We start from the raw sequence: 144,179 nt of genomic DNA, 5'->3' as shown, positions 1-144,179 counted from the left end.
ATGAGTCACCGGTGACCGCAGCAGGCACAGAATCCCCATGTCCTCTCCCTGCTCCGCGCTCACGCCCACGCCCATGTGCCTTACTCCCTGCCTTCTTCATCTTGTTTGACTGATAAAGATAAGCGGAAAAGTACTAAGGGCTTAGTGTGCTTATTCCTGAACAGCTCCTAACAGCTATAAGAAACACTAATTTTCTAAAGTGTGGACTAGACTTTAATATGAGCTAATGTGGCCTACACAACTGTAAAGTGGTGTGTTTGGTGAACTTTATTAATTTTTTTTTTTTTTGGCAGAACTGACTACAGAGTGAGCTGCACTCACACGGAGACCGTGCAGACAGCCGTAAACGGCGCTGCTAGGTCAAAAAAAGCTCCTCTATGTAATCCTATGTAGTGTTTTTCCACAATTTAGCTGGATATGGGTGGAAAGCCACTAATAGGAAATATTTGAAAAAATGTGCAGCACGCTGCACTAATAGCAAAAAAGGACAATGGATAGAACGGTATGAGGCAGTGATGCACCCTGAGCTGAATACAACCGGCTGTGGCTGCACACAGACTATAGAGTGATGTGCACTCACAAGAAGACAGTACAGACAGCCGTAAACGGCGCTGCAAGGCCAAAAAAAGCTCCTCTATGTTATCCTATGTAGTGTTTTTTCACAATTTAGCTGGATACGGGTGGAAAGCCACTAATAGGAAATATTTGAAAAAATGTGCAGCAGGCTGCACTAATAGCAAAAAAGGACAATGGATGGAACGGTATGAGGCAGTGACGCACCCTGAGCTGAATATAACCGGCTGTGGCTGCACACAGACTACAGAGCGATGTACACTCACACACACACAGAGACCTTGTAGACAGCTGTGAACAGCGCTGCAAGGCAAAAGCAAGGTTCTCACACAGCGGTTGCTAAATTAGCCTGGGTAAAGCACAATGAAGCAAATCGCTATAAACTGGCCCTCAGTCAGAACACAGTGTCCTGTCCCTAACTGAATTCACAGCAGAGTGAGCCCTAAATGGCGGCAGCGACTTTTATAGTGCATCGTGACATCATTTCAGCAGCCAATCACAGCCATGACAGTACTTCCATGCCCACCATGCAGAACAGGATGTGCCCACACTTCTAATCAGTCCTCATTGGCTGAATTCGTGCAGTTTGAATTCTGGGAACTTCTGATTCCGGTATCCGATATACGGAAAATATCGGAACTCGGTATCAGAATTCCGATACCGCAAATATCGGCCGATACCCGATACTTGCGGTATCGGAATGCTCAACACTAGCTATTACTGTTTAGAGTAGGACTCATAAGCGTGAGGACCCGTGACCGGGGGTTACGAGCTTACGTATTTTGACCAAAATATTAACTAATACCTCACATTTTTATATGTGTTTTTTGCACTTTTTTCCCAGGGTGCAGTTGGGCCCATTCTGTCTTGTAAACTGTGGTGTCTGTTCACATGGGATGCATTTTGATAATGCTAGGCAGCCTGTTATGATTTTCCCAATGGCAGGGAAATCAAAATAACAACGGACTAGCTCTCGGGTGATGGGAACTAAAGTGACCGTGACCTGAACCTGACACAACACTGGAAGTAGCCGGGGAGTGTTTCCTACGATGCCCTAGACACCACGCGCCAGCCGGAGATCTAACTACCCCTATCAGAGGAATATACAGGCCTGCCTTACCTCCAGAGATGAACCCCAAAAGGAGATAGCAGCCCCCCACAGATATTGACGGTGAGTCAAGAGGAAAAGACATACGTAGGATGAACAGCAGATTTAGCACAGTGAGGTCCGCTTACTAGATAGCAGAAGTACAGGAAAGAGTCACTTCACGGTCAACTTCAAAACACTACTCAAAAACACCATCCTGAAATTACTTTAAAACTCCAGTGACAACTCATGCCAATGGAGTGGCAATTTCAGTCCACGAGAGCTTCCAGCTACAGAGAGTCACATTGCAAATAGCTGGACAAAAATAGCATTAACTAGAAACAAAATTCAACTTAGCTGAACAGGATCTTGAGGCAGGAGAATGCAACAGAATGCTACTGATACATTGTTGGCCGGCATCGGACCAGCAGCCAAGCAGCCTTAAATAGGAAACTCCCCTAATGGGTGTCAACAGGTGATCAAGGATAGAAGAAGGCAAATAAGTGGCACTACCATAAAACACCACCGGGGGAGCCCACAAACAGAATTCACAACAGTACCCCCCCCTTAAGGAGGGGGCACCGAACCCTCACCAGAACCACCAGGGCGATCTGGATGAGCACTATGAAATGCACGAACCAAATCAGGAGCATGAACATCAGATGCTATCACCCAAGAATTATCCTCCTGACCATAGCCTTTCCACTTAACCAGATACTGAAGTTTCCGTCTGGAAACACGGGAGTCCAAGATCTTTTCCACCACATACTCCAACTCACCCTCAACCAGCACAGGAGCAGGAGGATCAGCAGACGGAACAACCGGCACCTCATACCTCCGCAACAATGACCGATGAAAAACATTATGAATAGTAAAAGATGCTGGGAGGTCCAAACGAAAGGACACAGGATTGAGAACCTCCAGAATCCTATAAGGGCCGATAAACCGAGGCTTAAACTTAGGAGACGAGACCTTCATAGGAACAAATCGAGAAGACAACCAAACCAGGTCCCCAACACAAAGACGAGGACCGACACGCCGATGACGATTAGTGAACTGTTGAGTCTTCTCCTGGGACAACTTCAGATTGTCCACAACCTGTCCCCAAATCTGATGCATTCTATCAACCACAGCATCTACTCCAGGACAATCCGAAGACTCCAATTGACCGGACGAAAAGCGAGGGTGAAACCCTGAATTACAAAAAAATGGAGAAACCAAAGTGGCAGAACTGGCCCGATTGTTAAGGGCAAACTCTGCCAATGGCAAAAAATCAAGCCAATCGTCCTGATCAGCGGACACAAAACACCTCAAGTAAGTCTCCAAGGTCTGATTAGTACGCTCAGTCTGGCCATTAGTCTGAGGATGGAATGCAGACGAAAAAGACAAGTCGATGCCCATCCTGGCACAGAACGCCCGCCAAAATCTAGACACAAACTGAGTACCCCTGTCAGACACTATATTCTCAGGAATACCATGCAAACGCACAACATTCTGAAAAAATAGAGGGACCAGCTCAGAGGAGGAGGGCAATTTGGGCAAAGGTACCAAGTGAACCATCTTGGAAAAACGGTCACACACCACCCAGATGACGGACATCCTACGAGAAACAGGAAGGTCAGAAATAAAGTCCATAGAGATGTGCGTCCAAGGCCTCTTAGGAATAGGCAAGGGCAACAACAACCCGCTGGCCCGGGAACAGCAGGGCTTAGCCCGAGCACAAACATCACAAGACTGCACAAAAATACGTACATCTCGAGACAAGGAAGGCCACCAGAAGGACCTAGACACCAGATCCCTGGTGCCAAAAATTCCAGGATGACCTGCCAACGCGGAAGAGTGAACCTCCGAAATAACTCTACTGGTCCAGTCATCAGGGACAAACAGTCTCCCAGGCGGACAGCGATCAGGCCTATCCACCTGAAACTCCTGCAAAGAGCGCCGCAGGTCTGGGGAGACAGCTGACAATATCACCCCATCCTTCAGAATGCCAGTAGGTTCGGAATCACCAGGCGAGTCAGGCTCAAAACTCCTAGAGAGGGCATCCGCCCTCACATTCTTAGACCCAGGCAGATATGAAACCACAAAGTTAAATCGAGAGAAAAACAACGACCAGCGTGCCTGTCTAGGATTCAGACACCTGGCTGACTCAAGATAAATTAGATTTTTGTGGTCAGTCAAGACCACCACCTGGTGTCTAGCACCCTCAAGCCAATGACGCCACTCCTCAAATGCCCACTTCATGGCCAAGAGCTCCCGATTTCCAACATCATAATTTCGCTCAGCGGGCGAAAACTTTCGAGAGAAAAACGCACATGGTCTCATCACTGAGCAGTCAGGACCTTTCTGCGACAAAACTGCACCTGCTCCGATCTCGGAAGCATCTACTTCAACCTGGAACGGGAGCGAAACATCAGGCTGGCGCAACACAGGAGCAGAAGAAAAGCGGCGCTTAAGCTCCCGAAAGGCCTCCACAGCCGCAGAGGACCAATTAGCAACATCAGCACCCTTCTTGGTCAAATCAGTCAAAGGTTTAGCAATGGCAGAAAAACCCACTATGAATCGGCGATAGAAATTAGCAAATCCCAAGAATTTCTGAAGACTCTTTAGAGAAGTAGGTTGTATCCAATCACAAATAGCCTGAACCTTAACAGGGTCCATCTCCATAGATGAAGGGGAAAAAATATATCCCAAAAAGGAAATTCTCTGAACCCCAAAAATACACTTTGAGCCCTTCACAAATAGAGAATTAGCTCGTAAAACCTGAAAAACTCTCCTGACCTGTTGAACATGAGATTCCCAGTCCTCCGAAAAAATCAAAATATCATCCAAATACACAATCATAAATTTATCCAGATATTCACGGAAAATATCGTGCATAAAGGACTGAAAAACGGAAGGGGCATTCGCGAGACCGAAAGGCATTACCAAATACTCAAAATGGCCTTCAGGCGTATTAAATGCGGTCTTCCACTCATCCCCCTGCTTAATCCGCACCAAATTATACGCACCACGTAGATCGATCTTAGTGAACCACTTCGCCCCCTTTATGCGAGCAAAAAGATCAGTCAGTAAAGGTAACGGGTACTGGTATTTAACTGTAATCTTATTCAGAAGTCGATAGTCGATACAAGGTCTCAATGAACCATCCTTTTTACCCACAAAGAAAAACCCTGCCCCCAGTGGAGACAAAGAGGGGCGAATATGACCCTTTTCCAAAGATTCTCTGATATACTCCCGCATAGCAGTATGTTCAGGTACAGACAAATTAAACAAGCGACCCTTAGGAAATTTACTACCGGGAATCAACTCAATAGCGCAGTCACACTCTCTGTGAGGGGGGAGAGAATCAGTTTTAGGCTCCTGAAAGACATCATAAAAATCTGACAGAAATGCTGGGATCTCAGAGGGAGTAGATGAAGAAATGGGAACCAAAGGTGCATCCCCATGAATCCCCCGACATCCCCAGCTCAGCACAGACATTGATCTCCAGTCCAAGACTGGATTATGAATTTGTAACCATGGTAATCCAAGTACTAATACGTCATGTAGATTATATAACACAAGGAAACGAATAATCTCCTGATGGTCTGGGGAAAGATGCATAGTCACTTGTGTCCAATATTGTGGTTTATTGCTAGCCAAAGGTGTAGAATCAATACCCTTTAAGGGAATAGAAACCTCCAGAGGCTCTAAATCAAACCCACAACGCTTGGCAAAGGACCAATCCATGAGACTCAGAGCGGCGCCAGAATCCACATAAGCATCCACAGTAACAGATGATAAAGTACAAATCAATGTCACGGACAAAAGAAATTTAGACTGCAAGGTACCCATAGAAAAAGATTTATCAACCTTTTTATCAACCTTCTTTATGCGTTTAGAGCATGCTGATATAACATGAGCTGGATCTCCACAATAGAAGCACAACCCATTTTTGCGCCTGTAATTCTGTCGTTCGCCTCTAGACAATACACTATCGCATTGCATATGCTCTGGTGCCTTTTCAGAGGTCACCGCCAAATGATGCACAGGTTTTTGCTCAGAAGATACCGCCATATGGTGCACAGGTTTTTGCTCAGAAGATACCGCCATATGGTGCACAGGTTTTTGCTCAGAAGATACCGCCATATGGTGCACAGATTTGCGCTCCCGTAAACGCCGATCAATCTGGATAGCCAATTTCATGGCATCATTCAGACCTGTAGGCACAGGGAACCCCACCATGACATCCTTCACGGCATCAGAGAGACCTTCTCTGAAATTAGCTGCTAGAGCGCACTCATTCCATTTAGTAAGCACCGACCATTTACGAAATTTTTGGCAGTATATCTCAGCTTCATCTTGCCCTTGGGAAAGAGCTATCAAGGCTTTCTCAGCCAAAATCTCTAAATTAGGTTCTTCATAAAGCAACCCCAAAGCCAGAAAAAACGCATCTACATTTAATAACGCAGGATCCCCTGGCGACAATGCAAATGCCCAACTTTGTGGGTCACCCCGCAATAGAGAAATAACAATTTTAACCTGTTGCGCAGGATCACCAGCAGAGTGAGATTTCAGAGACAAAAACAATTTACAATTCTCTCTGAAATTCAAAAAACGGGATCTGTCTCCGGTAAAAAATTCAGGCATAGGGATCTTAGGTTCAGACATTGGAGCACGTATAACAAAATCTTGTAAGTTCTGGACCTTTGTAGCCAGGTTATTCAGACCTGCAACCAAACTCTGTGGATCCATGATTCAAACAGGTGTAACCAAAGCCATTCAGAGATTAAGAGGAGAGGAAAAAAAAAAAAAGGCTGAAGACTGCAGTTTAAGCAAGGAGTACAAATAAGCACTAAGGTGCACTTTCCAAACACAGAAGGAAAAAAAAACCTTTTCATATCCTTTCCTGCTTTAGTGCATAGTTTTAACACATGTGGGCCGGCCAAACTGTTATGATTTTCCCAATGGCAGGGAAATCAAAATAACAACGGACTAGCTCTCGGGTGATGGGAACTAAAGTGACCGTGACCTGAACCTGACACAACACTGGAAGTAGCCGGGGAGTGTTTCCTACGATGCCCTAGACACCACGCGCCAGCCGGAGATCTAACTACCCCTATCAGAGGAATATACAGGCCTGCCTTACCTCCAGAGATGAACCCCAAAAGGAGATAGCAGCCCCCCACAGATATTGACGGTGAGTCAAGAGGAAAAGACATACGTAGGATGAACAGCAGATTTAGCACAGTGAGGTCCGCTTACTAGATAGCAGAAGTACAGGAAAGAGTCACTTCACGGTCAACTTCAAAACACTACTCAAAAACACCATCCTGAAATTACTTTAAAACTCCAGTGACAACTCATGCCACTGGAGTGGCAATTTCAGTCCTCGAGAGCTTCCAGCTACAGAGAGTCACATTGCAAATAGCTGGACAAAAATAGCATTAACTAGAAACAAAATTCAACTTAGCTGAACAGGATCTTGAGGCAGGAGAATGCAACAGAATGCTACTGATACATTGTTGGCCGGCATCGGACCAGCAGCCAAGCAGCCTTAAATAGGAAACTCCCCTAATGGGTGTCAACAGGTGATCAAGGATAGAAGAAGGCAAATAAGTGGCACTACCATAAAACACCACCGGGGGAGCCCACAAACAGAATTCACAACAGCAGCCCGACTGATCTCATAGAAGGGTGTAACTACTAGGCTGTTAACCTGGATGTTGTGCATTGCCATAGTGTGAACAGCGCCACATACAAGTCTTTATTGTGCATCAATATACCAAGCAAGCGCCCCCTCCATGAATTGGTAGGCTGTGAGCAGTTGCCTCATTGGTATTCTTGCACCTGTGTTACTGCCATCTTAACTATATGGGTCCACTGCATCCGGATAGTGAATTTGTTTGGAGGCCTGGGCAGCTAAGGATCTCTGCCTTTTTGCTGTATTTTTGCCCTTACAATCTTCCACACAGTATGATGCCTCTGTAACCCTCTGCACATAATTTGATGGCCCACCACCCCTACACTGTATGATACTCCCACCGTATCATAGAATCAAAGAATCTTAGACTCATAGTAGATTTCTCCATACACAGTATGATTCTCCAACAGTAGATTCTCCCACACACAATATAATGCCCCCACAGTACGTTACACTTCACACAGTATGATGACTCCATAGCCCCCTAATACATGATGTCAACACACAGAATGAAGCCATCACCATACTGCGTGCACTGAATGATGCTTCACAATCACCCACAATGGATTTCCCCATACGATATGATACCCCCACAGTAGAATTCCCTACACAGAATGATGCCCCTACACAGTGTGATACTCACCATAAACCATTCACACAGTATGATCTGTTGTATAGTTTGGTCGCAGAAGAAACTTGTGACAGCAGATTATATGTGGTAATTCAACTTTTATCTACACAGAACATGAGGCACGTGCATCAGCTTCTTAATACAGCATAACAGGAAGTCTGAAAGACCTTTTACAAGAGAGAAAGTGAAACCAAAGTACAAAAAGTATCTGCATTACATTCACATAAGCACATAACAGTAACAACATTCTACTGTTAGAAAAGTGTAAACTCCTCCTGCACACAAATAAGTCTGTATCTGTTGCATATCTGCCAGCACTAGTGTTGAGCATTCCGATACCACAAGTATCGGGTATCGGCCGATACTTGCGGTATCGGAATTCCGATACCAAGATCCGATACTTTTGTGGTATCGGGAATCGGAATCGGAAGTTTCCAGTGTATGGTTCCCAGGGTCTGAAGGAGAGGAAACTCTCCTTCAGGCCCTGGGATCCATATGAATGTGTAAAATAAAGAATTAAAATAAAAAATATTGATATACTCACCTGTCCGGAGGCACCTGGACATCACCGCTGGTAACCGGCAGCCTTCTTTGTTTAAAATGAGCGCGTTCAGCACCTTCCATGACGTCACGGCTTCTGATTGGTCGCGTGCCGCTCATGTGACCGCCACGCGACCAATCACAAGCCGCGACGTCATCCCTCAGGGATGACGTCACGGCTTCTGATTGGTCGCGTGGCGGTCACATGAGCGGCACGCAACCAATCAGAAGCCGTGACGTCATGGAAGGTGCTGAACGCGCTCATTTTAAGCAAAGAAGGCTGCCGGTTCACAGCGGTAAGGTCCAGGCTGCGTCGGAGAGGTGAGTATATCAATATTTTTTATTTTAATTCTTTATTTTACACATTAATATGGATCCCAGGGCCTGAAGGAGAGTTTCCTCTCCTTCAGACCCTGGGAACCATCAGGGATACCTTCTGATACTTGAGTCCCATTGACTTGTATTGGTATCGGGTATCGGTATCGGATCAGATCCGATACTTTGCCGGTATCGGCAGATACTTTCCGATACCGATACTTTCAAGTATCGGACGGTATCGCTCAACACTAGCCAGCACCCTTTCTCAACAGTAAGGACTTATTCAGTTAAGCTTAATTTCTTCATCAATCTCTGATGTCTTTCAGCATTCAATGCCTTTGTGAAAATATCTGCTGTCATATCTTCAGTTGGGCAGACTCTAAATTTAGGATTCCTTGTTCCTGGTGATCTCTCAAAAAGTGAAACTTAACATCAATATGTTTAGTTCTTGGATTAACTCTTTCCATCTGAGCAAGAACTAGACATCCTTGATTGTCCTCATACATCTTTGTTGGTCGTAATTGTTTTTGTCCTAAGTCTGTTAGCAGTTGTCTTAACCATAGAACTTCTTGACTGGCATGTGCTGCGGCAAAATATTTGATAGCTTAATCCAGGTGCAGCCTTGTGATCATTATTCTTATACTGCGATGGCCACAGGTAACCGATACACCTATTTAAACTAAGCATGTCTTATGAGATTGAGTTTACTGGTGCCTAACTTTGGGCAAGACTTATGGTGGATTAAGTTATCATGCATATCCATGATAGGTGGTGTATAGCGGCTTTGTAGATTGACATCATATGGGATATTTGTTACATGATATGACTTTTCTATACATTTATGTCGGTTAATATCTCTATAGATCAGCAGTGTTAAGATATATGAGTCACAGTCATTCTCTATTTTCTCTGTTGCTAGTCATTTTCTGTCCATGAGCAACAGAGTTGTTTTATTTATCTCTGTTGCGTATTATATATGTGGTTATTTATAGTGAGATATATTTATACTCTATTTACGCTATTTATGGAATTTTCCTGTTTGATATCCTAATAAAGCCATTTAATTGTTTTATACTATTTGATCATGTTGTGACTTCACTGTCTCTGTTGGTAGTAGTTATTTGATTGTGAAGAGGATCATAGCAATTTTTTTTTGGTGGTACAACTAATTGGTCAGCCTGAGAACAAGCAAAGATAACCACTGGTAGATTTCCTGTCAATTGGATCTCCAGCTCAGTCTGCGTCAACGTATCCGGTTAAAATGCATTTCTCACTTACAGGTAGTTTCAGTTTAACACTGCTAGTCCCTTTCAAATAACGGATTACTCTCTTCACTGCATTCCAATCCATTTTGTTTGGCTTTGACACCTTCCTGCTCAAAATTCCCACTGCTGCTGCAATGTCTGGCCATGTAACAGTCATATAACATGTAACAGATATAATTTTCCCATTGCCTTTCTGTATTGTTCATTATTCAGTAACAGATTCTGTTCACTATTTATTTCCTTCAGATAGTTGGTTTCCATTGGATACTTTACTGGTTTTGCATCTTTCAATCCAAATGTTTCGATTATGTCTTGAATCATGTGATTTTGATTAAGAAGGAAATTTGTTCTGAAGTATTCTTTTGCATTTGTCTTCTATGCTGGGCCCATAACCTGTTGCATAGTTTGGTTTCAGAAGAAACTTGTGAGAGTAGATTATGTGTGGTAATTCAACTTTTATCTTCACAAGTCATGAGGTACATGCATCAGCTTCTTAATACAGCATAACAGAAAGTCTGAAGGACCTTTTACCAGAGAGAAAGTGAAACCAAAGTACAATTATATGCATTACATACAACTAAGCATATAACAGTAACAACATCACCATCTACTCTCAGAAAAGTGTAAACTCCTCCTGCCCACAAATAAGTCTGTATCTGTTGCATATCTGCCAACATGATCCCCACCACAGCCCCGCTACACAGTATAATGTTTCCACAGTGCACCATACAGTATGACATTTCCACAGTCCTCCATACAGTATGATGTTTCCACAGTCCTCCACACAGTAATATGCTTACCACAGAATGATACTTTCACAGTCCCCCACACAGTATGATGCAGGTCCATCGGTCTCTGCCCAGACTGAATAGAAGATCTGATGGCTCCCTGCTCTACCATTTTATTTAACTGCATCTGTGACTTGAGGGCACAGATACAATTGAAGTTGGGACATACACTGACCTCCTGGTACAGCCACCCAAAATCGAGACTGGATCTAGTATGGCTGGTGAGCTACTATAAAAGTAAGATTTTTCAATAAATATGTACTTTACTGAGTTCAGTTAAAGTTATACTATGCTTTAGTGTTTTTTTTAGAGGGTGGGGGGCAAGAAGATGTACTTAATTATACCATATAGCTTTTACTTACATGTACTTTACTATACAGTGCATATATTGCATACATTTACACATGTCAGTTATAGGAAACTATTTACATGTGTGCAGTTTTTTTTTGTATATGAGGGTCGCCAAGAGGAAAATGACACAAACAAGGGAGGAACATACAAGTTCCTATTTTTGCTGCTTCGATTGAATCTACTTCCTCAAAGTAGAAAGGTAACCGTGTTAGTCAATGAAACTTGAGATTCCTGAATCGATCTTTTTGTAAGACATATTTCATCTTCCACATAAATCAGTCAAAAAGTAAATAATTATGACTAATAATGTTTTTAATCGCTTTCCTACAGGTTAAGATATCATTTTATGCTCCAAAATAAAAATTATACCTAGAGAATGCTATAATGTAATTGTGCTATAGCTTAATTAAATGAATGTTAGAAACTGACATTTAATTTTACGGCTTTCTAATCATTTTTATGTCGGTCCAATAAAAGGTACCATCATCTGGAAAGATTCCATTTCACTTAATTCGGTTAACATAACACTACAGCATGAGTCGATTGCATTGCACAATGTGAGAGCCGCTTCAATCTATATTTATATTTTACAACCTCATAATTTTACCCTTCACCACCAAAAAGAATTCATGGGCATAGGATTGTGTTATTAATACTACGTATGCTGACGCAGGCTATCCTACCTTCCGTTGATGGTTAGCTCATAATTCTAATAAATCTGAATATTTTAGCTGTGGAAGGTATTTACCTGAAAAGGCCAGTTACCCAGAAAATGGAATATAATAACATCTTAAAGCTACAGAAGGCATGAAAACATTGTTCAACTTGAGTTTACTTTTTCTAAGAATTCTAAGATGAAAATGTATGTTATGCATAGCAATCAGATACAAATAGAAAAACAATTGCTACATGGAAGAAAAGGAAGGAAGTTCTTATATTTTTCCTTCCTTCTGATCCCACGAGTGGCATTGCCTAAAACTACTGCAGCAATTTCCCCAAAATTATCTGTGAAACCATCAGAAAGCTGTATCACACATGCAGGTAGTGATGCAGTTTATTAACCCCTTTACCCCCGAGGGTGGTTTGCACGTTAATGACCGGGCCAATATTTACAATTCTTACCACTGTCCCTTTATGATGTAATAACTCTGGAACACTTCAACGGATCTTGGCGATTCTGAGAATGTTTTTTCGTGACATATTTTACTTCACACTAGTTGTAAAATTTCTCCAATATTACTTGCGTTTATTTGTGAAAAAACCGGAAATTTAGTGAAAATTTGGAAAATTTTGCAATTTTCAAACTTTTTATACCCTTAAAACAGAGAAATATGTCACACAAAATAGTTAATAAATAACACTACCAACATGTCTACTTTACATCAGCACAATTTTGGAAACAAGATTTTTTTGTTAAGAAGTTATAAGGGTTAAAAGTTGACCAGCGATTTCTCATTTTTGCAACAAAATTACAGAACCATTTTTTTGCTGGACCACCTCACATTTGAAGTTACTTTGAGGGGTCTATATGGCAGAAAATACTCAAAAGTGACACTATTCTAAAAACTGCACCCCTCAAGCTGATCAAAACCACATTCAAGAAGTTTATAAACCCATCAGGTGTTTCATAGGAGAAGAAGCAATTTGGAAGGAAAAAATGAACATTTCACCTTTTAATCACAAAAATGATATTTTAGCAACAATTTTTTTATTTTCACAAGGATAAAAGGAGAAAATGGACAGATATAGTTGTTGCACAATTTCTCCTGAGTATGCTGATACCCCATATGTGGGGGTAAACCACTGTTTGGGCGCATTGCAGAGCTCAGAAGGGAAGGAGTGCCGTTTGACTTTTTGAAACCAAAATTGGCTGGAATTGAGATCGGATGCCATGCCACGTTTTTAGAGCCCCTGATGCGCCTAAAGAGTGGAAACCCCCCACAAATGACTGCAGTTTGGAAACTAAACCCCCCAAAGAACTTATCTAGATGTGTGTTGAGCATTTTGACCAAGTGTTTCACTAAGGTTTATAACGCCCAGGTGTGAAAATAAAAACATTTTTTTCCCACAAAAATGATCTTTTAGTCCCCAATTTTTTATTCTACCAAGGGTAACAGGAAAAATTGGACCCCAAAAGTTGTTGTCCAATTTGTCCTGAGTACGCTGATACCTCATATGTGGGAAAAATGTTTGGGCACACGTTGGGGCTCGGAAGGGAAGTAGTGACGTTTTGGAATGCAGACTTTGATGGAATGGTCTGCGGGCACCATGTTGCATTTGCAGAGCCCCTGATGTGCTTAAACAGTTTAAAAAAACACAAGTGCCCCTTTTTGGAAATTAGACCCTCAAGGAACTTACCTAGATGTGCCCCCTTTTGGGAACTAATCTACTGTTTCCTGTTATGTAAATTTAAGAAAATTAGCAGTGCATAGAGGTGTGGTACAGTTTGAAGCAATCGTTCATACACAGGCCAGGTTTTTCAGGGCAGGTGTTGCATTGCTAAATGGTGTCCTTGCGTATTCCCCTTTTGTAACACACTGGGCACCTTTTTTATGCCTTACCGTTTTTTCCAGTCTGCGGGACCTCCCCCGGGAAATGCTGGCCTGGTACAATATGAGCACCTTCAGTTCCGGAAGTACTGGGGCCCGCTCTTTCCTGAGTGCCAAATATCAGGGCCTTAACCACTACCTCCTGGAACTGAAGGTACGACATATCGGTGTGGCCTGCACATTGTGACAGCAGGAAAGCGTTGAGCATTGCCATCTGTACAATGTGCACAGCCAGCTTTTTGTACCACACCTTTGGCCTTTCTCAAAGCACTGTACGGTTGGAGGAGTTTTTGTTGTACCCCAGTACACAGTCTGGTTTGCAGACCTGTGTAGAGGTTCCTCGTACAGTGCTGAGAACGCTGCCATCACCATGTATGGTGGTCAAGAAAAGGACATCCCTCTTGTCTTTGTACTTGACCACAAGCAGGTGTTCGCTACATTGGGCTCTGCTGTCACCCCTTTGAAAAAGTCTATTTCTGTGAGGCCGATGGTGTCAAACTTGATTCCTGATTCTGCCACAAAATCAGGAATCAGTGGCTCGTAATTTTCAGGGGGCGAGGTCAATACGGGGTCCGCAATGGGGTGCACTGGTTCAATTTCTGGAATGGTGGGCACTGCTTCATCTTCTGTAATGGTAGGCACTGCCTCATCTTCTGTCCTGGGACGTCTGCGTGGCAAATTCGCAGGACCCCAGGAGGAAGATGAGGAAGAGGATGAGGATGAAGAATCTGAAAAGTAAAGAAATGTGGGATCCTCTCCCTCGCTATCAGTGTCGGAGGCAAGGAAAGCATATGCCTCCTCCAATGACTAGCACTGTTGGGACAAACGTGACGGGCGGGACAACTTTTTTTTTAATGAATATGGTGCTTGTGTCAAGTACTTTATTTTTCACTGTTTGAGTGTGTGGGGGGATAGTGTTTAGTGTAAACTTTTGTCTGAAAAGAAAAAGCTAAAAGAAAAAAAAGCACAACCAGGGAGAAAAAAATGCCTCTGAAAAGAAAAGTGTAAAACAGCAGGCACGAGCTCTGATGAGTGAACGGTTTCAGTTATCAAAGCTCACCCACACCACTAATTGTCAGCCATCTGTGTACACTGTGTACAGGCTCATGAATATACAGTGGGGAAAATAAGTATTTGATACACTGCCGATTTTGCAAGTTTTCCCACCTACAAAGAATGGAGAGGTCTGTAAAAAACTCAGTTTGAAAATAGCACCCGCCACGCCTGCACAGTAGCTGTTATCTGTGTCTAGCTGTAATCCAATAGCTGCTACTGCGCATGCGCCGGCAGCGCCATCTTACTAGCTACAGCCGAGCAGGAGCTGCGCACCCGACTAGGTAGACGGCCATGCACAGCTCCAAAACGGCTCCTGGGCCCCAGCGCCGACGTGTGCGCCGCAGTGCACAGTATTTTAGTGCACGATGGGGCCCCATCAGTAGAAGCACAACAGAGGGGCCCCGGATCTGCGGGCCCCTCTGTGTACTGCTGCTGACCGGGCCCCATACAGCAGTAATGGCTGTAATGCCCTGATGGCGGCCCTGGGTCAGCTGCTCTAGCCAGGAAGCGTGAACTATCACTGACGCCGGCCAGCAGACTACAGAGGACTTAAAAAGCCCAGCCAGCTCCAAAACAAGGGGATTGACTCCCACATGACCAATCCAGAGAGGGTACAGCAGAAAACAAACTCTGAACTGGATAATGACAGCCTCCCCCTGTTTGGTGTGGGCTCCGGCGATGAGATCAGCTGACATGTGCCCGGAACAGCCACGGGTGAAATCGCGACTCACCCACGGCTGTTAACATGTTAAATACTGCTGTCAAACTCTGACAGCTGCATTTAACATGCACGTGCAGGAAACGCGTCATTCCCTCCTCCCATCGGCGCCCGTGTCACATGCCCACGGGTCGCCGATGGGGTAGCATGACAACCCGGGGTCAGGAGAAGACCCCTGTGGTTGTCACTGCTGGTCGCCGCTCATAGCAAGTGAGCTTTTCTGTTAAATAGAGCAGGACTGGATCCCTGCTCTATGTAGCAGAGGCGATCAGACAAGTACAGCTTCTAGTCTCCCATGGATACTATTAAAGCATGGACACTATAGAAGCATGCAAAAAGTAAAAAAAAATTGTTAAAAAAAATAAAAAAATAAAAGTTCAAATCCCTGCCCTTTTGCCCCATTCAAAATAAAACAATAAAACAATTTTAAAAAAAATTAAATATACACATATTTGGCATAGCTGCATTCAAAATCACCCGATCTATCAATATAAAAAAAGAATTAATCAAATCGGTCAACGGCATAGGGAGAAAATAAAATCTAAACGCCATAATTAGGTTTTTTGCAACATTGCAATAAAATGCAATAACGGGAGATCAAGAGAATGTATCTGCACCAAAATGGTATAAATAAAAATGTCTGATCGGCACGCAAAAAATAAGCCCACACCCAGCCCCAGATCCTGAAAAATGGAGAAAAATGGCAACTTTTTTTTTTTTTTTTTTTTTACAAACTTTGGAATTTTTTTCCACCACTTAGATAAAAAAGAACCTAGACATGTTTGATGTCTATGAATTCATAATGACCTGGAGAATCATAATGGCAAGTCAGCTTTAGCATTTATTGAACCTAGTAAAAAAGCCAAACAAAAAACAAGTGTGGGATTGTGCTTTTTGGCAATTTCATCGCACTTGGAATTTTTTTCCCGTTTTCTGTTATATGACATGGTAAAACCAATGGCGGTGTTCAAAAGTACAACTTGTCCTGCAAAAAACAAGCCCTGACCAAAAAAAAAAAAAGTTATGGCTCTGGGAAAAAGGGAGCAAAAAATGAAAATGCAAAACCAAAAATACCCCTGGTCTTTAAGGGGTTAACTAGTGAAAGACTTTCTTGCTTATTGTAAACCTGTTGTTATTCCCTCTACTGTTAAATTGCATATCTACTAACACCAATTGTTTAAAGTTACTGTTGTATCTAAATAGCATTATATCAACCCCTGGCTGCTTCCACCTCCTGATCTCTGCTTGTTGCATCCAGACACCTGTATTACACACACATGCTATACATACATATATATGTTTCATACATATGTTTCAATTGACGTCTTTCGTGTTGGAGCCATGATCCATGTCAGTCCACTTGGTGCAACAGCTCTGCAAGGTGTGATCACTCCTTTTTAGATGCAGACTAACGAGCAGATCTAAGGCCGGTTTCACACGTCAGTGGCTCCGGTACGTGAGGTGACAGTTTCCTCACGTACCGGAGACACTGACACACGTAGACCCATTAAAATCAATGCATCTGTGCAGATGTCATTGATTTTTTGCGGACCGTGTCTCCGTGTGCCAAACACGGAGACATGTCAGTGTTCGTGGGAGCGCACGTATTAAAGTCAATGGGTCCGTGTAAAACACGGACCACACACGGATGTTCTCCGTGTGCAGTCCCTGTGGCGTGCAGGAGACAGCGCTACAGTAAGCGCTGTCCCCCCCACATGGTGCTGAAGCCGCGATTCATATCTTCTGTGCAGCAGTGTTTTCTGCATAGAAGATATGAATAATAGTGTTTAAAAGAAAGATCTATCTGTCCGCCGCACTCCCACCCCCTGTGCGCCCCCCCGCTGTTCTGAAAATACTCACCCGCGTCCCTCGTTGGCTGTCGCTGCTTCCTGGTCTGGCCGCCCCTTCTACTGTATGCGGTCACGTGGGGCCACCGATTAGAGTCATGGATATGTGGCTCCACCTCCCATAGGAGTGGAGCCGCCTATTCATGACTGTAAATGAGCGGCCCCACGTGACCGCATACAGTAGAAGGCGCGGCCAGACCAGGAAGCAGCGACAGCCAACGAGGGAAGCGGGTGAGTATTTTCAGAACAGCGGGGGGGCGCACAGGGGGTGGGAGGGCGGCAGACAGATAGATCTTTCTTTTAAACACTATTATTCATATCTTCTATGCAGCAAACGCTGCTGCACAGACGATATGAATCGCGGCTTCAGCACGATGCAGGGGACAGCGCTAAACTTTAGCGCTGTCTCCTGCATGCTCCGTGTGGTACCCACTCGGCACACGGGCGGCACACGTGTGCCGCACGTATGGCCTACGTGAGCTCACGGGCACACGGACACGGATAACTCCGGTACCGGAATTATCTGGACGTGTGGGACAGCCCTAATTTGATGCAGGGATTATTTTTGGGTATGAAAATTTACAGGGTGATTCCATAATTTTTTCCTCAGAATTTAGTGATTCCATAATTTTTTCCCTATGCTTGGTTAAAAAAAGTAACCATTACTGACTACCACATTTTTTGTTCTTGATTTCTTTTAGTGTTTCTTAGGCTGCCATCACACTAGCAGTATTTGGTCAGTATTTGACATCAGTATTTGTAAGCCAAAACCAGGAGTGGAACAACTAGGGCTTGTTTCCACTTGCGAGAAACACGTCCGTGTCTCGCATGTGGAAACCAAGCTCTGGCGCCGGCACATTGGAGCGGAGCATGCAGCTCCATGTGTTCCTATGCGGCCGCACACTCTGCTCTGGAGTGCCGGTGCCAGAGCCTGGTTTCCACATGCGAGACATGGACGTGTTTCTCGCAAGTGGAAACAAGCCCTTAGAGAAAAAGTATAATAGAAGCATATGCACCACTTCTGCATTTATCACCCACTCCTGGTTTTGGCTTACAGATCCCGATGTAAAATACTGACCAAATACTGCTAGTGTGATGGCAGCCTTAAAGCCAGAAAGTTGCCATTTGAAATGACTTTAGTTTTGTGCCTTGTCTGTGATCTGCTTTTTTTCTACAAAATTAAACAACTGAATGAATATCCTCCAAGGTCGATGATTCCGTAATTTTTGCCAGGGGTGGTATATATATATATATATATATATATATATATATATATATAGTAGCAGTTCTACTCCTGGGTGGCGAGCATTTATATTGGTATATGGTCTCCATCCTGGTACGTGCTGCTTCCATCCTGCGCACTAATCTTTTCATGTGTTGCTACCATCTTGCGCCCCCTTCCTGTCATGTGCAGCCCCCATCCTACGCCCCCTTCCTGTCATGTGCAGCCCCCATCCTGTGCCCTCATCCTGTTTTGTGTGCATTCATCTTGTCATATGGTACTTTCTTCCTGTGCCCTCATCGTGTCATGTGCTCCCATCCTGCACCCTAATCCTGTCATGCGGTGCTCCCATCCTTTGCCCCCATCCTGTCATGTGGTGCTCCCATCCTGCGCCCCATCCTGTCATGTGGTGCTCTCATCCTGCGTCCCCATCCTGTCATGTGGTGCTCTCATCCTGCATCCCCATCCTTTTATGCTGCTCCCATCCTGAACTCCCTTTCTGTCATGTGCTGCTCCCATCTTGCACCCCCATTCTGTTACATGCTGCTCCCATCCTGTGCCCCCTTCCTGTCATGTGCAGCCCCCATCCTGCGCCTTCATCCTGTTTTGTGCGCCTCCATCTTGTCATGTGCTACTCTCTTCCTGTGCCCTCATCCTGTCATGTGCTCCTGATGGGGAAATCCGGGACCACCTTGATATATTCTTATAATTCACACATATACAGAATATGTCTCAACATGTCCAAGCTCTAAGTCATTCCGCTGACACGTGATTATCAATTAGAATTGCTGACTATTGATTAAAGTTGTTGACCAAGTTAGGCCTAATCAGATAGAACCTTACCCCTGTACGTGTATAACCCCAAGTTACCTCATATGTAAGGATCACCTGATGAATTAAGGATGATTTCATATGTAATAAACAGCTGATTCGCGCTCGGACATAATGTATACGCCTACTCAAAAGTGTATATAACTGAATGTCCTTCATTAAAACTTTATGGCTTGGTACAGAGTCACGTCTTTGTCTGTCCATCATTTTCTCCGGAGAACTCACACATTTGGCAGCCATCCAATATCCCTGAGGGTCTGAGTTGCAGACCACCCTAACATTTTTGGCGTCCCTGGGTGGACAGCCACAATGGAAGATCACCAATATCTGAAGTCCGGCAAACCGCAGACCTGAGACCAAGAACACACAGACAATCCGCGGAAAGGTAAGAACCATTAGCTTCTTACAAAATCTCTCTGTGTCTCCCTCTGTCTCCTAATCTGCAGCCGAACTCTAGGTATGTTATAGTCAGATCTTCCTACAAGGTCGCCCATATTGTTTGGCAAAGAACCATAGAATATCCAAGTGATATTTGAAAGGCATATTGGATTGGTCAACTTTATGTGCTGCTATTTCTGTTATATGTCTTGTTATATGTCTAGCATATGACTGAAGAGTGAGTGAGTGTGTGATTCACCCATGAGGAGACGTCCTTTTGGGGAGTGATAGAGATATGGTGTAAAAAGCCAGTTGAATCGGGATAGGGCCTCTGCAGTTCCCTCCAGCGACCCTCCGGGGCACTCTGGGTCAGAGGTCACTGTTACGTCCGTCTGTCTGTCTTGTGTACGCATAAAAAACTGCCTCCATATGGTGCTATTAGATCGGGAGAAAATTTTTATCACATTAATCTGCCTGCTGTTAGCTAGTTATGTTCTCTGGTTAATATATAGGGTTTCTGTGTATGCCATAATAAGTCTGAAGGAGGTGCCCTTTGATACACCAGGAGGCCTGAGTGGGATTAGTGAGTGACGCTGTGGCGGTCACAAGGGCCAAATGACTAATCATTATCCCCATAGTCGGCACACCTATTGGCTGAGTATTTAGCATAGGTCGCTAAGCAGCCGAAAAGGGGGAATTGTGTTTCTACACACCTGAACTGTGAGAACAGTGTAGGTTACGCAAGTGTAGATAGTTAGGGCGCTATAGACAGCCAAAAAGAGAAGAGGCCGTGAGAAGTGGGCACCGTAGAGGCTACACATGAGTAAGAGCAGTGAGTTGTCAGCATAACCAGAGAACGCAGAATATTAGGCAGATAACAGAGAACACTAGAGAATGCAGATGTGATATCAGGCAATAAGGAGGGGCAGGACATAGTACACAGATAAGAGAAGACAGTGAGAGCTAGGTAGCTGCTGAGTGAATAAATGTGTATGTCAGAAAGTGATTGATATATGAGACTCCTTGTTTGACTTTGCATGCCAGCCGTGTGTATGCTATAAGGATTTAAGAATAAAAATCCTGCGTGTATAAGGGAGTCCAATTAGGTGTGATCCTTGGTCAACTGGTACTAGGATAAAACAAAGGAACACTAATAGTAAAACACATAGCCACATGTATGAATGAGATAAGCTGAAACCAAATATTTGTTACCTTTCTAACTGATATTTGGAGAGGTTGCAAGTGAACAACTGTGCTGAATGCCCTGCAGATTTTGCGTGGGTTGCGCATGTTTTAAGCGAAGAACAAACGAGAATCGTGTCCTTTATGGTGAGTGGCAACTAGGAAAGGTACTTAGGAAGACCTAACCACCGCATATAAGGTGGCGCAAGCGAGGGAACATTAGGTGGGCAATTTTGTATGTGAATTGTTATGATCCGGTGACCTTGGAGCCGCATGAGACTTTCTCAGGAGAAGGTGGAACCTGTACTGACCGCAAACCCTAAACTGACACCGCAACTAGAAGTAGCCGTGGGGTGTATCTAACACATCCTAGACACCTCGACACAGCCGGAGGACTAAATACCCCTATAGATGGAAATGGGAATTCTATCTTGCCTCAGAGCAGAACCCCAAAGAATAGGCAGCCCCCCACAAATATTGACTGTGAGTATTAGAGGAAAGACACACGCAGGCAGAAATCAGGATTTAGCAAAAGAGGCCACGCTAGCTAAATAGGAAAGGATAGGACAGAATACTAAGCGGTCAGTATTAAAACCCTAAAAATATCAACAGCAGATAATACAAAAATTCCACCATCTAACTAAAGACATGGAAGGTATATCTGCATCTCCTGAGAATCCAACTTGACTGAAATATCCAAACACAGTCTAAGCTGGACAAGAAAAAACAATGAATAGCACTGAATAGTAAAGCACACAGCATGTGTGCTGTAGATACAAAAACCAGACACTTATCTTTGCTGATTTGGCAGCAGGGCAGGAGGAACCAGACAGAGATGCAAAACCTCCAAGAACAATGGACAACTGGCAAGGGCTAATGAATCCTGCACACCTAAATACCCCAGTCAGAGCTGCAATCAGCAGGGACACCTGCCCAGGATTGCAACCCAGGGACAACTGCACTACCACCAACAACCACCGGAGGGAACACAAGAGCAGAATTCACAACAGTGAATATCCATACCATTATAAGTGATTCTCATCTAAACCACTCTCCACGAGACCTGAAAGACAATCCTGAATACCTACGTCAGAGTCCAGACGGTCAGGTCTTTCACGCCAGGCGTATATGTGTTGGAAGCAGAGCTCCTTTCTAACACATAAATACGTATATAGGTTTTTGATGTTTTTGTTATATGGAATATAACACTGAAGATTGTGAACATCCTTTGAAATACGTTAATCTATATTGTCCTGAAGGTTTTGCTTTTGTTTTTCTGGGACTTTTTGTATTTGCATGGTGTACAGGAATTAGGATTACTTGGAATATTATTAAAAGCCGACCCCCAGCACATATTCTGTAAATGTCGTGCCCTGATTGTAAAGTGGGGCTGATGCTGGCCATCTCCCAGAAGGGTGGAGAATTGTGAAAACAGTGCATCCCGGCTATAGCCAAGAGAACACTGGCTTTGGACGTCTGTCAGACAGATTTCCTGAGTTGAAGTGTTTCCGACTTAATGTTCATGGGACCATTTTGTGGAGCCCTGGAACCTTGCTGAGTCACATAGAGGACAATAATCTCTGGTATCCCAGTGACATACCATTCAGGTGCCCCCTGAACAGAGGGAGACCGGAAGATTATATCCTAGTTGCAAAACATTTTGCTTTTCTCTTTGGGTTTGAAATGTAGAACTGGTTGTTTCTGTCACACGGACAGATCAATAGAGGGTAATGTCATGCTGATTTAGATTGTATAAAGCATGTTGCTAAGTAGGAACAAATGTATGGTTGTTAAAGAAATGTTCACTGTAGGTTGATAAAAGATATTGTTGAAAGAAACTGAAAGTGTCTTAAAAGCAAGAACTCCGAGAGTAATAAAGTATATCTAAGATAAGACAGCCCAGTAAGGTCCGAAAACTTGGCACTCTGCCAACTGTCAAAAATTTGCACACAGGGTCTACGCACCAAGTACATGTTACCCTATAAACAAAATTTTCTGTTTTTGCTTAGTTGATAAGTTGTTGAAGTTTCAAATTTTTGGCTACGAGCCAGGAATCTTTTTTCTCTTTTCTTGGTCTTTGAATCCAGCTACTCTCCCACACTGAGGTAGTGGATTCAAAAGGGGGGAGGAGTACTGGTAAACCACTGTTTTTGAAAATTATATAGCCCTTATGGCTCAAGAAACTGCAGATTTCTCACATGTCTCTCGTGTACCTCTCATTAATCCAGATGTTGAGCTTTTTGTAGATGGTGGAAGGAGCATCGGAAAGGACGGACAGCTCTACGCTGGGTATACAGTGATCACACAGCATGAGGTAATAAAAGCAGAACCACTCCCTCCTCACATGTCCACAAGAGAGGTAGAGTTGACGGCACTCATTGAGGCGCTTAGAGGGGCTAAAGGGAAATGATACAACATTAATGTGACTTCAGGATATCTTTTGGGAGTGACCCATGGTTTTGGCCCCATATGGAGGTCAAGAGGTTTTCTTACAGATGCAGGTACTCCTGTCAAACACTGGCACCTCATTAAGCAGGTGATGGACGCACCACTGCTCCCGAAAGAGGTTGCCATAGTTGAGGTAAGGACACACAGGAAGCTCTCTACCAACAAGGCACGAGGCACGAGCAAGAAGGACCAGCAGCCAAGGAAGCTGCAAGAACGCACAGGCGACACGAGACCCCTGAGGCACCTCTACGGACCATGGTAAGCGTGGAGTATAACCAGTTGACTATAAGTATCTTGCAGGCTCTGACTCGGGAATCCACCGGGGAGGAGTCAAAGGTCTGGTCGCAGAGTAGTACCCGGGACCATGCAGGTTTGTGGAAGGTGGGAAAGCGGGTGTGTCTGCCAAGATCTTTGTGCTCTGTGACGGCCCAAGTGGCTCATAACCCAATGCACCAGTCCAAGGATATATGTGCCATGGTAGATGAGAGGGTCACTCACAATTACATAATGCTCCCTTTTGGATTCTACTCAGGCATGTACCCCATTGCACAACACAGGTAGTATAAGCAATGCACCACAGACACATGCCCAAGCCTCTCTACTCATTTCAATGACTGCAAACTGACTTCATACAACTATCTCCAGGTAGGAATGTATGTGCTCGTGTGTGCTGATCTCTTCCCAGGGTGACCGGAAGCCTTCCAGATGCCAGAAAGCTACGACAGCAGGGAGGTAATACAAAATGTTATACAACTGAGGCCACACAGGGAAAATGTCCCCTTTTCAGGCCACCACATAGCTATGTCCAGAGCCTCAGGGAGAGACTGTTGCTTATGCATGAATAAGTTGTTGATTCTGTTCCAGGAGGTTGGGTAGTAATCCAAAAACACGCAAGGAGACCACTGGAGCTGGAATCTTACGGTTCTCTCACCACAGCTACACCTGTACCGTTTGAGGGAGACCCTGCTTGGAATCATGCAAGCCAGTGTATGGTCCAGGAGTGGAAGAATGATAACCCTGCTCCTGATAATATTGACAGCCTCGTCTCAAGAAGGATGGATACCAATGCTAACTAAAAATGCCTCAGGCATACCAACACTGTGGTTTGACGCCTCTGAGAAATCTGTGACTTTTAGATTTGACTTTTGTAGGATAGTGAAATGTCAATGGAATCTTAAATTTGGGAAAAAGAGCAGTAACCCCAGTTATAAATTTCTAACAACAGTCGAAGGGGCTGTGGTATATATCTGTGTAACCAGGCCAGGGAATGAGAACTGTGCCTCATGGTCTGATGCAGCTTGGAATACGGGAAACCCATGGGGATATGAGCCAGAGGAAGCTAAGACCCACCTTAGCCCAACAGGACAGCCTCTTCTCAACAGGGTGTATATCACAATGATGGGGGGCAGATGGGACTGTAAAGTAGAGGACTATGAGTGGGGATCATCCTGCAACCCTATCCTCATGATCATAAATGAACCCTCTCTGGGAGATGAAGGTCTTTATGTACTGGGCCTACATTCCCGGGGCAAAAGGGCTCAGTTGGGACAATTTTGGCTAAGGGCTTTCCCCCAGCAAGAGAGTGGGAATGAGAAAAAGGAGCCCCAAGAAACAGCAGTAGGGAGGCCACAATTCAACATGTTTAGGGAAGTGAGCTACGAGGAGAAGGTAGCCATAGAAACAGGCTATACTGAAAGGAATGAATGGCTCATGTGGATGAGATTTACCGCAGGGCAGCATAATAAGTCTAATTGTATTGCTTGCATGTGCTACTGCCAGACCTCACATAGGGACAATTCCTCTCAGGTCTTCAGAACCAGACCAAACAGACCTGCAATGCATTCTAGCCTTATATGATGCTGCATATGACCCCTCCGACAATGCTCTGTGTTATGCTCTTTCAGCTTTGTATCCACCTGTGAAAACTGATCAGGTACCTCCTAGAGTTTTTGCATATCCAGGAAATTACACCTGTTTCCAGAGGCAAGGGACGGGAACAGAAAAATCAGTATTAGTAGGAAACCTAACGTCAGAGTTCTGTGACACTGCCATCCCCATAGATCAAGATACGGGGGGCTTCAGAGCTAAATGGTTTCAGGGACAGACTGCAGCAAGAAGTGAAGCCAGATTGCCAGCAGATTGGGTTGGCACCTGTGTCCTAACACAGATACTCATGTCATTCTAGATAATCTCATCAGAAGAGATACAAAGGGGCAGACTGAATGCTGATACTCTAAGTAGAAACAAGAGATCAGCACCTGCTGGATCCTTTGATCCAAGGATCTACATAGACAGCATAGGGGTTCCTTGAGGTGTACCAGACGAATATAAAGCTAGGAACCAAATTGCAGCAGGGTTTGAATCAGTTTTCTTCTGGTGGGTTACACTTAACAAAAATGTGGACTGGATAAATTACATATATTATAATCCACAAAAGTTTATAAATTATACAAGAGATGCTATAAAAGGAATAGCAGAACAATTAGGCCCTACTTCCTTAATAACATGGCAAAATAGAATGACTTTAGATATGTTGCTAGCAGAAAAAGGAGGTGTTTGTAAAATGTTTGGCACTTACTGTTGTACTTTCATCCCAAACAACACAGACCCAGATGGGAGCATAACTAAAGCACTGGAGGGTCTTACATCACTGTCTGAGGAGCTGGCAGAGAATTCGGGTATCGACAACCCCTTCACAGATTGGCTCGAGTCATGGTTCGGAAAATGGAGTCACCTGGTGTCCAGTCTCCTCATCTCTCTCGCCGTCGTCACTGCAATACTTGTGGTCGCCGGATGCTGTTGCATACCTTGCATTAGAGGACTCCTCCAAAGACTGATCGATCCGTCCATTACTAAGACTATGTACCGTATTTTTCGGCATATTAGACGCACTTTTTCCCCAAAAAAATTGTGAGGAAAATGGGGGGTGCGTCTTATATGCGGAACGCAGGCTTACCGGCATTGTGGCGGCGACAGAGGTGCGGGCATTATGTGGCACGGTGAGCTGTATGGCGTGAGCAGGTCCCATCCATATTTGAGGTGAATCCGCGGCCCGGTATTGATGGAGAACAGCAGCGCTGGTGAGTTACGGTATTTTCCGGTGGCGGCGGCCATCTTGCTGAGGCCGCGCGTGCGCAGATTCACTACTCTGCGTCCCAGGGCTTCAGGAAAATGGCCACGGGAGGCCGCGCGTGCGCAGATGGAGATTGCGGCGGCCATTTTCTTGAAGCCCTGGGACGCAGAGTAGTGAATCTGCGCACACGCGGCCTCAGCAAGATGGCCGCCACCACCGGAAAATACCGTAACTCACCAGCGCTGCTGGCCGGTGCAGGTACAGAACGCCGGGCGGGGGGAAGGTGGCCCGTTATTGTCCCATTGTTCCCCCGTGGCTCCTTTGTGTAGGGTAGGAGGGCGCACAGACATGGCCGGGACCGGGGAGGTGGCAGGACGCCGGGCCCCAGCAGCTGGCACAGCACGGTGTGCCTGAGAATGGAGGCATGTGCATTGCTGAGGCCGGCTCTGCTCCTCCGTGGCCTGTGTACACTGTGTGCTGCACATGGCTGCCCCCGAGCAGGTGGCATTCTCGGGCCAGCACCACGCTGCAGCATTGTACGGCATGCGGAGGCATCTGCGTGACATGGTGGCACTGCCATAGGGCACAGGCCGAGGGTCCATGCAGGACTAGGGGGCATAGCTGCCAGTTACAGCTGGGTGGCAGACAAAACCCTCTTTCATGAGAGCCACCCATGCCCAGTGGGAATGACACAAGGATGTGTTGTTTGGGCTCATTCCCTGTCATTGCCCATCTGCAGTCTGTGTGCTGAGGGGGCTTCATCTCCCCCCTGGTGGGTGCGGGAGAATGTGCTGTCTCCACACCATCCCCACCATCAACAGTAAGGAGCAGGCTGACAACCGCGCCAGCCAGGCACAAGGGTTGTCAGCGGTGGAGTACCCAACATTGGCATATCACTGCAGAACTGGACGTGGCATTCTGGAGCCGTGGAAAGCTGGCGAATGTTTTCTGATTTTTTTAAATGCTTTTTAAACTTTAATTTCTGATCAGTGCATCTCTATAAAATCAAGACGTTGGCTGCACTCAAGTGGTGTTATGTGTGATCCATAGTGGCAATATGTGTGATCGATAGTGACATTATGTGTGATGGATATTGGTGTTATGTGTGATCAATAGTGGCATTGTTTGATCCATAGTGGCATTATGTGTGATCCATAGGGGCGTTATGTGTGATGGATAGTGGCGTTATGTGTGATCCATAGGGGCATTATGTGTGATCATCCAACCGCACCTCAGCATCACCTCACCTCTGCCACCACCATGCCTCCTGTGACCCTGCTCTGCCACTGCCTGCCCTCAGGTAAGAGATCTTAAATTCGGACAATAAGACGGACCCCATCTTATAAAAAAATCTTTTTTTCTGCATTTTTCACCCCAAATTTGGGGTGCGTCTTATAGGACGGTGCGTCTTATATGCCGAAAAATACGGTACATGCAAATGAAACCCCGCAACGATGATTATGAACACATGATATAATTGAGAATAGGATATGATCTCCCCATCCTATGGGGCATTCGGCTGAAGAATTGACAAGAAAGTCCGACATTGGCATTAGGCCAGTGACAGCACCTGTAGGTTAGGGGTAGAGTCATATCTAATCTCAAAAGGGGGGACTGATGGGGAAATCAGGGACCCCCTTGATATATTCTTATAATTCACACATATACAGAATATGTCTCAACATGTCCAAGCTCTAAGTCATTCTGCTGACACGTGATTATCAATTAGAATTGCTGACTATTGATTAAAGTTGTTGACCAAGTTAGGCCTAATCAGATAGAACCTTACCCCTGTACGTGTATAACCCCAAGTTACCTCTTATGTAAGGATCACCTGATGAATTAAGGATGATTTCATATGTAATAAACAGCTGATTCGCGCTCGGACATAATGTATACGCCTACTCAAAAGTGTATATAACTGAATGTCCTTCATTAAAACTTTATGGCTTGGTTCAAAGTCACGTCTTTGTCTGTCCATCATTTTCTCCAGGAGAACTCACACGTTTAGCAGCCATCCAATATCCCTGAGGGTCTGACTTGCAGACCACCCTAACACTCCCATCCTGCGCCCCAATCCTGTCATGTAGTACTCCCATCCTGCGCCCCAATCCTGTCATGTGGTGCTCCCATCCTTCCCCCCATCCTGTTATGTGGTGCTCCCATTCTGCGCCCCCATCCTGGTATGTGCTACTCCAATTTTGTGCCCCCATCCTATCATGTGGTGCTCTCATCCTGCGTCCCCATCCTGTCATGCTGCTCCCATCCTGCGCCCCCATCCTGTCATCTGCTGCTCCTATCCTGCGCCACCATTTTGTCATGTGCTGCTCCCATCCTGCTCCCCCATCCTGTCATGTGGTGCTCCCATCCTGCGCCCCGATTCTGTAATGTGCTGCTCCCATCCTGCGTCCCCATTCTGTCATGTGCTGCACCCATTCTGCGCCCCCATTCTGTCATGTGCTGCTCCCATCCTGCACCCCCATTCTGTCATGTGCAGTAAAAAGTCACTGGCTTGCTGTGCTGACGTATTTTCTTTATATATTCAGTAGAAAGTGGCTGGATTGCTCCGCTGACGTATTTTATATATAGATTCAGTATAAAAATGGCACAGGAAAGTGGGGACTGCACCACAACCCTCCTGGGCCACAATCCTCATCCCCGGATGCATAACTGATAACTGTGTGGTCCAGACTGCGGAGGCGCGTCGCGCTTGCGCACTCTTTAAAGGCTTCGGACAGAATGCGGTGACGATCCTAGCATTAAAGATTATGCAAACATATATACACAAACTCAATTATAGAAATACACATATAAACACACCTTTCATCAATTACATCCATAACCATTAATTTCTTAAAGACCACCAGTGTGACTTAAAACTGACCTGCGATATAACAATATGGCTTCCTCTGATGGTTGACAATTCAGCAGCTGTCGGCTGTACATTATAACCGACAACTTTCTGCATGAGCCACGATCAGTGTTGGCACTGACCATGGGTATTTAACCCCTTAAACCCTGCTGTAAATAGTGACTACAGGATCTATATGGTTAACAGAGTGTGGGGGCTCCTTTTTTAACCTCATCAGCACCCTGATATCTTGATCATGTGGTCCTGGTGTTTGCTTCGGCAATTGATAGCCAAATAGCGGCCTTCAAGTTTCTCAGCTACAGCGGTCTATTCAGAAGTTACAAGCATTTAGGTGGTAAAAATACATTTTTTATTCCTGTCATGTCACTTTGCATTCATCCTCAAAAGCACCTGAGGGGTTAATAAACTACCTGAAAGCAATTTTGATTACATTGAGGGGTGCTGTTTTTAACCCCTTTCTGACATCAGGTATAATAGTACGCCGATGTCGGACTCCCCATGTTTGGTGTGGGCTGCGGCGCTGAGCCCGAACCTTTCCGGGCACACATCAGCTGATCTATATAGCTTACATGTGCCCGCAACAGCCATGGGTGGAATCGCGATCCACTCGTGGCTGTTAACTAGTTAAATGCAGCTGTCAATCTCTCACAATGGCATTTAACTCGTGCTTCCCGGAAGCACATCACTAATCCTGTGAGTCACTGGCATTTTCCCATGGTCCAGAGGTCACTGCAGTTCAGGTTGCGAGGGAGCGCAGCTTCAGTGACATCACCGCTAGTCACTGAAGCTCCGCTCTCAGCAGCTCATTTACCAGTGGTTTTCAACCTGGACGGTCGCATCTTGGCACCGTTCAGGTTGAAAACTGTATATTCCCCAGATATGGATTACTGCATGGGACGGAACGACGGGTAGGTATGGGTATAGTTTTGGTTTGTTATTTTACTTTTATTACAGGAGATCGAGGGCTTTGCAGGAATTTGGTGTGGTTGTAAGTATGGTTTAATTAAGAATAATAAAGGAGTCTGTGTTTTTCTTTCAAATAAAGGACTTTATTCTGGGTGTCTGTGTTTTCTTACAATGTGGCTATGAGGTTAGTAATAGGGGTGTCTTATTGACACCTCTCTATTACTAACCTCGGGGCTTGATGTCACCTGACGGTGACTTCAACCCTCCAACTATTACCCCATTTGCCACCGCTACAGGGCAAGTGGGAAGAGTGAGGCTAAGTGCCAGAATTGGTGCATCTTAGAGATGTGCCTTTTCTAAAGTGAATGACAGCTGATGTTTTTAGCCGGGGGGTGCCAGTATCCATGGCCCTTTCCTAGGCTATTAATATCAGCCCGCTGCTGTCTTCATAGCCTTTTCTGCCTATTAATTATGGGGGAACCCCAAGTCAATTTTTTTGGGGGTCCCCCATTTTAAAAGCCAGTAAAGGCTTAGTATACAGCTGTGAGCTGATATTAATAATTAATTATTTAATAATTAATTAATTGGAGCAGTGGGCAGCAACTAACAGAATGGTTTTTAAGAAGGAGAAATGCAAAGTACTACATCTGGGCAATAAAAATGAAAAAAGCATATACAGAATGGGAGGAATAGAGCTAAGCAACAGCAGATGTGAAAAAGACTTGGGTATACTAATAGATCACATACTGAACATGAGTCAACAGTGTGATGCAGCAGCAAAAATGGCAAATACAATTCTGGGATGTATTAACGGAAGCATACAGTCTAGATCATGCAAAGTCATTATTGCCCTCTACTCCTCTTTGGTCAGACCTCATCTGAAATTCTGTGTCAAGTTTTGGGCACCACATTTAAAAAAAGACATCAACAAACTGGAGCAAGTTCAGAGAAGAGTGACCAGAACGGTGACTGGTCTGCAAACCATGTCCTATGAGGAACGTTTACAGGATTTGGGAATGTTTAGCTTGCAAAAAAGAAGACTGAGAGGAGACTTAATAGCTGTCTACAAATATCTCAAGGGCTGTCACATTATAGAAGGATCATCTTTATTCTCATTTGCACAAGGAAAGACTAGAAGCAATGGGATGAAACTAAATGGCAGGAGACACGGATTAGATATTAGAAAAAACTTTTTGACAGGGTGATCAATGAGTGGAACAGGCTGCCACGAGACGTGGTGAGTTCTCCTTCAATGGAAATCTTCAAACAAAGGCTGGACAGACACTTGTCTGGGATGATTTAGTGAATCCTGCTTTGAGCAGGGGGTTGGATCAGATGGCCCAGGAGGTCCCTTCCAACTCTAACATTCTATGATTCTATGATTCTATAATAGCCTGAGAAGCTCCATGGGTATTACCCCCTTCCCAGGCTATTATCATCTGCCCCCAGTCGCTGGCTTTCCCTCTGCTGGTTTTGAAAATTGCGCTGGAGCCCATGCCATGTTTTCCGGAAAAAAAATAAAAATTAAATACGTGTACAGTAAGCTGCACACACACTGTACTAATTGCTTTTGGCACAGACATCTATATATCTACCTATTCTATATGTATTTACTGTATGTAGTCCATTTCTTCTATTCTGTCGGCTCCTGTTGTGATTTTATAGTACCGCGGGTGCTGAATTATTGGCTTTTCTATCTATGTTATATAAGTACATATATATGTGTGTGTCACTGACGTGTGTGTGTGTATATATATATATATATACTGTATATACTGCATATATATATATATATATAGAGAGAGAGAGAGAATACATATATATATATATATATATAAATATATATATATATATATATATATATGTGTATATATCGATTCTATCTATTCTATTGTAACCTGTCAGTGTGATTTTACTGTACACGCATATGAATTACCAGCTTTTCAAATGCGATAGTTGTGTAAAAATCGCATGGTCCGAGTGCTGTGCGATTTTTTTCTCGCACCCATAGGCTTCTATTGCGGGATGCGATCCGAATTCTGATTATAATCGCAGCATGCTGCAACTTTTTTCCAGTCTGATCGTGAAAAAAAATGCAGATGAAGACACAATCATAGACTAACAATGGTCCGAATTCAATCCGATTTGCTCACAAGTGGAAATGAGCCCTTACTGGGATAATCATTTAAAGTTTCAAAATTGCAAATTTTGTGAAATTTGGGTCAAAATTTCTGATATTTTTATAAATAAACACAAAAAAATATCAAACACATTGTACCATTATCATAAAGTATAATGTGACACGAAAAAAAACCAATCTCCAAATGAATGGGAAAAATTGAAGCATTCCAGAGTTATTGCTACATAAAGTATCAATGGTCAGATTTCAAAAATTTGGTCTGGTAATTAAGGGGTTAACACACACACACACACACACACACACACACACACACACACACACACACACACACACCTACAAGTGCAGTGCTGGAAGTTGGTCCATCCCAGAGGAACACAGGAAACCAGCAGGGGAGCAGTGCACACAGGAGCCTCTCTAAACTATCTGCTCTACAGCAGGTCCCTACAATATCAGTGTGTTGCGCATGCCAATATAGTTCAAGGGAGCGTAGCTCCGGTTGGGCCCCTCTGAGCCCGGGGAAGCTGCACCCTCTGTTCCCCCAGTAGCTACACTACAGCATGTTTTATGAGGCCACGTTCAGTATTTTACATCCGTATTTGTAAACCATAGCCAGGAGTGGGTGATAAATACAGAAGTGGTGACGTGTTTCTATTATACTTTTTCTCTGATTGTTCCACTCCTGGTTTTGGCTTACAAATACTGATGGAAAATACTGACCAAATACTGAAAGTGTGAACGTGGCCTAAGGGTGTAAACCGGTAAGATTTGTGAACCCAACATCTTTTTCAGGTGGATCTGTTCTGAGTATGCTCGTGTAAGGGGGTATGCAGGCGACTGGTTTGAGCCCTGCATTCCTGTGCATGTCTACCTAATGAAACTGGGTACTTTTTGTGTTTGCTATGTGCCCTGTGTAGTTTATGATATTTGACACTGTTTAATATGATAATGGCTGACGCTGTTCCGATATCTGTGTGTTAGGGACAGGAATAGGGACAGTCAGTGGCAGTGGTAGGTCAGCATTGGTAAGGGTTATGGCAGTGTAGTTGTGGCTTAGGCTAGTTTCACACTAGCGTTAACTGCATTACGTCGCAAATCCGTTTTTTACCGAAAAAACGGATGCGTCAAAAAAAGTGAAAAACGTATGCAACGCATACAGCATTTCGACGGATCCGTCGCAAATCCGCTAAACGTTTCCGTCGAAATACTGGATGCGTTGCATACGTTGCATCCGTTTTTACCATCCGTTGCATCCGTTTTTACGACGGATCCGTTTTTAAAATGGGAGGCTCCCAAATTTGATTGGCTACTGGAAAATATGGAAAACTATATAGTTACTGTTTTTACAGCCCATCTTTGAGGGTTTTAGTTTTGTGGCAGCGATGGAAGGTGTTCTTGTGAGGATTGCTAGCTTGGTTACCGACGTTATCTTTGAGACGAATCGCCTGGATATCATAGTGCGGGAGAAGGAGGCGGCAGCGGAAAGACGTAGGATGCTTCTGCAGCAACGGAGACAGAGGCGACTCTGGATACATCAGATTAATGAACTACGGATGATGATAAAGGGATCCAAACCCTAACCCTACCCCTAACCCCACACCTAACCGTTTAATGAACATTTTCTGACAGTCATAGTGCCACGTATTTCAGTGCCACGTATTTAAGTGCCACGTACTATAAATACTATAACTATGTGGTTATACGTGGCACTGAAATATCGTGGCACGTAAATACGTGGCACTTAAATGCGTGGCACTGAAATACATGGCACTGAAATATTGGCATTTACGTGAAATACATGGCACTTATGTACGTGGCACTTATATACGTGGCACCTATGTACGTTGCACCTATATATGTGGCACCTATATACGTGGCACTTATATACATGGCACTTATATACGTGGCACTTATATACGTGGCACCTATATAGGTGGCACGTATATAGGTGCCACGTATATAGGTGCCACGTATATATAGGTGCCACGTATATATAGGTGCCACGTATATAGGTGCCACGTATATAAGTGCCACGTATATATAGGTGCCACGTACATAGGTGCCACGTACATAGGTGCCACGTACAGAAGTGCCACGTGCAGAAGTGCCACGTGCAGAAGTGCCACGTGCAGAAGTGCCACGTGCAGAAGTGCCACGTACAGAAGTGCCACGTACAGAAGTGCCACGTACTTCACGTAAATGCCACGATATTTCAGTGCCACGCATTTAAGTGCCACGCATTTAAGTGCCACGCATTTAAGTGCCACGCATTTAAGTGCCACGTATTTACGTGCCACGATATTTCAGTGCCACGTATAACCACGTGGTTATAGTATTTATAGTACGTGGCACTTAAATACGTGGCACTGAAATACGTGGCACCTATATACGTGGCACTTATATACATGGCACTTAAGTACGTGGCCATATATGTGGGGTTGAAGGCCCAGGCCAGGTTTATATAGATTTGGGGGTGTCTGGCCAATTGGCAACAAAATCCAGCTTCTGAGCATGCTCAGTGTAAAAAAACGTATTGCAGCGCTGCATTGCGTCGTACGACGTGTCCCGACGCATCCGTCGCTCATAGGCTTCCATTGTAGCCAACGACGCATGCCGCAGGATGCGTCGCGACACGTTTTTTAGGCGGAGACAAAAAACGCTACAAGCAATGTTTTTTGCCGACGACGTGTCGACAAATTTCGACGCATCCGTCGTACGACGCACACGACGTATGCCAATCCGTCGCAATACGTCGCCAATACAAGTCTATGGGGAAAAAACGCATCCAGCAAAAACTTTTGCTGGATGCGTTTTTTCTGAAAAAAGACGTTTTGAGACGTAATGCAGTTAACGCTAGTGTGAAAGTAGCCTTAGTGTTAAGGGGCGCTGTAGAGTAGGAGATTAGATTGCGTTAAGAACTGGTTTCAGTCAGAGTAGTGACAGTTGAGAAAGGAGGCGGAGCCAGTGTAGTGGCAGGGAGAGGGCCTTCCTGAGGTAATTTTTCTAGCTAGGAGCTAGAGCTGTGTGAGGAGAATTGTTCTAGAAGGAGTTGTGACAGAAAGCTGAACAGAGCAACAGTGTAGAGTTAAGAGAGTGAGGCAGCCTGGAAGAATCAGTGGCTAGTCTGTGGGTTACCTCCCGTGACATCCGGGACTTACGGTCTGAACAGGAATTGCGGAGGCATCCTGAATTTTCACCCAAGATGGGGAAAGTGGACGGGGAGCACTCAGTATCAGCTAGCTGGATGGTTCAGGAAGCTGCGGGGCTGGGAGCCACGGTGCAGGAAGAAAAGCTGGGGGAGCAGACCAGGGAAAACGCAGGAGATGGATTACTCATGTATTGGGAAAATGGATGGACTGTAACTGTTATGAAGATGCACGAGTTACGTAAAGTTTTATTGAAAATGAACTTGGACTTTGAGAACATTTGTGTGTGTCTGCGACGGATTGGAGCCCTGTATTCTGTGAAGGATTCTGACTCACAGGTGGGTGAACTACTTGACACACACAGCACACCACAAAATGGACATGATATTTCTGTAGCGGAGCGTCAGGGTGTGATGAGGAAGCAGCAGCAATCCCTCGGTACAGCTACCACCCTGGCCCCCGTTACACTCGGAAGAATGAACATATGCATTTCTATGTAAAACTACATATGTTGTTCATATTCAGTCTTTAGAGAGTCTTTTAACCATTTCTTCAGGTTTCCAAAGAAGCCAAGCAGATAAAAGAAAAGAGTTGATAACTCTTCAGGCATTTGTCTCTCCGAGGACGCACTGGGCGTGATCCAAATTGCGGTGCCACTCACAGCCACTGTTTCAGTCTGTGGAAAAACATAGTATGACATTGGTCTGAGTGCTATCCGATAAAAAAGCAGAAAGCACTTGTTGCTAGTGTGAGGGAGCCCATAGGAGAAGCTTGAGAAACCTCCCATCAGTTTTTTTTGTACACAATAAAAACTGATGAAACACTGGTGGTAAAAAATGACATCAACCAAACACTAATGTAAATCTGATCCAAAAAAATATTATTATGAACTTCAGTCAGAATGTCCTCTATTCCATGTGCACACATCCAGTATTTGGTGAGCTTTCTTTTCCTTAGTATTTGTAAGCCAAAACCAGGAGTGGGTGATAAATACAGAAGTGGTGACGTGCCTCTATTATACTTTTCCCCTGACTGTTCCACTCCTGATTTTGGCTTACAATATTGAGGTAAAATACTGACCAAATACTGAGAGTGTGAGCGTGGCCTAAGGGTGAGTATTACCAACTTGATTGTGGTACAATCCCATTATTATCTACAGAGATAGACACTTTAAGGCCGGTTACACATGTCCAGATAATTCCGGTACTGGAGAAAACGGCACCGGAGTTATCCGTTTCCGTGTGTCCGTGTGCTCACGTGGCACATCAGTGTGGCACATGTGTGCCGCCTGTGTGCCGTTTGAGGACCACACGGACCGTGCAGGAGAGACAGCCCAACAGTAAGCGCTGTCCCCCCTGCGTGTGATGCTGAAGGCGGCATTCATCTTTTCTCCCCTGCAGGAGAGAAGAGATGAAAAATCAAGTTTTTTTTTTTTTTTTGTTAAAAGTAAAGTTTGGGGGTCAACTCCCGCCTCCCATCCCCCATGCGCCCTCCCGCTTGCAGAGAAATACTCACCCAGCTCCCGCGATGTCTCCACTCTCCTCTCAGAGCCGGCAGCTTGTCCTGTGTGAGCGGTCACTTGGTACCGCTCATTACAGTGATGAATATGTGCATATGCGGCGCCCCCGCACCGCCGCAGGGCCGAGGGGTACCCGGAGCCGGGCCTCTAGTTCTCAGTGTCGGGGTTGTCACGGTGGCTAGACCCGGTCCGTGGCCCTGTCCGTCAGTGGGGGACGTCCGGTGTAATAGGTGGTAGTAATGGTAGCGATGGAGCGGTACGGTTGTGGGGTGTAAGTCGCGGTAAATAACGAGGACACCAGGTTGCAGTCTCTTTACCTCTTTACTGGAGATCTCTGAGTCCTCAGTCCAGAACACGGTTCACCAGGCTACGCAAGTCCGGCCGGTCCAATGGCACCTCCAGAGTTCTCCTCTCAGGTGGAAATCTGTGCCTTCCTTCTAGCGCTATGTGTTGTAGTCCTTCCCTGCTGTGCTCACGGAAAGTAACCCCACAACGGTTGTGTCTGTTTCTTAAGTTCCCTCACAACTCGATTTGATGTTCCTCTGTAATCCACCCCTTCCCTGTATTCAGGTTGGAATGGCACCCGTTTGTCAGGTAGGCCTGGAGTTCTTCCGGGACCCTAGAGTCGCCCCTCTCCCGCAATTGCCCCCCAAGACTTCATAGGTGATATGTGGTAGACAGCCCGCCTGAGACCGACTGTCCTGCCGCTGTTTGGAGTATGGCTTGAAGCTGTATTCTAATCCACTCCCTCGGCGTTCCGGCCACCGGTATTGCGCCTCAGCAGGGTGCTGCCTCTTTCAACAAAACCCCTGCTGGTATTCTCCTTCTGCTTGATCTCGTTTCTCACTCAGCACAATCTATCTCGCTTCTAGTCCTTTCTTGAGTCCCGCCGCTTCCAGGAGCCTGCGCGGACCCGTTACGTTCTTTCAATGCCAAGCCTCTGCCAGGATCCCACCCCTGGCAGAGACCCTACAGTCTCTCCCTTCACAACACCCCCTGCCACAGGGTGTTGCTCCGTTCAATCCCGTCAGCGTTCTCTTCTAACTTCCTGCCTGACCCCCAGTTTACCCACTATGGTGGGGAGTGGCCTAATGAATAGCACCCTTAGCTCCCCCCGGAGGCCCAGCTGTGAAACATATTGGTGTCTGTGATACCTGATTGGAGGAACTCCTTCGGTGCCATCGAACGTACCATGGCTCCCCTTAGCGGCGAAGCCACAGCACTGCAACGACCAGGACTCTGGGGCGCTGCACTCCCCCCTGGTTAAACACAGTACTCCGGGACTGGGAAGAAAAACAACAATACAGATTAGCAAAAAGACATACAATTTTGTTGAGTGCAAAACGATAAGTATACTTGAACAGGCTTCCCTTTATGGGAGGTGAGGACACTTTTAACGTTACAAACATGGTCAACATTATAAATTACAGGCTATGCATAACTCCTGTTACCCAACCGGGTATTCTACTTAGTGCAAATTCTGGAACAATAAATTAACATTGCCTTTAAGAAACATACACTCTTAGTTTACCAAAGGCCTTCCTATAATCACATTACAGGGTAAGGTAACTTCACATTCTCCTACTTTGAACCTGCAGGACCGCCTGTCCCTATGGCACCAGACCTACTGCCTCTCCTTTCTTTTACAGGACCGCCCCGTTCAGCCAGGGCCTACTGCCTTTCGCTACTATACATAGTATAGACATAACATTCCTTTCGTTTAAAGAACTCTGAGCCCGCTCTACTCGGCTCCTTTAAGGACTCACTCTCTAACCCCTACGGGTTCGCCTTCTGTCCTTAGTAACAAAGTAACTTTCTATGGGGACGCAGGGTTGACCTTCTATCCTCACCTTCATCATTACTTCCTTACTTTCAGCTATGCAGATCTCTATCTCTACCCCTACGGGCTCTCTGCATCTTTTCTTTCTGCAAAACATTATTTAGATTTCACATTTCAACAAATTCAACACATATAACTTAGCATGTAAAACAGTTACATTTCTTTTTCAAGCTTCATTATCATATTACTGTTCTGCAACAGTATCTTTCTCAAGTTCAATTTCACACATCCCCTTTAAGAGGGGACCAAGTCTTTCTGAGGTAGCTCGTCTTCTCAGCCTACCAGCCCACGCAAAGGTTCCGGTATGGTATCTTCGCAAAGTGTCTTTAACTAGAACCGGTAGGAAAGGTATCTTCACAAAGTGTCTTTGGCTCAAACCAATAGGGCAAATATCTTCGCAAAGTGTCTTTGGCTAAAACCAGTAGGGAGCACCTTTAAGAAGGTGCAAACTATTTACAAAAGAAAGTTCGAATCATGCACAGTCCATGATTTCTGCAGTTTGTGTAACTTGGTGCAAAAACTTCAAGAAAAAAGAAAAACAAACAAAGGGGATCCCGGGTCAACAAAGGGATCCATTAACCCTAGACAGGTTTAGCAGCAACTCAAAAGAACAAACAGTAACTATTTACATTTTCATGGTATCGAGGTTTATTCTTCTTCTGGTGGCTTGGGTTCTTGAACCCCGGCCACTGTAGCGCCAGCATCCGCGGTTCGAACATGCAGATGAACCCGACTGGCCAATTCCGGGGCTGCTACTAGGCGTACCGTTGCGATGGTGACAAGTTCGGGTGCCCCCGGGACCAGGTCTGGGGCTGCAGGTGCCGCAGGTCCAGACATACACCGCCGAACATTCCGTGCATACCACCCAAGTGGGTTCAAGTGGCGGCTGTAGGTCACAGGATCCCCCTTCTGTAACGGTTCTCCGCTTCGGCCGCAACAGGGAGCCCTTACGTTACAATGCGCAACGAAAACATCAGTATCCAGTCCCGGCTCGTGTATGAGGCCCCACCCCCTTTTTACATGGTAGGCCAACACAGTGCCCCGCCTTACTGCGTCTCTGTCATCCCATGCCGGGGGGGGGTTGTTGTACTTTCGATGGGCCCATCGACTCAGCTCCTTTCCGTCCTTTCCACTGCAGAATCAAGCACTGTCTATATTGCTCCCATGTAAGCACCGCAAGGGTGGACCCGTTCTCCCGGGATCCATCTGCTCTAAACCAGGGGGTGTCCCACCGAAGAACTACTCCATCTAAGCTCACATCCACGGGCTTCCCCACTCCGGTCGACAGCGGTGGCACCATCCTCCCCAGATCATCGGGGGATAGCACCATTAGCCCTGCCGAGATAAGTCGCTCCCTACTGAGATGGAGGTGGGTCATAGAAGCGGGCTCGTGAAGGGGAGCAGGGACGTCGGCCATACCTGCGCCTAATGTGGTTCCATCGAAATGTAAAGAGAGAAAAAGCGGACCTTATAAAACGGGAGTCACCACCAAAATAATATCAAAACAGCAGCTTTATTAAACACGTATCAAACAAGACAGAGCATGCTAAAAACATTTAAAAACAGCAAAGGGATATACAATACCCACATGATATCCAAATGCCCAAAATGAGGCAAAAGCACCGCACTAGCCCTGACAGAGTGTAATACAGATACCCAAAGATGGTGTAAATAACAGCATAATAGCGTGGCATATAGATCAAAGCCCTATCGGCCCCATGCCCACAATAGTATGTGAGTACATGAGGATACCCCAAAGACCAATGTGGCCTCAAAAGCACCAAACAATAATGTGCCGTAGTGGCCACAAAGAAAATAAAGCCTGGCTGAGCCGGTGATGGAAACAGTGTGGTGACCTGAAAAAAGTAAATGGACTATTACCCACCACAAAGGCAGCCGGCCTGAAAGAATGGATAAGCCAGAAGAAACCTCAGATCCAGAATGTTGTAAACCTGCGGGGTAGGGCAAGATCAAAAGGGGGACGTGCACCCTGTAACAGGAGAAAGTGCGGGCTGCAGGCACCCAACGCGTGTCGCCACACACTGGTGGCTTCGTCAGGGGTAGTGCCTGCATGCCCTGCCTCTTGCTTAAATACAAAATAATCGGTAAACTTACCGAGCGCAGCTGTGTAGCTGCTGAGAGCGCCGCATGGAGCTTGTGTCATGGAGTGTAGAAACGCCGGGCCCGGCGTGCAAGCACTGCGCATGCGCCGGCACAGCAGAGCGGAAGTGATATTCCGCTCCTAGTTGCCAAGGCAGCAGACGCACTGCAATGGGAGCGCTTAAGCGCAATGTGATACCAGAATAAAGGGAGTATAAACAAATGTACGGCGCATGTCTATTAGCACGAGCAATGCCTGCAAATAACAAATTGTGGATTATTAAAGCCAAAGCATAAGAAAAATAATAAAGATTATAATAAGAGGAAGAAAAATAAAGAAAAAGAAAAGAAAAAAGCAAAACACATGAAATACTGGCACAAAACAAGATATACTAATGGGTGGAGATAATGAATACCACATTTAAAGTATAGTTTTGAGGCCAATGATGTGCAGGGACCTGAGAGAGTGCCAAAGAAAAAACTGTAAAAAAATATATATTATGGCAAAAATATACAGAATAGAAAAGGCCTGCTATATGACAATGGGGGAAAATCCCCCGTTGTCAAAAAAAAAAAAAAAAAAAAATAAAAAAAAAAAAAAAATAATAAAAAAAAAAAATTAAAATAATTATAATAAAATAAAATGAAATGTGCCCATGAAAAAGTGAAGAAATATCCACAATGCTGGAGGACCTGCTGGGTCACAGCAGGAGCAGACTCCCCAAAAAGGGGTATATTATACACATTGAGATGCATACAGATAACTGTGTTTCACAAAAGGCAACATATCAGTCCAGATTATTGTTTGTAGAAACCGGTGAACAGGAGATCTTCATTGATGCCCATGGGAATAACACAGTTCAGATCGAAGATCCACTTGGATTCCCGCTTCAAAAGTTCAAGGGTAACATTGCCTCCCCTGATGTTCATGTGAACTGCTTCCAATCCAAGGACCTTCGTGCCAGTCCATTGGGAATTATGTTCGACCAAAAAGTGCGAAGCCACCGAAGTGAGGGTTTTCCCTTTGGACTTGTCCTTTTGTGCCGTTGTGATGGTAGAAAAATGTTGCTGTATACGTCTCCTTAATTCCTGTGTGGTTTGGCCCACGTATACTTTGGGGCAAGGACACACCAGCGCATAAACCAGGTTTCGGGACCTGCAATTGAAGTAAGCCTTGATGGGAGTCTGTGGAAACAAAGAGGGCACCATAATTCTTTCGTTCCCGCTGGTATAGGGACAGATGCTGCAATTCCCGCAGGGAAAGGTGCCCACCAGTCTACCCCCTCTGCGAATTTTAGTGACTGGACGCTGGAAATGACTGTGGCTTAGACAGTCCCTAAAATTTCGGGCCCTTCTGGCTATTAGATTAGGATGGGGGGCAATGTGGGGGAGCAACTTAGACTCACTTTGTAGAATACCCCAAAATTTTGATAAAATGCCCCGTAAGTCTTGCCACTGATTATTAAACGTCGTAACAATTCCCAATGGTTTTTCGGTGGTTTTGGCTTTACTTTGTAAAAGGTCCTCCCTATTACTATGGTGGGCTGCAGTGAACGCTCGTGAAATAATCCGTTTGGGGTACCCCCTTTCCCGAAAGCGTGCGGTGAGATCCCGGGAGTGTGTTGTGAAATCCTGGAAATCACTACAATTTCTCATGACTCTATAAAATTGGCCCTTTGGAATACCTGATTTAAGATGTAATGGATGAAAGCTGTCAAAGTGCAACAGGCTGTTCGTGGCCGTAGGTTTACGATATAGAGTCGTAGAGATTTTTGGTCCTTTCACTTGCAATCTCAGGTCCAGGAATTCGATGTCCGTCTGGGAGTATTGTAAAGTGAGGCGTATATTCCAGGGATTATCATTCAGTACGCCCACAAAATCTTTACACTGTTCCAAAGTACCTGTTCAAATAAACACAACATCATCGATGTAACGGAACCACTTCATGACATGTTGAGAAAACTGTTCAAGACAGAAAACCTTGGTAACCTCCCACCACCCCAAAAAGAGGTTGGCGTATGCGGGGGCACACCGTGCCCCCATGGCAGTGCCCCTTACCTGCCTGTAATACACGCGATCAAAGATGAAATAATTCTGTTCAAGCACGAATAATAACAGATCCAAGATGAATGAGTCGTGTCCTCTATCCCCAGTTGTGTTGGAGTCCAAGAAGAAGGACACAGCATATATGCCTAGTTCATGTCCAATGCACGTATAAAGAGATTCAACATCGAGGGTAACAAGCCACGCCCCCGATGGGACCTCTAATTCCTGGAGTTGTAGAATGAGGGATGTGGAGTCCTTGACGTACGAGTTGAGACAGATAACTAAGGGTTGGAGAAAAAAATCAATATACACACACGGCCGTTCAAGTAACCCACCAATCCCGGACACAATAGGCCTACCCGGAGGGGCCTGTAAAGACTTATGCACCTTCGGGAGCATGTAGAAGGTGGGAGTCCTGGGATGGTGGTTGGTGAGAAAATCTCGTTCACGTTTATTAATAATATTCCGTGTGTAGGCTGCCTCCAATAAGCGATTCAGTTTACCCTGAAAAACACAGGTGGGGTCAGAGGGAAGCGCTTGATAACAGTTGGAATCACCCAGATGTCGTAGGGCTTCCTGTGTGTAAAGGTCAACCGGCCAAATAACCAGATTGCCCCCCTTATCTGCCTCACGGATTACAAAATCTCTGTTAGAGCCCAATTTAGTCAAAATAGCCTGTTCTTTATGGCTGATGTTTCTTCCCCTCAAAGGATCAATTTTAAGGTCATATACCTCTTTGCAGACAGCGTTGAAAAAACTCTGTACTGCCGGAAACAGCGTGAACGGTGGTGTCGCTTGTGAGGGAAGTCTTCCAGTGAATTTTCTTCTGGACTGACACTCTTCTCCCTCCTCCAGTAAGTCCAAGAGATCCCTCAGGACTGACCTGTCCGCCAGGGGTAATTCATCTAAAGTGGAAGGGCGGTGATAAAGTAATTTAAAAGTGAGCTGCCTGCAGAACAGATAGACATCCTTAATAAATATAAATTTATCCAAACCACTGGTGGGGCAGAAAGAGAGGCCTTTTTCTAATAAAGTAGTCTCACAATCAGATAAAACATAGTTGGATAGATTAATGATCTGCAACTTACCAGTGGTTAGTGATGACTTTGGAGTTGACGTCTCCTGTTCTGCCGCGTCTCCCGTTGGTAATGAGGCGACCACATTTTGCGATTCCGAGTGCGCCTTTTTTGGCCCATGGCCCCTCCTGCGGCCCCTCCTCCTGCGCCCTCGGTGTCGCTTACTTCGGAGGATAAAAAACCGTCACTGGAGGGTATATCCGATGATGTGGCCGTGTTGGTCTCGGCCTGGTCCAACCCATGTCCAGGTCTCCTATTCCCCTTGTGTGACCACTTGAACGCCTGACCATTTTTAAAGTCCATCTGATCTCTCCTGAACTTTTGTCTCTTTTTATTAGTAATTTCTTTCTCAAATGAATCAAGAGTCAGTTTGAGCTGTCCCTGGAATGGTTCCACCAATGCTCTGTGGTCAAAGCTGTCCAATTTTCCCTCACAGATCTGAAGTTTGTCTTTCAAGGACCTGAGAACCCCCTGGTCATGTTCAATCAACATGTCCAAAATAATGAATGAGCATTTGGACAGACCTGACTCCCAAATTTTGCGGAACCCGGCGTCAACCTCCCAGGCAGGGAATATTTGTACCCTGAGACCCCTGGGAATGATGCCTACTCGTTTATACTCCTCCAGAGTTTTAAGATTCCACCAGGTTTTAGCATATGCTTTATGTAGGCTGGTGAGTTCTTTAGTCACCTGATGAAAGCCATCCGCCCCAGACCCAAGGTCAGAAACACCCAAACTGTTATCCTCAAACAAATTTTTAGCCTGGCAGCTCCATGCAGCCTCCCTTGCTGCCAAATCCATGATGTAAAAAATACAAAGTACTAAATAATGAAGAATACCTGATAATGCAAGACCGTGTGCCAACACCCCGAAGATGCGGAAGAAACCACCCGCATGTACAAACAGTATCCCAAATAGAACTAAATGGGGGCACCACGGCCGGTGGGACTCAAACCAAGGTCTGAACAGTAACCAAATGTAAAGAGAGAAAAAGCGGACCGCTTTTTCTCTCTTTACATTTGGTTACTGTTCAGACCTTGGTTTGAGTCCCACCGGCCGTGGTGCCCCCATTTAGTTCTATTTGGGATACTGTTTGTACATGCGGGTGGTTTCTTCCGCATCTTCGGGGTGTTGGCACACGGTCTTGCATTATCAGGTATTCTTCATTATTTAGTACTTTGTATTTTTTACATCATGGATTTGGCAGCAAGGGAGGCTGCATGGAGCTGCCAGGCTAAAAATTTGTTTGAGGATAACAGTTTGGGTGTTTCTGACCTTGGGTCTGGGGCGGATGGCTTTCATCAGGTGACTAAAGAACTCACCAGCCTACATAAAGCATATGCTAAAACCTGGTGGAATCTTAAAACTCTGGAGGAGTATAAACGAGTAGGCATCATTCCCAGGGGTCTCAGGGTACAAATATTCCCTGCCTGGGAGGTTGACGCCGGGTTCCGCAAAATTTGGGAGTCAGGTCTGTCCAAATGCTCATTCATTATTTTGGACATGTTGATTGAACATGACCAGGGGGTTCTCAGGTCCTTGAAAGACAAACTTCAGATCTGTGAGGGAAAATTGGACAGCTTTGACCACAGAGCATTGGTGGAACCATTCCAGGGACAGCTCAAACTGACTCTTGATTCATTTGAGAAAGAAATTACTAATAAAAAGAGACAAAAGTTCAGGAGAGATCAGATGGACTTTAAAAATGGTCAGGCGTTCAAGTGGTCACACAAGGGGAATAGGAGACCTGGACATGGGTTGGACCAGGCCGAGACCAACACGGCCACATCATCGGATATACCCTCCAGTGACGGTTTTTTATCCTCCGAAGTAAGCGACACCGAGGGCGCAGGAGGAGGGGCCGCAGGAGGGGCCATGGGCCAAAAAAGGCGCACTCGGAATCGCAAAATGTGGTCGCCTCATTACCAACGGGAGACGCGGCAGAACAGGAGACGTCAACTCCAAAGTCATCACTAACCACTGGTAAGTTGCAGATCATTAATCTATCCAACTATGTTTTATCTGATTGTGAGACTACTTTATTAGAAAAAGGCCTCTCTTTCTGCCCCACCAGTGGTTTGGATAAATTTATATTTATTAAGGATGTCTATCTGTTCTGCAGGCAGCTCACTTTTAAATTACTTTATCACCGCCCTTCCACTTTAGATGAATTACCCCTGGCGGACAGGTCAGTCCTGAGGGATCTCTTGGACTTACTGGAGGAGGGAGAAGAGTGTCAGTCCAGAAGAAAATTCACTGGAAGACTTCCCTCACAAGCGACACCACCGTTCACGCTGTTTCCGGCAGTACAGAGTTTTTTCAACGCTGTCTGCAAAGAGGTATATGACCTTAAAATTGATCCTTTGAGGGGAAGAAACATCAGCCATAAAGAACAGGCTATTTTGACTAAATTGGGCTCTAACAGAGATTTTGTAATCCGTGAGGCAGATAAGGGGGGCAATCTGGTTATTTGGCCGGTTGACCTTTACACACAGGAAGCCCTACGACATCTGGGTGATTCCAACTGTTATCAAGCGCTTCCCTCTGACCCCACCTGTGTTTTTCAGGGTAAACTGAATCGCTTATTGGAGGCAGCCTACACACGGAATATTATTAATAAACGTGAACGAGATTTTCTCACCAACCACCATCCCAGGACTCCCACCTTCTACATGCTCCCGAAGGTGCATAAGTCTTTACAGGCCCCTCCGGGTAGGCCTATTGTTTCCGGGATTGGTGGGTTACTTGAACGGCCGTGTGTGTATATTGATTTTTTTCTCCAACCCTTAGTTATCTGTCTCAACTCGTACGTCAAGGACTCCACATCCCTCATTCTACAACTCCAGGAATTAGAGGTCCCATCGGGGGCGTGGCTTGTTACCCTCGATGTTGAATCTCTTTATACGTGCATTGGACATGAACTAGGCATATATGCTGTGTCCTTCTTCTTGGACTCCAACACAACTGGGGATAGAGGACACGACTCATTCATCTTGGATCTGTTATTATTCGTGCTTGAACAGAATTATTTCATCTTTGATCGCGTGTATTACAGGCAGGTAAGGGGCACTGCCATGGGGGCACGGTGTGCCCCCGCATACGCCAACCTCTTTTTGGGGTGGTGGGAGGTTACCAAGGTTTTCTGTCTTGAACAGTTTTCTCAACATGTCATGAAGTGGTTCCGTTACATCGATGATGTTGTGTTTATTTGGACAGGTACTTTGGAACAGTGTAAAGATTTTGTGGGCGTACTGAATGATAATCCCTGGAATATACGCCTCACTTTACAATACTCCCAGACGGACATCGAATTCCTGGACCTGAGATTGCAAGTGAAAGGACCAAAAATCTCTACGACTCTATATCGTAAACCTACGGCCACGAACAGCCTGTTGCACTTTGACAGCTTTCATCCATTACATCTTAAATCAGGTATTCCAAAGGGCCAATTTTATAGAGTCATGAGAAATTGTAGTGATTTCCAGGATTTCACAACACACTCCCGGGATCTCACCGCACGCTTTCGGGAAAGGGGGTACCCCAAACGGATTATTTCACGAGCGTTCACTGCAGCCCACCATAGTAATAGGGAGGACCTTTTACAAAGTAAAGCCAAAACCACCGAAAAACCATTGGGAATTGTTACGACGTTTAATAATCAGTGGCAAGACTTACGGGGCATTTTATCAAAATTTTGGGGTATTCTACAAAGTGAGTCTAAGTTGCTCCCCCACATTGCCCCCCATCCTAATCTAATAGCCAGAAGGGCCCGAAATTTTAGGGACTGTCTAAGCCACAGTCATTTCCAGCGTCCAGTCACTAAAATTCGCAGAGGGGGTAGACTGGTGGGCACCTTTCCCTGCGGGAATTGCAGCATCTGTCCCTATACCAGCGGGAACGAAAGAATTATGGTGCCCTCTTTGTTTCCACAGACTCCCATCAAGGCTTACTTCAATTGCAGGTCCCGAAACCTGGTTTATGCGCTGGTGTGTCCTTGCCCCAAAGTATACGTGGGCCAAACCACACAGGAATTAAGGAGACGTATACAGCAACATTTTTCTACCATCACAACGGCACAAAAGGACAAGTCCAAAGGGAAAACCCTCACTTCGGTGGCTTCGCACTTTTTGGTCGAACATAATTCCCAATGGACTGGCACGAAGGTCCTTGGATTGGAAGCAGTTCACATGAACATCAGGGGAGGCAATGTTACCCTTGAACTTTTGAAGCGGGAATCCAAGTGGATCTTCGATCTGAACTGTGTTATTCCCATGGGCATCAATGAAGATCTCCTGTTCACCGGTTTCTACAAACAATAATCTGGACTGATATGTTGCCTTTTGTGAAACACAGTTATCTGTATGCATCTCAATGTGTATAATATACCCCTTTTTGGGGAGTCTGCTCCTGCTGTGACCCAGCAGGTCCTCCAGCATTGTGGATATTTCTTCACTTTTTCATGGGCACATTTCATTTTATTTTATTATAATTATTTTAATTTTTTTATTTTTTTTTTTTATTTTTTTTTTGACAACGGGGGATTTTCCCCCATTGTCATATAGCAGGCCTTTTCTATTCTGTATATTTTTGCCATAATATATATTTTTTTACAGTTTTTTCTTTGGCACTCTCTCAGGTCCCTGCACATCATTGGCCTCAAAACTATACTTTAAATGTGGTATTCATTATCTCCACCCATTAGTATATCTTGTTTTGTGCCAGTATTTCATGTGTTTTGCTTTTTTCTTTTCTTTTTCTTTATTTTTCTTCCTCTTATTATAATCTTTATTATTTTTCTTATGCTTTGGCTTTAATAATCCACAATTTGTTATTTGCAGGCATTGCTCGTGCTAATAGACATGCGCCGTACATTTGTTTATACTCCCTTTATTCTGGTATCACATTGCGCTTAAGCGCTCCCATTGCAGTGCGTCTGCTGCCTTGGCAACTAGGAGCGGAATATCACTTCCGCTCTGCTGTGCCGGCGCATGCGCAGTGCTTGCACGCCGGGCCCGGCGTTTCTACACTCCATGACACAAGCTCCATGCGGCGCTCTCAGCAGCTACACAGCTGCGCTCGGTAAGTTTACCGATTATTTTGTATTTAAGCAAGAGGCAGGGCATGCAGGCACTACCCCTGACGAAGCCACCAGTGTGTGGCGACACGCGTTGGGTGCCTGCAGCCCGCACTTTCTCCTGTTACAGGGTGCACGTCCCCCTTTTGATCTTGCCCTACCCCGCAGGTTTACAACATCCTGGATCTGAGGTTTCTTCTGGCTTATCCATTCTTTCAGGCCGGCTGCCTTTGTGGTGGGTAATAGTCCATTTACTTTTTTCAGGTCACCACACTGTTTCCATCACCGGCTCAGCCAGGCTTTATTTTCTTTGTGGCCACTACGGCACATTATTGTTTGGTGCTTTTGAGGCCACATTGGTCTTTGGGGTATCCTCATGTACTCACATACTATTGTGGGCATGGGGCCGATAGGGCTTTGATCTATATGCCACGCTATTATGCTGTTATTTACACCATCTTTGGGTATCTGTATTACACTCTGTCAGGGCTAGTGCGGTGCTTTTGCCTCATTTTGGGCATTTGGATATCATGTGGGTATTGTATATCCCTTTGCTGTTTTTAAATGTTTTTAGCATGCTCTGTCTTGTTTGATACGTGTTTAATAAAGCTGCTGTTTTGATATTATTTTGGTGGTGACTCCCGTTTTATAAGGTCCGCTTTTTCTCTCTTTACATTTGGTTACTGTTCAGACCTTGGTTTGAGTCCCACCGGCCGTGGTGCCCCCATTTAGTTCTATTTGGGATAATGTGGTTCCATCGGTGTCGCTCTGGTCAGTTAACGAGGACGCTGGAGTTGGCTGCAGCCCGGACCGGGGCTCCTCCAATGGGATACTCGGACTCCGCTCCGCTTGCTGTGGTTCCTCCTCCTCTAACTCCGAGGTCGGGATTGGTGGACGTAGCTTCGCTGTCGGATCCGCAGGCTTCCGGTCCATCGTTGGTGAAGAAGGGCAGGCCTGAACCGCTTCTTCCTCGCTCAGGCACTCGCCGTTCATCATCGCCACCTGATAGTCGCTGGCAGTGCATGCACCTAACTCCGCCATTTCTCTGAGGTCGGGCTTCTCCGTCACCAGCCTCTCGCCGTTGCATATCAAGGGGTGTTTCTCTTCTGCTTTGGGGCAGGTCATTCCTCTGCAGCCAGAAGTGCAGGGGGCGGTAGCCATTTCTCGCGCCACACTGGGAGTCTCCGCCCATAACACGCCCTCCTTCCCCTTCGGTGTAGCAATGGCGGCGCCTTTTGGCGGCTAATGGCGCAGCACAGTCTTACAATAAAGTACAGTCCAAGCACAACAAATCACAGTCTCTAGGCACACATGACCTGATTCTTCAGGCTTAAGTAGATCCTGTTCGTGACGCCAAGTCCTGCGGCGCCCCCGCACCGCCGCAGGGCCGAGGGGTACCCGGAGCCGGGCCTCTAGTTCTCAGTCTCGGGGTTGTCACGGTGGCTAGACCCGGTCCGTGGCCCTGTCCGTCAGTGGGGGACGTCCGGTGTAATAGGTGGTAGTAATGGTAGCGATGGAGCGGTACGGTTGTGGGGTGTAAGTCGCGGTAAATAACGAGGACACCAGGTTGCAGTCTCTTTACCTCTTTACTGGAGATCTCTGAGTCCTCAGTCCAGAACACGGTTCACCAGGCTACGCAAGTCCGGCCGGTCCAATGGCACCTCCAGAGTTCTCCTCTCAGGTGGAAATCTGTGCCTTCCTTCTAGCGCTATGTGTTGTAGTCCTTCCCTGCTGTGCTCACGGAAAGTAACCCCAAAACGGTTGTGTCTGTTTCTTAAGTTCCCTCACAACTCGATTTGATGTTCCTCTGTAATCCACCCCTTCCCTGTATTCAGGTTGGAATGGCACCCGTTTGTCAGGTAGGCCTGGAGTTCTTCCGGGACCCTAGAGTCGCCCCTCTCCCGCAATTGCCCCCCAAGACTTCATAGGTGATATGTGGTAGACAGCCCGCCTGAGACCGACTGTCCTGCCGCTGTTTGGAGTATGGCTTGAAGCTGTATTCTAATCCACTCCCTCGGCGTTCCGGCCACCGGTATTGCGCCTCAGCAGGGTGCTGCCTCTTTCAACAAAACCCCTGCTGGTATTCTCCTTCTGCTTGATCTCGTTTCTCACTCAGCACAATCTATCTCGCTTCTAGTCCTTTCTTGAGTCCCGCCGCTTCCAGGAGCCTGCGCGGACCCGTTACGTTCTTTCAATGCCAAGCCTCTGCCAGGATCCCACCCCTGGCAGAGACCCTACAGTCTCTCCCTTCACAACACCCCCTGCCACAGGGTGTTGCTCCGTTCAATCCCGTCAGCGTTCTCTTCTAACTTCCTGCCTGACCCCCAGTTTACCCACTATGGTGGGGAGTGGCCTAATGAATAGCACCCTTAGCTCCCCCCGGAGGCCCAGCTGTGAAACATATTGGTGTCTGTGATACCTGATTGGAGGAACTCCTTCGGTGCCATCGAACGTACCATGGCTCCCCTTAGCGGCGAAGCCACAGCACTGCAACGACCAGGACTCTGGGGCGCTGCACATATTCATCACTGTAATGAGCGGTACCATGTGACCACTCACACAGGACAAGCTGCCGGTGCTGAGAGGAGACATCGCGGGAGCTGGGTGAGTATTTCTCTGCAAGCGGGCGACATGCAGGGGGGACAGCGCTTACTGTAGCGCTGTTTCTCCTGCGGGCGGTACGTGCACACGGAGGAGAGTGCACACTGTTCTCCGTGTGCACATGTGCGGGACGCTTTGCAGACCGTGCTGCCGGAGATAAACAGACATGTCTCCGTGTTTTCAACACGGACACACGGTCCATGAAAACACGGAGACATGTGCATAGACACATTCATTTGAATGGGTCTACGTGTGTCAGTGTCTCCGGTATGTGAGAAAACTGTCACTACACGTACCGGAGACACTGACGTGTGGAAGAGGCCTAAGAAAGTTTGAAGTAAAAAAAGAACCGCTCTTGGCTATTTTAAGCGCTATAAATAGGAGATGCATTCAGATATGACAAAACATTCTTATGCCTTACTTGGCATTCCAACCTAAAGCAACCCACAAACAGGTTAATCTGCTTTTAATTTGTTTGGCAGCAGCAGGATATAGGCGATTGTGGCTCAGTGAATAATGCCACTAACGCCTTCAAATCACTTTATTAAATTCTAAGCTTTTCTAGTTTTTAAATGAATTGGACTTTCACTTTTATGGTAGGAACTTTCTCACAGCAGTTTGCTAATGATAACATAGAATTAGACCCCAGACACATGGGAGAGCCATGTGTGTAGCGTGTAGTGTAAGTGTACAAGTAATACCGTGACTGACCAATGACATGCACAGGAGCTCTGTATATATTATATAGTGTATAGTGTACAGGGATCACCAGGGACATTATACACAGGAGCTTTGTATATAGTGTCAGTGTACAGGTAATACAGTGATCACCAGTGACATTATACACAGGAGCTCTGTATATAGTGTATAGTGTACAGGTAATACAGTGAACACCAGTGACATTGTACACAGGAGCTCTATATATAATATACAGTGTATGATATAAGTGTACAGGTAATACAGTGACCCACCAATGACAATATACACCAGAGCACTGTATATAGTGTAAGCGTACAGGTAATACAGAGATCACCAGTGCTCTGTATATACAGTAGTGCACAGGTAATATAGTGACATTATACACAGTGACACTTTATACACCAGTGACATACTGTATACAGGAGCCCTGTATTTAGTATATTGTGTAAGTGTACAGGTAACACACTGGCTTACCAGTGACATCTCTATTTGAAGTCCTTCATCTTCTTCACCTGGCACAAACCGCCATCATTTCTTCCAGCCAGGATTCGTCTCTGCAAAAAATAACAGAGTTATCAATAAATGATTGCTTAAAGAGCACATTCCAAACGTATTGTCCGACTTATACACTACGCTAGATGAAGAAAAAAGGCGAGATAGTGATGAAGAATGTTCCCCCATAGAAAACAGTATTCTAAAAAGTAAATTATATTACAGTAATATTGTTCCCTAATTGGCCACAACAGTAATTACGTTCATCCACTTTTTTCATCTTAATATATCTTGTAAGGTCTTCACATCCTGTTCTGTCCAGATGTGTCCGGATGCCAGAATTCCAAGCGGCAGAAGTTCACCGACCTCCATATTGGGACACCCAAGAGATGGGTGTTTCAATATGGAAACTGCTGGTGGTACCAGCCTCTTGCGCGGTACCACCAGCGGAATACCATCGCACCACACACACACACACACAATGCATACGCCGTACGCACCACATACACACTCTATACGCCGTACGCAGCCTCTTGCGCGGTACCACGAGCTGAACACCGTAGCAAACACGCCGCCGCTGGGATCAGCCGAATGATTCACTGACCGCTGACATCTTTGTACAGGAGGATTGCATGCACAGTTTTAATATGACTACCACTATCTGTCTGCACAAAGATGGCGGCGGTCTGATTTACTGTGCCTGCGTGAATTCCACGAAGGCGCAGTGAATTATTCGGTTGATCCCGGTGGAAGATGCACGATGTGACATGAGGGAAGAAGACAGCACAGTGGTGGAGAGAGAGAGCAGGCCAGGGGGAGAGCACATGGGGTACACAGGTCAAAGAAGAGATGCCATTAGAGAAGACAGCAAATGGGGAAGAGAGAAAGCGCAGAGGGGTGAGAGAGACAGAGCACAGGGGGAGACAGCTCAAACAGGACAGCACATGAGGGGAGAACACAGCACAGGAAGGAGAGAGACAGCAGACAAGGGGGATAGCACGTGGGGTACACAGGTGAAAGAAGAGAGCACAGACGGGAGAAGTCAGAATATGGGGAAAGAGAGAGTGGATAGGTGGTGAGCACATAAGGGAGAGAGATTCTCAAAGCTGCAAAGCCTGCCCCCATCATGACATTACCACCCTCCCGATGCGATAGCATCGGGCCTCTACTAATAATGTAGGTTCCTCATTTTTGCCTCCATACAATTATTAAGTCTCTGAACCTGGCACATTTAATTAATAATGTCCCCCATCTTGGACCTGAATGTCCCTTGTGCTGGCCCCTATGTCCCTTGTGTTGGCCCAATGTCCGTTGTGCTGTCCACATGTCCTGTTCCCATTTCCCTGTCCCAATGTCCTGGCCCCATGCCCCTGGTTCCATGACCCTGTTCCTGGACCTGCATCCACAGAAGGAAAAAAAAATTCTTCTAACCTGCCTGCACTCCCCAGCATTGCATGGTGTCCTCTCCCTTCCGATCCGGCGTGGTCATGTTAAAATGGCAGCAGACCTATGAGGTTGGCGGCTGACGTCAGAGTGCCTGACTAGGTCACTTTCATGCGCCACCTGCGATGGGAGCACTGATGCCAGCCGCCGGCCTCTGATAGGACGGCGGCCATGTTAACTATTGCGGTGCACAATCTCTGCATAGCAGTACAATCCTCAGATGCACATTCAGTTGAAACCAGCGGGCCCCCTCTATGTCCTGCTTGGGGGCCCGCCAAGGATCAGGCCCTCCGGATAATCTCTCGGTGGCCTGATGTTCCAGTCCGGCGCTGGTCATAGCACCCAGAACTTTCTAATTTTTTACTTCGCTTCACTATATGACATTTGACTTTCCTGAGACTGTAAAGCTGTGCATCAGCATGTTGCATAAATACTGTGTTTCTTGTCTTCTGCAGGTGTCCGCACTAAACTACGCAATAACAATCTTCTCTGATTATTGCATTGGGGCTGCATTTTTCATTCTTTTTCCCTCTTATTTGATGTGTTTTTGGTGTAGATGAGAAGTTGCATTTGTAAGTGTTTTTTCTTATAGTTCAGAAAAGGCTTGATTTTGCACTTTAAGAGTATGTGCACACGCTGCAGATTTTGCTGCGGATCCGCAGCGGATTTGACGCTGCGGATCCGCAGCAGTTTTCCCAAAGTTTACAGTACCATGTAAACCTATGGGGAAAAAAAACCGCTGTGCACATGCGGCGCCCCCGCACCGCCGCAGGGCCGAGGGGTACCCGGAGCCGGGCCTCTAGTTCTCAGTCTCGGGGTTGTCACGGTGGCTAGACCCGGTCCGTGGCCCTGTCCGTCAGTGGGGGACGTCCGGTGTAATAGGTGGTAGTAATGGTAGCGATGGAGCGGTACGGTTGTGGGGTGTAAGTCGCGGTAAATAACGAGGACACCAGGTTGCAGTCTCTTTACCTCTTTACTGGAGATCTCTGAGTCCTCAGTCCAGAACACGGTTCACCAGGCTACGCAAGTCCGGCCGGTCCAATGGCACCTCCAGAGTTCTCCTCTCAGGTGGAAATCTGTGCCTTCCTTCTAGCGCTATGTGTTGTAGTCCTTCCCTGCTGTGCTCACGGAAAGTAACCCCACAACGGTTGTGTCTGTTTCTTAAGTTCCCTCACAACTCGATTTGATGTTCCTCTGTAATCCACCCCTTCCCTGTATTCAGGTTGGAATGGCACCCGTTTGTCAGGTAGGCCTGGAGTTCTTCCGGGACCCTAGAGTCGCCCCTCTCCCGCAATTGCCCCCCAAGACTTCATAGGTGATATGTGGTAGACAGCCCGCCTGAGACCGACTGTCCTGCCGCTGTTTGGAGTATGGCTTGAAGCTGTATTCTAATCCACTCCCTCGGCGTTCCGGCCACCGGTATTGCGCCTCAGCAGGGTGCTGCCTCTTTCAACAAAACCCCTGCTGGTATTCTCCTTCTGCTTGATCTCGTTTCTCACTCAGCACAATCTATCTCGCTTCTAGTCCTTTCTTGAGTCCCGCCGCTTCCAGGAGCCTGCGCGGACCCGTTACGTTCTTTCAATGCCAAGCCTCTGCCAGGATCCCACCCCTGGCAGAGACCCTACAGTCTCTCCCTTCACAACACCCCCTGCCACAGGGTGTTGCTCCGTTCAATCCCGTCAGCGTTCTCCTCTAACTTCCTGCCTGACCCCCAGTTTACCCACTATGGTGGGGAGTGGCCTAATGAATAGCACCCTTAGCTCCCCCCGGAGGCCCAGCTGTGAAACATATTGGTGTCTGTGATACCTGATTGGAGGAACTCCTTCGGTGCCATCGAACGTACCATGGCTCCCCTTAGCGGCGAAGCCACAGCACTGCAACGACCAGGACTCTGGGGCGCTGCACTCCCCCCTGGTTAAACACAGTACTCCGGGACTGGGAAGAAAAACAACAATACAGATTAGCAAAAAGACATACAATTTTGTTGAGTGCAAAACGATAAGTATACTTGAACAGGCTTCCCTTTATGGGAGGTGAGGACACTTTTAACGTTACAAACATGGTCAACATTATAAATTACAGGCTATGCATAACTCCTGTTACCCAACCGGGTATTCTACTTAGTGCAAATTCTGGAACAATAAATTAACATTGCCTTTAAGAAACATACACTCTTAGTTTACCAAAGGCCTTCCTATAATCACATTACAGGGTAAGGTAACTTCACATTCTCCTACTTTGAACCTGCAGGACCGCCTGTCCCTATGGCACCAGACCTACTGCCTCTCCTTTCTTTTACAGGACCGCCCCGTTCAGCCAGGGCCTACTGCCTTTCGCTACTATACATAGTATAGACATAACATTCCTTTCGTTTAAAGAACTCTGAGCCCGCTCTACTCGGCTCCTTTAAGGACTCACTCTCTAACCCCTACGGGTTCGCCTTCTGTCCTTAGTAACAAAGTAACTTTCTATGGGGACGCAGGGTTGACCTTCTATCCTCACCTTCATCATTACTTCCTTACTTTCAGCTATGCAGATCTCTATCTCTACCCCTACGGGCTCTCTGCATCTTTTCTTTCTGCAAAACATTATTTAGATTTCACATTTCAACAAATTCAACACATATAACTTAGCATGTAAAACAGTTACATTTCTTTTTCAAGCTTCATTATCACATTACTGTTCTGCAACAGTATCTTTCTCAAGTTCAATTTCACACATCCCCTTTAAGAGGGGACCAAGTCTTTCTGAGGTAGCTCGTCTTCTCAGCCTACCAGCCCACGCAAAGGTTCCGGTATGGTATCTTCGCAAAGTGTCTTTAACGAGAACCGGTAGGAAAGGTATCTTCACAAAGTGTCTTTGGCTCAAACCAATAGGGAGCACCTTTAAGAAGGTGCAAACTATTTACAAAAGAAAGTTCGAATCATGCACAGTCCATGATTTCTGCAGTTTGTGTAACTTTAAAACTTGTATAAACTTCAGGAAAACAACAGTGACCCCGGGTCAACAAAGGGGTCACCTTTAACCCTGAACGGGTCTAGCAGCAACTTGGAAGAACAGTAACTATGTACAGTTTCAGGTTTCCGAGGCTTAGTTGGACGGCTTCCAGGGCTGCACCTGGCACTTAACCCTTCTCGGCCTGGGAAAAGTGAGGTCCAGGGTTACACCCAGTGCTGGACAAACGCCGTTAATCCGTCTTTCATGTATGGTTAAATCATGCGCAGCGATGGAGGTCTGCGCAGCTTGAGTAGGGGCATTTGTTGCAGCAGAGGTAGAGGCTGCTGCAAGATCAGTCACTGGAACGGGGTCAGCAGCTGTGGCACTAGCAGTCGCGGGAGGGGTGTCAGTTGTCAGGGCAGGGTCGTCCTTCATACCTGCTTCAGATGCGGTTCCTCCGGTGCTGGTCTGCTCTGCCTCCGCTGGGGTCTGGAACGCTGGTTGCAGGGCCTTGTGCTGCGACATTGTCATCTCTGCTTGCAGCATACCCCTTTCCGGCAGGGCCTCGCTCTCCAGCTTCGGAGCGCTGGGACTTCTTCCCTGCTCCGGACCAGATGAGGCTGCCAACAGATGTCCGGTGAGGCTCCTAATGATGGCCTTCTTCCACCCGACCTCAGTGCTCAGCTGCGTCCGCCGGGGTCGGTCGCTGAGCTCGTCCACTCCGGCCTGCAGGAATTCAGCATCAGCGGTGGAGGCCTGGTTGCGGTGCCCCTCCGGGTGGCTGGGGGAGTCCTCTGCTCCGACCCCACGCTCCGGCTCCGGGCGGCTCGCCATGGCGTCCTCCATGTCGCTCGCTCCTTCTTCCTGGTCCTTTTCCCGCTCTCTTCTTCGTGGGCGGTTTCGTTTTCTCTGTCTCTGCCCACCATTGAGGATCAGGAGGCGGATCTCGGCTGCTGACGGACACGTCCTCAAGGGGCCGATATATTTAGACTGGGCGGCCATCGTCTTTCGCGCTCTTCAGCTTGTTCACGCCCACTTCCACGCCCTTCTTCTTCTCCTGCGCTCTCCTTAGCGCTGTAATGGCGGCGGTTTTGGCGCGAACTTTTGGCGGCAAGTGACAATCCACAGTCTTTGCAATAAAGTACAGTCCAAGCACAGTAAATCACAGTCTCTAGGCACACATGACCTGATTCTTCAGGCTTAAGTAGATCCTGTTCGTGACGCCAAGTCCTGCGGCGCCCCCGCACCGCCGCAGGGCCGAGGGGTACCCGGAGCCGGGCCTCTAGTTCTCAGTCTCGGGGTTGTCACGGTGGCTAGACCCGGTCCGTGGCCCTGTCCGTCAGTGGGGGACGTCCGGTGTAATAGGTGGTAGTAATGGTAGCGATGGAGCGGTACGGTTGTGGGGTGTAAGTCGCGGTAAATAACGAGGACACCAGGTTGCAGTCTCTTTACCTCTTTACTGGAGATCTCTGAGTCCTCAGTCCAGAACACGGTTCACCAGGCTACGCAAGTCCGGCCGGTCCAATGGCACCTCCAGAGTTCTCCTCTCAGGTGGAAATCTGTGCCTTCCTTCTAGCGCTATGTGTTGTAGTCCTTCCCTGCTGTGCTCACGGAAAGTAACCCCACAACGGTTGTGTCTGTTTCTTAAGTTCCCTCACAACTCGATTTGATGTTCCTCTGTAATCCACCCCTTCCCTGTATTCAGGTTGGAATGGCACCCGTTTGTCAGGTAGGCCTGGAGTTCTTCCGGGACCCTAGAGTCGCCCCTCTCCCGCAATTGCCCCCCAAGACTTCATAGGTGATATGTGGTAGACAGCCCGCCTGAGACCGACTGTCCTGCCGCTGTTTGGAGTATGGCTTGAAGCTGTATTCTAATCCACTCCCTCGGCGTTCCGGCCACCGGTATTGCGCCTCAGCAGGGTGCTGCCTCTTTCAACAAAACCCCTGCTGGTATTCTCCTTCTGCTTGATCTCGTTTCTCACTCAGCACAATCTATCTCGCTTCTAGTCCTTTCTTGAGTCCCGCCGCTTCCAGGAGCCTGCGCGGACCCGTTACGTTCTTTCAATGCCAAGCCTCTGCCAGGATCCCACCCCTGGCAGAGACCCTACAGTCTCTCCCTTCACAACACCCCCTGCCACAGGGTGTTGCTCCGTTCAATCCCGTCAGCGTTCTCCTCTAACTTCCTGCCTGACCCCCAGTTTACCCACTATGGTGGGGAGTGGCCTAATGAATAGCACCCTTAGCTCCCCCCGGAGGCCCAGCTGTGAAACATATTGGTGTCTGTGATGCCTGATTGGAGGAACTCCTTCGGTGCCATCGAATGTACCATGGCTCCCCTTAGCGGCGAAGCCACAGCACTGCAACGACCAGGACTCTGGGGCGCTGCACTCCCCCCTGGTTAAACACAGTACTCCGGGACTGGGAAGAAAAACAACAATACAGATTAGCAAAAAGACATACAATTTTGTTGAGTGCAAAACGATAAGTATACTTGAACAGGCTTCCCTTTATGGGAGGTGAGGACACTTTTAACGTTACAAACATGGTCAACATTATAAATTACAGGCTATGCATAACTCCTGTTACCCAACCGGGTATTCTACTTAGTGCAAATTCTGGAACAATAAATTAACATTGCCTTTAAGAAACATACACTCTTAGTTTACCAAAGGCCTTCCTATAATCACATTACAGGGTAAGGTAACTTCACATTCTCCTACTTTGAACCTGCAGGACCGCCTGTCCCTATGGCACCAGACCTACTGCCTCTCCTTTCTTTTACAGGACCGCCCCGTTCAGCCAGGGCCTACTGCCTTTCGCTACTATACATAGTATAGACATAACATTCCTTTCGTTTAAAGAACTCTGAGCCCGCTCTACTCGGCTCCTTTAAGGACTCACTCTCTAACCCCTACGGGTTCGCCTTCTGTCCTTAGTAACAAAGTAACTTTCTATGGGGACGCAGGGTTGACCTTCTATCCTCACCTTCATCATTACTTCCTTACTTTCAGCTATGCAGATCTCTATCTCTACCCCTACGGGCTCTCTGCATCTTTTCTTTCTGCAAAACATTATTTAGATTTCACATTTCAACAAATTCAACACATATAACTTTGCATGTAAAACAGTTACATTTCTTTTTCAAGCTTCATTATCACATTACTGTTCTGCAACAGTATCTTTCTCAAGTTCAATTTCACACATCCCCTTTAAGAGGGGACCAAGTCTTTCTGAGGTAGCTCGTCTTCTCAGCCTACCAGCCCACGCAAAGGTTCCGGTATGGTATCTTCGCAAAGTGTCTTTAACGAGAACCGGTAGGAAAGGTATCTTCACAAAGTGTCTTTGGCTCAAACCAATAGGGAGCACCTTTAAGAAGGTGCAAACTATTTACAAAAGAAAGTTCGAATCATGCACAGTCCATGATTTCTGCAGTTTGTGTAACTTTAAAACTTGTATAAACTTCAGGAAAACAACAGTGACCCCGGGTCAACAAAGGGGTCACCTTTAACCCTGAACGGGTCTAGCAGCAACTTGGAAGAACAGTAACTATGTACAGTTTCAGGTTTCCGAGGCTTAGTTGGACGGCTTCCAGGGCTGCACCTGGCACTTAACCCTTCTCGGCCTGGGAAAAGTGAGGTCCAGGGTTACACCCAGTGCTGGACAAACGCCGTTAATCCGTCTTTCATGTATGGTTAAATCATGCGCAGCGATGGAGGTCTGCGCAGCTTGAGTAGGGGCATTTGTTGCAGCAGAGGTAGAGGCTGCTGCAAGATCAGTCACTGGAACGGGGTCAGCAGCTGTGGCACTAGCAGTCGCGGGAGGGGTGTCAGTTGTCAGGGCAGGGTCGTCCTTCATACCTGCTTCAGATGCGGTTCCTCCGGTGCTGGTCTGCTCTGCCTCCGCTGGGGTCTGGAACGCTGGTTGCAGGGCCTTGTGCTGCGACATTGTCATCTCTGCTTGCAGCATACCCCTTTCCGGCAGGGCCTCGCTCTCCAGCTTCGGAGCGCTGGGACTTCTTCCCTGCTCCGGACCAGATGAGGCTGCCAACAGATGTCCGGTGAGGCTCCTAATGATGGCCTTCTTCCACCCGGCCTCAGTGCTCAGCTGCGTCCGCCGGGGTCGGTCGCTGAGCTCGTCCACTCCGGCCTGCAGGAATTCAGCATCAGCGGTGGAGGCCTGGTTGCGGTGCCCCTCCGGGTGGCTGGGGGAGTCCTCTGCTCCGACCCCACGCTCCGGCTCCGGGCGGCTCGCCATGGCGTCCTCCATGTCGCTCGCTCCTTCTTCCTGGTCCTTTTCCCGCTCTCTTCTTCGTGGGCGGTTTCGTTTTCTCTGTCTCTGCCCACCATTGAGGATCAGGAGGCGGATCTCGGCTGCTGACGGACACGTCCTCAAGGGGCCGATATATTTAGACTGGGCGGCCATCGTCTTTCGCGCTCTTCAGCTTGTTCACGCCCACTTCCACGCCCTTCTTCTTCTCCTGCGCTCTCCTTAGCGCTGTAATGGCGGCGGTTTTGGCGCGAACTTTTGGCGGCAAGTGACAATCCACAGTCTTTGCAATAAAGTACAGTCCAAGCACAGTAAATCACAGTCTCTAGGCACACATGACCTGATTCTTCAGGCTTAAGTAGATCCTGTTCGTGACGCCAAGTCCTGCGGCGCCCCCGCACCGCCGCAGGGCCGAGGGGTACCCGGAGCCGGGCCTCTAGTTCTCAGTCTCGGGGTTGTCACGGTGGCTAGACCCGGTCCGTGGCCCTGTCCGTCAGTGGGGGACGTCCGGTGTAATAGGTGGTAGTAATGGTAGCGATGGAGCGGTACGGTTGTGGGGTGTAAGTCGCGGTAAATAACGAGGACACCAGGTTGCAGTCTCTTTACCTCTTTACTGGAGATCTCTGAGTCCTCAGTCCAGAACACGGTTCACCAGGCTACGCAAGTCCGGCCGGTCCAATGGCACCTCCAGAGTTCTCCTCTCAGGTGGAAATCTGTGCCTTCCTTCTAGCGCTATGTGTTGTAGTCCTTCCCTGCTGTGCTCACGGAAAGTAACCCCACAACGGTTGTGTCTGTTTCTTAAGTTCCCTCACAACTCGATTTGATGTTCCTCTGTAATCCACCCCTTCCCTGTATTCAGGTTGGAATGGCACCCGTTTGTCAGGTAGGCCTGGAGTTCTTCCGGGACCCTAGAGTCGCCCCTCTCCCGCAATTGCCCCCCAAGACTTCATAGGTGATATGTGGTAGACAGCCCGCCTGAGACCGACTGTCCTGCCGCTGTTTGGAGTATGGCTTGAAGCTGTATTCTAATCCACTCCCTCGGCGTTCCGGCCACCGGTATTGCGCCTCAGCAGGGTGCTGCCTCTTTCAACAAAACCCCTGCTGGTATTCTCCTTCTGCTTGATCTCGTTTCTCACTCAGCACAATCTATCTCGCTTCTAGTCCTTTCTTGAGTCCCGCCGCTTCCAGGAGCCTGCGCGGACCCGTTACGTTCTTTCAATGCCAAGCCTCTGCCAGGATCCCACCCCTGGCAGAGACCCTACAGTCTCTCCCTTCACAACACCCCCTGCCACAGGGTGTTGCTCCGTTCAATCCCGTCAGCGTTCTCCTCTAACTTCCTGCCTGACCCCCAGTTTACCCACTATGGTGGGGAGTGGCCTAATGAATAGCACCCTTAGCTCCCCCCGGAGGCCCAGCTGTGAAACATATTGGTGTCTGTGATACCTGATTGGAGGAACTCCTTCGGTGCCATCGAACGTACCATGGCTCCCCTTAGCGGCGAAGCCACAGCACTGCAACGACCAGGACTCTGGGGCGCTGCACACATGCTGCAGAAAAATCCGCAGCGGATTATTTTCCACAGCATGTCAATTCTTTGTGCGGATTCGGCAGCGGTTTTCAACCTGCACCGATAGGAAAGTGCAGTTGAAAAACCGCAGAGGAATCCGCAGAAGAAACCGCGAGAAAATCCGCAGTGAAAACCGCAGTGGTTTTGCACTGCGGATTTTCCAAATCCGCTGCGGAAAAATCCGCAGCAGAATCCGCAACGTGTGCACATACCCTAAAACCTAGCTGCAGTTTTTTTAGATTTTTTAGGCTCCACATAGAAGCCTCTAGAGAAAAAAAGCTCTTAAACAGCAGTTTAGCAGCGTCTTTAGAGGCACAGGAGGCATAGTTTTCATAAAATAACATCCACTTTGCTTGCACAGGTAAACAGCAGAGTTTCCATGAAAAAAGCAGCTGATGAAATTCAGCATTTATGGTATGCCCCAAATGTCCAAGCAAGATGCATGTGATTGTCACGAGTGTGTCACGTCCTCCTGGAAGATCTGGGTTTAGGTGCTCTTTATGTACTGTGAATCACAGATCTTCCATTTAGGCTGTGTGCTCTGTTCCTCATATTAAATGGACTTTGTTTCTTTGGCGCTAAAGAGGTTAACGACTCTTTGTATTCTGGTTATGGACATGAAGCTCCAACTCACAGCTGCTCTTAACCTGTTCTTTCTCTTTCTCTATAAAACCTGGCCAGACCTTCTCATCCCCCTGCCTGTGAAAGTTTTGCTTCCTGGCTTGCTGGAGTCGGTATACTGAAGTTGGAGTTTTTAGTTGTTGCTGGAGATTGTTGCCTGCTGTTTTTTGGTGTATGCTTTTTCCATTATCCTATTCCCATTTGGTTTGTACCTTCCTATCATTCCCTTTATTCCTCTCTACTCTTGATAAGTGTTTTTGTATGTAAGTTGCTTTTTGTTATCCCTGTTTTGTCCTACGTGTATATATATATATATATATATATATATATATATATATATATATATATATATATATATATATATAACTAACATGTCTGTCCCAAGACTCCTGAGGGAGGGGACAGCTTAGGACATTAACAGGAGCATAGTAAGTTCGGAGAGTCAGGCCTCACTACCTTTAAGAGTACCCCCGGGAAAGGAATAGTTAGGGTTCCAGAGACAGTTTGAGGCTCCCCTTCTTTACCGAAGACCATCATAGCATGAGAGTGATTTCATAAAAACTCCTGCCTTGGTGCATATAAAGATGCATTTGGGCTATGTGGTTTTGTTGATTTTTTTTTTTCTATTGGCTTCTATTTGGAGCTTGAAAAAAATGTATGTTTTTTTTTTAAAGCGCGTAATGAAAGCTTTTCTGTACCATTTAAAAAAGCGTTAAAATGCGGTTTCACATTTGCACCAAAAACACATTAAATAAGGGGGGAAATGTGTAAAAGAAACACAGGAAAAATGCAATAATCAGAGACAATTGTGATTTCATTATGTGGTGTAGACAGCTGCAGAAAACGTGGCTAAAAAACGCAATTGAAAAAACGAAGTGCAGCGCCCCAGAGTCCTGGTCGTTGCAGTACTGATGCTCCGCCGCTAAGGGGGGGGCTATGGTACGTCTGATGGCACTGAAGGAGTTCACCTGACCAGGTATCACAGACACCAATACACTTCACAGTCTGGCCTCCAGGGGGAGCTAAGGGTGCTATGTATTAGGCCACTCCTCACAATCTGGTAAAACTGGGGGTTAGATAGGAAGTGAGGGAGAAGCTGACTGGGTTGGAACCAGGCCACATCCTCACGGCGCGGTCTCTGCACTTCCCTGCTTCTCCGATGGTTTCCGGTGCCTGCAGCGGTCACGTGGTACCACTCCCATAGGCGTGGAGCGCATATTCATTACTTTAATCAGTGGTACCATGTGACCGCTGAACACAGGAACAAGCTGCCGGCACGCGCCGGAGACCATCGGAGAAGCAGGGAATTGCAGAGATGCATCAGGTGGGGTGAGTATGATGGGGGAGAGTGAGCCATGCGATATTCACCTGTCCCCATTCCACTGAAGCGCTGTGTCTTCCACGTCCTCTGGCTGTGACGTTTAGGTCAGAGGGCGCGATGCCATGTTTAGTGCGCGTCCTCTGCCTAAACAGTCACTGCAGAGACCCGGAAGATACAGCGCAAAATGGGGAAAGATGAATATCGCAAGTGTCGGGGGCCTGAGCCAGCGGCGACTTCGGCACCTGGCCCCCATAGCGCATCGGTGTCCCCGCCTGCTTAGGACACTGGCACTCGGCGCCCAGCGATGAGAGGTGAGTATGTCATTTTTTTTTAATCGCAGCAGCATACGGGGCATATTATTCTATGGAGCATTTTATGGGGCCATCAACCTTTATGGAGCATTAGAGGGGGCATATTATTCTATGGAGCAACTTATGGGGCCATCATTATCCTTTGTGCAGCAGTATATGGGGCATATTTTAATATGGAGCATCTTATGGGGCCATTATTAACCTTTGCATCTTATGGGGCCATTATTAACCTTTGTGCAGCATTATATTGGGCATATTTTTGTATCGAGCATCTTATGGGGCCATTATTAATCTTTGTGCAGCATTTTATGGGGCATATTTTTGTATGGAGCATCTTATGGGGCCCATCATGAACTTTATGGAGCATTACATGGGCCGTATTTTGTATGGAGCATCTTATGGGGCCCATCATGAACTGTATGGAGCATTATGTGGGGCTCCTGATTCAATATGGATATTCAAAAACATTTAACCTCCTGATGTCTCAATCAATTTTACTTTTATTGGTATCTATTTTTATTTTTGAAATTTACCAGTAGCTGCTGCGTTTCCACCCTAGGCATATACTCGTTTTCCCAGTTTTTTGTGGCAAAATTGGGGGTCACGGCTTATGCTCGGGTCGGCTTATACTAGAGTATAAACGGTATGTACATATTATTTGCTGATTTGTGATATAATATTTAAAAAGGGCATTAAAAATTACATCATTGTAATTGTTTTTCATTATTTTTTAGTAATTTTACAGGGGGTGTAGGAACAAACACGCAGATATCATCACACACTATGTAAGTGATCTATTTCTCTTTATATAGACAGGAGCTTTAGCTTTGGGGTGCCTCTTTTGGGAGTGATTTATTTACTGATCGGGCATGTTTTTTAACAGCAGATAGTTTAATTTATGCAACTTAGTATCTGGCACCTTTTAATGAGATATAAAGGAGTGCTGCCTTGCCTTGTGCGGTCAGCTCAATAGGTGTTTTGTCTAGAGAGACGTATGATTCATACAGGTGTTGTTTTTGTGATATTCTGGGTAATCGGTGTTCCTCACATTGGAGGTAATTCTTTTTAATGTAATTGTATGTTTTTCTATTTGTGAATATTAATAAATATTAGGCTAGTTTCACATTTGCGTTTAAAAACGCAGCGTTTAAAACGCAAACGCAGGTGGTGAAAAAAACGCATGTAAACGTGTGCAAACGCTGCGTTTTTTAGACGCATGCGTTTTCTCATGCGGTAAAAAAAACGCGGCGTTTTGACGCATCTACATGTGTTTTTTTCCTGCGTTCGCGTTTTTGAAACGCATGCTGAGAAGTGTGTGACAGCTGCCAATCATCCAAATCATCTAGAAAACCCACTATAAATAGAAATAGCTAGGGTTGGGGTTAGGGGTAGGGTTAGGGTTAGGATCCCTAGGGGTAGGGTTAGGGTTAGAGTTAGGGTTAGGGTTAGGATTAGGGTTGAGCGAAACAGATCGGCCAATTTCAAAAGTTGCCGATTTTTGGCAAAGTCGGGTTTCGTGAAACCCGACCCGATCTCGCTGTGGGATAGGGTCGGCGGTCGGCAATCTTTGCTCCAAAGTCGGGTTTCATTATATATATATATATATATATATATATATATATATATATATATATATATGTCATTGAGACACATATGTATATATATAAATATATTTATATTTACTTCAGCGCGATATAGCAGAAAAGCCAGTAATTCAATTGCCGGCTTTTCATTTCTCCTGCCTAAACCCGACATGATATGAGACATGGCTTACTGTTGTGAATTCCGTTCTCGGGCTCCCTCCTGTGGTCATGAGCGGTATTGTGTGAGTTTATTCTGGGGCTCCCTCTGGTGGCCTTTAGCGATATGGCTGGTCTTGGCTGGGCTCAGCTTCTTCATTTCCTGCTATGCTGAGGCCTATTTAATTCACCTGGCCCTTCATTTGTTGCCTGCTGTCGGTGTATTCAGTCCTGTTTCTGAGAGCTCCTGAATATACCTTGTGACCAGTCTCCTGCTGGAGAAGTTAAGTTTGTTTGTTTATTTTGCTCATTATTTCCTTGAAAACGTTTCTCTGTATATGATGAGTTCAGTCCAGCTTGCTTATATGTGATCTTGCGCTTGCTGGTTAGTTCTGGGGTGCAGAGTGAGCCCCTCACATCGTGAGTCGGTGTGGGGGTTCTTGTATTCTCTGCGTGGTTTATTTTTGATAGTTTTTGTACTGACCGCACAGACTCCTATCTATTTTCAGTCTATCTAGTGTTAGCGGGCCTCATTTGCTAAACCTGTTTCATTTCTACGTTTGTCTTTTCCCCTTAACTCACCGTTATTATTTGTGGGGGGCTGACTAAATCTTTGGGGTTATTCTCTGAGGCAAGTGAGGTCTTTGCTTTCTCTCTAGGGGTAGTCAGTTTCTCAGGCTGTGAACGTGGCGTCTAGGATTTTAGGAACGCTCCACGGCTGCCTTTAGTGTTTGTGGATAGGATCAGGATTGCGGTCAGTATAGCTTCCACCTCCCCAGAACTGGTCCTATATTCTGGTCACATGTGTCAGGTTAGTTTTGAGATCCTACCACCGGATCATAACAGTACAGCAGGCCAGAAAGTGTTAACGCAGCAGAAGAGGGAGAAGATAAATCCTGAAGTCATTTTTTTTTTCCTCTGCACTGTGTTTAGCCTCTCCCCTCCCCTTAATCTTTGGGTGGTTCTGAATTCAGTTGCAGATATGGACATTCAGAGTCTGTCTTCTAGTGTGGATCATCTCACTGCAAGGGTGCAGGGCATTCAGGATTATGTAGTCCGCAGTCCTATGTCAGAGCCTAAAATACCAATTCCTGAACTGTTCTCCGGAGATAGATCTAGGTTTTTGAACTTTAAGAATAATTGTAAGTTATTCCTTTCTCTGAGACCTCGCTCCTCAGGTGACTCTGTTCAGCAAGTTAAAATTATTATTTCTTTGTTACGTGGTGACCCTCAAGATTGGGCATTCTCTCTGGCGCCAGGAGATCCTGCATTGCTAAATGTGGATGCGTTTTTTCTGGCGCTAGGAGTGCTTTATGAGGAACCAAATCTGGTAGACCGAGCAGAGAAGGTTTTGCTGGCTCTCTCTCAGGGTCAAGATGAAGCAGAGGTTTACTGTCAGAAGTTTAGGAAGTGGTCTGTGCTCACTCAATGGAATGAGTGCGCCCTGGCGGCGATTTTCAGAAAGGGTCTTTCTGAAGCCCTTAAAGATGTTATGGTGGGGTTCCCCACGCCTGCGGGTCTGAATGAGTCAATGTCTTTGGCCATTCAGATTGATCGGCATTTGCGGGAACGCAAACCTGTGCACCATCTGGCGGTATTTTCTGAGCAGAAACCTGAGCCTATGCAATGCGACAGGACTCTGACCAGAGTTGAACGGCAAAACCACAGACGTCAGAATGGGTTGTGCTTTTACTGTGGTGATTCTACTCATGTTATCTCAGCATGCTCTAAACGCACAAAAAGGTTCGCCAAGTCTGTCACCATTGGTACTGTACAACCTAAATTCATTTTGTCTGTTACTTTGATTTGCTCTCTGTCATCCTACTCAGTTATGGCTTTTGTGGATTCAGGTTCCGCCCTGAATTTGATGGATTTGTCATTTGCCAGGCGTTGTGGTTTTATCTTGGAGCCTTTACAATTCCCTATTCCACTAAGGGGAATTGATGCTACACCATTGGCCAAGAATAAACCTCAGTATTGGACTCAAGTGACCATGTGCATGGCTCCTGCACATCAGGAGGTGATTCGCTTTCTTGTGCTACATAATTTGCATGATGTTGTCGTGTTGGGTCTGCCATGGCTGCAGGCTCATAATCCAGTCCTGGATTGGAAAGAAATGTGTGTGTCAAGTTGGGGTTGCCAGGGAATTCATGGCGATGCCCCTTTGGTGTCAATTGCTTCTTCTACTCCTTCTGAAGTCCCTGAATTTTTGTCGGACTACCAGGATGTATTTGATGAGCCCAAATCCAGTGCCCTACCTCCTCATAGGGATTGTGATTGTGCTATAAATCTGATTCCTGGTAGTAAGTTCCCTAAGGGACGACTTTTTAATTTGTCTGTACCAGAACATGCCGCTATGCGGAGTTATGTAAAGGAGTCCTTGGAGAAGGGGCATATTCGCCCATCCTCGTCCCCTTTGGGTGCGGGGTTCTTTTTTGTGGCCAAGAAGGATGGTTCTCTGAGACCCTGTATAGATTATCGCCTTCTAAATAACATCACGGTTAAATTTCAGTACCCTTTGCCACTGTTGTCCGATCTGTTTGCCCGGATTAGGGGGGCCAGTTGGTTCACCAAGATAGATCTTCGAGGAGCGTATAATCTTGTGCGCATAAAGCAGGGTGATGAATGGAAAACAGCATTTAATACGCCCGAATGCCATTTTGAGTACTTGGTGATGCCTTTTGGGCTTTCTAATGCCCCCTCTGTGTTTCAGTCCTTCATACACGACATCTTCCGAGAGTATCTGGATAGATTTATGATTGTGTACCTGGATGATATTTTGGTCTTTTCTGATGATTGGGAGTCTCATGTGAAGCAGGTCAGGATGATATTTCAGGTCCTGCGTGCCAATGCCTTGTTTGTGAAGGGCTCTAAATGTCTCTTCGGAGGCCAGAAAATTTCTTTTTTGGGCTTTATTTTTTCTCCTTCTACTATTGAGATGGATCCAGTCAAGGTCCAGGCTATTCATGACTGGACTCAACCTACATCTGTGAAGAGTCTTCAGAAGTTCTTGGGTTTTGCTAATTTTTACCGTCGCTTCATCTCTAATTTTTCTGGCGTGGTTAAGCCTTTGACGGATTTGACCAAGAAGGGTTCTGATGTGACGAATTGGTCTCCTGCGGCTGTGGAGGCCTTTCAGGAGCTGAAACGTCGGTTTTCTTCGGCTCCTGTCTTGCGCCAGCCCGATGTCTCTCTTCCCTTTCAGGTCGAGGTTGATGCTTCTGAGATTGGAGCAGGGGCTGTCTTGTCGCAGAGAAGCTCTGATGGCTCTGTGATGAGACCATGTGCTTTCTTTTCTAGAAAGTTTTCGCCTGCCGAGCGGAATTATGATGTTGGTAATCGTGAGTTGTTAGCAATGAAGTGGGCATTTGAGGAGTGGCGACATTGGCTTGAGCGAGCCAAGCATCGTGTGGTGGTCTTGACTGATCTGTTGTGAATTTACCTTTTTGGCTCCCTCTAGTGGTTACTAGTGATTTGACTCTGGGAATGTCTGCCATCCCTTGTATGCTCACCTGGGTCGTTAGGTCAGGGGTGTTGCTATATAAGCTCCCTGGACCTTCAGTTCAATGCCTGGCAACGTTGTAATCAGAGCTAATCTGTTGTGCTCTTGTCTACTGATCCTGGTTCCTGCTAGATTAAGCTAAGTCTGCTTTCTTGCTTTTTGCTATTTGTTTTTGTTTGCATTTTTGTCCAGCTTGTACATAATCTGTATCCTAACCTTGCTGGAAGCTCTAGGGAGGCTGGAGTTCTCCCCCCAGGCCGTTAGACGGTTCGGGGGTTCTTGAATTTCCAGTGTGGATTTTTGATAGGGTTTTTGTTGACCATATAAGTTATCTTACTACATTCTGCTATTAGTAAGTGGGCCTCTCTTTGCTAAACCTAGTTCATCTCTGTGTTTGTCATTTCCTCTTACCTCACCGTTATTATTTGTGGGGGGCTTGTATCCAACTTTTGGGGTCTATTCTCTGGAGGCAAGAGAGGTCTTTGTTTTCCTCTTCTAGGGGTAGTTAGTCCTCCGGCTGGCGCGAGACATCTAGCGACCAACGTAGGCATGTTCCCCGGCTACTTCTAGTGTTGGCGTTAGGAGTAGATATATGGTCAACCCAGTTACCACTGCCCTATGAGCTGGATTTTTGTACTTCGCAGACTTACTTGTTCCTCTGAGACCCTCGCCATTGGGGTCATAACAGTTTGCCAGGCCAGTATTAAATGTTAAATGCATTGCAGAAGTGGGATTATAAGAAAGAAAATTCTGAGTTTTTTTTTCTCTTTCTCATTTTTTTTTCTTTTCCCCTTTACCTCTGAGTGGCTTGTGTTTGCTGCAGACATGAATGTCCAGACCTTGATTACAGGTGTGGACCAGCTTACTGCTCGTGTGCAGGGCATACAAGATTATGTTATCAGAAATTGTATGTCAGAACCTAAGATACCGATTCCTGAACTGTTTTCCGGAGACCGATTTAAATTTAGAAATTTCAGGAATAATTGTAAATTGTTTTTGTCCCTGAGACCCTGTTCATCTGGAGACTCCGCTCAGCAAGTGAAAATTGTTATTTCTTTTTTACGGGGCGACCCTCAGGATTGGGCCTTCTCGCTGGCGCCAGGAGATCCGGCATTGGCTGATATTGATGCGTTTTTTCTGGCGCTCGGTTTGCTTTATGAGGAACCCAATCTTGAGATTCAGGCAGAAAAAGCCTTGCTGGCTATGTCTCAGGGCCAGGACGAGGCTGAAGTGTATTGCCAAAAATTTCGGAAATGGTCCGTGCTGACCCAGTGGAACGAGTGTGCATTGGCTGCAAATTTCAGAAATGGCCTTTCTGAAGCCATTAAGAATGTGATGGTGGGTTTTCCCATTCCCACAGGTCTGAATGATTTCATGGCCCTGGCAATTCAAATCGACCGGCGGTTGCGGGAGCGCAAAACCGCAAATTCCCTCATGGTGTTGTCTGAACAGGCACCTGATTTAATGCAATGTGATAGAATCCTGACTAGAAATGAGCGGAAAATTCATAGACGCCAGAATGGCTTGTGTTACTACTGTGGTGATTCTACACATGTTATCTCAGCATGCTCTAAACGTCTTACTAGGGTTGTTAGTCCTGTCGCCATTGGTAATTTGCAACCTAAATTTATTCTATCTGTAACTTTGATTTGCTCACTGTCATCGTATCCTGTCATGGCGTTTGTAGACTCAGGTGCTGCCCTGAGTCTGATGGATCTGTCATTTGCCAAGCGCTGCGGTTTTGTTCTGGAGCCATTAGAAAATCCTATCCCTCTTAGGGGTATTGATGCTACGCCTTTGGCAAAAAATAAACCGCAGTTTTGGACACAGGTTACCATGTGCATGACTCCCGAACATCGGGAGGTGATACGTTTTCTTGTTCTGCATAAGATGCATGATTTGGTTGTTTTGGGTTTGCCATGGTTACAGACCCATAATCCAGTCTTGGACTGGAAGGCAATGTCGGTGTCAAGTTGGGGCTGCCATGGAATTCATGGAGATTCCCTGCCCTTGTCTATTGCTTCTTCTACGCCTTCGGAAGTTCCGGCGTATTTGTCTGATTATCAGGATGTCTTCAGCGAGTCTAAGTCCAGTGCACTGCCTCCTCATAGGGAATGTGACTGTGCAATAGATGTGATTCCTGGCAGTAAGTTTCCTAAGGGGAGACTGTTTAATTTGTCGGTACCTGAACATACCGCGATGCGTTCATATATCAAGGAGTCTCTTGAGAAGGGGCATATCCGTCCTTCTTCTTCCCCTCTTGGTGCGGGATTCTTTTTTGTGGCCAAAAAGGACGGATCTTTGAGGCCTTGTATTGACTATCGGCTTTTAAACAAGATCACTGTCAAATTTCAGTATCCTTTGCCGCTGTTGTCAGACTTGTTTGCCCGGATTAAAGGTGCCAAGTGGTTCACCAAGATAGACCTTCGTGGTGCGTACAACCTTGTGCACATTAAGCAAGGCGATGAATGGAAAACCGCATTCAATACGCCCGAAGGTCATTTTGAGTACTTGGTGATGCCATTTGGGCTCTCTAATGCACCTTCAGTTTTTCAGTCCTTCATGCATGACATTTTCCGGAAGTATCTGGATAAATTTTTGATTGTTTATCTGGATGATATTCTGGTTTTTTCTGATGATTGGGACTCGCATGTGGAGCAGGTCAGGATGGTTTTTAAGATTTTGCGTGAAAATTCTTTGTTTGTTAAAGGCTCAAAGTGTCTCTTTGGTGTACAGAGGGTTCCCTTTTTGGGGTTCATTTTTTCCCCTTCTGCTGTGGAGATGGACCCAGTCAAGGTCCGAGCTATTCATGATTGGACTCAACCCTCGTCAGTTAAGAGTCTTCAGAAGTTCTTGGGTTTTGCTAACTTCTACCGTCGTTTTATCGCAAATTTTTCTAGCGTTGTTAAACCATTGACGGATATGACCAAGAAAGGCTCTGATGTAGCTAACTGGGCTCCTGCTGCCGTGGAGGCTTTCCAGGAGTTGAAACGCCGGTTTACTTCGGCGCCTGTTTTGTGCCAACCTGACACCTCACTTCCCTTTCAGGTGGAGGTGGATGCTTCGGAGATTGGGGCAGGGGCTGTTTTGTCGCAGAGAGGCCCTGGTTGCTCTACTATGAGACCTTGTGCCTTTTTCTCCAGGAAGTTTTCGCCGGCAGAGCGAAATTATGATGTGGGCAATCGGGAGTTGTTGGCCATGAAGTGGGCATTTGAGGAGTGGCGTCATTGGCTCGAGGGTGCTAAGCATCGTGTGGTGGTCTTGACTGATCACAAAAATCTGATGTATCTCGAGTCTGCTAAACGCCTGAATCCTAGACAGGCCCGCTGGTCATTGTTTTTCTCCCGTTTTGACTTTGTGGTCTCGTATTTACCAGGTTCTAAGAATGTGAAGGCCGATGCTCTGTCTAGGAGCTTTGTGCCTGATGCTCCTGGAGTCACTGAACCTGTGGGTATTCTTAAGGAAGGAGTTATCTTGTCAGCTATTTCTCCTGATCTGCGGCGTGTGTTGCAGAGATTTCAGGCTGGTAGGCCTGACTCTTGTCCATCTGACAGATTGTGCCTGCTAAATGGACCAGCAGAGTCATTTCTGAGGTTCATTCCTCAGTGTTGGCAGGGCACCCGGGAATTTTTGGCACCAGAGATCTGGTGGCCAGGTCCTTTTGGTGGCCTTCCTTGTCAAGGGATGTGCGGTCATTTGTGCAGTCCTGTGGAACTTGTGCTCGAGCTAAGCCTTGCTGTTCTCGTGCCAGCGGGTTGCTCTTGCCCTTGCCTGTCCCGAAGAGACCTTGGACACACATCTCTATGGATTTCATTTCTGATCTTCCGGTGTCTCAGGGCATGTCTGTCATCTGGGTGATATGTAATCGTTTCTCCAAGATGGTCCATTTGGTTCCTTTGCCTAAGCTGCCCTCCTCTTCTGATCTGGTTCCTGTGTTCTTCCAGAACGTGGTTCGTTTGCACGGCATTCCTGAGAATATTGTGTCGGACAGAGGATCCCAGTTTGTTTCCAGGTTCTGGCGATCCTTTTGTGGTAGGATGGGCATTGATTTGTCGTTTTCGTCCGCTTTTCATCCCCAGACTAACGGACAAACGGAGCGAACTAATCAGACTCTGGAGGCTTATTTGAGGTGTTTTGTCTCTTCTGATCAGGATGATTGGGTGACCTTCTTGCCGTTGGCTGAATTTTCCCTTAATAATCGGGCTAGTTCCGCCACCTTGGTTTCGCCATTTTTCTGCAACTCTGGTTTCCATCATCGTTTTTCCTCGGGACATGTGGAGCCTTCTGACTGTCCTGGGGTGGATTCTGTGGTGGATAGGTTGCAGCGGATCTGGAGTCATGTGGTGGACAACTTGAAGTTGTCACAGGAGAAGGCTCAGCATTTTGCCAACTGCCGCCGCGGTGTGGGTCCCCGACTTCGCGTTGGGGATTTGGTATGGCTGTCTTCTCGATTTGTTCCTATGAAGGTCTCCTCTCCCAAATTTAAGCCTCGCTTCATTGGTCCTTACAAGATATTGGAAATCCTTAATCCTGTATCCTTTCGCCTGGATCTTCCGGTGTCGTTTGCCATTCACAACGTATTTCATAGGTCCTTGTTGCGGCGGTACGTTGTGCCTGTGGTCTCTTCTGCTGAGCCTCCTGCTCCGGTGTTGGTTGAGGGCGAGTTGGAGTACATGGTGGAGAAGATCTTAGATTCTCGTCTCTCCAGGCGGAGGCTTCAGTACCTGGTCAAGTGGAAGGGCTATGGTCAGGAGGATAATTCCTGGGTGGTCGCCTCTGATGTGCATGCGGCCGATTTGGTTCGTGCCTTTCACACCGCTCATCCTGATCGCCCTGGTGGTCTTGGTGAGGGTTCGGTGACCCCTCACTAAGGGGGGGTACTGTTGTGAATTTACCTTTTTGGCTCCCTCTAGTGGTTACTAGTGATTTGACTCTGGGAATGTCTGCCATCCCTTGTATGCTCACCTGGGTCGTTAGGTCAGGAGTGTTGCTATATAAGCTCCCTGGACCTTCAGTTCAATGCCTGGCAACGTTGTAATCAGAGCTAATCTGTTGTGCTCTTGTCTACTGATCCTGGTTCCTGCTAGATTAAGCTAAGTCTGCTTTCTTGCTTTTTGCTATTTGTTTTTGTTTGCATTTTTGTCCAGCTTGTACATAATCTGTATCCTAACCTTGCTGGAAGCTCTAGGGAGGCTGGAGTTCTCCCCCCGGGCCGTTAGACGGTTCGGGGGTTCTTGAATTTCCAGGGTGGATTTTTGATAGGGTTTTTGTTGACCATATAAGTTATCTTACTACATTCTGCTATTAGTAAGTGGGCCTCTCTTTGCTAAACCTAGTTCATCTCTGTGTTTGTCATTTCCTCTTACCTCACCGTTATTATTTGTGGGGGGCTTGTATCCAACTTTTGGGGTCTATTCTCTGGAGGCAAGAGAGGTCTTTGTTTTCCTCTTCTAGGGGTAGTTAGTCCTCCGGCTGGCGCGAGACATCTAGCGACCAATGTAGGCATGTTCCCCGGCTACTTCTAGTGTTGGCGTTAGGAGTAGATATATGGTCAACCCAGTTACCACTGCCCTATGAGCTGGATTTTTGTACTTCGCAGACTTACTTGTTCCTCTGAGACCCTCGCCATTGGGGTCATAACACTGATCACAAGAATTTGACTTATCTCGAGTCTGCCAAACGGTTGAATCCGAGGCAGGCTCGATGGTCGCTGTTTTTCTCTCGTTTCAATTTCGTGGTTTCATATCTTCCGGGTTCGAAAAACGTGAAGGCTGATGCCCTTTCTAGGAGTTTTGTACCTGACTCCCCGGAAGTTTCTGAACCGACTGGTGTCCTCAAAGAGGGGGTGATTTTGTCTGCCATCTCTCCTGATCTGCGACGGGTGTTGCAGGAGTTTCAGGCCAATAGACCTGACCGTTGTCCACCGGAGAGACTGTTTGTCCCGGACAGATGGACCAGTAGAGTTATTTCCGAGGTTCATTCTTCAGTGTTGGCAGGTCATCCTGGGATTTTTGGTACCAGGGATTTGGTGGCGAGGTCCTTTTGGTGGCCTTCCTTGTCGCGGGATGTGCGTTCCTTTGTGCAGTCCTGTGGGATTTGTGCTCGGGCCAAGCCTTGCTGTTCTCGTGCCAGTGGATTGCTTTTGCCTTTGCCTGTCCCGAAGAGGCCTTGGACGCATATTTCCATGGATTTTATTTTGGATCTTCCTGTCTCTCAGAGGATGTCTGTCATCTGGGTGGTTTGTGATCGTTTTTCTAAAATGGTCCATTTGATACCCTTGCCTAAGCTGCCTTCCTCCTCCAATTTGGTGCCACTGTTTTTTCAGAATGTGGTTCGTTTACATGGTATTCCGGAGAACATTGTGTCTGACAGAGGATCCCAGTTTGTGTCCAGATTTTGGCGGTCCTTTTGTGCTAAGATGGGCATTGAATTGTCTTTTTTGTCGGTCTTCCATCCTCAGATGAATGGCCAAACCGAACGAAGTAATCAGACCTTGGAAACTTATTTGAGATGTTTTGTTTCTGCTGATCAGGATGATTGGGTGACTTTTCTGCCATTGGCTGAGTTCGCCCTCAATAATCGGGCTAGTTCTGCTACTTTGGTTTCACCGTTCTTTTGCAATTCTGGTTTTCATCCTTGTTTTTCCTCGGGTCAGGTTGAGCCCTCTGACTGTCCTGGGGTGGATTCTGTGGTGGATAGGTTGCAGCAGATTTGGAACCATGTGGTGGACAATTTGACGTTGTCCTAGGAGAAAGCTCAGCGCTTTGCTAACCGCCGTCGCTGTGTGGGTCCCCGACTTCGTGTGGGGGATTTGGTATGGTTGTCTTCTCGTTATGTCCCGATGAAGGTTTCCTCCCCTAAGTTCAAGCCTCGTTTCATCGGTCCTTATAAGATTTTGGAAATCCTCAACCCTGTGTCATTTTGTTTGGACCTCCCAACATTGTTTGCCATTCATAATGTGTTCCATAGGTCTTTGTTGTGGAGATACGTGGTGCCTGTGGTCCCTTCTGTTGATCCTCCTGCTCCGGTCTTGGTCGAGGGGGAGTTGGAGTATGTGGTGGAGAAGATCTTGGATTCTCGTATTTCGAGACGGAAGCTTCAGTACTTAGTTAAATGGAAGGGCTATGGTCAGGAGGATAATTCCTGGGTTGTCGCCTCCGATGTCCATGCGGCCGATTTGGTTCGTGCCTTTCATTCGGCTCGTCCTGATCGGCCTGGGAGCTTTGGTGAGGGTTCGGTGACCCCTTCTCAAGGGGGGGGGCACTGTTGTGAATTCCGTTCTCGGGCTCCCTCCTGTGGTCATGAGCGGTATTGTGTGAGTTTGTTCTGGGGCTCCCTCTGGTGGCCTTTAGCGATATGGCTGGTCTTGGCTGGGCTCAGCTTCTTCATTTCCTGCTATGCTGAGGCCTATTTAATTCACCTGGCCCTTCATTTGTTGCCTGCTGTCGGTGTATTCAGTCCTGTTTCTGAGAGCTCCTGGATATTCCTTGTGACCAGTCTCCTGCTGGAGAAGTTAAGTTTGTTTGTTCATTTTGCTCATTATTTCCTTGAAAACGTTTCTCTGTATATGATGAGTTCAGTCCAGCTTGCTTATATGTGATCTTGCGCTTGCTGGTTAGTTCTGGGGTGCAGAGTGCGCCCCTCACATCGTGAGTTGGTGTGGGGGTTCTTGTATTCTCTACGTGGTTTATTTTTGATAGTTTTTGTACTGACCGCACAGACTCCTATCTATTTTCAGTCTATCTAGTGTTAGCGGGCCTCATTTGCTAAACCTGTTTCATTTCTACGTTTGTCTTTTCCCCTTAACTCACCGTTATTATTTGTGGGGGGCTGACTAAATCTTTGGGGTTATTCTCTGAGGCAAGTGAGGTCTTTGCTTTCTCTCTAGGGGTAGTCAGTTTCTCAGGCTGTGAACGTGGCGTCTAGGATTTTAGGAACGCTCCACGGCTGCCTTTAGTGTTTGTGGATAGGATCAGGATTGCGGTCAGTATAGCTTCCACCTCCCCAGAACTGGTCCTATATTCTGGTCACATGTGTCAGGTTAGTTTTGAGATCCTACCACCGGACCATAACAGTTTACATACAGTACCATGTCATATTCCCTTTTTTTTTTGCATATTCCACACTAATAATGTTAGTAGTGTGTATGTGTAAAATTTCAGCGCTGTAGCTATTAAATTTAAGGGTTAAATTGCAGAAAAAATTTGCGTGGGCTCCCGCGCAATTTTCTCCGCCAGAGTGGTAAAGCCAGTGACTGAGGGCAGATACTAATAGCCTGGAGAGGGTCCACCGTTATTGGCCCCCCTGGCTAAAAACATCTGCCCCCAGCCACCCCAGAAAAGGCACATCTGGAAGATGCGCCTATTCTGGCACTTGGCCACTCTCTTCCCACTCCCGTGTAGCGGTGGGATATGGGGTAATGAAGGGTTAATGTCACCTTGCTATTGTAAGGTGACATTAAGCCAGATAATAATGGAGAGGCGTCAATTATGACACCTATCCATTATTAATCCAATTGTATGAAATGGTCACCTTGATGGTGGGGGGTGGCTTATGGGTTAGGGTTAGGGTTTGGATCCCTTTATCACCTGGGTGGTGGGGGGTGGCTTATGGGTTAGGGTTTGGATCCCTTTGTCACCTGGATGGTGGTGGGTGGCTAATCAGTGTGTATTCTAGTTTTTTTTCTATTGAAACGCATGCGTTTAAAATGCAACCAAACGCATGTGCTTAAAAACACATGCGTTTACATATACAGCAATACGTTTTTTTGCCGCAAAAAAACGCATGCTTTTTTGTGGCAAAAAAACGCCTCTAGAAATTACTACATGTTGCATTTCTGCAACCAAACGCAAGCATAGAAACGACGCATGCGTCGTCAAACGCAGCAAAACGCATACAAAAAAAACGCATGCGTTTTTAATGTTAAATATAGGAAAAAAAACGCATGCTTTTTTTGCGCTAAAACACAGCGGCAAAAAACGCAAATGTGAAACCAGCCTTATATTACTACATTTTTTGATCATTGTGTGGTGTGCCATTGTTCGCCCTTCAACAGCAACTATTGACCAAGTTTTGATTATGGTGGTATCTTAACACAATGATATTTGTAGGATCACTATACCAGCTGATTTAATTTTACAGGAAGAAGAATATTTACCTCTTATTTTCCCTCTAGAATAGAGACATAGAAACACACTGCTATACACAGATGTATCTCTATGTACCAGTATAATATGTCAGTAGACTTGGTGGCGGCAAATGCACCTTCAAGTATACTAAATTCTTCAATTCTTGTCAGTGGGGGCAGTGGTTACAAGTTTCAGCTGCTGTTTGCAATGATAGATGTTGTAAGCTAGATTCCTGGGAGAACGAATCTCAAGACGTACCATAATTGTTTTTCATGCATTTTTAGTAGCTTTATAGGAGCAAAACATCTGATTTTTTTTCTTCACCTTTAAGGCTGGTTTCACACTTGCGTTTTTATCTGCATGCGTTTTTTAAAAAAACGCATGTGTGAAAAACGCATGTAAACGCGGTAAAACGCATGCGTTTTTATAGAAAAACACAAGAAAACACAAGAAAACACAAGAAAAAACAAGAAAACCCTAACCCTACCCCTACCCCTAACCCTAACCCTAAACGTGACTGAAATACGTGGCACTGAAATACGTGCAACTGAAATACGTGGTACTTAAATACGTGGCACTTAAATACGTGGCACGTGGCACTTAAATACGTGGCACTTAAATATGTGGCACGTGGCACTTAAATACGTGGCACGTGGCACTTAAATACGTGGCATGTGGCACTTAAATACGTGGCACGTGGCACTTAAATACGTGGCACGTGGCACTTAAATATGTGGTACTTAAATACGTGGCACTTAAATACGTGGCACGTGGCACTTAAATACGTGGCACTTAAATATGTGGCATGTGGCACTTAAATACGTGGCACGTGGCACTTAAATACGTGGCATGTGGCACTTAAATACGTGGCACGTGGCACTTAAATACGTGGCACGTGGCACTTAAATATGTGGTACTTAAATACGTGGCACTTAAATACGTGGCACGTGGCACTTTAATACGTGGCACTTAAATATGTGGCACGTGGCACTTAATACGTGGCACGTGGCATACGTGGCACTGAAATACGTGATACGTGGCACTTAAATACGTGGCAATATGACTGTCAGAAAATGTTCATTAAACGGTTAGGGGTGAGGTTAGGGGTAGAGTTAGGGTTAGGGTTTGGATCCCTTTATCACCTTGATGGTGGTGGGTGGCTTTTCAGTGTGTTTTCTGGTTTTTTTCTATAAAAACGCATGCGTTTTTAGCGCAAACAAACGCATGTTCTTAAAAACGCATGCGTTTACATAGACAGCAATGCATTTTTTTGCCGCGAAAAAACGCATGCGTTTTTTCGCGGCAAAAAAACGCGCAAGAAAATACTGCAGGTAGCATTTTTGAAAATGAACGCATGCAGACAAAAAACGCATGCGTTTGAAAACGCGACCAAACGCATGTGCAAAAAACGCATGCGTTTTCAATGTTAAATATAGGAAAAAAAACGCATGTGTTTTTGTGCAAAAAACGCTGCAGACAAAAACGCAAGTGTGAAACCAGCCTTAGAATACAGGTGCATAGAAATGCTATATACAGATGTATTTCTGTGTATCAGTATAATGTGCCTGTTTGTTCATTGTCTGCAAAGTCAAGTAAGCCAAATTCTACTATGCTGATCAGTGCAGGCTATGTCTCAATCCTTTAGCTACTGCCTGCAAAGATAGAGATTGTGGGTTTGATTTCTGGAGAGACCAGATCTCAAAAACATTATTGTTTATTTAACTAATGTAAATGTGTGCAGCGTTGTCGGACCCGCCAGCCGAGGAAGAGGAGAAATTACGGAGCGATGAAGAGAAGACAGCGAGTGTAAGAAAGTGAGAAGCAAGTCTGGACAAAGCCCACCCCAGGACAGTTGGGCTGAGGACACACATCCAAAACATTTATGACACCGGTACCATTTTTTCACGTACAGGTTTTAACATTGAAGTCTGAATAAGGCTTAATTCACAGACAACACACAGATTTTCATGACCCATAGGCATGTATGTGTAATTTTGATTTGTCACTCTGCTTAAAAACAGACATGTCTCCGTGATTTTTAGTTGAACATACAGTACACAAGAAAATACAGAAATGTGAATAGCTACACAGACTACAATGGGTAAGATTTCAATTCAAGGACAATACAAATAGAACATGTATGTGATTCACGAACATTTGAATGCATCCTTTGGCATTCTTATTTGAACCACGTCCTTCTTTTAAGTTGCAGCTGTTTTGAAGTTCCTATGTTTTACTTGTTCGTCTGTTTATATTTCTGCTTGCCATTGTGTACGTGGTTTTCAGAAACATGATTTTTGTGACCGATTCATTATTTGCAATTTTTTAAAAAGTTGCAAAATTTGTATGCAATTAATCTCCAGTCTTCCCCATGGAATATATATTTTTATTATTTGCTACAAACTTTTGCACAGATATTAGAGCTGAGTGTGTCATTTTAAAGGGTTTTGCGCCTTTTTTCTCTACAAAAATCACAAAGTGAGACAAAAAAAAGCTTTCACCATTTTAAAAAATTTGGCCCAAAAAAGACAACAGATACCAAAAGCAATGTTTTTAGGGGAAAATACTCTGACATATAGCATCCAAAGGAGCAGAGTCATAAGTCAGACCCCAAGCATCTCCATGAATGCGGGCTTACTGCACCATACAAACGTACATCACATACCAAAATGTCTAGATGTAAACAACTATGGCACTTCAAGAACCGATATATACCAAAAAAGCGGACTTAAATTGACCTAGCCGCAAGAAGAGAACCATTTACTCATAAATTCTTATTATATGAATCTTTATTTAAATATAAAATCACCATAAACAGCTATATCAAAAGAACAGAGTGTTCCAAGGGGAACAATAGGGCAGCAATTCCACAGAAATTCCACAATATGTCTGTCTCCTAGTTAGGCAGTATAATTCAGCATAAATATCAGGTCATTAGCTATCATTGTTATCATCCTCCATGATAATATGCAAAAAGTGGTATCACATATAAAATTATGCAGCCCTAAACAGGCTTGCATGTGTCACCAACATATATACCCAGGGTACTGGCAATCCATATAGAGTTACTCCTATTAAACTGCAATCACATTCAGGGGTAGATCACCAATAGCTAATGCATAATCATTAAGTATAGAATATAATGTATACCTCTAGAGATACGTCCCCCAGCAGACCAAGTGGTGCAGAGTGCGTGCCCAAATGTCCACACTCGTGCGCCCCGATGCGCGTTTTGCCCAGAGCTTCTTCCGGGGGCATTTAGTCTTTGCCTGATGAAGAGACCTGTGTAGTCTCGAAAGCTTGCAATTTATTACCATCTTTTCAGTTAGCCATTAAAAGGTATCAACCACTGAGGACTGTCAATTCTAAATATTTTTCCAAGCATTAATAAAACAGTTTCTTGCCTTGCATGACTTAGAAATATGAGTTTAAGAAGATATATAGAAACCTCAGTTGCTGCATCGGGTGTAGTAGTGTTAACAGTGTCTAGTCGCTAATTATGCTGGATACTGAATTGGTTTTTACTGCTCCATGCATTGCATGATTCCTTATTGTTTGAGGTTAGCATGCAGTTTCTTAAAATATTTCTTGCCAGCAGAAAGAATGATCTTAGTGTCCTGAGGTCTAAGGTAGATCAAGTCTTTAGAGAATTTTAGATTTTATGTGGTTTGAACCTAACTGGAAACATCATTAAGATGCTAAATATAAAAGTTAGTAGTGGGATGAAAATACCGTAAATCCATAGTAACAGTTAAAGGAGTAGTTCATCCTATAATGAAAAGTGGCCAAACATAGTGTAAAAAGAGCAAATACTCACCAAGAAATCCCCCACCATGCCTCTCGTAGCGGTGCCTGTGTCCTCCTCTGATCTCCCTGCTTTCTCTTCCAGCTGGAGAACAGGGTATAACTAGTAGAGGAACAGCTACTTGTTACTGTATATTTTATACCATGCTTGGCCCCTTTTAACATAAATAAATGGGATGACCATCCTTCGAAATCACAGACTTCTGTAAGGGCTCCTTCAGATATCAGTTTTATGCCTACAAGTTGTATCCGTGTTTTTCACAGATTGCCCCGGGGTCGGATTATAGTTTATGGAGCTGTTCACAAGTCCGAGTGTTTTACCGAACTGAGTGATCCGCACAAAATCAGAGATATGTCCAATTTTGCAACAATAGAGAAGAAAGTATGGGAAATGGATGCTGCTGATAATGACTGTCCAGAGAACAGTGAATGTAATTACGGTTAATAAGATGAAGGTTACGTATTTCAGTACTGAATTGATGTCTTCATTGGGCCAAACAAACAGTAAAAGTGTGCTTTCACCTAATTTGCATAATAGGAGTAGACAATAAATATAATAAGAAAAAAAATGACCCCAATCATAAATAACAATTCATATAATTACAACCAAGTGTAAATAGTAATTAAAAGCAAATAAGAAAAAGAATGGATGGCGTAAAGAAGGATATGGGAGGAAACTGACATTGGTCCAGTGGGAAGGATTCTTTCCTGGGATAAGAGCATGATGTGACAGTACAGGGTAGAGATATGTGAGACCAAGATAGGAAGAAAAGGATCTAGGGAGAGATGGGTGGGTAGAGGTAAAAATAAGTGAGGAGAAAGGAAAACGGAGTTAGGGAAGGATGGGAAGATAGAGAAAGGGAAAAATGGGAGTTAGGGAAAAATGGAGATAAGAAAAGTAGAGACAGGAAAAAAAGAAGCTATGGAAAGTTGGATGGGGGAAAGGGGAGCTAAAGATAGATAAATGAAGACCGGGGAAAAGGGGCAATGGGAAGAAGAGGAGCTAGGGAAAGATTGATGGGCAGAAGGAAAAAGGTGCCAGAGAAACATGGGTGGAGAAAAGGAAAAAAGACCCAGAAAAAGATGGGTCTAGAGTGCAAAAAAGGAGATAGGAAAAAAAAAGAGCTAGGGAAAGATGGGGAAAAAGAAGAAAAAGGATCCAGGGAATGATGGGCGTAATTCATCAATGATTTTCACATATGAAAAAATAAAATAATAAATTGCAAAAGCTGATAGCACTCATGTGTGAATTTCAGACAAGTATGAGTGACATTCATCCATGATGCCAATAACAAGCCAATATATTTCCATGATTTTTCTGTAGGTGCCTGGTCCAAAAAACCCATGGACACAAAAACAGTTCCAAAAACTATAATGGATACACTGTCTCTCTGTGAAAACCATATACATGACGTCTGATAGAAGCGTCAGATATTCATATGCTGATGCAGCAATGGGTGTGCAGAAGGTCAACTGCACGCTGGGAATACTCACCCTGAGATCTCATTTAGACACTACGTTTCTGAAAAAAAAATGGAGACATGTATTTGTGAAGGATAGACAATGTCCAGCAGGAAGAAAATCTTCTAAAAATCCATTTTTATTAGGAAAAATAAGAATAAAAGGATGTATGATCCATCTCAGGAGTACAGTAAAACTCAATTAAAACAGCAAGTTCATAGTGACACGTTTCAATCTGAAAACATCTTAGTCCATGCTCTAGCATACTGCTATGTTGAGAGGAACAAACCCTATGTGTGATATCACATCCTGCATACTATTTGAATCATTGCAGTTACCTGGCACCTATGCTGACAATCGCTTCAAATTAAGGGCAAACTTTTGTTGGTTTTTGAAAATGCCTGTGCAACAAATGAAACACACATGGGGCACATCCTACAAAGGAGAGAGATTGAATATGCATTTATAAACTGCACAAAAAAATACACAAAGGAACATTTGTGATAAAGATATACTGTCTGAACATGTTAGACCATTTCTGTATAACAGAGCAAACGTGTAGGGAGGTATGAATATACGGCAAGACCTCATCTACCACTATGTATAACTTGCCTCCTTACATATGTTTGCTCTGTTATACAGAAATGGTTTAACATGTTCAGTATGTCTTTATCGCAAATGTTACTTTGTGTATTTTTTTGTATTTTTGTGGGGATTTTTGATGCGTTTTATTGTGGGTTTTTTTGCAGGTGGCATTTTTCTTCACACTGTGGTTCTTTTTTTATTCTTTCTCCTGTGTGGGTTGTGCCCCATGTGAGTTTCATTTGTTGCACAGGCATTTTCAGGAGCCCAACAAAATTTTGCTCTTAAGCATAGGTGCCCACGCTCAGAAATTGCTGCGGTTTTGACGAGTCAAAACCGCAGCGGCCAAATGTTATAGCATAGTGGATGGGATTTCGAGAAATCCCATGTCCATTATACGTGTATGTGCATCTACGGATCACCCGCAGAAACTCACATGCAGCGCATTTTTCAGATCCACAGCATGATACGCCAGTCTCTGCAACAGAAATTTCATCAATAGAATGTATTGGATACTGTAAATCTGCATGGTTTAGTGACCACATGCGGATTTGCCTGTGTTCAAAAGGTAATGTTCAGCACAACCACAGTAGAAGCAGAGTCCCAGATCACACCGCCGTCTCCTCTCCACAGCCCGAGAACTGGCGCTTCCGACCTCCATAGGTACCGTCTCAGGTAAGGAAACGACTCGGGAAGAATGACCAAAACCCCTTGTCATTCATCACTTCTCTCCCGAATTCTACAATCCATACGAATGGCCTGAGTCATGGCCTCCCCCAAAGAACAGGGTGGAGAATGCAAAGCCAGAGCATTCTTAAGAGCATCTGTAAGGCCACGACAAAACTGACACCTGGGAGCAGCATCATTCCATAGAACCTCAGATGACAATGGCCGGAGCTCTGAACTATAATCTTCAGCAGTGCAGCCTCTCTGTCAGGTTCATGATCTTAGCCTTTGCGACCTGGACCCTATCAGGTTCCTCATCCCTAAAGCGTCAAAAAAGGTGTCAACAGAATAGCGTTCTGGGGCTAGTGGGGACAAAGATAATGCCCAAGTCTGAGGATCCATGCAATAGGTAAACAACTATACCCACCCACTGGGACTCATCCCCAGAAGACTGGGGTCGTAGAGAAAAAAATTAACAGCTCTCCTTAAAATACCCTAAATTGATCCTTCCCCCCTCCCTGAAAATTTGTTAGGAGATGCCACAACTGGTTCGGGGGAGGTCAACTGTACATCAGTGAGTCCAGGAGACATAACTACTGTCGATAGTGGAGTACTTTGGGAACCACCCTGGGTACTAAACTGACCCTGCAGCTTGGACTGTGATGATTCTAGAATCTGGGGATCTCTGGCCAGATCCTGAACTGTTGTGAACTCTATTTTTGGGCTCCCTCTAGTGGTCACAAGCGGTACTGTGTAGTGTTGTCTTTCTGCAGGTTGGCAGCATCAGCTGGTTCGTTATCCTTGGTTGGTTTCCTATTTAGCTCACCTGGATACTCAGTTCCTTGCCTGCTCTCAATGTATTCAGTGCTCTTCAGATTCCTTGTGACTACCTTGCTCCCAGTCTCTCCAAGACAAGCTAAGTTTTTGTTTGTTTATTTTTTGATTATCAGCATTTATCATGTTTCTTGCCCAGCTTGCTAAAATGTGATTTCCTCGCTTGCTGGTTGCTCTAGGGGACTGAGTTTCTCCCCCCACACCGTTAGTTGGTGCAGGGGTTCTTGAAATCTCAGTGTGGATATTTTGTAAGGGTTTTTTACTGACCGCACAGACCCCTTTTCTATTTTCTGCTATCTAGTATTAGTGGGCCTCATTTGCTGAATCTGCTTTCACCCCTGTGTATGTGCCTTCCTCTTACCTCACCGTTATTATTTGTTGGGGGCTTCTATATCTTTGGGGATGATTTCTCTGGAGGCAAGTGAGGTCTTTCTTTCTCTCTAGGGGTAGTTAGTTCCTCAGGCTGGCTCGAGACGTCTAGGATTTTAGTCACGTTCACCGGCTACCTTTAGTGTGTTGGATAGGTTCAGATTTGCGGTCAGTCCAGTTTACCACCTCCCTAGAGTTTGTCCTATGTTTTGTTACTTAGCTGGAGTATTTTGTGATCCTCAACCACTAAGGATCATAACAGTAGAGCAGGCCAAAAAGTGTTTAATGCATCGCAGAAGTGGGATAAAAAGAAGACCTGAGTACATTTTTTTTTTTCCTCCCGCTTTTCCTTTGCTGCAGTCTGTTTAGCTTCTTTCATCCCCTTGAACTCTGGGTGGTTTTGAGCTCAGCTGCAGACATGAATGTTCAGACTCTGGCTTCCAGTGTGGATCATCTTGCTGCACGGGTGCAAAGTATTCAGGATTTTGTTATTCATAGCCCTATGTCAGAACCAAAGATACCCATTCCTGAGTTGTTTTCTGGAGATAGATCTAGGTTTCGAAATTTTAAGAATAATTGTAAGTTATTTCTATCTCTGAGACCTCGTTCCTCTGGTGATTCTGCTCAGCAAGTTAAAATTGTTATCTCCTTGTTGCGTGGCGACCCTCAAGATTGGGCTTTCTCTCTGGCGCCAGGAGATCCTGCATTGCTTAATGTAGATGCATTTTTTCTGGCTCTTGGACTGCTTTATGAGGAGCCTAATCTTGAGAATCAGGCAGAAAAAGTGTTGCTGGCTATCTCTCAAGGTCAGGATGAAGCAGAGGTGTATTGTCAAAAATTTCGGAAATGGTCGGTGCTTACTCAATGGAATGAGTGTGCCCTGGCTGCAAATTTCAGAGAAGGTCTTTCTGAGGCCGTTAAGAATGTTATGGTGGGGTTTCCCACCCCTACAAGTCTGAGTGATTCTATGGCTTTAGCCATTCAGGTTGATCGGCGTTTGCGGGAGCGCAAATCTGCTCATCCTTTGGCGGTATTTTCTGAACAGAGACCTGAGTCTATGCAATGTGACCGAACTCTGACCAGAATTGAGCGACAAAGTCATAGACGTCAAAATGGGTTGTGCTTTTACTGTGGTGATTCTACTCATGTTATCTCAGCATGCTCTAAACGCTTAAAAAAAAATCGCTAAACCTGTCACCATTGGTACTATGCAGCCTAAATTTATTTTGTCTGTTACTTTGATTTGTTCTTTGTCGTCCTACCCGGTTATGGCTTTTGTGGATTCGGGTGCTGCCCTGAATCTGATGGATTTGTCGTTTGCCAGGCGCTGTGGTTTTGTCCTGGAGCCTTTGGAATTTCCTATTCCTCTGAGGGGAATTGATGCTACGCCATTGGCTGAGAATAAGCCTCAGTATTGGACGCAAATGACCATGTGCATGACTCCCGTACATCAGGAGGTGATTCGCTTTCTTGTTCTGCATAATTTGCATGATGTTGTCGTTTTGGGTCTGCCATGGCTGCAGGCTCATAATCCAGTTTTATATTGGAAAGCTATGTCTGTGTCAAGTTGTGGTTGTCAGGGAATTCATGGCGATGCTCCGTTGGTGTCTATTGCTTCTTCCACTCCTTCTGAGGTCCCTGAGTTTTTGTCTGACTACCAGGATGTATTTGATGAGCCCAGGTCCAGTGCCCTGCCCCCTCATAGGGATTGTGACTGTGCTATAAATTTAATTCCTGGTAGTAAATTCCCTAAGGGACGACTTTTTAATCTGTCTATACCAGAGCATGCTGCGATGCGGAGTTATATAAAGGAGTCTTTGGAGAAGGGACATATTCGCCCATCCTCTTCCCCTCTTGGTGCAGGATTTTTTTTTGTGGCCAAGAAGGACGGTTCTTTGAGACCTTGTATAGATTATCGTCTTCTGAATAAAATCACAGTCAAATTTCAGTATCCTTTACCTCTATTGTCTGATTTGTTTGCTCGGATTAAGGGTGCCAGTTGGTTCACCAAGATAGATCTCCGTGGTGCGTATAACCTTGTGCGCATTAAGCAGGGAGATGAATGGAAAACAGCATTTAATACGCCTGAAGGCCATTTTGAGTACTTGGTGATGCCTTTTGGACTCTCTAATGCTCCTTCTGTGTTTCAGTCCTTCATGCATGACATCTTCCGAGAATATCTGGATAAATTTATGATTGTTTATCTGGATGACATTTTGGTCTTTTCTGATGATTGGGAGTCCCATGTGAAGCAGGTCAGGATGGTGTTTCAGGTCCTGCGTGCTAATGCTTTATTTGTGAAGGGCTCAAAATGCCTCTTCGGAGTACAGAAGGTCTCCTTTCTGGGTTTTATTTTTTCTCCTTCTACTGTGGAGATGGACCCAGTCAAGGTCCAGGCTATTCATGACTGGACTCAGCCCACGTCTGTTAAGAGTCTTCAGAAGTTCTTGGGTTTTGCTAATTTTTACCGTCGTTTCATCGCTAATTTTTCTAGCGTGGTTAAACCTTTGACGGATTTGACCAAGAAGGGTTCTGATGTGACTAATTGGTCTCCTGCGGCCGTGGAGGCCTTTCGGAAGCTGAAGCACCGGTTTTCTTCAGCTCCAGTCTTATGTCAGCCAGATGTCTCTCTCCCCTTCCAGGTCGAGGTTGATGCTTCTGAGATTGGAGCAGGGGCTGTTTTGTCGCAGAGAAGCTCTGATGGCTCTGTGATGAAGCCATGTGCTTTCTTTTCAAGAAAGTTTTCGCCTGCCGAGCGGAATTATGATGTTGGTAATCGGGAGTTGTTGGCTATGAAGTGGGCATTTGAGGAGTGGCGACATTGGCTCGAAGGAGCTAAACATCGTGTGGTGGTCTTGACTGATTACAAAAATCTGATTGACCTTGAATCTGCCAAGCGCCTGAATCCTAGACAGGCTCGTTGGTCATTGTTTTTCTCCCATTTCAACTTCGTGGTCTCATACCTGCCTGGTTCGAAGAACGTGAAAGCTGATGCACTTTCTAGGAGTTTTGTGCCTGACTCTCCGGGAGTTTCTGAGCCAGCTGGTATTCTCAGAGAGGGAGTGATTTTGTCTGCCATATCCCCAGATTTGCGACGAGTGCTGCAGAAATTTCAGGCGGATAGACCTGACCGTTGTCCACCAGAGAGACTGTTTGTCCCAGATAGATGGACCAGCAGAGTTATTTCCGAGGTTCATTCTTCGGTGTTGGCGGGTCATCCTGGGATTTTTGGTACCAGAGATTTGGTGGCTAGGTCCTTCTGGTGGCCTTCCTTGTCGCGGGATGTGCGTTCCTTTGTGCAGTCTTGTGGGATTTGTGCTTGGGCTAAGCCTTGCTGTTCTCGTGCCAGTGGTTTGCTTTTGCCTTTGCCTATTCCAAAAAGGCCTTGGACACACATTTCCATGGATTTTATTTCGGATCTTCCAGTATCTCAGAAAATGTCTGTCATCTGGGTGTTGTGTGATCGTTTTTCCAAGATGGTCCATTTGGTGCCCTTGCCTAAGTTGCCTTCTTCCTCCGATTTGGTTCCTCTATTTTTTCAGAATGTGGTTCGCTTGCACGGCATTCCTGAAAATATTGTGTCTGATAGAGGATCCCAGTTTGTGTCCAGGTTTTGGCGGATTTTTTGTGCTAAGATGGGCATTGATTTGTCTTTTTCGTCGGCCTTCCATCCTCAGACTAATGGCCAAACCGAGCGAACTAATCAGACGTTGGAAACTTATTTGAGATGTTTTGTTTCTGCTGATCAGGATGATTGGGTGACTTTTTTGCCATTGGCCGAGTTTGCCCTTAATAATCGGGCTAGTTCTGCTACTGTGGTTTTGCCTTTTCTCTGCAATTCTGGTTTCCATCCTCGTTTTTCCTCGGGTCAGGTTGAGCCTTCTGACTGTCCTGGGGTGGATTCTGTGGTGGATAGGTTGCAGCAGATTTGGAACCATGTGGTGGACAATTTGAGGTTGTCACAGGAGAAGGCTCAGCGCTTTGCCAACCGCCGCCGCGGTGTGGGTCCCCGACTTCGTGTTGGGGATTTGGTGTGGCTGTCTTCTCCGTATGTTCCTATGAAGGTCTCCTCTCCTAAATTCAAGCCTCGCTTCATCGGTCCTTATAAGATCTTGGAAATCCTTAACCCGGTGTCTTTTCGTTTGGATCTCCCAGCATCGTTTGCCATTCATAATGTGTTCCATAGGTCTTTGTTGCGGAGGTATGTGGTACCTGTGGTTCCTTCTGTTGAGCCTCCTGCTCCGGTGCTGGTCGAGGGCGAATTGAAGTGCGTGGTGGAGAAGATTTTGGATTCTCGTATCTCTAGACGGAGGCTTCAGTATTTGGTTAAGTGGAAGGGCTATGGTCAGGAGGATAATTCCTGGGTTGTCGCCTCTGATGTTCATGCGGCCGATTTGGTTCGTGCCTTCCACGCGGCTCATCCTGATCGCCCTGGGGGTCTTGATGAGGGTTCGGTGACCCCTCCTCAAGGGGGGGGTACTGTTGTGAACTCTATTTTTGGGCTCCCTCTAGTGGTCACAAGCGGTACTATGTAGTGTTGTCTTTCTGCAGGTTGGCAGCATCAACTGGTTCGTTATCCTTGGTTGGTTTCCTATTTAGCTCACCTGGATACTCAGTTCCTTGCCTGCTCTCAATGTATTCAGTGCTCTTCAGATTCCTTGTGACTACCTTGCTCCCAGTCTCTCCAAGACAAGCTAAGTTTTTGTTTGTTTATTTTTTGATTATCAGCATTTATCATGTTTCTTGCCCAGCTTGCTAAAATGTGATTTCCTCGCTTGCTGGTTGCTCTAGGGGACTGAGTTTCTTCCCCCACACCGTTAGTTGGTGCGGGGGTTCTTGAAATCTCAGTGTGGATATTTTGTAAGGGTTTTTTACTGACCGCACAGACCCCTTTTCTATTTTCTGCTATCTAGTATTAGTGGGCCTCATTTGCTGAATCTGCTTTCACCCCTGTGTATGTGCCTTCCTCTTACCTCACCGTTATTATTTGTTGGGGGCTTCTATATCTTTGGGGATTATTTCTCTGGAGGCAAGTGAGGTCTTTCTTTCTCTCTAGGGGTAGTTAGTTCCTCAGGCTGGCTCGAGACGTCTAGGATTTTAGTCACGTTCACCGGCTACCTTTAGTGTGTTGGATAGGTTCAGATTTGTGGTCAGTCCAGTTTACCACCTCCCTAGAGTTTGTCCTATGTTTTGTTACTTAGCTGGAGTATTTTGTGATCCTCAACCACTAAGGATCATAACACTGAACCATCTGGGTCAGATTTGTCACTTGATCACAAAGTGCATGAACTGGGTCCATTGTTCTTGAGAAAAAAGGATATGGCTTGACGTAATGTGACACTAGTCACTACTCACGGACAGGCCATGAGGCAGAAAAGTCAGACTTTCCATGGTCAATATCAAGAGAGTACGTAGATAACCAAAGGAAAAGGCAAAGGAGTAAGCCAGGTCAAAGTCCAGGGTCAATAACAAGAGATAGCGGATCAAAAGCCAAAGGACAAGACAAAGGGATAGTTAGAACATGGTCCAAAGGGTCAGGCAGCAGAAGATCAAAACTCAGCGCAACAGAATAAGGCTAACACTCACCAACAAGCACAAACTACGTCTGGCAGGGATCAGAGGCAGACAGCTCAGTTAAGTAGTTATGCGATCACCAGAACACTGAACACCTGCAGAAAGTCCTGCACGTTCCAGTCACAGATTGGACAGCAGAGCTGTCAGTCATGGCACTGAAAGCCCAGCAAGCCCACTACAGGATTGAACAGCCAAGCTGTCAATCACAACAGACAGCTCAGCAAGACAGTTTCCATAGAACAACATAGCAATCATTCATTGAGAGATTCATGGACTAAGATCTTCTCAGATCGAAACGCGTAGCTGTGAACTTGCTATTTTAGTTCCAGTTAAACTGTACTCCTGATCCTGAGATGGATCATGCATCCTTTTTATTCTTATTTTTGCTAACAAAAATAGACTTTTAGAAGATGTCCAGCCTGCAGGACATTGTCTTTCCTTGTTAAATTTTCCGTGCTGCACCGTGGGAGTCCATGCAATTGAATCTATCTTCAAGGAAGGTTAGCTGACATTTCCTCATTCTTTATCTTTTCTACATGTATTTGTGATCCAATTTACAGATCAAGTCAATAGGTCTCTGATATAAATGGACTTCAGATGGATGTGATACATTTTTAATTGCTTAACAGGTGGGAGAAAAGTGTAATGTTACTTTTGCAAGGTTTATTCACAGCTTACTGTTTTGTTGGAGATTTGTGATGTGTTATATGATCTGATCAGTGGAATGCAGCCTCGAGAGGTTGGAGTTGGAGCGGTGGGGTGTTTTTGATGGTTGGGAGGAGTCTAAGGAGAGCACAGATGGAAGTGAAGCTGCGCATCCTTGAAGAAAGTCTGGATAGGGGAGTGCGACTCTGGATCTGTTGTTGGTGAGTCTGTTGTTTGGCTTGACATGAGTCTACTCAATATGGGCAACCTAGTACACAGCATTGTGGGTATGGCCATGTGAGGCCTTATCTATAATGACTTAGGGAATCCCTGTGTTGGAGAGATCGGTATTCCCTAAGAGCTTCAAGACGGTGTTTCTTATTTCTAAGGACTTAGGGAAGCCCTGCGTTAGAGAGATCAGCATTCCCTAAGAGCTTCAAGAGGAATGCATCACATAGTTTGGCATAGAAGCCAGGTGAGGCAGGTATTAGTTTTATTTTTTCTTTGCCAAGGCACAATGCGATTGGAAGGTGGGGTGCAATACTTCAACAATGAGGAAGGACAATTGGGGGGCAAAATTTCTATAATTTGGCACAATAGGGCCAATAATTACAATAAGAAGGCACAATGGGTGTGGTGTTACAACGATGAGGAGGTACAATGGGGACATTACTACAAAAGAGGCAAAATGGATGGCATTACTAAAACAATGTACAAAGGATTATTGTAAAAGGTGCATTGAAGGCATTATTATAAGGGGATGCAATGGAGGGCATCATTATAATAGCAAAGTAAAATGGGGATGTTACAATGAGATACAATGGTGACATCACTAAGAAGCCACAAAAGGGGGCATTATCAGAATAAAAAGGCACAGTGGGGGAATTATTATAAAGCAACACAATTGAGGTAATTGCTATAATGAGGCATAATGAAGGGCAGTGTTACAATAAAAAGGCAAAATTGGGACATTATTATAATGACACACATTGGGGGCATTACTATAAGGAGGCACAATGGTAGGCATTAGCAGAATAAAGATGCACACTAGTGGCATTATTATAAGAGAGTACATGGTTAACTTTATTTAAATTAGACACCATAGTGACAAATTTCAATAAAAGGCAAAGTTGGGGGCTTTATTGTACTGAGATGCAATGAGGGCATTACTATAATTAATTACAATGGGGCACTACTATTAGAAGGCACAATGTTAAGCATAATACTGTAATACAGAGGCAAATGGTGGCATAATTATAAGGAAGGACAGGAAAACATTATAATAAAGAGAAGAATCGGGGGTCCTATTACTAAATGGAGGTTCAAAGGGAGCATTGTTACTGGTTATATTACTACAGTATGTGCTTTGTTTAATGGGGCTTGAAATCTCCTCATCGCGCACATTGTGTGCAAAGATCGTGCAATCATGTGAATGCGATATGCATACTCCGTCATATTCTGACTAGATGGGAGTGAACTTGCACAATGCAAGTGTATTTAGCGACTCCAGATACAGTCTAGTCAGAAAATCCTCCAGTATACATGATAGGAAAATTCAAGTCTGCAGTTACATAGAGTGACTGTAGACTTGGAGCTTAAATGGAATCTGTCAACAGCTTTTAGCTGAGGACAGCATGAAGAAGGGTTTAAACCGCAGAATTCAACAATGAACTAATTAAGTAATTTCTCTGTCTCTTCAATTGCCAATGTCCATGAGAATCGCACTGCACTTGGGTGATATTCAAGTGCAGTGTGATTGTGACGCTAGTTACTTCTCAGAGTCAGAGTGGTCAAGGAGTTCAAGGTCAGAAGCCAGGAGAATACGTCAAACAGAAGGAAGAGACAAAAGCGTAGTCAGGTAACGTTGCGAGTAGGGTTGAGCGAAACGCATCGGACAAATTCAAAAATCGCCGACTTTCGGCAAAGTCGGGTTTCATAAAACCCGACCCGATCCCAGTGTGGGATCGGCCATGAGGTTGGCGATCTTCGCGCCAAAGTCGCGTTTCGTATGACGCTTTCTCAGCACCATTTTTCAGCCAATGAAGGAGGACGCAGAGTGTGGGCAGCGTGATGACATAGGTCTCGGTCCCCACCATCTTAGAGAAGGGCATGACAGTGATTGGCTTGCTTTCTGCGGCGTCACAGGGGCTATAAAGGGGCGTGCACGCCGACCGCCATCTTACTTCTGCCGATCTCAGCATAGGGAGAGGTTGCTGCAGCTTCATCAGAAGAAGGGATATCGTTAGGGAGGGAAGATTAACCCCCAAACCGCTTGTGCTGAAGCGATTTCCACTATCTAACACCACCTTTTCTTTGCAGGGACAGTGGAGGCTAGATTTTTGTGCATCAGCTATGTAGCTTATTAGGCTGCCTTATAAGGCTCCCTGATAGCTGCATTGCTGTTTGTACGCCGCTGTGCAAATTAACTGCTTTTTTAAAAGCAAAAATCCTGTTGCTCCTTTCTGCACAGTTATCTTGTTTATTTGTCCACACTTTTGTGTGCAGCAGTCCTTAGTATTGCTGCCATAGTTGTCCTGAGATCATTGTAGGGAGATTGAAATTGTAGTACAGTCCTTGTATTTCTTTATATATCTTTCAGCCACGTTCTGCCTTTTACATTGTGTAGTGTAATACATAGGGCCTGTTTTTTGCTGCAGTCTCCCCCCCAAAAAAGAAGATTTAAATTGCCACTAAGTGGATCTACGTCAGTTCTGTTTGTCGTATATCTGCCAGCCACGTTCTGCCACTTACATTGTATAGTCTAATACATAGGGCCTGTTTTTTGCTGCAGTCTCCCCCCCCAAAAAAGGGAGATTTAAATTGCCAACAAGTTTATATACGTCAGTTCTGTTTGTCGTATATGTGCCAGCCACGTTCTGCCTTTTTACATTGTTTAGTGTAATACACAGGGCCTGTTTTTTGCTGCAGTCTCCCCCCCAAAAAGGGAGATTTAAATTGCCAACAAGTTTATATATGTCAGTTCTGTTTGTCGTATATCTGCCAGCCACGTTCTGCCTTTTACATTGTGTAGTGTAATATACAGGGCCTGTTTTTTGCTGTAGTCTCCCCCCCAAAAAAGGGAGATCTAAATTCTCAACAAGTTTATATACACCTTCTACCTTGTTTTACAGTACCATATAATGGTTGTTAGTTTGGTTACATTTTCCCAAAAATGAGAAAGTCTGGTGGAAGAGGCCGTGGGTGGTCGTTGCCAGCTGGTAATGATGGTGGTGGTGGTGGAGCATCTGGTGGTAGTGGGATAAGCAAAATAGCACCTAAGGCTCGAGTTGTTGAGCCAGGGTCATCGTCTGGCTACACAAGGCCTTGAAGGCTCCCTTATCTGGGAGTAGGAAAACAGCTTTTAAAGCCGGAGCAGCAGGAAAAAGTTTTGGCTTTCATTGTTGACTCAGCCTCTAGCTCTTTCGCCTCCTCTTCAGAAACTTCGAAATATAAAAGCAGCGAGTCGTCAGTGGATGCTCCCGGTCAGGAGCAAGTCGCTTCCTTGTGTCCTTCACCCAAAGTAAAAGTGAAGGATGCGGCAGGCGACACTACAGTTTACTCCATGGAACTCTTTACACATACCGTGCCAGGGTTAGAAAGGGAAATAGTTAACAGCCCATTACAAGATGAATCGGACATGGAGTGCACAGATGCACAGCCACAGCTAGATTATTATGCTGTTCCATTGACTCAGATCACTACATTGCCCTCTCAGTGTACTGAGCCAGAATCTGACCCTGATGAGACTATGGTGCCCCGTCCCGAACGCTATAGCACCTTACACGGTGACACAGAGGAAGGTGCACACTACATTGAAGAGGAGGTGATAGATGACCCAGTTGTTGACCCAGATTGGCAGCCATTGGGGGAACAGGGTGCCGCTGGCAGTAGCTCTGAAGCGGAGGAGGATGATCCGCAGCAGGCATCTACATCGCAACAGCTTTCATCTGGCAGGCCCGTATCTGGCCAAAAACGTTTGACAAAACCAAAAACACTTTTAGGACAGCGTGGCCATCCGGTGAAAGTAGCACAGCGTGCAATGCCTGAAAAGGTATTCGATAGTAGGAAGAGTGCAGTGTGGCAATTTTTTAACCAAGATCCGAATGATCAGTGCAAAGTTATCTGTAAGAAATGCTCAAAGACCTTTAGCAGAGGGAAGAATGTCCAAAATTTAAATACAACGTGCATGCGTAGACATTTAACCAGCATGCACTTGCAAGCCTGGACTAACTACCAAACGTCCCGTACCGTTGGTGCACCCGCTCAGAATGAAGGTAGTCAGCAAAGCTACATTGCTTCCCTCACTGTAAGACCACCGCTTAGGACACCACCTGCAGCAAATGTGGAGGTATCGTCGCAAGGCCAAAGCAGTCAGGGAATCACAAGGTTCTTGGTAGGAAACACTGTATGTAGGCCAACATCAAGAATACCATCACCAACCCTCTCTCAATCTGCCATGTCCACCACCACCCCCACTACTTCCACCATATGCAGCTCTCCAGTCCAGCTCACCCTACAAGAGACTCTCATTAGGAAAAGGAAGTACTCATCCTCTCATCTGCGTACACAGGGTTTGAATGCCCACATTGCTAGACTAATCTCGTTACAGATGATGCCCTACCGGTTGGTTGAAAGTGAAGCTTTCAAAGCCATGATGTCCTACGCGGTACCACGCTATGACCTACCCAGTCAACACTTCTTTGCGAGAAAAGCCATCCCAGCCCTCCACCAGCATGTCAAAGACCGCATTGTCCATGCACTCAGGCAATCAGTCAGTAGAAAGGTGCACCTCATAACAGATGCATGGACCAGTAGGCATGGCCAGGGACGATACATGTCCATCACGGCGCACTGGGTTAATGTGATGGATGCAGGGTCCACAGGGGACATAGTTCAAGCGCTTGAAAGACCTTAGATGACGTCGTGGCTTGTGATTGGTCGCGTGGCGGTCACGTGACTGCTCACGCGACCAATCACAGGCCGCGACGTCATCTAAGGTCTTTCAAGCGCTCATTCTTAGGAACGGAAGCTGCCGGTTACATCGGTAAGGTCCAGGCTGCGTCGGAGATGTGAGTATATCAATATTTTTTTTTTTATTCTTTATTTTACACATTAATATGGATCCCAGGGCCTGAAGGAGAGTTTCCTCTCCTTCAGACCCTGGGAACCATACAGGATACCTTCCGATACTTGGTGTCCCATTGACTTGTATTGGTATCGGGTATCAGTATCGGCGATATCCGATACTTTTCGGGTATCGGCCGATACTATCCGATACCGATACTTTCAAGTATCGGACGTTATCGCTCAACACTAGTTACGAACTATTTTTCCTCCCTTATCGATGTTCTCCCTCACACGTCATTCCCCTATGATTACTGCGCATCTAAAATAGACACCTGGCCTGAATTGGCAGAATATGCATTACAGGAGCTCGCTTGCCCAGCTGCTAGTGTGCTATCAGAAAGAGTCTTCAGTGCTGCTGGTTCAATACTGACCGAAAAAAGGACTCGTCTGGCTACCCGAAATGTTGATGATCTAACCTTCATTAAAATGAACCAATCATGGATTTCAAATTATTTTGCCCCACCTTCCCCTGCTGACACGTAGCTTGCCTGAAAAATGTCTTGCTTTTGGCCTCCTGTTACTGACTGCTCCAATTCCTCCATTTGCAGCTGCTGAATGTCCACCATAGGCCATTTTTTTACCTCCCTAAATGGGCTGACTCCCCCCACAGGGCCGTGGTCACCACCTAGCGCAAGCACCCGTGCGAGTGCCGTTTGCCTGGACAGGTGGGTGTGCCCACTCTTGGGTGACGGCACTGGCACTGGGTCCCTCATAGTACAATTAAGTGTCTCTGACGGTGGTGGTGCACAACCAACGTCAGACACACCGTCGTAATATGAGGGGCCCTGTGCCAGTACCGCCGCCCACGAGAGAGTGTTCCCCCCAGCTCGAACAGTGCTCTACCACTTGCAAAACTTACCTCTCCCGGCTCCACCACTGTGTAGTCTGTGCTGTTAAATCCTTCAATGGCACTGCCAATACAAATTTGTTGAAATGATAGATGATAGTAAAAATATACAGGGGCCCTGGCCTCCATTTAGACCAGTTAATACTTTGCACCAACTACCACTGTCTCACTGTCTGCTACTCAGCAGAGGAGCCCACCCCTGTACCTAGCTATGCCACCTGTTTATTTATGAAAAAAATTTTGGCAGACATTTACCTCACTTTATTATTTTGGCCTACTAACTGTCAGCCACTCCTTACAGTTGTCCTCCACTGTACAAAGCTATGTCACCAGTGTACTCCTGTAATCAATTTTGAACTGCATTGAGCCAACTTTTTTATTTTAGGCCTACTACCTGTGTCTGTCTGCGCCACTCCTTACAATTGTCCTCCGCTGAAAAACGCTATGCCGCCTGTGTACCCCTGTAACCAAATTTAAAACTGCATTGAGCCTACTTTTTTATTTTCAGCCTACTAAGTCTGTCTGCACCACTCATTACAATCGTCCTCCGCTGAACAAACCTATGCTGCCAGTTTACTCCTGTTACCAGTTTTGAACTGCATTGAGACAACTTTTTTATTTTCGGCCTACTAAGTCTGTCTACGCCACTCCTTACAATTGCCCTCCGCTGAACAAACCTATTCCGCCAGTTTACTCATGTTACCAGTTTTGAACTGCATTGAGCCAACTTTTTTATTTTCAGCCTACTAAGTCTGTCTGCACCACTCATTACAATCGTCCTCCGCTGAACAAACCTATGCCGCCAGTTTACTCTTGTTACCAGTTTTGAACTGCATTGAGCCAACTTTTTTATTTTCGGCCTACTAAGTCTGTCTGCGCCACTCCTTACAATTGTCCTCCGCTGAACAAACCTATGCCGCCTGTTTACTCCTGTTTACATTTTTGAACTGCTTGGAGCCAACTTTTTTAATGTGGGCCTACAAACTGTGTCTGCGCCACTCATTACAGCTGTCCTCCACTGCACAAAGCTATGCCGCCTGTTTACTCCTGTTACCAATTTTGAACTGCATTTAGCCTACTTACTTTTTGGGGCTTACTAACTATGTCAGCCTCCCATTACAGTTGTCCTCCACTGCACAAAGCTATGCCGCCTGTTTACTCCTGTTTCGGATATTAAATTGCATTTGGCCTACTTGTTTGGTTGGGCCTACTAACGGTGTCTGCCGCTCCTTGCTTTTCTCCTCCACTGAACAAAGCTGAGCCTCAATTTTCATGCTGTTTCGGATATTAAACTGCATTTGGCCTACTTGTTTGTTTGGGTCTACTAACGGTCTCTGCCGCTCCTTGCTTTTCTCCTCCACTGAACAAAGCTGAGCCTCAATTTTCATCCTGTTTCGGATATTAAACTGCATTTGGCCTACTTGTTTGGTTGGGCCTACTAACGGTGTCTGCCGCTGCTTGATGTTCTCCTCCACTGAACAAAGCTGAGCCTCAATTTTCATCCTGTTTCGAATATTAAACTGCATTTGGCCTACTTGTTTGGTTGGGCCTACTAACGGTGTCTGCCGCTCCTTGCTTTTCTCCTCAACTGAACAAAGCTAAGCCTCAGTTTTCATCCTGTTTTGAATATTAAACTGCATTTGGCCTACTTGTTTGGTTGGGCCTACTAACGGTGTCTGCCGCTCCTTGCTTTTCTCCTCCACTGAACAAAGCTGAGCCTCAGTTTTCATCCTGTTTTGAATATTAAACTGCATTTGGCCTACTTGTTTGGTTGGGCCTACTAACGGTGTCTGCCGCTCCTTGCTTTTCTCCTCCACTGAACAAAGCTGAGCCTCAGTTTTCATCCTGTTTTGAATATTAAACTGCATTTGGCCTACTTGTTTGGTTGGGCCTACTAACGTTGTCTGCCGCTCCTTGCTTTTCTCCTCCACTGAACAAAGATGAGCCTAAATTTTCATCCTGTTTCGGATATTAAACTGCATTTGGCCTACTTGTTTGGTTGGGTCTACTAACGGTGTCTGCCGCTCCTTGCTTTTCTCCTCCACTGAACAAAGCTGAGCCTCAATTTTCATCCTGTTTCGGATATTAAACTGCATTTGGCCTACTTGTTTGGTTGGGTCTACTAACGGTGTCTGCCGCTCCTTGCTTTTCTCCTCCACTGAACAAAGCTGAGCCTCAATTTTCATCCTGTTTCGAATATTAAACTGCATTTGGCCTGCTTGTTTGGTTGGGCCTACTAACGTTGTCTGCCGCTCCTTGCTTTTCTCCTCCACTGAACAAAGCTGAGCCTCAATTTTCATCCTGTTTCGGATATTAAACTGCATTTGGCCTACTTGTTGGGTTGGGCCTACTAATGGTGTCTGCCTCTGCTTGTTGTTCTCCTCCACTGAACAAAGCTGAGCCTCAATTTTCATCCTGTTTCGAATATTAAACTGCATTTGGCCTACTTGTTTGGTTGGGCTTACTAACGGTGTCTGCCGCTGCTTGTTCTCCTCCACTGAACAAAGCAGTGCCGCCTGTTTACTCCTGTTACCAATTTTGAACTGCATTTGGCCCACTTTCTTGCTTGGGCCTACTAACTGTGTCTGCCACTCATTACAGTTGTCCTCCACTGAACAAAGCAATGCCGCCTGTTTAGTCCTGTTACCACATTTGAACTGCATTTAGCCTACTTTTTTATTTGGGCCTACTAACTGTGTTTCCTTCTCATCCTGCCCATTGCCCAGCCACTGCTAGATGAGTCTGCTGGTACATTGACCCAGACCACTACATTCCCCTTGGACTCTACACAGCCAGAATCTGACCCTGCTGAAAGTCAGGTTCCCCTTCCCGCATACTATACCACCTTACACGGGGACAAAGAGGAAGGTGCAGATGAAAGTGCAGGTTCCTTCATCAGGTGGGGGGGCATACTCGTTGGCGACGTCACTGGCACAGGGCCCCTCATAGTAGGCAAAAGTGTCTCTGCCGGTGGGAGGTGCCCCCGCCATCAAACACACCGCCGTACTTTGAGGGGCCCTGTGCCAGTGCCAATGCAAACGAGTGGGCCCCCCCTGCTTGCTCAGGATCACAGTACTTGCAAAGTTGAAATACTTACCTCTCCCTGCTCCACCACCGTGACGTAGTCCGCGTTTCCTGGGCCCACGAAAAACTTGAACTAGCCCTAACCCCCACAACTTTAGCCAAATGACCCCCAATTTTCAATGACTAACTATTATTATAAGGTAAATTAAGATTGACAAGCTTAAGTAACAAGAATTGATGTTTTTGGCATTAAAATGGGCACTGTAGGTGTTTTCCTGTCCTCCACTCACTGCCGACTTTGATTCCCCATTGACTTGCATTGGGTTTCGTGTTTCAGTTGGTCCCCGGCCAATTTCACCCGACCCGACTTTTGAGAAAGTCGGGTTTGGCGAAACCCGACTCGATCCTAAAAAAGTAAAAGTCGCTCAACTCTAGTTGCGAGTTCAGAGTACCGGGAGGATAACAGATCAGAGCTGAAGGGGTTAATCAGGCGGGTAGTCAGAACAAAGTTCAAGGTCAGGCAAACATAGAACTCAAGGCACAGAGAGCACAGCACAAACCTCACAAGATGAATGTACGTCTGGCAGTGGTCTGGGAAACTCAGCTCAGTTAAGAAGCATGGCCATTAAGTAGAATAATGAACACATGAGACAGCCGACGCTTCACAGTCTCAGATTGGATAATCGAGCTGTCAATCAACACACTGACAGCTCAGCACGCCCCTGTACCAGATTGGATGGACAAGCTGTCAGTAACTGCATCCCAGACACCCTAAGGGGTGGAACCATGACAGCGATGTTTCACATGCACCCATAGACGTGTATGGGAGCGTGCAATCTGAGTTTTGCATTGAATTGCAGCGTGCAGATTTTATTTTCAGCCAGATCTCGATATAATCGGAGCTGAAAAACAAATCCTGCAGATGAGAAGTTGAACACAATCATAGAATAACATTGGTCCGAATGCAATGTAATATTTAATCAGATTGCATTCGTCCGATTTATTTGCAAGTGTATGCGAGCCCTAAGACTGGACAACCTCTTTAAAAGTGGAGAAATTATAAGGAGGGGAATTTTGAAGAAACGAGTCATGGATGGAAAAAATAGTCATGGCAATCTGGGCCAAATGGAAAAGAAAACGGAAAGTAAATGGCTAAGATCAGCGAGAAGGTCACTGGGTTTTATCTGTGAACTATAAATCTATAGTCTGCAGAGCACCGATGTAGAAGTGATAACTTCTATATTATGCTCTTCCATTGCTGGTCACATTAATGCCTCTCTCTACTTTTCCATGGTTTCCTGTGATGTTCTTTACAGTTATGGTCTCCAGGATCAAATGGTTCATTAAAGCAACAACACTGAGGGGCACTTTCCAAGGGACATAGTCTGAGCATGCGCGCTGCAGTCAATAGTCAGCAGAAACTCCCTCACAAGAAGAGCAGGATCAACACAAAGATGGTGGTGAAATGGTGAGAACGACATCCGGTGAGTTTTATAGGATAAAACTAGGGATCTTTGTGTCAGTATAAATGTAGGGGCCAACTCCTTTAATATAGGCAATAATTGCAATAGCAGATATAAACAGTGCAACATTGCTTATATCACGATGCCTTCTGAATGTTAAGATTAGACTTATCGGTCAGACATTCTCATTGAACGTGTCAACAGGTTTTTAGCTATGGCTGTAACAGTATGGCTGTATAAGCGCTTGTCCCTCAAGTAACGTCATTCCTTTTTCTTAAAGATGTCTTGTGCCACTCATGAGAAATCTACGTAGTGTAGAATTCATATGTAAATCACGCTGGAAAGGGGCTTTTCAATACAACTGGATGGCTTCCTGCAAGTGCTTTAACCTATTGTATGCCAGATTTCTCATGAATGGCAGATTGGATCTCTACAAAAACTGTATCATTTTTATTATTTGGGGACACAATGTCTATATATCTATTCCACTACTTCCAAAAGTAAAAACATGCTGAATGCTTCCATTTAAAAGAAGTCTGGTCTTAAGACTGCAGACTTTCGAATCCTTACAGTGTGCGCACTGCATGCTGTCAAGATTCTCCACTGTCACCGATGAGAGTGGGCAGTCATGCAACCTGCGATTTGCATACTTCCAGCCACATTCCAACTAGACATACTCGGCCTTGCTCTATTCACTTGTATGCAAGTAAATTGTGTGAGGCTGAGCGAGTCTAATTGGCTTGTGACCGCATGTATTCAAATTGCATTCTTGCGCTCGTGTGATCATCGGCGCTCACCGGCAAAACCATTGAATCCTGAGAGTGTGCAAAGCGCATGCTGTAAGGATTCAGAAGTGTGCAGTCACGTAGACTTACATCAGAAGCCTGGACAATCCCTTTAACATCTTTGTTGATCTCTATGGAAACATTTGAGGTTTATTACAGCAGGAGGATATATTACATTACCAGCCATAGAGCTTTACATCGGCAAACTACTAACACAGCACATGAAGGAAGCGATCTTTAAAGTCTCTAAGTTTCAGAAGAGAGACAAACGCAATAAAAATCTACATTAAATTAATCAAATCATTAAATTCCTTATCAGTGGGAATTGTTTAATTTGAGGCATCCAGCACGCTGCATCTTGCCTTGCACTGCCAGGCCCCAGACAATGTTTCTTTTGACCCTCGTGCCCCATGGCATTCCATCTCTTAATTGACTAGAACATTAATGTGATGCTAGAACAGTAGCCAACTGAGAAACATTATCATGTTTATGTTCTCTAGTTTCTGAGCATATTCTTCCGTGCACATTATGAACAGGCACAAAAGTGAGCCGTGCATATGCGGTGCACATTTAATGAATATAGGATTTATTACCCTGAATGCAGGAGCACCTCAGCAGAGAAGTAGATGTTCCCCCGGTGTTTTAATGCTGTGCTTTTTTACTTTCCTGATCTGTGTTGCCGCTGTTTAAATGTTACATGTGTGCTCTAGGGCTATTCTTCTCAAAACCTTGGGAATTAATGATTTCCACTTAATGTTCTTCCAAAATGGTACATTCAGTCTTGGAAGCTATTATTCTTTATAAAAAGGCAGCCAACCGGAGGAAATTCTGCATGAAAATCTATGATGTTTTTTTTTTCGCAGGGCAGAAGTGATGCTCTAGAATCTCAGGATACAGAAGTTAGAATGAACCGTTTACAATACACGTAATGATTGCAAAGAAAATAAGGATTCAGCTGCCCATAGATCCCAAATGGATGGAAATATCCAAATTCCTGACACTACTTTCCACATCGCAGGGATTATTTGACATTATTTTATGTAGATGCAGTGAAAATAAATATTTTCTCAGTAGAAAATTAAAGTTTGAATTTATCAACAATAAATGAAAAATATAGAAGACTAGAAATATTAGGTGAAGTACTAAATACTTACTGTAGTTCTTAATATTTATTAAGATACACTGTTAAGAAACGCTTGCTTTAAAAAACTATAATATAATATTGCTTTATGTGACAAGCACATTCATAGTTTTTAAACGCTGTATTCCATTTTGTCTTGGCACACTTCACTTTCTATCAATCAGGGTAGGCAATTTAGGCAAATTGCACATATATTCACTATTAAATTGTAGTTTCCATTAGGTGTTTTCAGCTAAAACGAGGGATGGAAAAGGGTTAATTATTTTTTAGCAGAAAGCTTTTTCGCATAATGCTATCAGAAAAAATACTATAGTCAATCAGTTGTTACACCACAAAGGTGTCAGCTTGGGTGCCAGATAACAATGTTATATGCAACATTGAGATTCAGGCAAGTATTGGTAGAAAATGGTTAAAAAAAAGTCTGATGACAACAGATGCATTTTTACCACTGTCTAGGCATCGGTTTTCATGAAAGATTTTTTAAATTAAAGGGAATCTGTCACCCCAAAATTCACCTATAAGCTGTGGCCACCGGCATCAGGGGCTTATCTACAGCATTCCCCGATGTAACCTGAAAGAGACGAAAAACAAGTTAGAATATACTCACCCAGGGGCGGTCCCGGAGCGGTCCGGTCCAATGGGCATCCCAGTCCGGGTCCTCCCATCTTCATACAATGATGTCCTATTCTTTGCTTCCTGCCGCGGCTCCTGTGCAGGCATACTATATCTGTCCTGTTGAGGGCAGAGCAAAGTACTGCAGTGCCCAGGTGCTGGGCCTCTCTGACCTTTCCCGGCGCCTGCACACTGCAGTACTTTGCTCTGCCCTCAACAGGACATATATAGTATGCCTGCGCAGGAGCCATGGCAGGAAACAAAGAAGAGGACGACATCGTATGAAGATGGGAGGCGCTGGACCCGGACCATGACGCCCATCGGATCGGACCAGACCGCAGCGGGACCGCCCATGGGTGAGTATAATCTAACTTGTTTTTCTTATCTTTCAAGTTACATCGGGGGCTTATCTACAGCATTACAGAATGCTGTAGATAAACCCCTGATGCCGGTGGCCGCAGGTTATAGGCGAATTTTGGGGTGACAGATTCCCTTTAATTAATTCTACAGAACTTTGTAGACATAATCGGTACTACTGGCATTGGGGCTCACAATGAAAGTACTCCCGCAAACATGGGGAGAACATACAAACTTTTTGCAGATGTTGTTTTGGTGGGATTTAAACCCAGGACTCCAGCGCTGCAAAGCAGCAGTGCTAACCACTGAGCCACCGTGAGTAAATCTATTGAAATTTGAATTTGTCACAGTTGCTGAATTTTCGTCTATAATGAAATTCACAGTGGATCAATTCGCTATGAATCAATAGTTTTGCAAAGCTTTCAGTTGTCCTGAAAAGACATGTATGACACTCTGAAGCATCATCAGACTGTATCCAAACCATTAAAAATAAGTGAAAGCAGTCACAGGGGAGTGCAGAGGAATCAACCCAGGGAAGGGGAGATGTCGAGCACCACCGCAGCTCCAGCTGAATACCTCCAAGGGAGGATAAGAGCGTATGTCAAACAGAAATCAGTCCCAGGAGCGCTGAAGGAATCTCAGACAACATATGTAGTTTACCACAACGCGTTTCGACGGTAAACACCGTCTTCTTCAGGTGGGAGTTTTGTATCCAAACCATTGACATTCTTTAATGCAAACAAAAGATTAGTCATGTCAAACTTTCCTCAACATACATGGTAAACTGGTAACCAGTGGTAACCAACAGTCTGTATAATAACACACTGTACTATTGGATTTTTTATGGTTTTTAAGATAACAAAGCACTCCAATTTTTTTTTGCTAAACATGGAGTATATACAGAAGAAGCCATCGCTTTTAACAACTGGTGGGCTAAAAATGATATCATGAGTATTTTAACAGCGTACCTTTTTTTTTTTGTGGGCAGCAGTAAATGTTTTTTTTTTATTTTTCTTTTATATGCCCACACCAAAAGTAAAGAAAATGTCACAATGTGACAGTCTGAATTAAGGGAGAGGGGTCGGAAACTATCCCTGGAACAGGGACACTAACTATCCCTGTCCCAGGAGTACTCTTGAACCTGTTAAACCCTAATCTGTCCTCTCCCTTACCCTAGAGGCTTGGGACATAAATGTAAGGCAAACCAGACACAAAGACAGAGAGGGATAACTGAAAACCTCTATCATACAAAACACTCACCAAAAATAAGGAGGAAGGTAGGGAAGGGGCGGGGAGGAATAAACAAACCAAATTGGAATAAGGAAAAGGAGATAAACTCTCACGAACCAACTGCACAAAGAACACTTCAAGTACTGCATCTCAACTCCAGCTACACATCTAAACACTTTCCAGGAAGAAGATTCTTTCACCGGCAAGGAAGAAAAACCCATAGCCAATATATATAGGGAGATGAGATGATATCAGCACCTGCAGGTGGGAGCAACAACCTGTATGTTCCCAGCCATCATGGAAATAATCCTTAACCCTTTCACTATTGATGTAAAGTAAATCAATATAAAATAGGACCTGAATCACAACGTCTCAAAAGAGGACCTGCGATTCATTACCTGTTGTGACCTTCTAACTCGAGGTCTCCAATAGGGACATGACACCCTTATGACAGAAAATGGCTTCTGGATTTCAAGACAAAAATATTGAAACATTTGTTGGTAAAAATATACATTTCTTGGCTATAGTGTGAACAGCAAAGAAGCAAAAGCTTATTTTAGTAAGCCTCTTAAAACATTTAATTTAGTTTTTTGGCAGCAGTAAGGTTTATTAAAATAGGGTAAGAAAACATTGTATAGTTTTGGTGGTTGACAAAAGAGGATAAAGGAGCCATGGCTTATTTCAGTCAAGAAGCTTGAAATTTTGATTTTTTGATTCAAAAATTGGAAAAAATCTTGCCAACTGTGCAATAGAAGAGCCTGTGAAGAAACAATGTGTCAAACAGAAATCAGTCCCAGGAGCGCTGAAGGAAACTCAGACAACATATGTAGTTTACCACAACGCGTTTCGATGGTAAACACCGTCTCCTGAAGAAGACAGTGTTTACCGTTGAAACGCGTTATGGTAAACTATATATGTTGTCTGAGTTTCCTTCAGCGCTTCTGGGACTGATTTCTGTTTGACACACGCTCTTATCCTCCCTTGGAGGTATTCAGCTGGAGCAGCGGTGGTGCTAGACAACTCCATTTTATCTCCCCTTCCCTGTGTCGATTCCTCTGCACTCTCCTCTGACTGCTTTCACTTATTTTGTGAAGAAACAATGGCATTTAAATAGCAGTCCAAACTGTTTCTCTTTACTGGGATCAACAACAAGTCTGTTGCTTGGAAAATTAAGAAGATATGGCTTTTCTTTTACACAAGTCATTCAAAGATTATCTTTTTTGGATCAACAACAGGTTTGTTGTTTGGAAAGTGAAGACATAACGGCTTTTTAAAAAGGTGTACAAAAATTATCAGTTTTTTGGTAGGCAGTTTCAAGTTTATTATATGTACTCTGTTCAGGTTAGGGTACCGTCTCACAGTGGCACTTTGGTCGCTACGACGGCACGATCCGTGACGTTCCAGCGATATACATACGATCTCGCTGTGTCTGACACGCTACTGCGATCAGGGACCCCGCTGAGAATCGTACGTCGTAGCAGATCGTTTGAAACTTTCCTTCGTCGCTGGATCACCAGCTGTCATCGCTGGATCGGTGTCACACACACTTAGGGTGACTGTGAGTGCCGGCCGTAAAGTAAAAGCAGAGCACAGCGGTGACGTCACCGCTGTGCTGTGCTTTACGGCCGGCACTCACAGTCAGTGCGGGAAGCTGACGGCGGGGGATGTGACAGACATCGGAATGTGAGTATGTAGTGGTTTTTTTTTTTACATTTACAATGGTAACCAGGGTAAACATCGGGTTACTAAGCGTGGCCCTGTGCTTAGTAACCCGATGTTTACCCTGGTTACCCGGGGACTTCGGCATCGTTGGTCGCTGGAGAGCTGTGTTGTGAAATTGGATTTTGGGCTCCCCCGGTGGCCACTGGTGGAATTGAACTGGTGTGCATCATCCCCTCTGTTCACCTGTTTCCATCAGGATGTGGGAGTCGCTATTTAACCTTGCTCCTCTGTCACTTCCATGCCGGTCAACATTGTAATCAGAAGCCTTTCTGTGCATGTTCCTGCTGCTAGACAACTCCCAGCTAAGATGGACTTTGTCCTCGTTTGTTTTTGCATTTTGTTCCAGTTCACAGCTGTAGTTTCGTTTCTGTGTCTGGAAAGCTCTTGTGATCTGAAATTGCCACTCTGATGTTATGAGTTAATACTAGAGTCTTAAAGTAATTTCAGGATGGTATTTTGATAGGGTTTTCAGCTGACCATGAAAGTGCCCTTTCTGTCTTCCTGCTATCTAGTAAGCGGACCTCAATTTTGCTAAACCTATTTTCATACTACGTTTGTCATTTCATCTAAAATCACCGCCAATATATGTGGGGGCCTCTGTCTGCCTATCGGGGAAATTTCTCTAGAGGTGAGCCAGGACTATGTTTTCCTCTGCCAGGATTAGTTAGTCCTCCGGCCGGCGCTGGGCGTCTAGGGATAAAAAACGTAGGCAACGCTACCCGGCTACTGTTAGTTGTGCGGCAGGTTTAGTTCATGGTCAGTTTAGTTTCCATCCTTCCAAGAGCTAGTACTTATGTTTGCTGGGCTATGTTCTCTTGCCATTGAGAACCATAACAGTTTGACCGGCCCAAAAAGGGTTAAATTAATTGACAGAGAAAGGAGAGAAAAGAGAAGTCTGCTGAAGATTTTTTTTTTTTTTTTCCCCTTCCCTTCAGTTCTGAGTGTGCTTGTAATTGAATCTCTTGCAAGTCTGCCTATATTGCAGCCTTTCTCTCTCTCTCTCTCTCCTTCTAATCCTGGAATGGCTCTGTGTTCACCTGTTTAAAATGGATATTCAGAGTTTAGCTGCAGGTTTGAATAATCTCACCACGAAAGTTCAAAATTTACAAGATTTTGTTGTTCATGTTCCTATATCTGAACCTAGAATTCCTTTGCCTGAATTTTTCTCGGGGAATAGATCTTGCTTTCAAAATTTTAAAAATAATTGCAAGTTGTTTTTGTCCCTGAAATCTCGCTCTGCTGGAGATCCTGCTCAGCAGGTCAGGATTGTGATTTCCTTGCTCCGGGGCGACCCTCAGGATTGGGCTTTTGCATTGGCTCCAGGGGATCCTGCGTTGCTCAATGTGGATGCGTTTTTTCTGGCCTTGGGGTTGCTTTATGAGGAACCTCAGTTAGAGCTTCAGGCGGAAAAGGCCTTGATGTCCCTATCTCAGGGGCAAGACGAAACGGAAATATACTGCCAGAAATTCCGTAAATGGGCTGTGCTTACTCAGTGGAATGAGTGCGCCCTGGCGGCGAATTTCAGAGAGGGTCTCTCTGATGCCATTAAGGATGTTATGGTGGGGTTCCCTGTGCCTGCGGGTCTGAATGAGTCCATGACAATGGCTATCCAGATCGATAGGCGTCTGCGGGAGCGCAAACCTGTGCACCATTTGGCGGTGTCTACTGAGAAGACGCCAGAGAATATGCAATGTGATAGAATTCTGTCCAGAAGTGAACGGCAGAATTTAAGACGAAAAAATGGGTTGTGCTTCTATTGCGGTGATTCAACTCATGTTATATCAGCATGCTCTAAGCGTACTAAGAAGCTTGATAAGTCTGTTTCAATTGGCACTTTACAGTCTAAGTTTATTCTATCTGTGACCCTGATTTGTTCTTTATCATCTATTACCGCGGATGCCTATGTCGACTCTGGCGCCGCTTTGAGTCTTATGGATTGGTCCTTTGCCAAACGCTGTGGGTATGATTTGGAGCCTCTTGAAACTCCTATACCCCTGAAGGGGATTGACTCCACCCCATTGGCTAGTAATAAACCACAATACTGGACACAAGTAACTATGCGGATTAATCCGGATCATCAGGAGATTATTCGCTTTCTTGTGCTGTATAACCTACATGATGTGTTGGTGCTTGGATTGCCATGGCTGCAATCTCATAACCCAGTCCTTGACTGGAAAGCTATGTCTGTGTTAAGCTGGGGATGTAAGGGGACGCATGGGGACGTACCTGTGGTTTCCATTTCATCATCTATTCCCTCTGAGATTCCTGAATTCTTGACTGAATTTCGTGACGTTTTTGAAGAACCTAAGCTTGGTTCATTACCTCCGCACCGGGAGTGCGATTGTGCCATAGATTTGATTCCGGGTAGTAAATACCCTAAGGGTCGTTTATTTAATCTGTCTGTGCCTGAACATGCTGCTATGCGAGAATATATAAAGGAGTCCTTGGAAAAGGGACATATTCGTCCTTCGTCATCTCCCTTAGGAGCCGGTTTTTTCTTTGTGGCTAAGAAAGATGGCTCTTTGAGACCGTGTATTGATTATCGGCTTTTGAATAAAATCACGGTTAAATATCAATATCCGTTGCCACTGCTGACTGATTTGTTTGCTCGCATAAAGGGGGCCAAGTGGTTCTCTAAGATAGATCTCCGTGGGGCGTATAATTTGGTGCGAATTAAGCAGGGGGATGAGTGGAAGACCGCATTTAATACGCCCGAGGGCCACTTTGAGTATTTGGTGATGCCTTTTGGTCTTTCAAATGCCCCTTCAGTCTTTCAGTCCTTTATGCATGACATTTTCCGTGATTATTTGGATAAATTTATGATTGTGTATCTGGATGATATTTTGATTTTTTCGGATGACTGGGACTCTCATGTCCAGCAGGTCAGGAGGGTTTTTCAGGTTTTGCGGTCTAATTCCTTGTGTGTGAAGGGTTCTAAGTGCGTTTTTGGGGTTCAAAAGATTTCCTTTTTGGGATATATTTTTTCCCCCTCTTCCATCGAGATGGATCCTGTCAAGGTTCAGGCTATTTGTGATTGGACGCAACCCTCTTCTCTTAAGAGTCTTCAGAAATTTTTGGGCTTTGCTAACTTTTATCGTCGATTTATTGCTGGTTTTTCTGATGTTGTTAAACCATTGACTGATTTGACTAAGAAGGGTGCTGATGTTGCTGATTGGTCCCCTGCTGCTGTGGAGGCCTTTCGGGAGCTTAAGCGCCGCTTTTCTTCCGCCCCTGTGTTGCGTCAGCCTGATGTTGCTCTTCCTTTTCAGGTTGAGGTCGACGCTTCTGAAATCGGAGCTGGGGCAGTTTTGTCGCAGAGAAGTTCCGATTGTTCCGTGATGAGACCTTGTGCCTTTTTCTCGCGTAAATTTTCGCCCGCCGAGCGGAATTATGATGTTGGGAATCGGGAGCTTTTGGCCATGAAGTGGGCTTTTGAGGAGTGGCGTCATTGGCTTGAGGGGGCTAGACATCAGGTGGTGGTATTGACTGACCACAAAAATCTAATTTATCTTGAGTCCGCCAGACGCCTGAATTCTAGACAGGCGCGCTGGTCGTTGTTTTTCTCTCGGTTTAATTTTGTGGTGTCCTACCTGCCGGGTTCTAAGAATGTTAAGGCGGATGCCCTTTCTAGGAGTTTTGAGCCTGACTCCCCTGGTAACTCTGAACCTACAGGTATCCTTAAGGATGGAGTGATATTGTCTGCCGTTTCTCCAGACCTGCGGCGGGCCTTGCAGGAGTTTTAGGCGGATAGACCTGATCGTTGCCCACCTGGTAGACTGTTTGTTCCTGATGATTGGACCAGTAGTCATTTCTGAGGTTCATTCTTCTGCGTTGACAGGTCATCCTGGAATCTTTGGTACCAGGGATTTGGTGGCAAGGTCCTTCTGGTGGCCTTCCCTGTCTCGAGATGTGCGAGGCTTTGTGCAGTCTTGTGACGTTTGTGCTCGGGCCAAGCCTTGTTGTTCTCGGGCTAGTGGATTGTTGTTGCCCTTGCCTATCCCGAAGAGGCCCTGGACGCACATCTCGATGGATTTTATTTTGGATCTTCCTGTTTCTCAGAAGATGTCTGTCATCTGGGTGGTGTGTGACCGTTTCTCTAAGATGGTCCATTTGGTTCCCCTGCCTAAGTTGCCTTCTTCTTCCGAGTTGGTTCCTCTGTTTTTTCAAAATGTGGTCCGTTTGCATGGTATTCCGGAGAATATCGTTTCTGACAGAGGAACCCAGTTCGTGTCTAGATTTTGGCGAGCATTCTGTGCTAGGATGGGCATAGATTTGTCTTTCTCGTCTGCTTTCCATCCTCAGACTAATGGCCAGACCGAGCGGACGAATCAGACCTTGGAGACATATTTGAGGTGTTTTGTGTCTGCAGATCAGGATGATTGGGTTGCTTTTTTGCCTTTAGCGGAGTTTGCCCTCAATAATCGGGCCAGCTCTGCCACCTTGGTGTCTCCTTTTTTCTGTAATTCGGGGTTTCATCCTCGATTTTCTTCTGGTCAGTTGGAATCTTCGGATTGTCCTGGAGTGGATGCTGTGGTGGAGAGGTTGCATCAGATTTGGGGGCAGGTAGTGGACAATTTGAAGTTGTCCCAGGAGAAGACTCAGCTTTTTGCCAACCGCCGGCGTCGGGATGGTCCTCGGCTTTGTGTTGGGGACTTGGTGTGGTTGTCTTCTCGTTTTGTCCCTATGAGGGTTTCTTCTCCTAAGCTTAAGCCTCGGTTCATCGGCCCGTACAAGATATTGGAGATTCTTAACCCTGTGTCCTTCCGTTTGGACCTCCCTGCATCTTTTTCTATTCATAATGTTTTTCATCGGTCATTGTTGCGCAGGTATGAGGTACCGGTTGTGCCTTCCGTTGAGCCTCCTGCTCCGGTGTTGGTTGAGGGCGAGTTGGAGTACGTTGTGGAAAAAATCTTGGACTCCCGTGTTTCCAGACGGAAACTCCAGTATCTGGTCAAATGGAAGGGATACGGTCAGGAGGATAATTCTTGGGTGACTGCCTCTGATGTTCATGCCTCCGATCTGGTCCGTGCCTTTCATAGGGCTCATCCTGATCGCCCTGGTGGTTCTGGTGAGGGTTCGGTGCCCCCTCCTTGAGGGGGGGGTACTGTTGTGAAATTGGATTTTGGGCTCCCCCGGTGGCCACTGGTGGAATTGAACTGGTGTGCATCATCCCCTCTGTTCACCTGTTTCCATCAGGATGTGGGAGTCGCTATTTAACCTTGCTCCTCTGTCACTTCCATGCCGGTCAACATTGTAATCAGAAGCCTTTCTGTGCATGTTCCTGCTGCTAGACAACTCCCAGCTAAGTTGGACTTTGTCCTCGTTTGTTTTTGCATTTTGTTCCAGTTCACAGCTGTAGTTTCGTTTCTGTGTCTGGAAAGCTCTTGTGATCTGAAATTGCCACTCTGATGTTATGAGTTAATACTAGAGTCTTAAAGTAATTTCAGGATGGTATTTTGATAGGGTTTTCAGCTGACCATGAAAGTGCCCTTTCTGTCTTCCTGCTATCTAGTAAGCGGACCTCAATTTTGCTAAACCTATTTTCATACTACGTTTGTCATTTCATCTAAAATCACCGCCAATATATGTGGGGGCCTCTGTCTGCCTATCGGGGAAATTTCTCTAGAGGTGAGCCAGGACTATGTTTTCCTCTGCCAGGATTAGTTAGTCCTCCGGCCGGCGCTGGGCGTCTAGGGATAAAAAACGTAGGCAACGCTACCCGGCTACTGTTAGTTGTGCGGCAGGTTTAGTTCATGGTCAGTTTAGTTTCCATCCTTCCAAGAGCTAGTACTTATGTTTGCTGGGCTATGTTCTCTTGCCATTGAGAACCATAACAGAGCTGTCTGTGTGACAGCTCTCCAGCGACCACACAGCGACTTACCAATGATCACGGCCAGGTCGTATCGCTGGTCGTGATCGTTGGTAAATTGTTTAGTGTAACGGTACCCTTAGGATTCCCACCAACATTATAGATAAAGAACATAATGGCCAGGCTCAAGATGTGTGATATCTATTTACAGATTATGCAAATTGTCTCTTCAGAGAGGAAGAGAGCTAGAACTCTAGTGCCACCTATTGGAAGGTAGCAATCCTACAAGTCAATGTTGACCCTTTAACGAGCCTTGTCACATGACTTAGGATAATAGCCAAACCAGAATCTCAATTTTCAGACACTGTGTTTCGGGGTACTGCCCCTCGTCAGTGCAAAGCGGAGATCTGGTTTGGCTGTGTGAGAGGCGTTATTCAAAAAGTATCGTTTTTCCTTGTGGAGATCAACATTGATCCCCTGTGGAGTGACCTTAATATTGCTGTTGTGAGAAGGAACATTTCAAATACAATAGACCTGAAACAGCTTGCAAAAGAAGAGTGGTCCAAAATTCCAGTTGAGAGGTGTAAGAAGCTTGATGATGGCTATAGGAAGCAATTGATTTTAGTAATTTATTCCAAAGGGTGTGCGGCCAAATATTATGTTGAGGGTGCCAACAATTTTGTTCAGCCCATTTTGAGGGTTTCATATGAAATTAATTCTAATTTGCATTTTTTTTTTCTCTTTTTTCGTGTTGTTCTAATGCACACAAAGTAAATATATAAGTGTATAACAAAACGTGTAATTGCAATAAGTTTTGGGGAGAAATACTTCATTTTCTGGAAAAACTTCAAGGGGTCCAACACTTTTGACCATGACTGCAGTCATATAGTGCCATACAGTAATATAACCATAATGTACTCCACTTCCTACCTTCCCAATATTATGCTTGCCAGAAGCAAAGGAAAATAATTGTGATCTATATTTGGTGGTAGTAATGAACAGAAGATGGATGGCAGTGGTGATGGTGATGCTACATGCGGCTCCCTGATTATTGCCAGATGTTATGTGTGAGGAGCTGGCCTTGTTCTAATGACTATTGGACCAATGCAAAGAAGTGCGGATTCTATGACTCTAAAGGGATGCAGACTTTTTCCAGCACAGAGCACTGATTAAAATCGATCTGATTGTTGTATTGTGAGACGGGGCCTTAAGCAGAGGAAGACGTGCGGGCTGGATCTTAACCCCTTCCCGACCCATGACGCCACATAGGCGTCATGAAAACCCGTGCCAATCCGACCCATGACGCCTATGTGGCGTCATGGAATGATCGCGTCCCTGCAGATCGGGTGAAGGGGTTAACTCCTATTTTACCCGATCTGCAGGGAGAGGGGGAGTGGTACTTCAGCCCAGGGGGGGTGGCTTCACCCCCCCGTGGCTACGATCGCTCTGATTGGCTGTTGAAAGTGAAACTGCCAATCAGAGCGATTTGTAATATTTCACCTAAAAAACTGGTGAAATATTACAATCCAGCCATGGCCGATGCTGCAATTTCATCGGCCATGGCTGGAAATACTAATGTGACCCCCCCCCCACCCCACCGATCGCCCCCCCAGTGCTCCGTTATAGGGTCCGGTCCCCTCCGTCCGCCTGCCGGCTCCCCCGTCCTGCTGTCCGCTCCCCCGTCCTCCTGCCCGCTCCCCCCCTGCTCCTATGTCACCCCCCGTGCTCCGACGCCCCCCCCGTGCCCCGATCTCCCCCCCCTTATACTTACCGAGGCTCCCGGTCCCCGTCCGCCTCCATCATGGGCGCCGCCATCTTCCAAAATGGCGGGCGCATGCTCAGTGCGCCCGCCGGCCGGCAGATTCATTAGAGGTACATTTTGATCGCTGTGGTAGGTTCTATCACAGCGATCAAAATAAAAAAATAATAAATAAACCCCCCCCTTTATCACCCCCATAGGTAGGGACAATAATAAAATAAAGAAAATATATTTTTTTCTTTTTCCACTAGGGTTAGGGTTAGAACTAGGGTTAGAACTAGGGGTAGGGTTAGGGGTAGGGTTAGGGTTACGGGTAGGGTTAGGGTTAGGGGTAGGGTTATGGCATGTGCACACAGAGCGGATCGGCCGCGGATCCGCAGCGGATCCGTAGCGGATCGGCCGCGGATCCGCAGCGGATCGGCAGCGGATCCGCCGCGGATCGCCCGCGGATCCGCAGCGGATCGGCCGCGGATCCGCCGCGGATCGGCAGCGGATCGGCAGCGGATCGGCAGCGGATCCGCAGCGGATCGGCAGCGGATCCGCAGCGGATCGGCAGCGGATCCGCAGCGGATCGGCAGCGGATCCGCAGCGGATCGGCAGCGGATCGGCCGCGGATCGGCAGCGGATCGGCAGCGGATCCGCAGCGGATCGGCAGCGGATCGGCCGCGGATCGGCAGCGGATCCGCAGCGGATCGGCAGCGGATCCGCAGCGGATCGGCAGCGGATCCGCAGCGGATCGGCCGCGGATCCGCAGCGGATCCGCAGCGGATTGGCCGCGGATCCGCAGCGGATTGGCAGCGGATTGGCCGCGGATCCGCAGCGGATTGGCCGCTGCGAATTCGAAGCAGTTTTCCATCAGGTTTACAGTACCATGTACACCTAAGGAAAACCAAATCCGCTGTGCCCATGGTGCGGAAAATTCCGTGCAGAAACGCTGCGTTGTATTTTCCGCAGCATGTCAATTCTTTGTGCGGATTCCGCAGCGTTTTACACCTGTTCCTCAATAGGAATCCGCAGGTGAAATCTGCACAAAAAAACACTGGAAATCTGCTGTAAATCCGCAGGTAAAACGCAGTGCCTTTTACCTGCAGATTTTTCAAAAATCATGAGGAAAAATCTCACACGAATCCGCAACGTGGGCACATAGCCTTAGGGTTAGGGTTGGAATTAGAGTTAGGGTTGGAATTAGGGCTAGGGTTTGAAATAGGGTTAAGATTAGGCTTGTGGTTAGGGTTACGGATAGGGTTAGGGGTGTGTTGGGGTTACAGTTGTGGTTAGGGTTGGGATTAGGGTTACGGTTGGGATTAGGGTTAGGATTAGGGTTGGAATTAGGGTTACGGGTGTGTTGCGGTTAGGGTTGTGGTTAGGGGTGTGTTGGGGTTAAGGTTGTGATTAGGGTTATGGCTACAGTTGGGATTAGGATTAGGGGTGTGTTGGGGTTAGTGTTGAAGTTAGAATTGAGGGGTTTCCACTGTTTAGGCACATCAGGGGTCTCCAAACGCAACATGGCGCCACCATTGATTCCAGCCAATCTTGCGTTCAAAAAGTCAAATGGTGCTCCCGCCCTTCCAAGCCCCGACGTGCGCCCAAACAGTGGTTTACCCCCACATTTGGGGTACCAGCGTACTCAGGACAAACTGGGCAACAACTGCTGGGGTCTAATTTCTCCTGTTACCCTTGCAAAAATAAAAAATTACTTGCTAAAACATAATTTTTGAGGAAAGAACAATTATTTTTTATTTTCACGGCTCTGCGTTATAAACTTCTGTGAAGCACTTGGGGGTTGAAAGTGCTCACCACACATCTAGATAAGTTCCTTCGGGGGTCTAGTTTCCAAAATGGGGTCACTTGTGGGGTGTTTCTACTGTTTAGGTACATCAGGGGCTCTGCAAATGCAATGTGACGCCCGCAGACCATTCCATCAAAGTCTGCATTTCAAATGTCACTACTTCCCTTCCGAGCCCTGACGTGTGCCCAAACAGTGGTTTACCCCCACATATGGGGTATCAGCGTACTCACAACAAACTGGGCAACAAATATTGGGGTCCAAATTCTCCTGTTACCCTTGTGAAAATAAAAAATTGCTTGCTAAAACATCTTTTTTGAGGAAAGAAAAATGATTTTTTATTTTCACGGCTCTGCGTTGTAAACTTCTGTGAAGCACTTGGGGGTTGAACGTGCTCACCACACATCTAGATAAGTTCCTTGGGGGGTCTAGTTTCCAAAATGGGGTCACTTGTGGGGGGTTTCTACTGTTTAGGCATATCAGGGGCTCTGCAAACGCAACCTGACGCCCGCAGAGCATTCCATCAAAGTCTGCATTTCAAAACGTCACTACTTCCCTTCCGAACCCCGACGTGTGCCAAAACAGTGGTTTACCCCCACATATGGGGTATCAGCGTACTCACAACAAACTGGGCAACAAATATTGGGGTCCAAATTCTCCTGTTACCCTTGTGAAAATAAAAAATTGCTTGCTAAAACATCTTTTTTGAGGAAAGAAAAATGATTTTTTATTTTCACGGCTCTGCGTTGTAAACTTCTGTGAAGCACTTGGGGGTTGAACGTGCTCACCACACATCTAGATAAGTTCCTTGGGGGGTCTAGTTTCCAAAATGGGGTCACTTGTGGGGGGTTTCTACTGTTTAGGCATATCAGGGGCTCTGCAAACGCAACCTGACGCCCGCAGAGCATTCCATCAAAGTCTGCATTTCAAAACGTCACTACTTCCCTTCCGAACCCCGACGTGTGCCAAAACAGTGGTTTACCCCCACATATGGGGTATCAGCGTACTCAGGAGAAACTGGACAACAACTTTTGGGGTCCAATTTCTCCTGTTACTCTTGCAAAAATAAAAAAATTCTGGGCTAAAAAAATATTTTTGAGGAAAGGAAACACATTTTTTATTTTCACGGCTCTGCGTTATAAACTTCTGTGAAGCACTTGGGGGTTCAAAGTGCTCACTACACATCTAGATAAGTTCCCTTGGGGGTCTAGTTTCCAAAATGGAGTCAATTGTGGGGAGTTCCTACTGTTTAGGCACATCAGGGGCTCTGCAAACGCAACCTGACGCCCGCAGAGCATTCCATCAAAGTCTGCATTTCAAAATGTCACTACTTCCCTTCCGAACCCTGACGTGTGCCAAAACAGTGGTTTACCCCCACATATGGGGTATCAGCGTACTCAGGAGAAACTGGACAACAACTTTTGGGGTCCAATTTCTCCTGTTACCCTTGGGAAAATAAAAAATTGTGGGCTAAAAAATCATTTTTGAGAAAAGAAAAATTATTTTTTATTTTCATGGCTCTGCGTTATAAACTTCTGTGAAGCACTTGGGGGTTCAAAGTGCTCACCACACATCTAGATTAGTTCCTTGGGAGGTCTAGTTTCCAAAATGGGGTCACTTGTGCGGGAGCTCCAATGTTTAGGCACACAGGGGCTCTCCAAACGCGACATGGTGTCCGCTAATGATTGGAGCTAATTTTCCATTCAAAAAGCCAAATGGCGTGCCTTCCCTTCCGAGCCCTGCCGTGCGCCCAAACAGTGGTTTACCCCCACATATGGGGTATCATCGTACTCAGAACAAACTGGACAAAAACATTTGGGGTCCAATTTCTCCTATTACCCTTGGGAAAATAAAAAATTCTGGGCTAAAAATCATTTTTGAGGAAAGAAAAATTATTTTTTTATTTTCACGGCTCTGCGTTATAAACTTCTGTGAAGCACCTGGGGGTTATAAGTGTTCACTATGCATCTAGATAAGTTTCTTGGGGGGTCTAGTTTCCAAAATGGGGTCACTTGTAGGGGAGCTCCAATGTTTAGGCACACAGGGGCTCTCCAAACGCGACATGGTGTCCGCTAACGATTGGAGCTAATTTTCCATTCAAAAAGTCAAATGGCACGCCTCCCCTTCCGAGCCTTGCCGTGCACCCAAACAGTGGTTTACCCCCACATATGAGGTATCGGCATACTCAGGAGAAATTGCCCAACAAATTTTAGGATCCATTTTATCCTGTTGCCCATGTGAAAATGAAAGAATTGAGGCTAAAAGAAATTTTGTGTGAAAAAAAAGTACTTTTTCATTTTTGCGGATCAATTTGTGAAGCACCTGGGGGTTTAAAGTGCTCACTATGCCTCTGGATGAGTTCCTTGGGGGGTCTAGTTTCCAAAATGGGGTCACTTGTGGAGGAGCTCCAATGTTTAGGCACACAGGAGCTTTCCAAACGCGACATGGTGTCCGCTAACGATGGAGATAATTTTCCATTCAAAAAGTCAAATGGCGCTCCTTCCCTTCCGAGCCTTACCATGTGCCCAAACAGTGGTTTACCCCCACATGTTAGGTATTGGTGTACTCAGGAGAAATTGCCCAACAAAATTTAGGATCCATTTTATCCTGTTGCCCATGTGAAAATGAAAAAATTGAGGCTAAAATAATTTTTTTGTGAAAAAAAAGTACTTTTTCATTTTTACGGATCAATTTGTGAAGCACCTGGGGGTTTAAAGTGCTCACTATGCTTCTAGATAAGTTCCTTGGGGGGTCTAGTTTCCAAAATGTGGTCACTTGTGGGGGAGCTCCAATGTTTAGGCACACGGGGGCTCTCCAAACGCGACATGGTGTCCGCTAAAGATTGGAGCCAATTTTTCATTAAAAAAGTCAAATGGCGCTCCTTCCCTTCCGAGCCCTGCCGTGCGCCCAAACAGTGGTTTACCCCCACATATGAGGTATCAGCGTACTCAGGACAAATTGGACAACAACGTCCCTGGTCCAGTTTCTCCTTTTACCCTTGGGAAAATAAAAAAATTGTTGCTAAAAGATCATTTTTGTGACTAAAAAGTTAAATGTTCATTTTTTACTTCCATGTTGCTTCTGCTGCTGTGAAACACCTGAAGGGTTAATAAACTTCTTGAATGTGGTTTTGAGCACCTTGAGGGGTGCAGTTTTTAGAATGGTGTCACTTTTGGGTATTTTCAGCCATATAGAACCCTCAAAATGACTTCAAATGTGAGGTGGTCCCTAAAAAAAATGGTTTTGTAAATTTTGTTGTAAAAATGAGAAATCACTGGTCAAATTTTAACCCTTATAACTTCCTAGCAAAAAAAAAAATTGTTTCCAAAATTGTGCTGATGTAAAGTAGACATGTGGGAAACGTTATTTATTAACTATTTTGTGTCACATAACTCTCTGGTTTAACAGAATAAAAATTCAAAATGTGAAAATTGCGAAATTTTCAAATTTTTTGCCACATTTCCGTTTTTTTCACAAATAAACTCAAAAATTATCGACCTAAATTTACCACTAACATGAAGCCCAATATGTCACGAAAAAACAATCTCAGAATCGCTAGGATCCGTTGAAGCGTTCCTGAGTTATTACCTCATAAAGGGACACTGGTCAGAATTGCAAAAAACGGCAAGGTCATTAAGGCCAAAATAGGCTGGGTCATGAAGGGGTTAAGCATATATAAGGCCAGATACAAGATTGATAATCAGGTAAGGCAATCATTCCATTACTCTAGTAAGGGTACCGTCACACAGTGCAATTTTGATCGCTACGACGGTACGATTCGTGACGTTCTAGCGATATCGTTACGATATCGCAGTGTCTGACACGCAGCAGCGATCAGGGATCCTGCTGAGAATCGTACGTCGTAGCAGATCGTTTGGAACTTTCTTTCGTCGCTTGATCACCCGCTGACATCGCTGGATCGTTGTGTGTGACAGCGATCCAGTGATGCGTTCGCTGGTAACCAGGGTAAACATCGGGTAACTAAGCGCAGGGCCGCGCTTAGTAACCCGATGTTTACCGTGGTTACCAGCGTAAAAGTAAAAAAAAAAAAAACGTACATGCTCACCATCTGATGTCCGTCCGGTCCCTTGCCGTCCGCTTCCCGCTCTGACTGTCTGCCGGCCGGAAAGTGAGAGCAGATCACAGCGGTGACGTCACCGCTGCACTCTGCTCTCACTGTACGGCCGGATCTGTCAGAGCAGGAAGCGGACGGCAAGGGACCGGACGGACATCAGATGGTGAGCATGTACGGTTTTTTTTTTTTTACTTTTACGCTGGTAACCACGGTAAACATCGGGTTACTAAGCGCGGCCCTGCGCTTAGTAACCCGATGTTTACCCTGGTTACCCGGGGACTTCGGCATCGCTCCAGCGCCGTGATTGCAACGTGTGACCGCAGTCTACGACGCTGGAGCGATAATCATACGATCGCTGCGACGTCACGGATCGTGCCGTCGTAGCGATCAAAATTGCACTGTGTGACGGTACCCTTAGTGTCGCAGGGGCCTCAAGCCATTGTTCTCCTAGTCCCATTATGTGGATGGGATAGTAGACCTAGTGGAGCCATCACTACAGGGGGTCCCAGGTGATGGGGCTCGGCCTGAGAAAAGTACCTCCGCCAATGCACAGTTAGCTTTGGTTTTTTTTTCTAGGGCCGGACTAAATTCCTGGGGGCGGCTTGGGAATTCTGGACACTGACGAGAAAATGGAGGGGTTGTTGCTGGCTGGAGTTGGAAACACGTGCTACAGTTGTGATATCCGTCGTCTGAAAGAGCATAGGCTGTGACTGCAGACTATACCAGCGTGAGATACAAAAGCTGTGGGCAAAGCAAATGTTGCAAGACAGACTATTTCAGCTGGGATTGGGGCAGTGGAACTATAAGCCCTAGGCTGGAATCTTGTGGACATTGCATTGTGACCATCTACCAAGAATTTCTGTAAGAAATTGCATTGTTAACCTGCCTAGATGATTATTACAACCCACAACCTCAGATCATCACAAATGGTGACAGCGGTGGAATCACCTGGACAGCATACCAGGGAAAGTTACTAAGCGGTGACTTAGCAGAATATATTGCAGACTCCATCTACAAGAGGCTCAAGAAGGAGGAGATGAGAGCCCTTTGCTCTGGGAGAGAGCTAGAGTGGTTGCCGGAGGACAACTTGGAGACCCTAATACAACAATTGGCTGACTGGGATCATGAACACCCACAGGAGGAGCTCAGTTCAGCTGTGGAGGTCAGCTCCGTGGAGGGACCACAGCCCAGGGCTGTCATCCAGATGGTGGAGAATCAACCGACTGAGTTGAGGTGGATGCTGGCTGCACTAGGAGAGTGAACAACGGAGATAGAGACAGGGCAGCAGTGGTAAGCAAATATCTGGGTGTGGTGTGCATGTAATTGTACTCCCACCCGCCCCAGTGCAGATGACAGTGGATAACAGGAGAGAGGGGCCTGCGTCTTTAAGGTGGTGGGACATGCCAAAGGACACCTCAGATATTGATGAACATCTCCGTTTAAAATTTATACAATGTGATTTTCTGGATTTTATTTTTGATATTCTATCTCTCAATGTTAAAATTAACCTACCCTTAAAATTATAGACTGTTCATGTCTTTGTAAGTGGCCAAACTTACAAAATCATCAAGGGATCAAATAATTATTTCCTTCACTGTATATTTTACTGCTGTCTGTCTCTCCCTACACACTCTACCTATACAATTTCTTCAGTGTTTAATGGCTGAGCTGTGACGTCCTCTCACAGATTCACAACAAAATAGTTGTTGCAATTTTTGGTTGAGGACTTATGCAGCGCCCTGATTAATTGTGCTGTACCATATTATGCACCTTTAGTTTTCTTTTAAAATCAACATTTTTTATGGGATATGTGAGATAGCACTCGCTAATGGGTTGGGGGCAGCGGGATAAATGCACACAGGAACACTTTTTGCACATAATTCAGTCTATCCGGTTTATTCAGGTATCATAAACCGCAAGCACGAACAGTTCATTACATCACTTCATATACGGCTTCATCTCACAGAACTAAACATGCCGGACTTCTCACTTCGTCCAGTTATCATGGGTAACCGTACGCCAAACAGTTCATTATATCCTCCGGAGAAGCTGCCTTACAGGGATCACCAACTTGCCTGACAGGCACATACCAGTCAGTTCCAGACCCACCGAAGGACGGTAGCTTCCCCAACACTGTAGCCGTTACCAGCTCTGCAGATCCATGGCCTCACCTCGTGCTCTTCAGGGATCTGGCCCACACACAGGACCTCCCAACACAGAGGCCACTCAGGATCACAGCCTCACCTTGGGCTCTTCAGGGATCCAGTCTTACTCCCAGGACCTTCCAACACAGGGGCCATTTAGGATCACGGCCTCACCAGGTGCTCTTCAGGGATCCAATCCCCACTCTGGACCTCCCAACACCCAGGCCTTTTCTCTCACAGGGCCTTACAGCCAAGAATCATTCAGGTCCATACACTCAGAACCATGTGACCCACACCCTGGTCAAATTATGAAGCTGTAACCACTCCCATAGGAGGTAAGTGTATGTGGTTAGCCAGACCTGCCCAGCTCTCCAACTAACCATGCAAGCCTCCCTTTAAAACTACACAAAAAACGTGTGGGACTATAGGTCCCAGATCAACCTTACTTCAGGCTTGCAGCGCAGAGTATCTTCCTCTGCGACACATAGCGGCCATTTACAATAATGCCAAACGTTGTCTCATCACCACAGTTATGCCTGTGACTGCCATGCATTCCCAAGGCCTCAATACGTCTCCGTGCTTATTCTGAGGAGACCATGCAACCTGTAGCCTGTAGGGTAGGCTGTAGAGTTATCAGCTTCACAGATAACATACCATGACAAATACCACAAATGTGGGCCATTGATTGCCAAAAAGATTTCTTATCTTGAACACCCTAAAAAGTAATTTTTTGGACAAATTAATTCAAGAACATGTTGCAAAAATGATTACACCCTAATTAAAGTATTAGTAGCAAAGCTGAAAGCTTAGACTATAAAATTCTAAATAACAAGAGTTCAACCACCAGTAAGTCTAATTATTCATTAAACAGTTCAGCAGACAGATGACTATAAAAGGCAATTACTTGTCAAAGAAAACTCATTCCTATTTCATGCTGTCATCAATGGTGCCACATGGAAGAGAAGACCTGTGAAAGAAAATAATTTCTTTACACAAGAAAGGCGAAAATGATATCAAGATCAGAAAAGCTTTATTTATCAGTCAAAATACTGTAGCAAAAGTGATACAAAGATGGAACTGCATCTATCTGACAGACATCCAGGCCAACCACAGACTTTAACCCCTAAAAAGGAGCGCTGATGACAAAAGTTGAAGAAAGTTGACATGCAAGTGAATTGCAGTTAAAGAAAGAAAGTCAAACCAGGGTGATTTGTTTATGTGAAACAATACGGTGTACACTGCAGAGGAATGGAGTGCATGGGTGTCATCCACAAAGGTAGCTTCTCATAAAACCCATACACAAAAAAGCCGACCTGCAATTTGAAGGTCCCATGCTAAAAAATATGAAGACTTCCAGGACTCTATACTCTGAAGTGATGAGACCAAGATAAATGTTTAAAACTGTATGTTGTTGCAAAGGTGAATACAAAGAAAAATGCATGCTGCCTACAGTGAAACATGGTGGTGGCAGGGTCCTTATGTTAGGTTGCATGAGTGTAGCAGGTTTCTAGGATATCATTAATCACAAATGTACTGCTTTATATTGAAAGAGAAGATGTCATTATCACGCCATGCCCTTGGTAAACGAGCTCTTTTCCAACATGACAATGATTCAAAATACACTGCTAAGGCTAGTTTCACACTAGCGCTCAGCAGGGCTGCGGAGGGCTGTGAACTTCCTCTGTGAAGCCCTGCCCACTGCCACATTTCTTCATTCAGCTCCGCCTACCACTGCATGCGTCCTGCGTACCCTATCTTTAACATTGGGTACGCAGGCCATGCAGATGTATGCGGATGCCTCCGCATGCATCATTTTGACGGTGCGGCGACCGCACCAAATTGCAACTCGTTGTGTTCGTCGCAGGTCACCGCACTGTCAAAACAACACATGTGGAGGCATCCGCATACATCGGCATGGCCTGCGTACCTAATGGGAAAGATAAGGTACGCATGCCGCATGCCGACATAGGCGGAGCTGACCGGAGGAAGTGCGGCAGTGGGCAGAGCTTCACAGAGGACGTACACAGCCCTCCATCCGCAAATGTGAAACCAGCCTTAGGACACTGTTTCTTTCCTGTAAAAGATCAGTGTGAATGTGATTCAGTGGCCAACTATGTTCACTGATCTGAACCTTAATTGAACACCTTTGGGGAATTCTGAAGAGACAAGTTGAGCATTACTATCCATCCAGCATCCAGGGTCTAAAATAAGTCGTTTTTCAAGAATGGACCAATAGATGTTGCAATAACTAGGCAACTTGTTCATTCCATGCCTAGAAAACTTTAAAAATCATGGTGCTCATGCAAAATAGTAGATGTTTGTGATGTACATTATATTCATTTTTGCTTAAAAAAATTTGAGCAAAACTGAAGATGGTCTAGGTTAAAAACAAGTTCTATGAAACTCAGCCTTGTCAATAGTTTGGAAATTGTCCTTCGGTTTAGTGAGATATTGATTAAACTCTTATTTTTCAAAGGGGGTGTACTGATTTATGCTGAGCACTATATGTGAACCTATGCTATGTCTAATATAAGGTCTCATTATTTTTTAGCCCTACAGAACAGTTAGAGAGCAGCACTATCATAAAATAAATCAAACGCTAGTATATTAATATTTTTTTTTTTATCAATAGCATTTGATATTTTATTTCTCCATTTATAAAAATAAATAAAAACAGATTCATCACTGGGGGATCTCTAAGATTCCATATGCACTGACTGGAAGCGATTTTGCCGCTGCTTGATACATTAATCAATAATAGACTCTTTGATATATTGAGTGTTTTTCCTTCCATTATAAAACTAGAAACCTGTGCGTATAAAAAACTGCTGCTTGACATATGTTCAACTCTCATAGCAAGAGTAGGTGCTGAAGCGAAATGTTTCCCCAGAGGTTTTTTTTTTTTATAAAACATGATTTACCAGAAGAGAGGTAAAATCAATTTACAGTTAAACAGAAAAATTAGCATTTCTGGAAAATGAATTTAGAACGGATTCCTTAAAGATTTGCTAATCTCTGTGTAGCAGACATGATGTTGCCATTGGACCTTGAGATTACAGTACCTACCAGAAAGTTCCTTTATGTACCACTTCTAGTATGAATATGTAAACTTAAAAATCCAAATTAACATGGATGGCTGGAAAAATGTGATTACAATAAAACTAAACTGTGGCTTGTGTCATAAAAAAGACAATATGGTACTGAAAATGCACATATCTCATGTCACAAGGAGGAGCTGATTGAAGTCGCTCCACCAGCAAAAACTTCCAGCAAATGGCTGGCATGGTGAAAGGTGCTCATGTTTCTTGTATTACCATGGATTAATACACTTTGCCAGCAGCCAACAACGCCATCACTCTGGCTAAGGCCTTTTTTACAGGTCTGTGTCTCCTGTACGTGTGGCGACAGTTTTCACACATACCTGAGACACGTACACATGTGGACCCATTCAAATGAATGCATCTGTGCACGTCAGTGTGTTTCCACGGACTGTGTGTCTATGGGCAAAACACGCTGACATGTCCGTTTTTTACCATCAGCACGGGCGGCAAAACATCCCGCACACGTGCACACAGAGAACACACATTGATGTCCTCCATGGGACACTCATCAGCACTGAGGAAGAAGCGCTACAGTATGCACTGTTCCCCGGCGGCAGATGCTCTCATCATTCTCCCCTGCTCTGCCGGCGAGCAGAGGAGAATGATGAGTGCTATATTAAAGTCCAAACGACAGCAGGTGGGGGCTTTTGGGACTCTTACCCCCATCATCCAACACCTGTTGCCGCTAATATCAGTGACAGTAGGTGCAGATGATCTGGGTATTCCACAGCTGCCGGCTGCGATCTGAGGAAATAAATGAATGAAAAACCCGACGTGGGTTCCCCCCTATTTTCTTGAACCAACCAGACAAAACTCACAGCTGGGGGCTGCAACCCTCAGCTGTCAGCTTCTGCAAGGTTGGTTATAAAAAAAAACACAGGAAAAACAGGCAAAGGTGCTTACCTGTTTAGGCCTCAAATCAAATGCACTATCACGGTGCAGCCGGCCCAAGTAATCTTGGTTATCAATAATAGAGGGGTCCCCATGTTTTTTTAAATTATTGAAATAAATAATTTAATAAAACAGCTTGGGGTCCCCCCCATTCTTGACAACCAGCCTTGCTGTAATAATTATAGAGGATAACTCAAGAGACTCTTTGCGTAGAACAAGACAACTACAGGACACAGTTTTATAAGTGGTAAAGTCTATATTATCACACTGTGATTCAAACAGGTGCAGAGAGAAACTCAAGTCCACAACACTTGGTGTAAATATTAAACGCAGCCCAGCAGTCTATAGGAAACTTCAGAGGAAAATGCAATCAAGCAGAAAGTCTATGAAGCACAGTTATTCTTGAGGATACTTGACACGAATAAATCCTTGTCTTACTCCAAACACAGATAGATTAACTTATAAGGCAGTTCAAATCATATCTTAGCTCAACCAGGGAGGCCTGTTTAATAGTCTCAGGTTTCTGCAGAGCAGCAACAGCTTACATGTCCAGCAAATGCAGATGGAAGTAAACATGAGCAGCAGATGAAGGAGGATTACTGGAATCTGGTGTATGCAGCAGGAATTCAGAGCAGAGTAGCAGGATCACCACACAGGTTCACAGGAGCATGTATATAGCCAGGGAGTAATCAGAGGTCAGGAGCTGGATGCAAGGCAGAATACTCTAGCACAGACTGAAGGCTGGGGTGGAGTTTTATAGCAGGAAGACACAGTGCACATGAGACCAAAGACGCCATCTTGGAAAAGGGCAGTAATGCACAAAAGGTAATAAAAATGTTCAGAGTCCTGATACTTGCTAAAGCTCACAGATAGGGGCTGCTATTCTCAGGCTGGTAATGGGCTATTGATATAGGCCCCCCCAGCCTAAAAACAGCAGCCCGCAGCTGCCCTGAAAAGGGGCATCTATTAAATGCCCCTTTTCTGGTGATTTACTCGACTCTTCCCATTTGCCCTGTAGCGGTGGAAAGTGGAGTAATATTTGTGGGGTTGATGTCACCTTTTAGGTGACATCAAGCCCACGACTTAGTAATGGAGAGGCGTCTATAAGACACCCATCCATTACTAATCCTTTAGTTGTATTGTTTGTAAATAAAGACACAGCCAGAATAAAATCCTTTATTTGAAAAAATTGCACAGACTTCTTTAATATTCTAAATTAAACCATACTTACTGCAACACCTAATTCCCTGATGCCCTCAATCTCATGTAATAAAAGTAAAATAATAAACCAAGAATATGCCATACCTGTCTGTGGTTGTGTTACTCTCTATAATCCATCTCTGGTGGCTAAATAGACTTGCGGTGCTGTGCCCCCTGCTGGTATAACCTCAGATTAACTCGAGTGTGGGAAAATATTCAGAAAAATTCCCACGCTAGAGTTCATATGAGTTTATGCCAGCAGGGGGCGCAGCACCGCAAGTCTAGGAAGCTATGTTCCCCTGCTTTCCATTCATTCCCCAGTTTTTACAGGCAGGGGAGGCTGCATTAGCAGGCTCCTGCTTGTAAAATTATTTAACCCCTTCTGATGGATTTACAGTGTGGGACATGACTGTAACAGCGGAAAGGTATGGGATATTGTTGTTTTTTTATTTTTCCTTTCTACAGAATGAGGGTCATCATTTGGATTGAGCGTTTAATAAACTATTACAACACCCTGTGTCTTTATTTCAATAAAATACTTTTTTACTAATGTGTGTGTGTTTTATTAACCATTTACTACTCTATTGGATTAATAATGGAGAGGTGTCTTATTGACACCTATCCATTATTAACCTGGCTTAATGTCACCTTACAATAGCAAAGTGACATTAACCCTTTATTACCCCATATCCCACCACTACATGAGAGTGGGAAGAGAGAGGCTAAGTGCCAGAATAGGCGCATCTTAGAGATGTGCCTTTTCTGGGGTGGCTGGGGGCAGATGTTTTTAGCCGGGGGGGTCCTATAACCATGGTCCCTCTCTAGGCTGTTAATATCTGCCCTCAGTCACTGGCTTTCCCACTCTGGCGGAGAAAATTGCGCGGGAGCCCACGACAATTTTTCCGTGATTTAACCCTTTATTTTAACAGCTAATGCCCCCAAATTTTGCACACAGACACTTGGAACATTAGTAGTGAGGAATATGTTAAAAAATAAGGGATATGAAATGGTTTACTGTATGTAAACCATGTTTCATATCCTGTCGGGTTTGGGAAGGAGATAGCAAAAGCCGGCAATTGAATTACCGGCTTTTCTGCTATCTAGCGCTCTATGAAATATAAATATATATATATATGTGTCTCACTGACATATATATATACCGTATATACTCGAGTATGAGCTGAGATTTTCAGCCCAAAAAATGGGGTGAAAGCGCCCCTCTCGGCTTATACTCGAGTCAAGGAAGGCGGGAGGGTCAACGGGTGAGGGGGAGCGATGCCTGTCAAATACTCACCTGCTCCCAGTGCTCCTGGCGCGGTCCCCGCATGTCCCACGGTCTTGGGGCACGGCAGCTTCTTCCCCTGTTCAGTGGTCACTGGTACCGCTCATTAAAGTTATGAACATGGAGTCCACTCCGATAGGGGTGGAGCCGCATATTCATTACTGTAATGAGCGGTGCCACGTGACCACTCACTACAGGAAGAAGCTGTTGCAGATGAGTATGTCATATTCACCTTTCCGCGTTCCACCGCTGCCTCATCTTCCGCGTCCTCTGCAGTGACTGTTCAGGTCAGAGGGCGCGATGACGTATTAGTGTGCGCACCGCCCTCTGCCTGAACAGTCAGTGCAGAGAGACGGGACGGTGAGGAGCAACGGGCAGCGACGAGAGGTGAGTATGTCATTTTTTTTTTAGTGCAGCAGCAGCATTACATGTGGCACAATGCTATATGGAGCATCTATGGGGCCATAAAGAACTGCATGGAGCATTATATGGAGCATCTATGGGGCCATAACCGCATGGAGCATTATATGGAGCATCGATGAGGAGATAACTGCATGGAGCATTATATGGGGCATCGATGGGGCATCTATGGGGCCATAAAGAACTGCATGAAGCATTATATGGGGCATCTTAATGGGCCATAAAGAACAGCATGGAGCATTATATGGGGCATATTTGTATATGGAGTATCTTATGGGGCCATAATGAACTGTATGGAGCTTTATATGGGGCCTATTTTGTATGGAGCATCTTATGGGGCCATAATGAACAGTATGGAGCATTATATGGGGCTCCTGATTCAATATGGATATTCAAAAACACTTAACCTACTGATGTCTCAACTAATTTTACTTTTATTGGTATCTATTTTTATTTTTGACATTTACCGATAGCTGCTGCATTTTCCACCCGAGGCTTATACTAGAGTCAATAAGTTTTCACAGTTTTTGTGCTGCAAAATTAGGTGGGGTCGGATTATACTCGGGTCGGCTTATACTCGAGTATATACGGTATATATACTCCTATACTATGTGTAGACATTTATTCTATCTATTCTAATAAAACCTGTCAGTGTGATTTTACTATACATCGCACTGAATTACCGGCTTTTCTATAGAACACCGCTGCGTATTTCTCGCAAGTCACACTGTTGGTCCGTGTGTAATCCTTATTTTTCTCGCCCCCATTGACTTTCATTGGCAGATTTTTTGCGCAATACGCTGACAAACGCAGCATGCTGCGATTTTCTACGCCTGTAAAATACCGCCGAGAAATATACAGCAGATAGGAGCTGCCCCATAGAGAATCATTGGTCTGTGTGCAATGCGTAGTTTTTGCGCCTCTCATACGTCCGTAAAACTCGCTAGTGTGACCCCGGCCTAGGAGGTAGGGCTGTAAAATTAGCTCCTTTCCCCATGTGAGCCAATTGCTGGGAGTTTCTGCTGGTGGAGGGACTTCAATGAGCTCCTCCTCGTTGCACTGTACACTGACATGAGACATGTGCGTTTTCACTACCATATTGTCTATGTTTGCACAATTTTATGACACAAGCCACAGTTTACTTTTATTGTGATCACATTCTTTCAGCCATACATGTTAATATGGATTTTTAAGCTTATATATTCATACTAGAAGTGGTACATATAGGAACTTTCTTGTAGGTACTGTAATCTTAAGGTCTAATTACAACATCATGTCTGCTACACAGAGAGTAGCACAATCCCAAATGTATCATTTGTTTTACCATATTGTGCACTGGAAAACGGGAAGACAAATCTAAGTGCGGTGAAATTGCAAAAAAAGTGTAATTCCACAATTGCTCTTTTTTTTTTCATGTACATTAAATGCTAAAACTGAGCTGCCGTTATAATTCACCAGGTCATTACAAGTTCATAGATACCAAACATGTAAAGGTTCTTTTTTATTTAAGTGGTGCTAAAAATCCAAAGTTTGTAAAAAAACAAAACAAATGGTGCCATTTTCGGTAGCATCTCCATTTCTCGTGATCAGAGGCTTGGTGAGGACTTATGTTTTGCGTGCCGAACTGATGTTTTTATTAGGCCGGTTTCACACGTCAGTGGCTCCGGTACGTGAGGTGACAGTTTCCTCACGTACCGGAGACACACACCGGGGCTTGCAGCAGCCGCCAATGCTAAGTGCAGTGGTTGTGTCTTACACAACCATAATAGGTGAGTGAATTCATACTATCTCTCACGAATATTCCCTTTTTTCTCGGATAAGACCCTATTTGCGCTCTATATTCCTTCTAGCTACCCTGTACCGGAGACACTGACACACGTAGACCCATTAAAATCAATGCATCTGTGCAGATGTCATTGATTTTTTGCGGACCGTGTCTCCGTGTGCCAAACACGGAGACATGTCAGTGTTCGTGGGATAGAAGATATGAATAATAGTGTTTAAAATAAAGATCTATCTGTCCGCCGCCCTCCCACCCCTGTGCGCCCCCCCGCTGTTCTGAAAATACTCACCCGCGTCCCTCGTTGGCTGTCGCTGCTTCCTGTCCTGACCGCGCCTTCTACTGTATGCGGTCACGTGGGGCCGCTCATTTACAGTCATGAATAGGCGGCTCCACCCCTATGGGAGGTGGAGCCACATATTCATGACTCTAATCGGCGGCCCCACGTGACCGCATACAGTAGAAGGGGCGGCCAGCACAGGAAGCAGCGACAGCCAACGAAGGAGTCGGGTGAGTATTTTCAGAACAGCGGGGGGGTGCACAGGGGGGGGAGGGCGGCGGACAGATAGATCTTTCTTTTAAACACTATTATTCATATCTTCTATGCAGCAAACGCTGCTGCACAGAAGATATGAATCGCGGCTTCAGCACGATGCAGGGGACAGCGCTAAACTTTAGTGCTGTCTCCTGCACGCTCCGTGTGGTACCCACTCGGCTCACGGGCGGCACACGTGTGCCGCACGTATGGCCTACATGAGCTCACGGGCACACGTTTACGGATAACTCCGGTACCGATTTTTTCCGGTACCGGAATTATCTGGACGTGTGGGACAGCCCTTAATATCATTTTGCGGGAAATACAATGTTTTAATCACTCGTTATTGCACTTTATTGCAATGTTGCAGTGACCAAAATACGTAATTCTGGCATTTTGATTTGTTTTTCTCGCTATGCCGTTTACCGATTGGATTTTTATATCTTGATAGATCGGCCGATTCTGAATGCAACGATACCAGATATGTGAATCTTTTATTTATTTTTTATTGCTTTATTTTGAATGGGGCAATAAGGGGGGTGATTTGAACATTGACATTTTTTTAATTTTTTAAATATTTCTAAAAACTTTTTTTTTATTTCTTCTTGCTTCAACAGCCTCCATGGGTGACTAGAGGCTGCTATTATCTGATTGCTTATCTTACACATAGCATGGCCTTTAGCCTTATTTTATTCCGGCTGCTCCCGTGAGTATTCGTTGCCATCATATGATGGAAACAAATGGGGCATTGCTCACAGATAATACTGCAGAGCAGCCTAAAGACAAGACCCAGCGACTCCTGTTAGCCACTTCCCCTTAGTAAACACCATAAAAATTTACACTAAATAAAAAGGCCCATATCTCTGGAATCATATGGAGAATTTAAAAAAAATAAATAAATAATAAGGAGAGCAACAGAAATAAAAGAGCAGCAAAAACTGACCACTTTTTACCTAGTAACAGATCCCCTTTAAAGCATGATGCTGGGCATTTAACCAGTGGTGTACTTTTCCATCATGAGTATATCCAATCTCAGGTTCTGCACAGAACTTAATCAGTTCAGATTTACATATTGGCACACAAATTGCAAAATTCTTCTACCGACAGGAACATTCTCTGATACTGGCTCTGTTTGGTCCCTCTTACAGAAGATGCTTCTTTTTTTCTCAAAAAGGCTCTAACTAGACTGACATTTCCTGTATAGCATAAACCTTCATCACCACTAGTAATATTCCATCAAAGAGCCGCATTCTGCATTATTTCATGTGTCCGTGAGTAATAATATTTTTTCCCTTTGATCTGCACGTCTGCACATCTAATTGCTAGAAGATATATGGCGGCAGAAAAGGCCAATGTGCATTTTGTAATGAGGATTGTTGATAAAATGTGAAAATGTCTTTCATTTTAAAGGCAGAGATAGGGAGAGACTAGCGATTTTCAGATGCGCTTTCCTTCTTGGGAGAATAGAATATTACCATTATTAAACAGTACTGGCAAATCATAAATAATAGTTATCAAAGGAAACAGTCCCAAAACTGCTATCTCACTGTGTATCGTAGCAATAAAGGTTAGCTCTAATCCATGCTTGCCTTTTAACAAATAGCCTGCTTAGCAGAAGTATATCTTCATCAAATTCGGAGCTGTAGAGCCTGAACATTAATAAGATTTATGTACATAGCGGCTAAAAGCACTTGTGTCTTCAAATTCTTACTGGATAATCATAAGACCTTGGCTGTAGGTAATCCTATTTTGTTGTACTGGGTATATAGCTTTGGGTAAGCAATCTGTTCAGCTCCAGTCTAAATCTTCCTTTTTTCATTTCTCTGCATGAACAAAGAAGAACATTTGGATTGGAAGAATGAAGTTAATTATCACAATTTAGATTGTGATAATTAATAAGGTTCTCTGCCATGGTGCCACTATGGCATACAGACGTAAACAGACATAAATACAAGCCCATCACTGGGCAATAATTGTTTGAAGGTGTTGTCCTGCCACTAAATAAACTCATTATTTATCCCACTGTGGTAGGATTGACGGTTTTTGGTCACCTTGTCTGCTAAACAAGTGGAGTAAAAAGCGATCACAGATGTCTGTTCTATTTAATGGTACCAATAAAATCATGTAATAATAGTGTTAGAGAGGAGAATGTTTGTTTTAAGTGAATTATATTTGTATCACTAAAAAAAACTAAAGATTTTCCTGAACTGAAATCTTCTCAATTATCTTTGTGTCCATTCAGCAAACTGCAGGCCAACAAAAAGAGTAAAAAAATACTCACCACTCACATACACCACTGCAGCCTGCCATTCCCACTGCCAAGTAGACCTCTTATATCATAGTGCATGTTGAGCCATCATGGCACAAGTCATGACATGCACCACCTGAGGTGCTGACTCGGCCTTAGGTAACGTCAGTCATAATGTTGGGATGTCACAACTTGACAATGAACATCTCAAGAAAGAGTGAAGAAGTCTGAAGATGAGGTCATGTGGCAAACTAAGATAGAAATAAGAGGTCAGATAGCATGGAGGACTATCAAGGAGGCTGCAGACACAGCGGGACAGGTGAGCAACAAGGTGGGTATTTTTTTTTTAATAGCCTACATTTATCATTTTTGGGGATCTGGAGAAATCCCAGAGCATTTTAGGGAAGATTCAATTCACTTTGCATAACTTTAGAACAAATCGAATTTCCATCCTAAACTTGAGCGATCTGTCGAATTCAAACCTCAGCAAATTTGTTCAGATCTATTAAACATACAAACATTTGAACTTGAAATAGATGTTTGCCCAAAGATTCTGAAACTATTTTTGTATCCTAATGTGTTGTTTTTCCTTTCCATGTCTTAACATTGCATGATAATTGCATGAATTATATAGATTTGTTAGTACATTTTTAGTCGGAATGCTGAACATTAAATATCGGAAGGTCCCCAAAGTTTACCTACTGAGCAACCAGCTGCATGGACCATCATTACAACAGCATGGTCATCTTGTACCTGTCTCCAACCTCCTCAGCATGCAATAAGTGGAGCGGAACAGAGTAACCTTTCCCAATCTTGCTGCCACTTTGAGGGGCTTTATTAATCTGAAAAGGCGGTCCTTCTTCCTAGCTCTGAAAATTGCAGGCATAGATCATACATTTACTGTATGATGGGTTATGCTTATCATTTGTGGGAAAATCCATTTACAGTAAAGCAGTTTGCAAGACCTTAACCTTTCCTCACATATATACTGTTGCACCGCGATTTATCAAGACTAGCTATTTATACGCCAGTCTAAAAAAAGAAAAATATCACTGGATTAAATTGCATCAAATTTATTAAAAGATGAACACAGCTAAAGAAATGTGTGGTTTTAGGGCTCATTTCCACTGGCGAGAGACAAATCGGTCCGTAATCTGGACCGAAAAAACGGATGTAACGTATGCAATTGTCATGCGAGTGCAATGCGAGTGCAATGCGATTTTTAATCGCATCATCCGTATGACATCCGTATTACTGTCCGATTTGTACGCACCGGTGTCCTTTGAAAAGCCGGCAAATCAGTGCTGTGTACAGTAAAATCACACTGACAGGTTAGAATAGAGTAGATATATACACATAGAATAGGTATATATACATATATATATGTCAGTGAGACACCTATATATGTATATTTATATTTAATGCAGCGCAAGATAGCATTAAAGCCGCTAATTCAATTACCGGCTTTTCATTTCTCCTTCCCAAACCCGACAGGATATGAGACATGGTTTACATACAGTAAACCATCTCATATCCCCCTTTTTTTTGCATATTCCATACTACTAATGTTAGTAGTGTGTATGTGCAAAATTTGGGCGCTGTAGCTATTAAATTTAAGGGTTAAATCGCGGAAAAAATTGTCGTGGGCTCCCGCGCAATTTTCTCGGGAGTGGGAAGAGAGTGGCCAAGTGCCAGAATAGGCGCATCTTCCAGATGTGCCTTTTCTGGGGTGGCTGGGGGCAGATGTTTTTAGCCACGGGGGGGCCAATAACCATGGACCCTCTCCTGGCTATTAATATCTGCCCTCAGTCACTGGCTTTACTACTCTGGCGGAGAAAATTGCGCGGGAGCCCACGACAATTTTTTCCGCGATTTAACCCTTAAATTTAATAGCTACAGCGCCAAAATTTTGCACATACACACTACTAACATTAGTAGTATGGAATATGCAAAAAAAAGGGGGATATGAGATGGTTTACTGTATGTAATCATGTCTCATATCCCGTCGGGTTTGGGAAGGAGAAATGAAAAGCCGGTAATTGAATTAGCGGCTTTTATGCTATCTTGCGCTGCATTAAATATAAATATACATATATAGGTGTCTCACTGACATATATATATGTATATATACCTATTCTATGTGTATATATCTACTCTATTCTAACCTGTCAGTGTGATTTTACTGTACACAGCACTGATTTGCCGGCTTTTCAAAGGACACCGGTGCGTACAAATCGGACAGTAATACGGATGTCATACGGATGATGCGATTAAAAATCGCATTGCACTCGCATTGCACTCGCATGACACTCGCATGACAATCGCATACGTTACATCCGTTTTTTCGGTCCAGATTACGGACCGATTTGTCTCTCGCCAGTGGAAATGAGCCCTTAAAAAAATGAAATCTACATTTGATGTGGGTAGGTGTTAGTACAAAGGTTCTGACATTTTCTGGTGTAAAAAGTGAAGAGATTTGAAGCTCACTCTCCTTCCTAGTGTGCGACATCCATTATATCTATTGTAAGCTTTAGCAAAGAATGGTACAAAAATAAAAAAAATGTGTAACTGTTTTTATCACTGTGCTTTGTGTCTCTTTTTGATGTCAGATGTTAAATAAAGCCGTTTTGTTTTTTGAGACTTCCTGGTATTTGGCTTTGACAAAACTTTACTGATATAGGCATGTATGGATTTTAGTACATTTACGCACACAAACCAACTAAAAACACATATGCATTTTTTTACCTGGGGACTTTCTGCATCTAAAGAAAACTCAGCATACTCGCAAGAGAAATTGACATGTTGCAGATTTAAAAAATGCACCTCAGATCAATTTAACCCCTTAACGTCCACTGACGGACACAGTCCTACATGGCCATTTGTCAGTTCTCGCACCAGGATGGGAAGAGATGCGGGGACCCATGCTGTCGGTTCCCGAACCCAGATCCCTGTGACTGGTCAGTCAATCTGACTGACCGATCATAGCATTATCGCGCAGGAGATGCGGAAATATCAGCGCTTCCTGCTTGATCGAGTGTGACCACAGTATTCAGGAGGGAGGCAGAGGGACCGGAGTTCCCTCTGCCTTCAGATCGGTGTCCCTGTGATGCCATCGTTGGGGCCTGATTGCTGCCATGGTGACCCACCAAGCTACAGAAAGCTTCTAAGACCATGCTCACAGCATGGTGTCAGAAGCTTTCAGTATAATGCACTGCAAAGGTAGTGTATTGCACTGCATTATATCTTCAATCAAAGTAAAAAAAAGTGAAAGTCCCATAAAGGGACTAGGTAAAAAAGGAAAAAAAAAATAATAATAATAAAATAAAATTCACTAAAATGTAAACATTTTATGTAAAAAAAAATACAAACAAAAAAAAGTACACATGTTTGGTATCGCCATGTCCGGAACAATTCGATCTATAAAAAAATCATGCTAGTTAAGCCCTTCAGTGAACACCGTAAAAAAAAAAAAAAAAACATAAAAAAGTAGCAAGCTACAGTTGTGGCCAAAAGTATTGACACCCCTGCAATTCTGTCAGATAATACTCAGTTTCTTCCTGAAAATGATTGCAATCACAAATTCTTTGGTATTATCTTCATTTAATTTGTCTTAAATGAAAAAACACAAAAGAGAATGAAGCAAAAAGCAAAACATTGATCATTTCACACAAAACTCCAAAAATGGGCCAGACAAAAGTATTGGCACCCTCAGCCTAAGGGCTCATTTCCACTGGCGAGGAAAACGGACGAGTGCAATCCGATAAAAAATCGGATTGCACTCGGACCAATGTTATTCAATAGGTGTCTTTTCATTTGCGATTTTTTTCTCAGCCGAAATCAGACTGAGAAAAAAATCGCAGCATGCTGCGATTTGCTGCGAGTCTCGGACGAGACTCGCCAATGCAAGTCAATGGGTGCGAGAGAAAAAACGGACGGAATATGGACCATCCGTATTCCATCCGTTTTTTACGGATACATCACCATTCTGTGGCCTAGAACACTGTCCATGGTCCTGTAAATGACTGTAGAAAAATAGTTGCAGAGAAATAAAACGGATTGCATACGGATGTCATACGGATGTAAAACGGATGCGATTAAAAATCGCATTGCACTCGCATTACCCTCGCATGACAATCGCATACGCTACATCCCTTTTTTCGGTCCAGATTACGGACCGATTTGTCTCTCGCCAGTGGAAATGAGCCCTAATACTTGGTTGCACAACCTTTAGCCAAAATAACTGCGACCAACCGCTTCCGGTAACCATCAATGAGTTTCTTACAATGCTCCGCTGGAATTTTAGACCATTCTTCTTTGGCAAACTGCTCCAGGTCCCTGATATTTGAAGGGTGCCTTCTCCAAACTGCCATTTTTAGATCTCTCCACAGGTGTTCTATGGTATTCAGGTCTGGACTCATTGCTGGCCACCTTAGAAATCTCCGGTGCTTTCTCTCAAACCATTTTCTAGTGCTTTTTGAAGTGAGTTTTGGGTCATTGTCCTGCTGGAAGACCCATGACCTCTGAGGGAGACCCAGCTTTCTCACACTGGGCCCTACATTATGCTGCAAAATTTGTTGGTAGTCTTCAGACTTTATAATGCCATGCACACAGTTAAGCAGTCCAGTGCCAGAGGCAGCAAAGCAACCCCAAAACATCAGGGAACCTCCGCCATGTTTGACTGTAGGGACCATGTTCTCTTCTTTGAATGCCTCTTTTTTCTCCTGTAAACTCTATGTTGATGCCTTTGCCCAAAAAGCTCTACTTTTGTCTCATCTAACCAGAGAACATTCTTCCCAAACGTTTTAGGCTTTTTCAGGTAAGTTTTGACAAACTCCAGCCTGGCTTTGTTATGTCTCGGGGTAGCAAGTGGGGTCTTCCTGGGTCTCCTACCATACAGTCCCTTTTCATTCAGACGCTGACGGATAGTACGAGTTGACACTGTTGTACCCTCGGACTGCAGGGCAGCTTGATCTTGTTTGGATGTTAGTCGAGGTTCTTTATCCAACATCTGCACAATCTTGCGTTGAAATCTCTTGTCAATTTTTCTTTTCCGTCCACATCTATGGAGCTTAGCCACAGTGCCATGGGCTTTAAACTTCTTGATGACACTGCGCACGGTAGACACAGGAACATTCAGGTCTTTGGAGATGGACTTGTAGCCTTGAGATTGCTCATGCTTCCTCACAATTTGGTTTCTCAAGTCCTCAGACAGTTCTTTGGTCTTCTTTCTTTTCTCCATGCTCAATGTGGTACACACAAGGACACAGGACAGAGGTTGAGTCAACTCAATCCATGAGTAATCCATGTCAACTGGCTGCAAGTGTGATTTAGTTATTGCCAACACCTGTTAGGTGCCACAGGTAAGTTACAGGTGCTGTTAATTACACAAATTAGAGAAGCAAAACAAGATTTTTCGAACAGTACCAATACTTTTGTCCACCCCATTTTTTATGTTAGGTGTGGAATTATATCCAATTTGGCTTTAGGACAATTCTTTTTTGTGTTTTTTCATTTAAGACAAATTAAATGAAGATAATAATAACAAATAATTTGTGTTTGCAATCATTTTCAGGAAGAAACTGAGTATTATCTGACAGAATTGCAGGGGTGTCGATACTTTTGGCCACAACTGTACGCTTTATCATCATACCACTTGGAAAAAGTGCAATAACACGCGATCAAAAAGACATATGTAAATAAAAATAGTATCACTGAAAATGCCATCTTGTCCTGCAAAAAATAAACTGCCATACATCTCCATCAGCAGAAAAATAAAAAAGTTATAGCTCTCAGAATAAAGCAGTGCAAAAATAATTATATCTTCTATAAAAGTTTTCATTGTGTAAAAGCACAAAAACATAAAAAACTATATAAATGTGGCATCACTGTAATTGTACTGACCCAAAGAATAAAACTGCCTTATCAATTTTACCACATGCAGAACGGAGAAAAAAAAAACAATTCCTGAATTGCTGGTTTTTGTTCATTCTGCCTCCACAAAAATCAGAATAGAAAGCGATCAAAAAATTTCATGTGCCCAAAAATGGTACCAATAAAAAAGTCAGCTTGCCCCGAAAACTGCAAGCCCTCACATGTCTCTGTGGGTCGAAATATGGAAAATTATAGCTCTCAAAACATGGCGATGCTAAAACTTCTTGCAAAAAAAAGTCTTTCAGTGTGTGACAGCAGCCAAACATAAAAAAAGAATATAAATCTGGTTTCGCTGTAATCGCACCAACTCGAACAATAAAGTAGCCTAATCATACCGCACGAGAAATGGTGTAAAAAATAAATAAAACAAATTCTTTACCTGCTGTGGAATTGTTCATTCTGCCTCCCAAAGATCGGGGCACATTTATCCTGCGCTCTACACTGAGCGCTTACAGTGAGGTCTCCATGTAAATCTCTGAAAAATGGGATTCAGACAGAACCGCCAGCGGAAGATTCCCTATAATGAGGCAGATGTGTCCGTCTTTTTAGGTGTGCATAAAAATGCAGTCCACCATAGTTTTGTGCACCTCTGAAGCGAAGGACAACGCTGAGTCCAGAGTAACTCTGCTGCCTCATTTTAGTGACTGGATCACACGGGGGTTTCATTTGTCACATCACTCGGAGATTTAGATAGAAACCCCAAAGTATGTGCTCAGCGTAGAGCGCTGGATAAATGTGATCCCAAATGTTATGAAAAATGTTCCCAATGAAAGCTTCAACTCAAGCAAAGGCTCTGGAAAACCGAAATGCCTCAGCGCCCCCCAAAAAGAAATTCAGCAAATTCTCTGCTCCCAAATCCAAATACCCCCTACCTTCTGAGCCCCAGTGTGCATTTTAGTGTTCATATTTGGCAGGGGTATAATTTCCAAAATGGGGTCACTTGGGGAAGGGGGGATTTTACTCTCTAGCACTTAGGAGGCTCTGTATATGGAGTCTGCAAACTATTCTAGGAAAATCTGTGCACCAGGTGGCAAATAGCGCTTTATCCCTACTGAGACTCTCTGTATGGCTAAGCAGTACTGTACAGCC

At 45.2% G+C, this 144,179-nt stretch overlaps 1 long non-coding RNA gene across 1 annotated transcript; it reads left to right on the top strand.

Annotated features, from left to right (window-relative positions):
- Positions 1-35,492: 35,492 nt before the first annotated feature.
- Positions 35,493-106,089, top strand: LOC143818428 (uncharacterized). The gene is made up of 4 exons (XR_013224537.1): positions 35,493-35,942; positions 81,628-81,777; positions 104,136-104,303; positions 105,931-106,089. It is a non-coding gene; the product is annotated as an uncharacterized LOC143818428 (long non-coding RNA).
- Positions 106,090-144,179: the final 38,090 nt, after the last annotated feature.

The sequence above is a fragment of the Ranitomeya variabilis genome, chromosome 3 (assembly GCF_051348905.1).
Source record: "Ranitomeya variabilis isolate aRanVar5 chromosome 3, aRanVar5.hap1, whole genome shotgun sequence".
Taxonomy (NCBI): Eukaryota; Metazoa; Chordata; class Amphibia; order Anura; family Dendrobatidae; genus Ranitomeya; species Ranitomeya variabilis.
Note: the sequence above shows the minus strand (reverse complement) of the source record. Positions and strands in the feature narration are given on the sequence as shown.